The sequence below is a fragment of the Ictidomys tridecemlineatus genome, chromosome X (assembly GCF_052094955.1).
Source record: "Ictidomys tridecemlineatus isolate mIctTri1 chromosome X, mIctTri1.hap1, whole genome shotgun sequence".
NCBI lineage: Eukaryota > Metazoa > Chordata > Mammalia > Rodentia > Sciuridae > Ictidomys > Ictidomys tridecemlineatus.
Window position 1 is genome coordinate 16,776,861 of NC_135493.1, and position 110,014 is coordinate 16,886,874.

At 45.0% G+C, this 110,014-nt stretch overlaps 3 protein-coding genes across 7 annotated transcripts; 1 reads left to right on the top strand and 2 right to left on the bottom strand.

Annotated features, from left to right (window-relative positions):
- Nucleotides 1-14,664: 14,664 nt before the first annotated feature.
- Nucleotides 14,665-51,476, bottom strand: LOC110598132 (embryonic testis differentiation protein homolog B-like). Of its 5 annotated transcripts, XM_078034237.1 has the most exons (5): nucleotides 51,320-51,345; nucleotides 47,228-47,341; nucleotides 19,892-19,980; nucleotides 17,640-17,669; nucleotides 14,665-15,574 (listed from the first exon to the last, which is right to left on the bottom strand). In XM_078034237.1, exon 5 carries the CDS (start codon nucleotides 15,521-15,523, stop codon nucleotides 15,239-15,241), a length of 285 nt encoding a protein of 94 aa, XP_077890363.1. In that variant the 5' UTR covers nucleotides 15,524-15,574; nucleotides 17,640-17,669; nucleotides 19,892-19,980; nucleotides 47,228-47,341; nucleotides 51,320-51,345; the 3' UTR covers nucleotides 14,665-15,238. The 5 variants fall into 5 exon arrangements, with proteins under 5 accessions (XP_077890363.1, XP_077890361.1, XP_077890362.1 ...); XM_078034235.1 differs by lacking the exon at nucleotides 17,640-17,669; XM_078034236.1 differs by lacking the exons at nucleotides 17,640-17,669; nucleotides 47,228-47,341 and having other exon boundaries at nucleotides 51,320-51,476.
- A 17,317-nt stretch (nucleotides 51,477-68,793) lies between these two features.
- Nucleotides 68,794-76,269, bottom strand: LOC101975687 (cancer/testis antigen 55). Its single transcript, XM_005325186.3, has 5 exons — nucleotides 76,188-76,269; nucleotides 74,642-74,826; nucleotides 71,790-71,934; nucleotides 70,858-70,970; nucleotides 68,794-69,776 (listed from the first exon to the last, which is right to left on the bottom strand). The coding sequence occupies exons 1-5, from the start codon at nucleotides 76,267-76,269 to the stop codon at nucleotides 69,585-69,587; spliced, it is 717 nt and encodes a 238-aa protein (XP_005325243.2). The 3' UTR covers nucleotides 68,794-69,584.
- Nucleotides 76,270-97,536: 21,267 nt separating this feature from the next.
- On the top strand, nucleotides 97,537-107,151 carry LOC101963512 (uncharacterized). Its single transcript, XM_040284134.2, has 3 exons — nucleotides 97,537-97,795; nucleotides 101,774-101,887; nucleotides 102,189-107,151. Exons 1-3 carry the CDS (start codon nucleotides 97,687-97,689, stop codon nucleotides 103,013-103,015), a joined length of 1,050 nt encoding a protein of 349 aa, XP_040140068.2. The 5' UTR covers nucleotides 97,537-97,686; the 3' UTR covers nucleotides 103,016-107,151.
- The last annotated feature ends 2,863 nt before the right edge of the window (nucleotides 107,152-110,014 follow it).

Sequence of the window (110,014 nt, forward strand, 5' to 3'; positions counted from 1 at the left end):
ATGGATGCCCAAGCTACCCAGTAGCTGTGTAAGCCCCTAGACTAGTACACTTAAGTGGCAACTCCTATTGGGTACCCTCTTGCCCTGCAAGAGCTCTGTCTCTTTCCTTCCCACTTGAATAAATCCTACTCTTTTATACTCATTATTCCTTGTCTATGGATTTCATTCTTCAAATTTTCCAGATAAGAGCCCAGAAAGAAATCACTGGCCGGTGGCTAGCGTCTCCAACACTACAGGAGCAAAGGCTGAAAATCTAGTTTCACTACTTCAACTTCAATACCGGTAGAACTGACTTTCTGGGTATTCAACAACTGACACTTAGGATGGCCAATATTTTGGCCCTCACCCTCCAGGATCAACCAGAACCCAGGCCACTATGGGACTCCTCAAAAGGGACCTACAACTCTGGTTAAGTCACCCACAGATCAGGGGAATCAGAAGGATCCTAGAGAGACCAGGAGCCAACCAGTGTGCATTCTGTGAATTGGAGAGTTGGTCCCTAGAGATAGAAATGTCCTAAAACTTTATAGGGAAGCCACATGGTCCAAAACCTGACCCATCCTGACAAGTGACACAACCGATAGAGCAAAAACTAAAGAGTCAAGAGACTCTTCCCTAGGCCCCCAAAAATAACCTCTGGGGACTTTGGCTGACCTTAACAGTGGGGGAAAAGGCTTATTTTTAGCCAATGTAGGGGCTCTCTGCTCTGTCCTGAACACCCAGGAGGGAATTATAACTAAAGGCAAATGTTCTATTATGTGGATAGAAGTCACCCATGAAAGGCTAGATTTGGCTTCAAGGTCTTAATTCAAAAATTGGGATGGATTCCGAGATTAGTGGCTTATTTCTGCAAACAGACCCAGTGGCCTAGGGGTGGCCAAGCTGCTTAAGGGCAGTGGCTGCAACTGCTTTACTAGTTAATGGGGCCTCCAAATTGGGATCACATAAGGAAATTCAGACACCCACCCCCAAGTCCAGATACTATTAAAAGTTAGGGGTTGTCAAAGACTAATGGAGAAATCTAAGAAAATATCAGTCCTTCCCTTTAGATACTCTTGACATCACATTGCAGGGCCCTTACTCCCAACACCAGCCCTTCTAAAACATTAATATATATATAGAAAGATCATTGACAAATTTCTTCCATCCAGGAAGACCTAAAATATGTATCTTTTGATAACCCTGAGTCAGAAAGGCTCACAGATGGAAGCAACTTTATAAAAAAGGCAGGATACACAGTAGTTACCATAATATCAGAGAAGCAAATGCTTTCCTCCTCAAACTTCTCTCCAAGAAGACCTGAACTCACTGCCCTTATTTGGGTCCTTTAGTTTTAAAAAATTCCTAAGCATCTATGCGGGTCATGCGGGTTGTGCTCACAAATTGTTCATTTGCCTTAGGGCTGAACAGTACGTTTTCTCTTAAATTTTTTTTTTTCAGTTGAACACGGACACAATACCTTTGTTTTACTTATTTATTTCATGTGGTGCTCCACCACTGAGCCACAACCCCAGCCCCTAAACAGTATGTTTTCTATGGATGTGTCATTTATTTATCCATTTGTTTATGAATAAGAATAGATAATGGGGCTGGGGATGTGGCTCAAGCTGTAGGAGCTCGCCTGGCATGCATGCTGCCCGGTTCATCCTCAGCACCACATAAAAAAAGAATAGATAATGGTTGGGCAATCAGTTCAATGGGCCCTAATTAAGGTCTTGTTCAAATGCAGACAATATCAGACTAACTAATAGAAACTTTAATGGGCCCATCAAGACCTTTTTCAAATAAAAAAACTAAAGTTTCACCTGTGGGAACATTCCCACCAACTTCTTGGTCCCAGAGCTGGGGTGGCGTGGAAGGTGGGAATGAACGCAGAGGGGAGTAACAGAAATAATTAAAACTAAAGGCTAAAGGACACAGACAATGACTCTGGTAATTTTTCAATGCCTATTTAAGAGATTTTGATAAATGCTTGTCCTCCTCCCAAACTATATAAGCCCCTAGAATAGCACACCAAAATGGATTTTCCTGCCATCAGGTACCCTTCTGTGTTGTGGGAGTCTGGTCTGTTCCCTTCCCTTACCTTACCTTATATTCCCCTCCCCTCCCCTTCCTTTTTCTTATTTTCTCTTCTCACTTACATAAATTTTACTCTGTTTACTCTTCCCTTTCATTATTGTCCATGGCTTTTATTGTTTAAATTTATAAGACAGGAACCTAAAAAGAAGTCAGTGAAACAGAGAATCTAGTTTCATCTCAAAACTCTGGTTTCATCTAGATTACTACTGGTTTAGGCATGTTGGAAATAAAGCTCCTACAAACATGCACAATTACCAGGCATGGTGGTACTTGCCTATAATTCCAGCTAGTCCAGAGGCTGAGGCAGGAGGATGGCAACTTAATGAGACTCTGTTTCAAAATGAACAAAAAGGGCTGGGGATGTTGCTCAGTGGTGAAAGCACTCCTGTGTTGAATCCCTAGTACCCCCACTAAAAGAAAAAAAAAAAAGAAAAGAAAGGATAGGTGCACAATTTTGTGTATACATGTTTGTGTGTGTGTGTGTGTGTGTGTAAGTTTAATTTTTTAATGACTCTAAGTGCAATGCCTGAGACCAAAGATAAATGCATGTTTAAATAACTAAAACCTGCCAAACTGTAAGCCAAAGTGATTGTTTGCTTATTCAACAGAGTATTTGAAAATTCCAGTTCCTCCACACCATTGTCAATATTTTTTATAATCTATCTTTCTAAATTTTACCCTGTTAATAACTGTGCAGTACTTTTAACTACATTTTATTAATGATTTGTGATGTTAAAAAAATTTAATGTGTTTGTCACCAACCTATTTTCTTTGGTAAAATATCCCACTCATATCTTCTTCCTATTTAGTACACTTATAGGATTTCTGTTTTCTAGACTTCACCAGTTCCAAGTCAAGATGATGTGTGCTATGATTTTTGCCCCATCCCAAAATAAAAGCCTGAGTTGCTAATCTTTTCAACTTTAGATCAGGCAATGAGAGATTTTATAATCCCCATGGACAGATATTATCAACATCCAATGTCTGCCTGAAGCAGCTGCAACAGGCAGGTGATCTCTGGCCCTTTCCCCTTAAGAATAAGGAGAATGACATCTCTCAGGAGGGAATGAGATAGGGACCAGACAGAGAAAAAATGGTAGATGAACTCTTGGGCCTGCCAAAAGCCTTTTACTGTTGCAGGAAGCAGAATGGCTGGGAAGCAGCTCGGAGAATGAGAGAACTCACTTTATTTTTACATCAGCAGGCCCAGAGAAGATGAAATTCCAAGTTCTAAGTCCCCATCCACAGTTTTGCACAACATTTATAGGCTATTTAGTGCCATAAAATTTCTAGTCTGTGTGACAGAAGGCAGTGTGCAGGGTTTCTAGCAGGAAGAGTATTCAGAGAAGTAGAAAGTCATGAGAGAAACTGGCTCTTCTCTCTGGCCTCTGATAAATCTCTACCCTTGTGACTGAAGCCTTGGCAAAGGGGTGTTTACACTTCAAAAAGGGTGTAGTCAGACTCCTAGGGATAGTTATTTACAATCCAAAACATGGAGACCTGTGGTTAATTAGGTTTCCTGAATAAATACTGACAGAAGGGGAGGAAAACTCACCCTTTCCCAGGCATTGGTTTCTCACTGTAGCATTCTTATAATTTCATGTTGCAACAAAATGTGTTTTGCCATCATATTCCCCACTTTGATGTCCTTTTAACCCATTAAGGGACATCACCTCTGTCCACATCCTCCCATTTAAGCTGCTGGTAACCCTGGAGGACCATTTGGAATTTTATGGCCTTTAGATGGAAGGAGACAAATTGGGTCAGCATGTTAAGAATGTAGGGGCTAAACAGGAGTGCCAGGAGGAGCATGAGGAGGGGTCTGGCCAGTGGGAGGTGTCGTTTGAAATATGGGGAGAGGCTGATCCAGGTTTCAAGACTATCTTTGTTACCCAGGGTATTGGCTATCTCTCTTGGTCTTTTTTTAAATTAAATTTTTTAATTTATATATGACAGCAGAATGCATTACAATTCTTATTGTACATATAGAGTACAATTTTTCATACCTCTGGTTGTGTACAAAGTATGTTCACACCAATTCGTGTCTTCATACCTGTACTTTGGATAATGATGTCCATCACATTCCACCATCATTTCTAACCCTATGTCCCCTTCCTTCCACTCCTATCCCTCTTCCCTATCTAGAGTTCGTCTATTCCCACCATGCTCCCCCTCCCTATCCCACTATGAATCAGCCTCCTTATATCAGAGAAAATATTCAATATTTGTTTTTTGTTTTTTTGGGAGGATTGGCTAATTTCACTTAGCATTATCTTCTCTAGCTCTATCCATTTACCTGAAAATGCCATGATTTTATTCTCTTTTATTGCTGAGTAATATTCCATTGTGTATATATGCCACATTTAAACATATCAATTTCAAGTGACAAAATAGAACATGCCATCAGAAGTCTACCAACCAAGAAAAGCCCAGGATCAGATGGATACACAGTTGGGTTCCACAAGACCTTTAAAGAAGAACTAATATCAATACTCTTTAATTTACTTCGGGAAATAGAAAAAGAAGGAGCACTTCCAAACTCATTTTATGAGGCCAATATCACCCTGACTCCAAAACCAGGCAAAGACATATCAAAGAAATAAAACTTCAGACCAATACCTCTAATGAACAAAGATGCAAAAATTCTCAATAAAATTCTGGCAAATTGAATACAAAAACATATCAAAAAGATTGTGCACCATGATCAAGTGAGATTCATCCCAGGGATGCAAGGTTGGTTCAACACACAGAAATCAATAAATTAATTCATCACATCATTAGATTTAAAGATAATAATCATATGATCATCTCAATAGATGCAGAAAAAACATTTGACAAAATACAGCACCCCTTTATGTTCAAAACACTAGAAAAAATAGGGATAACAGGAACACATTTCAACATTAGAGAAGCTATCTATCTTTGCCAACATCATTCTTTTAAATTTTTTTTAATAATTGTAGATAGACACAATGTCTTTATTTTATTTGTTTATTTTTATGTGTGCTAAGGATCGAACCCAGTGCCTCACATATACTAGGCAAGTGCTCTTCCACTGAGCTACAGCCTCAGCCCATCATTCTAAATGGAGAAAAATTGAAAGCATTCCCTCTAAAAACCGGAACAAGACAGGGATGCCCTCTTTCACCACTTCTATTTATCATAGTTCTTGAAACACTGGCCAGAGCAATTAGACGGATGAAAGAAATTAAAAGGATACACATAAGAAAAGTAGATCTCTTGATCTTTTTACCCTATTCATTATTAACCCAGATTTGTTTGTATAAAAATAGCATTCTTCTCCTAGGGCTACACATATTCCATTTTCTCTCTTGTGGCAGATCTAACCCCCTGTGGATTTGAAGTACCGAGACTGCACAGAGAGTCTATTTCTTTGTTGGAATTCAGTTATTTGTTCAGTTATTACATCAAGCCCTCGGCAATACAGGGGGAAAAAACAGTTATACCGAAGATACAGAGTGTCCTAATGCCATTGCTCCCACCCCCACTCCAACAATGATCCTGAGTTGCACTAGGACAGCTGTTAGCCCAAAGTCTCTCTTAAATCTACTTTCTGGTATACTGCTATATCAAATGGATGGGAAAAAGGCACATAGTGAGAGAATGAATCCAATACACTAATGTACAATTACCTGTTCAGTTTGTGAGAAGGCAGGCATAGACATTATTTCCACAGAATAAGAACACGCTCAACTGAGGGGCCAGACAGCCCTGTATTGAAAGTTTGGCTGTTGGGGCTATCTTTGGTAGTACAGACTCATCACTAACTTGGTACCCCAATCTCCAGAATACCTGAAAAGTGTAAGACAGAAATGCTGTGTGTGGGGGTTGGATATATGGGGCAGTAAATTTTATATGGGGCTCTTCTGTCAATATTTGTGAGAAAAGGGGGTGGAGAAAAATATATATATATATATAAAATTTGGGTCCCATTTGGACTTACAAGAAGTTGGCAATCCTATTGGTTAAATCAGAGTCCTGTTATCCTCACTAAGGGAGCCCAAATATCACTTGGCAGGCATCCTTCAAAGAATTGGGATGTGGAATTTGTGACTACATATTGGGGCTCAGGAAAACTGGTCTCTAACAGATTTTGGGTCCCCTAATTTCCCCCTTCTGGACTAGGGTGCTCCATGGCTATTCATTTTCCACCTGGTGTTTTCCATCCCCCAGGGTTTCTGTTTGAGGAGTCCCCTAGAACGGGCCTGGTATGGTCCATGTTATTTGGCACTGCTAGCCACTTAAGTGTGCTACAGGAGTGCCTTCCCTTTGGGTTAGGTTTCTCTGGATGCACCCAGGATGCAGAGTTTAGGGTGCATACTTTTTCTAATTTTACGCAGGGATTCTCATATAACAGCGGTTGGTAGTGGACCATTTGGGTTCTGGTCAGCCATTGGTGCCCCTTGCAATCCATGAAGTCAGTGGGACTTTTATATTTTGATATTCTATCCCAGGGTCAGCTTGTCAGCATCCCAAACTAAGAACACAGTGGCTGCCAGAGCTCTTAGGCACAGGGACCACCCTGTCACCACTGAGTTCAGTTGTTTCGATAAATAAGCCACTAGACACTGCCAGGAGCCAAATTCTTAGGTGAAGACCCCAAGTCAGTCCTGTTATTTTCTCTACAACACAGAGGTTGAATGCCCTTGTTATGTCAGGCAGTCAAAGAGAGGGTGTCAAGGTTAATTTCATCTTAATCTCATGAAAAGCTTGTTCTGTTGGGTTCCCCAGTAGGGGGTCATTTTCCAACCCCTTGGTGGCCTCATACAGTGGTTTAGCCACCACTGAATACCCAAGAAACCAAGAAACCAGATCCAATACAAGCCAGCCACACCCAAGAACTCCTGTTTTCTTTTTTTTATTCAGGTCCTAAGGACCTATGGCTCAGTGTAATGTGAAACCCAAGATATTTTACGTTTCTGGCAGATTTGGTCCTTTCTCCAGGAGACTCTGTAACCAGCCTCTGAAAGGAGAGTTAGCAGGGCTTCATTCTTGTTCTGCAGGCCTCTCAATCTGGGCTGTCCAAGAGGAGGTCATCTGTGTATTGTAGCAGACACAATTCAGGAAAGCAGTTAGATCCCTGCCTAGTGCCTCCCAGAATAGGGTGGGAGAGTTCTTAAAGCCCTGGGGAGTCAGCTGAGTCTTTGCAGTCTCTGAGTCCTCCCATTGAAATACAAAGAGGAGTTGGCTGATGTGGGTAATCAGAAACATCCTTCAGGTTTGGGCTTGTAAACCATTTGGCTCGGGGCAGAATCAAGCCCAAGAGTGTGTAGGAGTTAGGGACCACTGGGTGAAAAGTGACTACTGCCTTCTTAACTGCTCTGAGATCTTGTGCTGGTGGGAATCTTTGCTGTTTGGCTTTTGCACCAGCCAAGAGAAAGTATTTATTGCAGAGGGACTGGCACTCAATCAGGACCACGAGTCTCTCAGTGTCTGGAGGGGCTTCCTTATCCCAGTGTGTGCTTTCCTCCTTAGGAGGTATAATCTCAAATCTGATGGTTTCTGCTCCCAGATTGAGTTCAACAAATAATGGGGGTGAATTCTTGACTAATCCAGCCAGGTTGTTTTCTGCCCAGTCTAAGGGATATTCTTGAAGCAAGGAGTAAGGATTTTCAATGGCAGATGGGTTTGGAGCATAGTCTCCATTCAACTGCTTTGGGTAACGTAATTGCCATAACTATTGTGGGTTCTTTTCCTAGGGCCAGGCAAGTAGGAGCATAAAGGGTGAAGGTGATCTGTGCTCCCAGTTTTAAGAGGCAATCCCTTCCAAGGAGGGTAACCAGTCATTCTGGCAAATACAGAAACTCATGCAATACAGGATGTTCCCAGAGCTTACAGGTGTGGGATTTGCAGAAAGTTCTGGCTGCCTGTGAGGCAGTTGCACCTATTATAGTAAACTCTTCACCAGTGAATGGGGCAATGGGTCATGTGACCATAGAATTCTCAGCAACTGTGTCTGTTGTAGGGGACAGATGAGGCAGGACACCAAAGACAGCAGGAAGCAGTTTTATTTGGCTGTAGCCAGGTTCAGAGGGTAAGGCTTTTGCCAAAATCAATTAATTTCCCTGAATCTTGAGTTCAGGCAGTTTCAGAACTTTATACCCAGCGTGTAAGAGAAGGGGCTCAGAAGTTCACAGTCTGTAGAAGTTCACATAAAAGCAGCTTTTTCTTTCAGTATTCTAGGCAAGTTAACCCTTCAATGATAGCACCTGAGAAGGGGAGAGCTTCTTCTCCCCTTTCTTTCCTCCCACTGCCAGCTGTTACCATGGAGCCCAATTAGTAACCTCTTCTCTTCTCTTTGAAATGTAAACATCTTTGTGAAGCTCTGGCCCAATGCCAGAGGCTTCCTTAAAGAATCTTTCTTATCACAGTTTGCATTTACAAACACACTTCCCGCTTTTAAAAAAAAAATTGTTTTTCAAGTTATTATATATATTGTTACGTATATAGAGAGCCCATAAATGTTTGTGAAAAACTAGTAAAGGGGTGTTCAGCACCTGGAATGCTGATCTCTTTCAGGCCTGTGGCCAAATTTAACCATTGTTAGATAGAGCAACAGGAAATAGGAAGCTTAAATACATTGAACTCTTTTGTAGAGATTTTTTTGCTGATAGTCCTAAGATCAATTATAGTGAAGATTTCTGTAGAAGCTTGCTTAAGATTTTCTGTGGAGGAGGAGTGAATGTCTTTTGGTGGTCCCCAACTGTCATTTCGACTGTGGGTTCCCAGGGGCCAAGAATCAAAGAGCCTGGTCTTCCCTATTCTGAGTCCATCCCAGCCAGGACAATAAGACTGCTGGTGCTGGGCTCCACTTGTTATTGGCCTTCCAGAATCAGCAGTGGGTTTTTCTGAGTGGGTTTTGCCTTTAAAGGTTTGGGCATTCATTTTTCCAATGACCTACATCCTTGTGGTAGGCACATTGGTCCTTCTGCAGTGGGGTGGGGGGTGTGTGTGACTTCCAGGCATCAGGTTCTCATGAGGTGGTCCAGGTCATCTGGGGGTCCAGATATCTGAGTGCTGCCACAAAGAAGAACACTTTTTGTTTTATGCCTTTGTCTGCCTCTCTCTATGTAGGGGCCAAACTCCTGGGTGAGGACGCCAAGGGCAGTTCCATATTTCTCTGCCACAAATAGGTTGAATGCCATTGTTATGTTGGGCCATCCAAGAGTGGGCACCGAGGTTAATTGCATTTTAATCTCCTGGAAAACATGTTCCTCATGGTTCCCCAACATAGGGGGTTGCTTTCCTGCTTGGAGGAGGATGGTTGGTTTGGTACTGCTCCCGGCGGTTGTGTCCCTCTTCACAGTTGTGGTCCCAGGCCAGGTCCTCCTCTGGGGCTGCCCTTCGTGCCCAGGCCTCAGCATCTACCTCTTGTGCGGGGGCCTGTTCTTGGAGCCCCTTCTGGGCTTTGGTCAGAATGTGTCCTGTCTCCTCAGTATTGAAGAGGGTGAGGAGGAGGGGACAGCAGTCTCCACAGGTCCATCGATGGGTTTGGAAGGTTGACTCCAGGTGATCTCTGGGTGCTTGGGGCTTTTCTGAGTATGCAGGGGTTTGGTGCTGCCAATTCAGGAGGTCAGTGATGTTGAAGGGCTGATGGTAGAAAATGGAGCACCCTTCTTGAATGGTGCCATCTGCATTGAACTGTGGGGGCCCAAGGGTCTCATGCAGGGACAGCTGCAGGGCTTGTGGCTGCTGAGTGGACCTCGGTTGTCTCCCCATGGGTTCTGGCCTAGGGTCTTCTGGCAGAGGGGGACTGTGGCCAGTAAGACAGACGGTGGTGGAGTATCAAGACAGTGAGTCCAGTTGACTGGGAGCTGGTGGCAGAGTAGTGGATACGTAGGGTGGCAGAGGCAGTGGCTCCTCTTTGGAGTCCCTTGATGGATGGCCTTGGAGGGCTTTGGAGTCGCCATGTTTCTGGCTAACAAAACCCTACACTGGCCCTTGGAGCTGATGCAGAACTGCACTCATGGGGCAGAGTCCAGGCAATCTGGAGCCAGGAATCTATGTGAGGAAACTGATCTGGGTGGCCTGGAGTTTTGGTGACAATGTGGTGAACTGCCTTGATGGTGGGGACGTGCAGGGTTCCTTTCAGAGGTCAGTCACCACCAAAAGCAGGCCATTCAAGCTCACAGAGAGTGTGGAGTCAGCCATTGGCAGCTTAATCCTATCATCCTCAGAGTAGCCTTTTAAAAGTTTAATCATACAGTCCAGGACTGTAGGTTTTTACTGTGTTCTTCCCATGTCCCACCCTGTGCTGACACCACAAGACAGACCAGAGTGGGGGGTGTCAGGCAAGGCACCCACGTGGCTGTGTCCCCAAAAAGAGCTTAGATGCTTCTTGGCTGAAGGTGTAGTCAGATAAACCCTGGCCCTGTTCAGAGGCCTTATTGTAGGACATGAATGGCCATTATGCCATATGAAGTTACCATAGAACTGCAGGTTAGGACTCACTCAGACTTCTTAGCATAAGAAATAATTTCACATTAATTCACACAAACAGTTGAGAGTTTAAAACATCCCCTCCTTTTGAGGTTCCCTACACTGATAAGCTCCCTTATGGGCGGCCATGGGAGGCGATCAATCTCCCCTTCCATCCTTGTGGACAGTCCTGGCTATGGTCTTGGGTCCTGGCCTTACCTTATCTGGAAGACTGTGCAGGTGTTTATCCAACTCTCCAGGGACTCCAGACACTGGTGGCCCTTCTGGAGGCACAGGCCCTCTAGGCTCAGGAGATCCTGGAATTGTCAGGTGGCACTGTCCTGTCTGATCCAAGGGGCACCATGTAGTGGTGCCATACAAATTACCATACAAATATCCACACAAATTATTATAGAAATATCAGTGTGGACAGCTTGCCACACTGGTGGTCAAAGATGGTACAGTTTTCACTTCCCTATCAGGAGACCAAAATGTTGTGTTCAAGAAGCAGTAACTGGCACCCAGAGAGTGGGAGAATTCAAATTTTATTTTACATCAGCAGGCCCAGAGGAGATCAAACTTCAAATTCTGAGCCCCATCCACAGTTCTCACAGCATTTACAGACTATCTTGTGCCATAAATTTTCTAGTCTACATGATAGCAGGCCATGCTGGGGGTTTGTATCTGAAAGCATGTTTACAGAAGCAGACTGTGAGAAGGGGGAAACCTGGCTCTTCTCACAGACCTCTGATAAATCTCTAGCCTGTGTCTGAAGCCAGGAATAGTAGTGTTTACACTTCAAAGGGGAGTAGTCAGGCTCCTAGAGATAGTTATTTACAATCCAAAGGTAGGGTCCTCTGGTTAATTAGTTTCCTCAGGAAAGGCTAACAGAAGGGAAGAGGAACTAACTCTTTCCCCAGGCACCAGTTTTTTTATGATAACATTCTTTTAATTCCATTTTACAACCAGGCCTGGTTTTGCCATCACACATTAACAGACCAAAGAACACGTTAAACCATTACATTAAATCAAAATTCACTTTCAGATACATGGAAAATAGATGGAAGCCAGAGTAGAAGATGAGGAAGGAGAGGGAAAACAGAATAAATTACAATCAGGGCACTTGAATCCCATATTTGTTTTTGCCTTTCAGGGGACTTGAACCCCCTATTTAACATGACAAGGGACTTGACCCCTTTACAAGTAAACTCACCAACTACTTCTAAGGATCAGTCCTGTTTTCCTGTTGCTGGCATTCACAGTAATCAGCCCTAGTGAGAACCTCTCATATACCCAACTCATATGGATATACCTACTTGAACAGGAGCTGAAAGAGAAAGGAAGGAATGGAAAGAACTTCAAGGAGAAGGACCAGTTGACTGACTCACATGCAATTAGAGTTCAAAATTTACCACATCCCCAGGAAGGCATCAATCACCACCCCTCTGCCACTTGTATCTGTACAACTTGGGGCATTTCCCAGCCACCTCAGAAGAGGAGCCATGGCAAGTTGGAGATGATACTGGTGAGGTGTCCAGTTGGGGTTCAGGTTCTTAGCATTCCAAAGAATTGAGCAAGACACGCAGAAGTATCAGCAGAACATAGATTTATTGAAAGTGAAATAACACTTCTTAGAGTGGGCCAAGGCCCTGATGTTTGGATGAATCTTGTCTTATATGCTGAGCTGTGTCTTGTTCTCCTCCCCATGGACTTGATTGAAGACCTTGCCCTATTTGTTCACATTGGTTACTTAACTTTCACCTAATTAGAATACATAACTTGTGGCAGGAGTTGCCATGGTAATGAGACTTATAAACAGACATGACTCATCTCCATCTTGCACTCCAGCCAGCGTTCTTCTTATACCCTGCCAACATCATCCAGAAGTCCCTAAACTTCTATGTCAGGTTGAGAGAGACATGGTAGGAAAAGTAGAACAGGGAGCTTTGCCTGCAGGGAGGAAAGGAAAATAAAAACACTAGTGGGGCGGGGGGTGAGTGCTGGGGTTGTAGCTCAGTGGTAGAGCACTTGCCTAGCACATGTGAGCCACTGGGTTCGATCCTCAGCACCACATAAAAATAAAGAAACAAAATAAAGACATTCTACCCATCTACAACTACCAGAAAATTAAAATAAAAAAAACCACTAGTGGGCTTTAACATGGGAGGCTCCCACACACAGTGGCTACAGAGAAAAGATCTGGGCAGCCACATATTCACTGGGGGAACATCACATCTGGTGACCCAATCCAATAGGTTTCAGCCTGAGAATGTTGACTCAGTGCCCATAGAAAAGAGATCCAAGTTGAGTGAGTAGGAATATAAGGTAAAGCTTTCAATGGAAAAAGGAAAATGGGTGTTTTATCTTCAGGTAAAGGGGCCAACACAACTGAGAGCAGACAAAATTTCCCTCTAAAATAGTTTAATGTCCTGTCCTTTTATTAAGCATCTGGGGTGGGAAGGGTCTGGTATTTATATGATGATTCCTTCAGGACCATACCTGATGTTTTTGGTTGGTTTGATTAAGAACAGTACAGTAAGAAGTACTGTTCATACATTGTAAGACTGGGGGAATAGAAAAGACTTCTATCAGTTAAAATTTATAAATGAAAGCCTAAGAGTTCATCCCACATTTTGTCCCATCTGGTCCAAGAGCAAATGAAGCTAAAGGGTTTCTTTTGGTTTTCCTTCTTGTAACAACCTCACCCTCATGGCAGTGTAGATGCTAACAGGGCTCCATGTGTTACCCTGTGCTGGGAAAAGCATCTTTTCATCTGGTCAAAGCAGCAAGTGAGTGCTCTCTATGCAAACAGTGGTTGAATGTTTGAGTTTTCTATATAGTCAGCTATATCCTATTTTTCTTCTTTCCACTGTTCTGTTCTTTAGGAAGCTGACATAAAATCTACATCGCCTGGCCTTCCTTGCTCTCTTACACTAATCTGGATGAGAGGAAGCAGGCTGACATTAAGGAGCAGAATGAGAGAGTGCAGGACACAGGGAGAAATATTGTGTCATTCAGCCTTGAGTCCCTGAACTTCATATGCACCAAGAATTTCTCTGTTAAGGTGACATAGCCTATATCATTCCTCCTGAGAAAACTCCTCTTAGAAATAAGTCCAAGCAAATCTCTCTCTCTCTCTCCCTCCCTCCCTCCCTCCTTCCCTCTCCTCTCCTCTCCTCTCTAGTTTGATGATGGTTGTTCCTCTTTTAAATTTCTTATTTGTGATTTTGAGTTCAGGAGACACAAGTGCAGCCCTCTAAGGAGATGCTTAGAAGCCCCACCCCTCCAGAAACTTAGGAGTGTCCAGGATTTTCCTTCAGGAAATTCAGCCCACCATCCCTGCTCTGTGATGAGGTATTTTTTAGTTTCCAACTCATCTAGACTCCCAGTGTGAGTGCACACCATTCTGTGGAGAAGTGCTCAGAGATCCTACCCTTGTCTTGATCACCTTCTTCATGCATCTTCCATGGAAGGACAGGAAGTGAGGTGCCCAAGAGTTGCTAACTGCTCTGAGGTTCAGCTGAGAGCAGAATTTCCACCAGAAGCTCCCACTGCCTGCTGTGCTAGTGTGGATCCATTTACATACCCAAATGCTGCTCCATGGGTTTTATTACCATCTAGCACTCACCTCTGAGCTACTTGCTTTTTTCCCTCAGTGGGATCATGCTATGATTACCACCCCCCTTGCCACCTGATGCTGTCACCATGCTAAATCCTCTCTGCACTTGGATGGCCGTGGAGTGTAGGGGGCTATTTCCTCTTTGCCTCTCTGGTTTTGCTTCCCTCCTGTCCTTCAGCATCAGTGCTTCCTCCTCCCTCTCCCCAAAGCTGTGTTTTGCTGGCAGAGGGCAGTAGTGCCCTCCCCTACCCCCTGCTTCCTCTGTCCCCCATCCTCACCTGCACACCTCTCAGGACACACTGGGGGATATTTCTGGCACTGCCAAAATCAGAGTGTGGATGGCAAAGGGTACAGAAACAGAAAAGAGGGTGGAAAGGACATTGAGAGGTTCAATCATTCTGCATAATAAAATCTGGAAGAGAACAGGATAAGCAGGGAGAGAGAGGAATAGCCCCTGCAACATAGGGAGAGGAGAAGGAGAGAAAGCAGGTGTTCACTTTATTCAAATAAATTTTCTTCTATTTGGCTGTGATCTCAACAAATTTATTTCACATGGTACAGTGGGGAAGAAGCACCTGGGGATTCCAGTTCTTTGGGAACAATGAGAAGAACAATAATCTTTACAAGACTCTCGAGGTATAACATTTCCAACAGTCAATGCTTTGATTTTTCATATTAAATAGAACCAAAAAAAGACACAATGCTTTAGTTTGTAAATTATGCCCTCATGAGAATCATAATGAAAAAGTATTTGAAACCTCCTACCCAGCTCATGGCCTGCTCACTGAGACAAGCAGATTTTAGAGTGAAACATAATGTATGGCCTTCTAAAATGGCTTGGGGGAAGAGCATTTGGTTCCGAGTCACCAAACACCACAGAGCTATGCCTTCACATTTATTCTACAGATTAATAGTGGAAAAGATGTGATGTGGAGAGTGACCTCACCATCCCCTTGAGTTTGAAAATTTCTGTGTGGAATGTTAGAATGGATAATAGGATCTCTTCCAGTGCAACTCAAGAAGGCTACATCAGAAAACACATTGAACCGAAAGAAGTGAAAATACAGCTTCTATGTCAATAGCTGAAACAAGGAAGACTTTTTATTCTACACCCCTTTTTCTGGGTTTTCCAAGATTCTGGGCAGGCATAAGCATGTAAGCCACATGGTGTTTGGGAAAAGGCCAACCCCACCCAGGTTTTGCTCGTTGCAACATCAACAGCCACTTTGACAGATCCACATCACTTTCATGCCTCCCTAGTTGTCTACCGAGCAAAAAACTCAGCACATTTTTGGAGCTTAGTTTGGGTTTTAAGTATTCATCTGCCTTCCTTTTGGTACTCCGTGCCGGTGCACTGGGATTGACTTCACGTCTTCCTTTATCCATGACTGGTTGACTCCACACACAGTCTCAAGAAGACAACACGACTGAGAAATCCTAAAAAAGACAATGAAATCCAGATAAGCAAGTGGACCCATGGACCTCTTCCTCATAGTCACCTCCCTGCTCAGCCACTTGTTACCAGCAGTATAATAATCCCTCCTTATCCACAGGTTCATTTTTCCAGGGTTTTAGTTACCTGTGCTCAACCTATGGTACAAAAATATTAAATGGGCAATTCTGTAAATAAACAATGTGTGAGTTTTAAATTGTGTACCATTCTGAAGTGGTGTGATGAAAATCTTATGCCATCCCACTTTATCCTGCCCAGGAGTGACATGAATCATCCTTTGTCCAGCAGATCCACACTGGATATATGCTACTTGCTTATTAGTCACTATTTGTGTTCAAGTAACCCTTATTTTATTTAATAATGGCTCCAAAGCACAGGAACAATGATGCAAAGGAGGTACCAGGGCATAAAACATGGAAGAACAGATAAACTTATGGTACAATGTTGCAGAACATATAGGAAAAAGCATAGTTCTTACATAGTTTGGTACTATCTGTGGTTTCAGGCATCCACAGGGTTCTTGGAACATAATTCCCCTCAGTTAAGGGGAGACTACTGTATTTATAATAGGGTACCATGGGGCATCATTTGATTTGCAATATCAATGTTATCATTTCATTTTGTTATTCACATGAGTCTGTGCCTAAAATCTATTTTGTTCTACTGATGTATGTACAATTCTTGTTTTAATTTCTAAATCTACCATCTAGGTTTTCATATCTTGTTGGTCAAGTCCCTTACCAAGATCATCCCCATATATGTTCTCTTCCTTTTAGTTGAATAATCAATTTATTGTATTTCATGACAAAATTCTGTTGAAGTTCATGCATGACATTGTACTGAATTCAGACATTAATTTGGAGTAAGAATTAATATAATAATTAATTTTCCTAACTAGAAAAAATGGTATTTTAGTGTGAAATGGGAAACAAAAAGTATTTAATGTATATTTCCTGCTATTTTAAGACAGCACATTCATATATGTTCAGTAGTCAGTTTAAACTGGACATATTATTTCTATTATGTCATAATTTATTCTTAGAGGAGTATGCAACATCTTTTTATGTGTTTAACTTATGTATACCTTTCTTTGGCAAATATCTAGGGAATTGATTTGGTTGATGAAAGAGAAGAGTGGTATTTTTTATAAAATCCTTTTGTTCATAGATTACATTATATCAATAGCATCAAAAAATGCAAACATTGAAAAAAATGAAGGATTTCTCTATGTACGTACATAGGCTCTCCACAAAAGGTAATTAAAGAAAGAAGCAATGAGGGGACAATAGAATGAGAGGAAACATTTGCAAACTATTCATCTGACAAAGAATTAACATCCAGAATATATAAGGAACTAAAAAAAAACCTCAATAAAAAAAACAACTAAAAAATGTACATATCTGTCAGATTAGGCATCTCTTAAAAGAAGAAATACAAATGGTCAATAAATACATGAAAAAATTATTGATATCATTAATCATCAGTGAAATGCACATTGAATTTTAAACAAGATACCATTTCATCCCAGGTAGAAGAAGGGCAAAAAGACAAAGTAAGTGAATACATGAATGAATGAATAAATGCTAGCCTGTGGAGAAAAGAGAGCAGCCCAAAGGCTGCTCATAACCCTGTTGGTGAAAATATAAATTAGTATAGCCATTGTGGATAACAATATAAAGATTCCTCAAAAAATGAAAAATTAGCACTGCCATATGATCTAGCTATCCCACTTCTGGGTGTATATCCAAAAGACAGGAAATCAACATATCGAAGAGATACCCACACTCCTATTTTCACTGCAGCATTATTTACAATAGCCAAGATACAGAATCAATCTAAACATCCATCATTGCATGAATGAATAAAGAAATATGATTCAATTATACAATGAAATACTGATTAGGTTACAATTCTTATAATCTAATAATTTCACCCCTTAACATTTCCTGCATTATCTCACATAAGCTTTTGGGGGACATCTCATATCCAAACTATATCAGGCACAGAGAGACAACACCATCACAGGTTGACCCACATATATTTGCTTACCTGTTTCTTCCAAAGGAATTATCACTAGAACTATAACACAAAGAAGGAAGCTAGTCAGAGGGAAGGTACTCAAAATCAAAACCAAACCAAACCAAACCAACCAACCAACCAAACAACAACAAAGCAAACAAATAATAAAACTACCCAGTGAAACTGACAATGGTGTTCAATGCAAGAGAGCAGACTTAGAGAAGAATCTTGACTCTATGACTTTAAGAAATTCTTATTCAGGAGGAAAAAGAAGAGGTGATGAGTCTCATTCTCCAAGTTCTTAGGCTCCCTTGGCCTCTCCCATTTTACCAGTAAAATAGTAATGAGCAGAATAACACCGGCTATACCAGCCAGCTGTTAAGAGAAGTCTTGTCTGTCTTACAGTCACTTTTGCAAGCGTTTTACATACAGTAGGTCATACAGCTGGGGTGTAGCAATGTTAGTACCGTAGGTGTACATCCAGTAGCTTATTTAACCTCATAACAGCTTGGGGTGTGTGCTGCTATCATTCCTATTTATCCAGGGCAGGAAACTGAGGCACAGGAATGTTATGAAACTGGCCAAGGTCACACAACTAGTATGTGACAGAACCCAGATGTGAACCCAGTTACTCTGGCTTTAGAAACCCTGGATTTTCACTCTTACAGGATGCCTCCTTTTGATCCTCATGGAAGACAAACAAATGATTCTTGTCCTCCGTTTTTTTTTTTTTTTTTTTGGTCACAGAAAATGATATCAGTGTCTTTACATGGTTTTATTTAGAGTTGGAGAAAACCCAGATGACTGGGTCTTTCCTGCCACTCAAGAAAGGGAATGTGTGACCTGGGTCCCACTTACAAGCATCTGTGTTTCAATTTCCTGTTGTTATGTGAGACCAAGTTGGATGGCCATGTGGGGATAAGCCATATCTCTCATAGTAACTATATTAGTTCCTCAATAGGACATTACAAATAAAAAAAATAAACCCTGTCCTCACCACTAACCATTTGACAGCCTACAAAGAGCCCTGTCCTACATCTCAGTAATACCCACATGGGTCACACTTTAAGAGTAACAATATAATTTTTCTGGATCAGAGACTTAGAAGGTACTTATGGTTTGAGGAAATATGGACTATTCACAGCCAACAGTTCTGCAATTAAATACCCATCGATGTGAATTGTGTATTATAAAATTAGTGACTGCAGAGTCATGATCAAGGCTGATCTAGACATTAAGAAAGAGTAGAGAATCCTACCTGGGAATGAGTTCCCTTGCAGCACTCACTGGTGATTGGATTTTGAGACCCAAATTGTGATTACTGCCCAATGTGCTTGTGGAAATGTGATGAACACTGTTAGGATGTTTTGGTAAGTCTTACCACAGGAGAAGATTCAGCAAAGAGAATTCATATAAGGTAGGGAAGAGCTTTGAGGTCAAGATAGCTGAAGTGTCAAGAGAAGAGATATGGAGGTAGTACCTAAACATAAGTTTTATCTGTCCTCTCTTTCAGAACCTCCTACTCACTGTATTTAGCCCTGAATTAAAAGCCACCCAGGCAGTGGTGGCCAGGGCTCAGATCTTGCCATTGTGTGCAGTATCAACATTCCGAGATCCATTATGAATCACCATTACTCCTCCCAACCAATCAGGTACTGGGACATAGGGAAAAAACTTAAGAGGAAGGATTTTTCCTCTCTTTCCCTACCTTCTCTTCCAGACCAATGCTACTCTTTTAGGAACTGTGGCTGCTCAGTGGTCTGAGAGACAAATCATCCAGATAGATCAAGAAAATGTACTCATCATCAACAAACTAATCAAATTAATGAATAACAACTCCACTGTATAATGACAAGGTAGGATTGTCATTTGCCCAAATTTGTAAAAAATCCTTGCATACAAAATGATTAGGAACACAGGCTCAAGAAACAAGTGGTTTCATTTCTAATCTCAGCTCTTGATGACTTGGGGCAAGTTCCTAAACTTCTCTGATCTTCATTTGAAAAGTATAAACAATAGCACCTTCACCCTTGGGTGTTTGTGAGTATTCAAGGAGATAATACCACCAAAGTACTCAGAAACAGTAGATGGCATGTGGTGAATTTGCAGATGACCTTAGTATTTATCACCGTGGCCATCTCAGCCCACCTCTCTGAATAAAGCAGTTTTCATTGGATTTTTTCATTTCCTTGAAAGTTGGCCTCCCTGGTGGTATTGTTTCCTCTCTTTTCCTCACTTCTAAAGAAGAGATCTTGGGGTAAGACAAAGTTCACAGTACTCACGGTATCAGAAAAGGAAGGCTCCTGGATGTCAAGCTGTTCTGTACCGCAGCTGATAGGAAGGTCCTTGGCTGTGCAATCACTTGTATTCTCTAAAGAGAGGATATTCTGTGTTTTTTTTTTTCCCTGAGAGTTTAGCCAACACATGCTGTTGGGACCCTCAGGTGGGGTAATTCAGGATAAGCCAAACTCCCAGAGAGCTAAAATAACTACCCTTAGAGGCCATGCATAAGATCAATTCCACTTCTTACCGGGACACGGAATTCCAAGGTCTGCCTGTGAGCCCAGTAGGTCCCAGTCTGCGCAGTTGGGCCTGAAGCACTGCTACTAATGATATTGATGGTGCTTGCGTGAGTCATGACCCCATGTCACATGAAAGATCATGAGATTCTATAGCCTAGGGCACACTGACCTTCAGCCTCTGAATATAGTTGCTGGTGGCAGGGAGGAGAGTGTGTCCTCAGGCAAGAAAATGCATTTTTATTAATGTAGTAAGAGGCACAAATGAAAAGGTGAGCTTCATGTCCACTTGGTACAAAAGTTAATATAATAGAAGCAACATCCTGTATTTTAAGTGGAGCAACTTTAGTAGTGAATACTAAATTTATAGAAATCTAGACACAATAAGATTTCTTCCCTCTTACCTTGCAAATCAACTTGTTATTAATTCAAATGCTTCCCAATTTGCCTCACCTGGATCAAGAACACAATTACTAATGCAAAGTAAATGTATATTCAAATAAACTTTCCATATCCCTGTTGTGCTGACTTTTCATCTTTTTTCATCTCTTGTTTTTCTTGTCTGTAAAGAGGGGTCCTAGTCACTCCTATCCCACAGTTTGTTAAGAAAATGTCCCTCATTCTAGTGTTGTTGAATTTATTTGTTTAGTACTGGGATTGAGCCCAGGGGCACTTTACCTTTGAGCTACATCCCCAGCTTTTTTTTTTTTAACTTTAAAGCAGGGTTTCAGTAGCTGGGCATGGTGGTGCATGCCTGTAATCCTAGCAGATCAGGAGGCTGAAGTAAGAAGACTGCAAGTTCAAAGCCAGCTTCATCAATTTAGCAAGACCCTAAGCAACTTAGTGAGACTCTGTCTTAAAAATAAAAAATAAAGTGGCTGGGAAAGTTGCTCAGTGGTTTAGCACCTCTGGGTTCAATCCCAGGCACACATGTGTACACACACACACACACACACACACACACACAGAGAGAGAGAGATAGGTTTTCACAGTTTTCCAAGGCTGGCCTTGAACTTGCAATCCTCCTGTCCCAGCCTCCAGAGTCACTGGGACCAGGCTTGTGCCACCATGCCTAGCTCATATTCCAGTTTTGATCTTTGACTACAGACAGATTTTAATCCCTACTTTGCAAATCACATTCTACTCTCCAGAAAACCTCAGTATGTGTCATAAATATGTTCATAATCTCTTGGAGCATATATGGTATCATTAGGCTCAAGATCTAAATCAAATTTGAGCATAGCTGTAGGGTTGATAGGTATTAGTACAGTCAGCAGGTTGTTTAGACAACTGCTGCCACTGGGTATCTTTCATCTCTTGCTTTGTTTCCCTCACTGGCAGAAGAGATGTGTTCTGAGTTGCTTTCTATAGGCCATTTGCTTTTTGAGATGTGCTGCTTTGATCTGCATTTAATTAATCTTATAAGCTTCCATTTAAATTGCCTAATTTGGAAATTTCAAAGATTAGCTTTGGGGAGTAGAACTATGGGACTGGGGCCCTCTTTCTTAAAATGACTCTGGATTATGGGTCTCATTCCAGAGAGATCTGTGCATCTCAGATTTCATTGGGTGTGTTCATTCCAACATAAACCATGACTGGCACTATGCATTATGCTTAGGGAAATGACTCTTATCATGTGGCCACTGGTTGTGCATCTCAGACATTGGTTCACTCTTCCCCACCTGCCTGTGCAAGGGATTGAACCACTGAGCTACATCCCCAACACTTTTATTATCTATCTATCTATCTATCTATCTATCTATCTATCTATCTATCTATTTATTTTTGTGGTGCTGGGGCTTGAACCCAGGGCCTTGCACATGCTGGACAAATACTCTACAACTGAGGTACATCCCCTATCCTTTTTATTTTTTATTATGAGACAGGGTCTCTCCAAGTTGCTGAGGGTGACCTCGAACTTGTGATCTTTCTGCCTCAGTCTCCTGAGTTTCTGAGATTACATGCATGCACCATCACTCTCAGCCCACTGGCCTACATTCTATCAAGCTCAATGGAAAGAAGTATGCCCTTTGCAATATGTATGCCCCTCGGTTATTCATTTCTAGAAAGAGCAATTACCATATGTGATGCTGATTTAATGTTGCTAAAGGCAAATGTCTCTCTAGGATCCTGCAAAATGTTTTTGGTATTGCTTTTAACCATGACTCTGTTACAACAGACCTTCTGACCCTCAAGGTAATGAGGTTCATGGCATCTCTATGGAAGAACCAAGAGGTTAATTAATGCAAACACGAATTAAGCTTGGGACCCTTAACCACAGTAAAGCATTCACTGCTGTCGGGGAAGCCTCTAATTGTTCACAATGACTTGAGATTATCTGAAAGAAGAAATCAGTAAATACCAGCAGGGTTTAGAGCATACCCTGCAGTGTATCTACTATTCCTTTTAAAAATCTGGATATAAGAAAAAAATTTTTAAAAAGAAACTAAAAGGGAGATCCACAATTTGACATAATTGGAAAACCAACATGTACCAAAATAGCCAAAAAGTAAAAGAGTGTTGATTGTTTTTTATGCTTCTGGGTTCTGATTTAGTTTTAACATCTACTAAAATGCACCAATTGGTAAACCTTCATGATCTTAATCAGTACTAGGGCACAAAGTACAGCTATATCTGGGAATCCCACTGAATTTAAACAAAATACTTCCTTTTTCTCTTAGGGCAGCTATAAAAAAATAGAGGCTATAGAAGTATATGCTTCACCTTAAACAAAAGAAATATTTCCTTGCCTAAATTCCCATAATCATAATACCCATTTTCCTAAAATATCGTACAGCAGGCATGGGTACTCTGACCCAATGAATAAAAAAAATTAAGCCTTTGGCAATAATAACATTATTAAAAAAAAAACAGGGAATACCACGTACTCTGCAAGTTGGATAGTTAATATAGCCCAATGTAAGAAAAAACTCATTATGTATTATTATATACTATAACTCATTATATGCTATTTAGAGAAGTGATTATCCACACTGCTTCTCCATTTAATAACCCTATTAGACCTGTTCTTAAACTTGGAAAAAAGAACGAATGGCGCCTCCCTGTGGATGTCCTAAACCTTGATGTTAAAGTTCACCCATTAAGGTCCTTATATTAGTTTTTATTGCTGCTATAAAAAAGCAACAATAACTTAGTAGCATGAATTTATGAAAATGTATTATTTTAAAATTACAAAAGTCACAGGCTTATTATGAATGTCAGAGGTCAGGGAGTGGGACTGGGAATGAGAAAGACAGTGTATTGAATCGGACATAACTTTCCTATATTCACATATGAATACACAACCACATCATTTACCATCACAAGAATGGGAAGTTATATTCCATGTATGTATGTTATGTCAAAATACATTCTACTGTCATGTATACTAAAAAGAGCAAATAAACAACTTTTAAAAATCAATCAATAAATAATAGATCAGAGATCACATCTCATTCCCTGAATCTGACAAAGCTATTGATTGACTGTCTCTACCCATATTAAAACAATTCCAACATCTTTAGTTATTTGGCGGTTCTGGAGACAACATGTTCCTTATTTAAGAATTTTATGGGCCGAGGTTGCAGCTTAGCGGTAGGATGTTGCCTAACATGTGTGAGGCACTGGGTTCCATCCTCAGTACCACATAAAAATAAATAAATAAAATAAAGGTATTGTGTCCATCTACAACCAAAAAAATATTTTAAGAAAGAAAATTTTATGTAAGCCTACTTGTATTAATACTTCAAATCAGCCCACCTCAAATAGGACTCCTTTTATGGTTTACATTCCTAATATGCCCCAAAGACTCGTGTGTTAAAGGCTTGGTCTGCAACGTAGCAATGTTCAGAGTTGTGGCTCTTGGGAAGTGATTGGATCATGAGAACTCTGTCATCTCTGGATTAATCTATTGATGATTTAATAATTGGATGGAATTTTGGGGAGGTTGTGGAAAATAGAGAATGTGGGGCCTACTTGGGGGAAGTAAGTTATTGGGCCTGTATCCTTGGGAACTATATCTTGTCTTTGGCCCCCTTCCTCTCCCTCTCCTCACCTCTCTGCTTCCCAGGTGCCATGAGTTGAGCAGCATTACTGTTATGCCCTTCAGGCCTGAGCAACTCAGCAAAACCCTGTCTCTAAACAAAATATTTTAAAAAGGACTGGAGTTGTGGTGATGTGGCTCAGTGCTTAAGCATGCCTGGGTTGAGAGGTTGAGAGAGAGAGAGAGAATGAATCAACTACAGAAACCTGGTCTTCCTTCGTTTCTGTTAGCTCTGGAAAATTCTAGGTAAAGATGTTTTCAAGATGGAAGAATAGAGGAGGTCCCTTTACTGGCTGCTTAGTGGCGTGAAGCCAAGAAAGCAGTTAGGCAGCTTCTCAGCAAGGTGGGTGAAAAAAAATGGGGGCACTTTCCTGGGAATTAATGTTGGACATTCAAAGCAGATCAGGGGCTCAGGAGGCTGGAGATGATAGGGAAGAAATCCCCAGCATCAGCACCACTACTGCCACCAGCGCCTGCTGGAGCAGCCCCCGCACCGTCAGCCAAGGAGAGGGACGAGGGAATTAAAGGAAGCCACAGTTTAGGACGTGTACGGTGTGCCTGGGTATGCAGAAAGCAGAGACCAGAGACATTGCCGGACTAACCTGCAACCTGCTTCACAATATCCTTGTGCTAGAAGGAAGCCACATCACTCCTGGAAGCCTGTAAACGAGGAAGGAGCCCTTCTGTAGCTGCGCCACAGGCCTGGACGCGGGGGAAGCAAACCTGACAACCCAAGCAGGGCACAAAATACAGACCTGTAAAATCCACTCCACTAGACACAAAGAGTACCTAAGAGATGAAGAGAAAATCAGCTGGCGAAAGGGCTTTATATAGGGGAACACAGGTCCTGGTAACTCACCCAGGTCCGCCTCCCCCTTAACTCCAGCCACTTGCAGGACTGGCTGGGAGAGACACGCCCTCCCAGAATTCAAAAGGGAGGGGGAAGGAGTGGGAGTGATTGAGTTTGGAGACTGAACCTGAGAGACCAGGAAACATGGGGTCTGTGGGTGACAGAGGTGACAAAGGATTTGCTTCTCTGCCACAGGAGTGGGACTCATGAGAGATTCCTGGGGTGCAATCCCCCAATGTGGACCAACAACTGCTGGGCCCTGGAGGTGCGCTGAGTTAAAATCTTCAGACCAATCACCATTCAACAAAGAACCTGGAGCCTACCTAAGCATAAACCCAGCCTCCAGGAGCTCCACCTATGGGTTCTCCTCTCACATGCTAGTGAACCAACACTGAGGGTGGAGCAGAAATCTCACTCCAGCCAATCCTAGGACTGCTGAGAAGGGAAGCCGAAAAGTTTTTGAACTCCACCAGAAAAAAATTTTTGAACTTTACATGGAGATCTTTCCCCCTCCCCCTCTCTAATTGTGACCTGATTTTTTTCTCATTTCTAGCATTTTTTTTGGGGGGGGGGATACCAGGGACTGAATTCAGGGGCATTCAACCACTGACCCACACCCCCAGCCCTATTTTGTATTTTATTTAGAGACAGGGTCTCACTGAGTTGCTTAGTGCCTCACTTTTGCTGAGGCTGGCTTTGAACCCAAGATCCTCCTGCCTCAGACTCCTGAGCCACTGGGATTACAGGCATGCACCACTGCACCCAGCTGTAGCACTTTTTAAAGGCAGTTATCTTTCATGGCTCTGAATTTTGAGGGCTAGGATGTATGATTTGTTTATTTTGATTTTGAATTTTATTTATTTATTTATTTATTTTAAAGAAAGAGTGAGAGAGGAGAGAGAGAGAGAGAATTTTTAATATTTATTTTTCAGTTCTCGGCAGACACAACATCTTTGTTGGTATGTGGTGCTGAGGATCGAACTCAGGTCACACGCATGCCAGGCAAGCATGCTACCGCCTGAGCCACATCCCCAGCCCCTGAATTTTATTTTTAATTAATTAATTTAATTTTTAAAAAATTTTGGTTGACATAGTACCTTTATTTTATTTATTTATTTTTATGTGGTGCTGAGGATCAAATCCAATGCCTCATATATGTGAGATAAGTGCTCTACCACTGAGCCACAATCCCAGCCCTTATTTATTTATTTTTAATTTTTTTTAAAGAGAGAGGGAGAGAGAGAGAATTTTAATATTTTTTAGTTATCGGTGGACACAACATCTTTCTTTGTGGTGCTGAGGACCAAACCCAGGCAGCACACATGCCAGGCGAGCGCGCTACCGCTTGAGCCATATCCCCAGCCCTATTTTTTAATTTTTATTTTATGTACTTTTTTCTCTAACTTATCTTCTTTCCCTTGATTCTTTCTTTCTTCTGCCAAAATCCAAACTCTATTGTTCTCTCTTTAACTCTTCCTTTAATATTTTACTTCTGTTTTTCTCTCCTCCTCTGTCATAATCATCATATCCTACTCCTCTTCTGTTCTCTCACTATCCACCATTTGCAATTTTAAACCCATTTGCAAACTTACTGTTTTTACAGATGACAACATTTCTGTTTATTGTGACAATTAGCATTTAGATGTCATAGCAGGAAAAATGTGGTTTAATGCTGTATATTGTTTGCATGGGTTGTTTTTATTATTTGTCTCCCTTTAAATGGTGAGGTACTAAAAACCTTCAGGGACACTGTAAGTCCATAGTGTAGACACTCTACTGACTGCCTCAGATCCATACTGGTAGATGGGTAGATACACAAACAACATGAAAAAGCAAGGGGAAAAAACACCTCAAACAAACCAAGATACTTCAGTAACAGAATCCATTGACATCACAGTGGAAGAAAAGTCAGAGACGGAATTTAGAAGTTCATACTTAAAATGATCTGTGAGGTAAAGGATAATGTATTAGTGAAATCAGAGATAAAATACAGGAAGTGAAAGATCAGTTCAATAAAGAGAGATTCTGAAAGAAAATCAAGTGGAAATTAAGGAATCAGTAAACCAAATTAAAAATTCAAGGAAAAGCATTACCAACAGACTAGACCACCTGGAAGAGAGAGTTTCAGGCAATGAAGATTATACACACACACACACACACACACACACAGACACACATAAACACACACACATACATAAACACACATATATTGTACTGGGAATTGAACTCAGAGTCACTTGACCACTGAGTCACATCCACAGCCTTATTTAGTATTTTATTTAGAGACAGGGTCTCACTGAGTTGCTTAGCATCTTGCTATTGCTGAGGCTGGCTGCTGAGGGCCATTGCCAAGTAGGAATGACACATCGAAATTTCCTTGCCAGCATACCCCATGTTAAATGGACTTGCCTTGGAATTTCGCTGTTGACATTGCATGTTAGCATACCCCATGTTAAATGGACTTGCCTTGGATTCGCTGTTGACATTGCATGTAAGGTGACCTTGCTCAAGGACCAGGGTGGATCCGGGTTTAGAGCTGACCAGGTTTGAGGAAGTATCCTGCTCCTTGAGTTTAAGGCGTTCCCGGTTTAAGACAATATGGGTTTTAGGGAAGTTGGAGGTTGAAGATTATTGCTGCTGGGAATAGGGTGTTCCTGCTGCTTGTTCCGGTTGAGTTCTCATGAGATTCAGATGGGATTTGGAAAAAAGCCTCCTGGAGTAGGTGAATTGGGCAGGCAGATTTTGGATTTCCCCAGAACGTGTTTGTACAGGGCCGGTGTGAGTTCGGGAATAAAGAATTGCTGTTTGAATCTACAAGGTGTGAGTGCCTCCTGATCTTGTGCCCAGCTAAGACATTGGCATTTGGTGGTCCATACACGGAATGTCTGAAACTTGGAGGTGAGTAAAATTGCTTGCCCCTGAGGGAAGGCGAGAGAATGGGTGACCATTTCAAAAAACAATGTGTTCTTGTTTTGATTTATTTCCTTTTTTGTTTCAAGCTGCCTATCCCTAGAAATTTCTCAGGCAAACTGGGAAAAATGGTTGGCTCAAGGTTTGAAGTTTGTCAGCCCCGTGGAAGAGAAAATTGATACAGCTAATTTTTATTCCGTTTTTGTTGCATTCAGTTTCAGTTTTGTTTTGTGTTATCTTATTGGGTTGCGTTATCTTTATAGAAGATTAGAAATTAGTAAAAAAGAAACCGAAAAGGTGTTAAGTAAATTGTTAGAGGTTCAGACCATGGAGAAAGACATTTTAGATCAAGCAAAAGAGAAGGTCTCTTGAGCTAGTCAGACAGAGGAAGAAAATTTAAAGGAAAAGGGGTTATTAGGAAAAAGGCCACAACAAGAGGCTGTTACTAACTCCGTTTTATTACCAGAGGGCGTAATTCAACCAACAGCCCCACCGATGGAGACAGCTGAGTGGCCCTCAAACCCCATAGTTGATAAGTGGGATCCTGAGACAGGACCTCAAAGATTAGCATGCCCTGTACTTGAACAGGTAGGAGGGCAGCGAGTTCACCGTGCTTTAGATTTTAAAACAGTGAAGCAGTTAAAGGAGGCTGTAACAACCTATGGTCCCCAAGCTCCCTTCACGGTAAGCATGGTCGAGTCCATTACTAACTTGGATATGATGCCAGCAGATTGGGCTAGCATGTGTAAATCTGTGCTAAATGGAGGACAATATTTGTTATGGAAGGTTGCCAATGAGGAATTTTGCACGGAGACAGCTAGGCGAAATGCATCAGCCGGTTACCCTCAAAGAAATCTAGATATGTTGTTAGGAAAAGGACCTTATAAGGTCAACGGCAACAAATTGAATATGATCCTGCTATATATGCACAAATTGCTGCAGACGCAGTTAGGGCATGGAAGACTTTACAAGGACATGGAGATTTACAAGGTCAGCTATCTAAGGTAATACAGAGACCTAATGAACCTTACACTGACTTTGTAGATAGGCTTATTCAAACAGCTGCCAAAATTTTGGGGGATACAGAACAAGCAATGCCATTAATAAAACAACTGGCTTATGACCAAGCAAATCGTTGCTGCAGAGAGGTTATTAGACCATGGAGACATGAAGATTTAAACACATATATTAAATTATGTAGAGATATTAATGAACAAGGGCAAGTCTTGGCAGCTGCAGTACAACAGGCTTTAGATGCCAGGCCAGAAACATGATATAATTGTGAACAAACAGGACATTTTAAAAGGAGTTGCCCCATAAGAGGAGGGTTTAACAAAACTAGAAATCAAAGGAATAGAATACCGGGTATTTGCCCACGATGCCGTAGAGGGAGACATTGGGCTAATGAATGCCGTTCTCAAACCACCATAGAAGGTACTCCCTTATCAAAAAATGGACAAGGATCAGGTATTTACCCACGATATCGTGGAGAAAGGCATCAGGCTTCATTGCCAAAAAACGGACTGGGGGGCCCAATGCTCCGGGGCCCACAACCACAAATATATGGGGCAGTGGAGGAACCCAGCAATACCATCAGGGTGGTGCCCCAGGGCACATTGTCCATTAAATCCCTCATCAGACAAACCCGAGGGAGCGCAGGGTTGGACATCTGCGCCTCTGCCAGAGCAGTATTAACTCCAGAGATGGGAGTTCAAATCATTCCTACAGGAGTAAAAGGACCTCTTCCCCAAGGAACAGTAGGCTTATTATTGGGACATAGTTCATCTACATTAAAAGGACTTATGATAAGTCCTGGAGTAATTGATCCCGATTATGTAGGTGAAATAAAAATTATAGCTAGTTCTCCAGGAGGTACATCAGTAATTTCACCTGGAGATAGAATAGCACAGTTGTTAATAATACACAGCCTACATAATAAGTTCTCTAGTCATAGTGTAGAAAGAGGTTCCAGGGGATTAGGCTCCACAGGTGTAGATTGGGCTATGCTGTCTTTAAATTTAGATTCTCGCCCAATGCTAAAACTAAATATTCAAGGTCATGAATTTAATGGGCTGCTGGACACAGGTGCTGACCTTAGCATCATATCTCGTCAAGAATGGCCAAAACATTGGCCATTACAACAAGCCACTCAAACGCTTCGAGGCCTAGGAGTGGCGACTAATCCCCATAGAAGTGCTATGGTATTAGATTGGAAGGATCCTGAAGGATGTGAAGGAACTATACAGCCATATGTATTGGATCACCTTCCTATAAATTTATGGGGACGAGATGTCCTAAATCAACTAGGTTTGATGTTAACAAATAACATCAATCCTAATGCGCCCATTACTAGGGCTAGACAAGGTTGTAGGAAAGAAAAAAGATTAGGAGAACAAGAACAAGGTATAGCAGCACCAATTCAAATAGATCAAGGAACAGACAGACATGGGTTGGATTTTCAGAAAGGGCCACTGAGACAATCAAAATTACTTGGAAATCATAAAGACCAGTGTGGGTTCCTCAGTGGCCCCTGACTAAAGAAAAGATAAAAGTAGCCCATGATCTGGTCAAACAACAATTAGTGGAAGGACATTTACAACCTTCCGTATCTCCCCATAATACTCCCATTTTTGTCATCAAAAAGAAATCAGGTAAATGGAGATTATTGCAAGATTTAAGAGCCATTAATAATGAGATGGTTATTATGGGACCTGCTCAATCAGGGATTCCTCAATTGTCTGCTTTACCAAAAACGTGGCATGTTTTAGCTATAGATATTAAAGATTGTTTTTTTTCGATTCCAATTCATCCTGAGGATAGTCCACGTTTTGCATTTACTATCCCTGCATTAAATCATGAAGGTCCTGATGAGAGATATGAATGGAAAGTACTCCCTCAAGGAATGGCTAACAGTCCAACTATGTGTCAAATCTATGTTAATAAAGCAATCCAGCCACTTAGAAATCAAAATCCTGAACTAAAAATATTTCACTATATGGATGATGTATTATTAGCACATAAAGATAAAAACACATTGCTGGAATGTTATGCCACACTTACAAACTTATTAAAAAATTATAATCTAGAGATAGGAATAGATAAAGTACTATTAAATTTTCCAATTAATTATTTAGGAGTTCTATTATCCTCAACCATGGTCCGTCCACCTAAAATTCAAATATGAGTAGATCAACTCAAATCACTTAACGACTTTCAAAAGTTATTGAGAGATATAAATTGGATAAGGCCTTATCTAGGCATACCAACAGGAGAGTTGGGACCTTTATTTGATATTCTAAAAGGTCTATAGATCCAAATTCACCCCGAATGTAAACTCCTAAAGCTAGAAAGGCATTAAAAATTATTGAAACATATATGGAAAATATGCATCTATATATAATTGATATAAGTTTGCCTTTATTATTTATTGTACTACCAACAAAAAATATTCCTACAGGAGTATTTTGGCAAAAAGGTCCATTATTGTGGATACATTTATCTTATTCTCCTAACACTATTCTTACTAGGTATCCTGAGGCTGTAGGACAATTAATACTCAAAGGAATAAAAGCAGCAAAGGGAGTGTTTGGAATTTCTCCCAATAAAATTATTACTCCATATACTATGGACCAAATTCATGAGTTAGCTAATGAGTTAAATACATGGGCAATAATCATGTGTAAATCGAATATTTCATTTGATAATCATTTACCATCTAATCCTTTGTTGTCTTTTTGGTCTAAGCATCCTGTAGTTTTTCCTAAAATGACAAGAAAAACACCTATCATGAATGCTCCAAATATATTCACTGATGGGTCTAATAATGGTACAACAGCAGTAGTTACCCCTGATCAAACTTTTACATTTTTAGTACCCAAACAATCAGCTCAAAAGGTAGAGCTTAATGCAGTTTTACAAGCTTTTGTGATGTTCAAAGATTCTGTATTTAATTTATTTTCTGATAGTCAATATATAGTAAATGCTATAATATCCCTTGAAGATGCTGGTAGGATTTCCCCTTCCTCTACTGTTTTCTCTTTGTTTTCCACTATACAAAGTCTAATCTGGAACATAAAAGATCCATTTTTTATAGGACATATTAGGGCACATACAGGATTGCCTGGAGCCCTTAGTTTGGGCAATGATTTAGCAGATAAAACTACACATGACATACATATTTTCTCTACACTAGAAGAGGCTACAAATTTTCATAAAAGGTTTCATGTTAATGCTAATGCTTTACAAAAGCATTTTAAAATAACTAAGGAACAAGCCAGGCCTATAATAAAACAATGTCAAAATTGTGTGACCTTTTTACCACAAGTTAATCTTGGAGTCAATCCTAGAGGACTGATACCTAACCATATTTGGCAGATGGACGTCACACACTTGCCAGAATTTGGAAAATTAAAATATTTACATGTTACAGATTATACTTCTTCCAGATTTTTGATGGGCTCCCTTCATGCCGGAGAAAAAACTAAAGATGTTATAGCTCATTGCTTACAAAATTTTGCCACTGTGGGCGTTCCAAAACAGTTAAAAACGGATAATGGTCCTGGTTATACTTCTACCTCTTTTAAACAATTTTGCTCATCATTTGGTATTACTCATATAACAGGAATCCCATACAATCCACAGGGACAAGGCATAGTTGAAAGAGCTCATCAAACTATTAAAACGTACCTATTAAAGCAAAAAGAGGGAATTGGAAAGGGGTATATATCCCCCAAAGATAAACTTAAAATAACCCTTTTTACTCTAAACTTTCTAAATTTGGATTCATCAGGACTTAGTGCTGCGGAAAGACATATGTATCCGAAAAATGTACATAAGCCTAAGGTACTTTGGAAAGATATTCTAACAGGACAATGGAAAGGTCCTGACCCAGTAATAGTCTGGAGTCGGGGCTCTGTCTGTGTTTTTCCACAGGGAGAACAGCAGCCGATTTGGATTCCAGAGAGGTTAACCAAAACAATTTCTACAGAAAAAGAAGATGATTCGACTCAAATCCATAACAGCTGATATCCAGAGCTCCAGCTTGGCTATTCTTACATCTGCAACAGTGATTAACCCCGGTGCTTTTTTCAATATCTATTTTATTATTGCATTTTCCCACATCATAAAGTTCTATTTTGTTTTTTGAGCTCATACAAACCTAGGTTAATGTTTTTCTGATCAGTTTTATATTTTGACTGTGGAGTTTTTAAACATTGCAATGGAGATTTCACCTAGGTAAAGCTACAAGGCCTTTATTGTCTTATGTGTTGTATGTTATGTGTGCACACTTCTGTTTTGTGTTGTATGTCTGTATGTGTATATGTCCATATTTCATATATGAGGAGCACTCATGAAAAAATGGATCAGAATTTTTTTATTCACGTGATTTAAATGGTTTAATTTAAATTAAGTAAACAGCTGTTAAGGATTGTTTTTAAAGGTGGTTAACAGATCTATTTGCTTACTAATTTAAATTAGGTAAACAGCTGTTAAGGATTGTTTTTAAAGGTGGTTAACAGATCTGTTTGTTTACTTTCACCTTTCCTTTTCATTATATTTAATAATTCTGTTCAGGATAATGTCTCTTTAGCATCATTGCCAGAATTCCCATCTCGGTGAAGACTAAGATAAAACCAAACTACAGCTTCTATGATAGCTATCACAGTAAACTGTATAAACTGATGCATCAATGAATATAACTCAACAAGTAATTCTCAATCAAGGGCTTGATTTACTTTGGGAGGAAATGGACATATTGATAGACTCCTCCGATTTGAACTGCTTGCAGAACTTACCTGGACTATATATCAGTTGCATGCATTGTGAACTATCATCTGGTGCAGTGAATTGTGGTACTGCTGGCATATCTTTGCTGATGGTGTCACCAGTGATGCAATTTCCTTGCCAGTGCACCCCATGTTAATTGTGGTAATGCTGGCATATCTTTGCTGATGGTGTCACCAGTGACACAATTTTTCCAAAGGAGCCATCAATTGGCTTGGTGTCATGGCATTTCTGTATCCTCCTCCCTTCTACTAGCGATGGTCTAAAATTTGGGGGCCAACAGAGGTGAGGCAAGAACCTCACCCCCCCACTGGTGCATAGGCCTATCCACAAGCATGGCTGAATGCTGGACCGGTAGTCAGTGACGGGTTGATCTGATTGCAGTGGTATCAACCTAAGACAGGAGGCTGACGCCTAGAGGTCAGTTTTCCCATGACAGGTAAGAACCATATGTTGAATTGGACAACCTACCAGGCATGGTCCTTAAGCCACATTGCTTGTTGTTTAATTAATCAGAAGGGGGGAGATGCTGAGGGCCATTGCCAAGTAGGAATGACACATCGAAATTTCCTTGCCAGCGTACCCCATGTTAAATGGACTTGCCTTGGAATTTCGCTGTTGACATTGCATGTAAGGTGACCTTGCTCAAGGACCAGGGTGGATCCGGGTTTAGAGCTGATCAGGTTTGAGGAAGTATCCTGCTCCTTGAGTTTAAGGCGTTCCCGGTTTAAGACAATATGGGTTTTAGGGAAGTTGGAGGTTGAAGATTATTGCTGCTGGGAATAGGGTGTTCTTGCTGCTTGTTCCCGTTGAGTTCTCGTGAGATTCAAATGGGATTTGGAAAAAAGCCTCCTGGAGTAGGTGAATTGGGCAGGCAGATTTTGGATTTCCCCAGAACGTGCTTGTACAGGTCCGGTGTGAGTTCGAGAATAAAGAATTGCTGTTTGAATCTACAAGGTATGAGTGCCTCCTGATCTTGTGCCCAGCTAAGACATTGGCAGCTGGCTTTGAACTTGTGATCCTCCAGTCTCAGCCTCCCAAGCCACTGGAATTAATGTGTGTGCCACCACACCTAGCAAAATATATAACCTTGAAAGTAAAGTTGATCATGAAGTAAAGATGTTAAGAGACTATGAACAGAACTTCCAAAAAATATGGCATAACATGAAAAAACTGAATATAAGATTTATAAGGATAGATGAAGATGCAGAGGTATAAACCAATGGAATGCACAATCTTTTCAATTAAATAATATCTAAAAATTTCCCAAACCTTAAGAATGAATTGGACAATTAAATACAAGAGGCTTACAGGACCCCAAATACACAAAATTACAATAGACCCACACGAAGGCATGTTATTATGACAATGCCTAACAAACAAAGTAAGAAAAGAATTGTAAAAGCTGCCTGAGAAAAATACAATTAATAATTTACACTTAACAGGCATACATAGAATATTTCATCCATCAATGATTGAATACACTTTATTCTCAGCAGTATACAAATCATTCTATAAAATAGACAATATCTTAGGTCACAAACCAACTCTAAACAAATACAGAAAAATAGAGATAATACCTTGCTTTCTATCAGATAATGATGGAATTAAATTAAAAATCAATGATAAAATTAAAAATAGAGGTTACTCTTACACCTGGAGACTAAATAATATGCTATTGAATGACAAATGGGTAGCAGAAGGAATTAGGGGGTTAAATAAAAAACCACTTAGAGGTAAACAAGAATAGCAAGAGAACATTTCAAAATCTCTAGGATAATATGAAGGCAGTTTTTCGGGAAAGTTCATTGCATTCAGCTCATTCATTAGAATAATAGAAAAATGACCAAATAAATAACCTAGCATTACATCTCAAAGCCCTAGAAAAAGAAGAAAAATCAATGACAAAAGCAGTAGAAGACAGGAAGTAATTAAAAATAGAGCCAAAATTAATGCAATTGAAACAAAAATTTTCAAAAATTAATATAAAAAATTGGTTCTTTGAAAAAAATAAATAAAATTGATATACCTTGAGCCAAGCTAAGCAAGAAAAAGAGGGAAAAAAAACACAAATTACTAAAATCCGTGATGAAAAAGGATATAGCACAATGTAAACACTGAAATACAGAGGATAATAAGAAACTGTTGTGAAAATTTATACTCCAATAAAATAGAAAACATTGAAGATATGAACACATTTCTAGAGACATATGACCTACCCTTAAATCAAGAGGACATAGAAAATTAAAACAGATCAGTTTTAAGCAAGGAATTTGAAGATGCCATTTAAAGCCTTCAAAGAAAGAAAATCATAGGACCAGATAAATTATCAGCCAAGAACTACCCGACCTTCAAAGAAGTAACACCAACTCTCCTCAAATTATTCCATGAAATAGAAAAGGAGGGAACACTTTCAAGCTCATTCTACGAGGCTAGTTTTACCTTGATACCAAAATCAGATAAAGACACATCAAAGAAAGAAAACTACAGACCAATATCCCTGATTAACACAGACTCAAAAAAATCTTAAGGAAATAATGAAAATTGTATTTAAAAAACACATTAAAAAGATAGTGTGGGGCTGGGGTTGTGGCTTGGTGGTACAGTACTCGCCTAGCATGAGTGCAGCACTAGGTTCTATCCTCAACACCACATAAAAATAAAGGTATTCTTTCCATCTGCAACTAAAAATTTTTATTTTTAAAAGGTAGTATACCATGATCAAGTGGGGTTCATACCAATGATGCAAGTTTGGTTCAACCTACAGAAATCAATAAATGTAATTCACCACATCAATAGAATTAAAGACAAAAAAATCACATCATCATCTCAATAGATGCAAACAAGCATTTGACAAAATACAGCACCCCTTCATATTCAAAATATTTGGAAAACTAGGGATAGTAGGAAGATACCTCAACATTGTAAAAGCTATATTCATTAAACCCAATGCCAACATCATTCTAAATAAATAAAAACTGAAAGCATTCCCTCTAAAAACTGGAACAAGAAGGGGTTGCCCTCTTTCACTGTTTCTATTTCACACAGTCCTTGAAACACTAGCCAGAGAAATTAGGCAAAAGAAATAAATTAAATGAATATGAATAGGAAAAGAAGAGCTCAAATTATCCTTATTTGCTGATGACATGATCCTATATTTAGAAAACCCAAAAAATTCTACTAAAAAACTTTTAGAACTCATAAAAGAATTCAGCAAACTAGTAGGATATAAATTAAGACCCATAAGTAGCATTCCTATTTTTAAATAAGTGCCTTTTATTTTTATATATTTATTTTTAGAGAGAGAGAGAGAGAGAGAGAGAGAGAGAGAGAGAGAGAGAGAGAATTATTTATTTTAGTTTTCAGTGGACACAACATCTTTGTTTGTATGTGGTGCTAAGGATCGAACTCCAGGCCTCAGGCATGCCAGGTCAGCGCACTACCACTTGAGCGACATCCCCAGCCCCTCAATAGCACTCCTATACACCAAAAATGATGAATCAGCTGAGATAGAAATTATCAATAGCCTCAAAAAATATGGGCTGAGGTTGTGGCTCAGTGGTAGAGTATGACACATGTGAGACACTGGGTTGGATCATCAGCACCATTTAAAAAATTTAAAAAATAAATTAAAAAAAATAAAATTCTTGAGGGGCTGGGGTTGTGGCTCAGTGGTAGAGCACTTACCTGGCATGAGTGTGGCCCTGGGTTCAATCAGCCCACCACATAAAAATAAATAAAAAAAAAAAATAAAGGTATTGTGTATAACCAAAAAATAAATACTTAAAAAAATAAAATTCTTGGGAATTGATCTAATAAAAGAGGTGAAAGAACTTGACACTAAAATCTACAGAACACTAAAGAAAGAAATTGAAAAAGACCTTAGAAGATTGAAAGGTCTCCTACATATTTGGATAGGTAAAAATAATATTCTTAAAATGGACATACTACCAAAAGTGTTTTACAAATATAATGCAATTCTTTTAAAATCCCAATGACATTCTTCATTGAATTAGAAAAAAAAGCAATCATAAAATTCATTTGGAAAAATAAGACACACAGAATAGTCAAAACAATCCATAGCAAGAGGACTGAAGCAGGGTTCATCACAATACAAGATATTAAACTATACCAAGAGCCATAGTAATGAGAAAGGCATGGGATTGGCACCAAATAAGACATGTAGACCAATGGTACAGAAATTCATAAGTCATAGAAATGTTTTTGATATGTACTACACCTGAGAATATATATTAATAAAATAATTCTGGATGGGGACTGTCTACACAAGAAAGAAAAGCAATATGTCAAGAGGAACAAAACAAATTCTAGGCAGCCTGAGGTGACATTTCACATTCAGATCTCTTTGTCACCCTCCAAGAATGCCAACCTGTAGGCAACACTGGACCATCAACTATAAAGCATGAATGACTGGAATGTCTAGCAGCAGGATGTGTCTGGATAAATAGTGGGGAATCCACAATGGATTACACAGAAGCCGCTGGAGCCATGTGCTGGGGTTATGCCGCAGTCTGGCTGGGCACAAAATCACGAGCCACTCAAGCAGGAACAAACTTTATTTTTGAAACTGCGGCCAATGCCTCCTACACTCCCGGGGAAAAAACTGCCAATTGACACAGGCAGCATTCTCCCAAACCCCAACAGGAAGTCCCTCCTCCGGAATTCCCTCCTACCGCACTTCAACAACCAATGGGAACTCTCCAGGAGTCCCTTAGCAGGCCTAGGTGGACAGCAGGGGTCTAATATCCATAAGAATGCAGATCTTAACATAATCATATCATCTCAATGGCTTGCTGGCTTCACTTTTCAACAAAAAATGCCATGCATCCTACTACTTGGCTATGGCTCTTAGCAGGCTTAGTTGTGCCAGGGGGCAAAGATAGACACATAGGTTATCACAAGACAGCAGCAAGCAACGTTGCAGGTCAGAGGACATATCATGACCCAATGTCTGTAAAAACTGGCAGTTTTGAAATATTAAAGTATTAGGGTGGGTACACAGTAACACGCTGGATACAGCATAACTGGGGGAGGGGCGTGGGATTTTTGCCTCGTGGGCTAGACATTTCATTTGTTTTCCATTTGCATTAAATGTTTTATATCACATAATGTGTGTCCAGCGCATATATGGGAGTGTAAGCTAATATGGTAAAACAGAAAATAAGTCGGGTTAAACATCAGGACATCAGGAGGGGCCTTTCATGGGTTTTTTACACAAGTATAAACAAAAAATGTTCAAAATCTCATTAATCAAGTTTGATGTGTATCTGAGTTTCCATTTTCAACACTCCAAACTTGGGAAAACTATTCATCCTGGGTCTGGTGTGGTTTACTTTCCTCAGCTAAACACAAGCAGACTGTGTTCAGCTGTCCCTTTTGAAGTGCATTCACAGCAGCGCAAGGTGGCACTTGTATGCTCAGATCACTGCCATCCTCCTGCTACAGTGTCTGGCCTGCCTCACTTGCCAGTGAGTTCTAAAAAGGATCAGCATAACCCTCTACCAACAGGGGCCCACCCTCTGAATGAACTGTGGGGTGGGTGTAGTCAACGGACTACCCTGCATTTATTGAAAACTTCATCGGGTTCTGTGTGCTGATGTCCAAAGAAGCACATGCATACATGAAGTGAGAAAAACAAGTTCACAGTAGAGTGTGTCTACCAGGTCCCCATTTTCAAATGGGGGGAAAAATCTCTGGAAGGAGACATAAGACCTAGCCTGGCCACCTCTAGAGTCCAGAAGTAGAGAAGGAGAGTTTGTGCCACCCACTCCATGTCCTCCATACACGTTGGTAATTTTCAATGAGCACGTAAATCTCCATCACAATAAAGAGAATCCCTGGAAATATTCTCAGTGTAAAACAATATAGTAACACAACAAAATACAGCAGTCTCCCTGTTCCAGGGACCTGTGGTGTTTGGTCCACAATTCACATAGGTAAAATTTGTTAGAATCTCATCTTGGAGAAGGTGGATTCTCTGGGATGCAGAGGATTCAGAAAATGATTTGTAAAAGCGGGTTGTGTCCCTTGAGAAACAAATAGGTGAGGTTTTTAAACCAGGTGGGGTTTAATTTCCCAAGTCAAAAAGGGATCCTTGAATCAATGAGGGAGGAAAGAGCACAGCTCTACCTCTGAAGTACACACAAACACAGGTACACAGAGGGGGCATCAGCATAACGGAGAAGCAGACTCTAAGGGAGCCACAGAAACTGCCTCTTGACTAGCAAAGTGAACAAAGCGGCAGCCCCGTGAACTGCTAGGACCTCTCCTTGGAATTCACACAGCATGGCTTCTGCTGTGATAGATTATTGCTGAGGGGCCTACCCTTCAGCATCGACTGTGGGGAGCTTGACGGTGCAGACACACTCCTCTGGAGACAGTTTCAGAGAACTGCATCTGCTTTATTGCACAGCAGAAAGAGCTTTCATAGTGGGTATGGGTCAGTTTACACGGAACAGTCACACTAGGCAAGAGGAGACACATAACCTATCATCTTACAGGAGTCCAGACACCAAGAGTTCAGAAACTGCCACGCAGGGTGACCTTGTACCCGTGGAGAATAACTTCTTGTCAAAGGAGCAAGGAAATGGAGCTTGCCAGTGTTCTGACAGCGCTTTGTAGCAAATCATAGCTTTCTTTGTTAGGACTTCCCTGCTGCACAATGAGCAAGATGAGCATTCCTCCATGAGGGTCCAAGGTCAGCCCCTGCAACCGATTATAGGTGACTTCCCTCAGATAAGCACATCACTCAGCATGAGAGCGGACATTCTGCAGTAAGAACCACAGGGGTTTCAAATGCATCCTTCAACCTTCACACACCGAGGGTCTCTAGCACCTGCAGCGTCATCCTGAGAGGAACATCTTGGAAGGCCCAGGTAGTCAGAAGAGTCTCAGGGGATATAACATGGAGGAGCTCCCCTGCACCCACACACAAGGAGGGGACCTTCTGCACCCACTGTCTGCCCTCCACACTCCCTGCTTCTTAGTCAGGGAACTTTGGTGGGAAGCAATGGAGGAAGAACAGTCTACAAAGCCCAAGGCTGATTAGACTCAGGAGGCCACTGTCAGTTAACTTCTGCTCTTCTAAAAGGGTCTCACATTTTAGGGTTTGAAGTTGCCTTCAGGATCGCATCCATTCCACTTCCCATGTGTAGCATTAGAGACATGATGGAAGGTATTTACAAACTATCGTATGTATGTGTGTGTCATATTCGAAATGTCAGCACCCTTCACAAACGGGTTAGATGCCTGAGAAGTTGCGACTGACTACATCAGCTGGAAACAACCAGTTGGGAATAAGAAAGCCCCCAGCTCCCCAAACTCGGTTGCTAACACCCAAGACATGGGGGCTGGCCAAGTTCAGCATGAATGCACAAGAGAGGCTCAGGATGAGCTCACCCTGTCCATCCAATGCACACCTGCTGTCTGCACTGCACAAGACCCAGGGCTGGGCCTGGCCTTAAGAGTGAGCTCTAGTAAGTTTTGAGAAGATTCTGCCCATGTCAGAGGCTAGAACAGAGAGAGGGTTGAGGACCAAGGCCCACACAGTTTCCTGGAGGTGCAAGAGACTGTCCTTTCAGAAGGCCTGGGGACCTCAGGTGTAGGAGGCAAAGAGCAACGACTCTCCTCTGCCACCTAGTGGTGAGACTCTTGGGCACCCACTCCCATGTGTGTTCCTATTGTCCTGGATTAACCTCCTTGGCACACTGTGAAACAACCCCTGCTGATTCACGAGGTTCACAGCCACAAAACCCACCCAGGGTCCCCTTCAGGGACTCTCTGCTGACAGGAGGACCAAGAGCTATGCCATGGCTGCATAGCCTTAGGAGAGCTGCTGCGGGATCTGTGTCTTCTTCGGAAAAAGACAGCGATGAATCCCTGAAGGTGAGCCTTCTCAGAGGCCAGGGCTCCCCTACATCCTCAATATAGCCTTCTGTATTGACTGCCGGCCTCAAAAACTAGGCACCTGTTATAAACTGTGCTTTAGCTTCCTGAAAATTGTTCCAAAAGAACTTGTCCAAAGGAACACAGGGAACAAAGCTGCAGGCCATCTGAATGCCACTCCACATTGCTGTCCCGGCCCGAGTGCCAGGGATGCTGCCAAAGACTCGAAATCAGAGTCCCCAGACTACTCTCCAGGAGTGTGCCCTACAAACCCAACCCTTATTTCCTGTGGTGCATGTGAAAGAATTCACGAATATCTAAATGATTATTCCAAAGCAGAAATAGAAGGGATGTCATTTATTAATCAAAATGCAATACAACCCAAATGGACAGGAATACATCAACATTGTTCACCTCTTGGAGCAAAGAGGAAGTGACATGAAAACTTCACTATAAGTAGTTGTAAAAGCACAAGCAAGAACATTATCTCAAAGTCATGGAAGGTAAGCAAAGCTAGACTCCAAGTCAAACCGGAGGCCCTACTTGCTTTCATCGTTTCAAACAACAGGCAAAATCAAGGAAGCTGACACTCATTGCAAGCTTCTGCAGGGCAGAGCCTGCAGGTTAACAGGTTCTGTATTCTCACCATAGTATTTGTGTGGGCTTTGTGTGGTGGGGACCCTCTGCTGTGCTTCACTGAGTGCTGTCCCCAAGAGTTGGCCTCATCTCTTTGAAATGGTCCACATGTCAAAAGTGGACCATGCCATCAACCAGTTTCTAGAGGCATATGATTTGCCCAAATTGGATCAGGTTGATCTACACAATTTAAACAGATCAATTTCAAGCGATGAGATAGAAGATGCCATCAGAAGCCTACCAAGCAAGAAAAGCCCAGGACCAGATGGATACACAGCTGAGTTATACGAGACCTTTAAAGAAGAACTAATACCAGTACTCTTCAAATTATTTCACGAAATAGATAACACGGGAGCACTTCCAAACTCATTCTATGAAGACAATGTCACCCTGATTCCAAAACCAGACAAAGACACAATGAAGAAAGAAAACACCAGACGAATACCTCTAATGAACAGGGATGCAAAAATTCTCAATAAACTTCTGGCAAATCAAATACAAAAACATATCTACAAGATCATGCACCACGATCAGGTGGGGTTCATCCCAGGGAGGTAAGGTTGGTCCAACATTCGGAAATCAATAAATGTAATTCATTACATCAACACACTTAAAAATAAGAATCATATGGTCATCTCAATAGATGCAGAAAAAGCATTTGATAAAATACAGCACCCCCTCATGTTCAAAACACTAGAAACACCAGGGATAACAAACATATCTCCATATTGTAAAAGCTATCTATGCTAAGCCCCAGGCCTCATCATCCTAAATGGAGAAAAACTGAAAGCATTCCCTCTAAAATCTGGAACAGGACAGGGATGCCCTCTTTCACCACTTCTACTTAACATAGTTGTTGAATCACCGGCCAGAGCAATTAGACAGACGAAAGAAATTAAAGGGATACATATAGGAAAAGAAGAACTCAAACTAGCACCATTTGCCAATGATATGATTCTATACCTAGAAGACCCAAAAGATTCCACCCGAAAACTTCTAGAACTAGTACATGTCTTCAGCAAAGTAGCAGGATATAAAACCAACATCCATAAATCAAAGGTATTTCTGTATATCAGTTGTAAATCCTCTAAGGAAATGAGGAAAACTACCATATTTACAATAGCCTCAAAAAAAAAAAAACCTTGGGAATCAACAAAAGAGGTAAAAGATGTCTACAACAAAAACTACAGAATGCTGAAGAAATATATTAAAGAACACCTTAGACTGGGGATATAGCTCAGTTGCTAGAGCACCTGCCTTGCATGCACAAAGCCCTGGGTTCAAACCATAGCACCACCAAAAAACAAAACAACAACAATAATCAAAGAAGACCATAGAAGATGGAAAGATCTACCTTGCTGTTGGATAGGCAGAATTAAATTTGTGAAAATGACCATAATACCAAAAGCACTATACACATTTAATGTAATTCCAATCAAAATCCAAATGACACTCCTCATAGAAACAGGAAAAGCAGTCAAAAATTCATCTGGAAAAAAAAGAGACCCAGAATAGCTAAAGCTATCCTGAGCAAGAAGAGTAAAGCAGGTGGCATCACATTACGAGATCTTGAACTATCTACTACAGTGCAATAGTAATAAAAATAGCATGGTATTGGCAAGAAAATAGACTGGTAGACCAATGGTACAGAATAGAGGACACAGAGACTAACCCACACAATTACAGTTACCTTAGAGTAGACAAAGGCACCCAAAACGTACATTGGAGAAAAGGCAGCCTCTTCAACAAACAGTGTTGGGAAAACTGGAAATCCCTATGCAACGAAATGAAATTAAACTGCTATCCCTCACCAGGCAGAAATTTCAACTCAAAGTGGATCAAGGACCTAGGAATTCAACCAGAGACGCTGAGTCTGTTAGAAGAAAAAGCAGGCCAAGTTTCCATCATGTCGGATTAGGCCCCAAATTCCTTATAGAGCAAGAATTAAAATCAAGAATCAATAAATGGGATGGATTCAAACTAAACGGCTTCTTCTCAGAAAAAGAAACAATCAGTGAGGTGAAGAGAGAGCCTACAGTTTGGGAACAATTTTTTTTTTGTCCTACATGTACATCCGATAGAGCACTAATCTCTATCAACGAATGGGCCACAGAACTGAACAGACACTTCTCAGAAGACATACAATGAGTCAACAGATACATGAAAAAATGTTCAACATCCCTAGCAATTAGAGAAATGCAAATCAAAACCACTCTAAGATTTCACCTCACTCCAGTCAGAATGGCAGCTATTAGGCATAGAAACAACAATAAGTGTTTGCGAGGATGCAGGGGACAAGGCACACTCATACATTGGTGGTGGGACTGCAAATTGGTGCAACCAATATGGAAAGCAGTATGGAGACTCCTTGGAAAACTGGGAATGGAAACACCATTGGACCCAGCTATCCCACTCCTCGGTCTATACCCAAAGTAATTAAAAGCAGCATAGTACAGGGTCACAGCCACATCAATGTTTATTGCAGCACAGTTCACAATAGCTAAACTGTGGAACCAACCTAGATGCCCTTCCGTAGATGAATGGATAAAGAAAATGCGGTATAGAAGCTGGGGTTGTGGCTCAGTAGTAGAGTGCTGGCCTAGCACGTGCAAGGCCCTGGGTTGGGTCCTCAGCACCACATAAAAATAAATAAATCAATAAACAAACAAATAAATAAATAAATAAAGGCATTGTGTCCAACTACAAGTAAAAAAAAAAAAAACACTTAAAAAAAGTGGTCTATATACACAATAGGGTGTTATTCAGCATTAAAAGGGAATAAAACCAGGACATTTGCAGGTAAATGGATGGAGTTGGAGAATATGATGCTAGGGGAAATTATCCAATCCCCAAAACCCAAATGCTGAACGTGTTCTCTGATTTAAGGAGGTTGATTCATAATGCAGATGGGGCGCATGGAAGGACTGGATGAGCTGTAGATAGGGGAAAGGGAGGGAGGAGGAGGGAGGGGGCATGGGGGAACGAAATGAGATGGACATCATCACCCTAGGTACGTGTATGAAGACACGAATGGTGTGACTTGACTTTGTGTACAACCAGAGACATGAAAAATTGCTCTATGCGTGTAATATGAATTGTACTGCATTCTGCTTGCTCTCATATATAACAAATTAAAATTCCTTTTTAAAAAGGGGGGAAAGGAGTGGACCATGCGAAAGCCCCAAAGGACACAGAAACAGCGCCAGGGCTGCACAAAAGCAGTGCTCCTGGCCTGGTCTCTTGCAGGGGTGCAGAAGAGTGCTTGCCCCCATGTTTTCAATATATGTTATATTTTTAGTTGTAGATGGACACAATATCTCTATTTGTTAATTTTAATGTGGTGCTGAGAATGGAACCCAGTGCCTCACATGTGCTAGCTAGGCAAGCGCTCTACCACTGAGCCAGGACCCCAGCCCCCTGCCCACATGTTTGAGAACAGCATCTCCAGGAGGTTCAGACTTGAACTGCAAGGTGCAAACCGAAAGAGGGCGAGCCTGTGCACTTCCTCCACGGGTCAGACCTTCACGCTTGAAAATACTGCATACCTGCAGAAGGATGGGTCACATCCGCCTTGAGGGTAGGGGCCCCAGGTCCCACAGGAATGCCAGCCTTTCCAGGCCTCTTACTTGTGCAAAATTGTGGCGACTTGGGTCAAGAACCCAGCGATTAAACACGATGTCGTGCACCTCGCCAGGCAGCAAATGGCAAGAGCAGGAGAACACTCTGGAATGCGCACGCCTGGGAAGGTGCCTTCACACTGGAGCTGAACGCAAAGCTGTTCTGGGAAAGGAGGTCAGACCAAAGCATTGTCCCGCCACAGCCGACCGACCTCAGGCACAGCCCCTTAGGGGTCACAACTGTCACATGGCTCGGGACCCATTTCCCGCACCGGGTTCCCAGGGAACTCTTCTCTGAAGTGCGCGGCCTGGTGCGCGATGAGGCCTGCTTTCTTTATGAAGCTCTTGGAGCAGTGGCTGCAGGTGTAGGGCTTCTCCCCGGTGTGGATTCTCAGGTGGATCATGAGGCTGGATCGCTGCCTGTAGCTTTTCTCACAGTGTTGGCAGGAGAACGGCCTCTCCTGGGTGTGAGTCCTCTGGTGCAGAGTAAGAGCTGTCCGCCGGTTGAAGCGCTTCCCACAGCTGTGGCACTCGTGACGTTTCTCCTGCGTGTGAGTTTTCAGGTGTCCCATCAGGTTGGCCCTGCTGGCAAACCTTTTGCCGCACTTGTGGCACTGGGAGGTGTCTCTGCCACAGTGCCCCCTCTGGTGCGTGGTGAGGTGCGCGCCCTGAGTGAAGCGCTTGTGGCACAGGGAGCACTCATAGGGCCTCTCCCCGGTGTGGATGCGCACGTGCCGGTCCAGGTCTGAGCGGTGCAGGAAGCCTTTCTCGCAGCCGGGGCACTGGTAACCCAGCTCCCCGGTGTGGATTTTCAGGTGAGCAGAGAGGCGCTTCTTGCAAGCGAAGCACTGTCCACACTGGCCGCAGCGATGGGGTTTCTCTCGCGGCTTCCTCGGCTTGTGGGCTGCCAGGGGCAGGGGCTTCCCCGCCGCACAGGGCCTCGGGAGGTGCGCGGGCTTACGGGAGGAGCTCAGCAGCTCCACCGCGGGGCCAGCCCTCAGAGGTTCGTGCTTCTGACAGCCCACGCATGGACCAGCACCAAGTGCTTTCGCGTCTAAACAAACGAGACATGGACGTTGCACCCCAGGTTTCTCTGCTCTGGCGCACTTCCTTTGCCTCCCGTCCCAATCTCCAAACCCGAGAGAAGAAATGCAGGAGTCCCCGTGTTCCAGGGGAAACAGGGACACGGAGCCAAAGAACAGCTCTACTCCCAGCCTCCAGGAAAGGTGGGAACCCCCAGGCACAGGCACCCTCCCTACCCCCTCCCCCGGAGGAAGGCTGCTACAGGTTTCTCTTTGGTGTTCCCGGGCGCTGGGGCGCTGGGGCGCTGGGGCGCTGGCTGAGCCCTAGCCTACCTCTCCTGGACTCAGGTGATTGCTCCATGCACTGGGCGCCCAGCAGCTCCACCATCCCTGGCTTTCTCCTGCGGTCCAGCCGGCAGCTCCAGCGACACTCTGGGGTGGCATGTCCTGGCCACAGGGAAGATGAGGGAGGAAGGAGAGTGTGAGTCACCCCAGGTTTTCCTCTGCCTGGGACAGGCGCCCTCTCCACATCTGCTTCCTCCTCAGTCAGGCTTCCTTTGCCCAGAGCCTCTGCCACACAGTGTTGGTGTGTGTGTTTTAATTCCAGGGAAACAAAAGCAAGCAAGGGGAACAAGCCCAATGTGCCTACTTGGAAGCCTTCTCCTCTGATGGGTGGAAGGGTCAGGGCTCCATCCAGGGTAAAGTCACTGAACTGAAAGAGCTTCAGGGGAACTTTGGGACTGAGAGTATTCAGCTGAGGGGCAAAATGCAAAGTAAATCTTCCTGTTGTGTGTTGGCATACGGAAGCTGAGGGACGTCCTCTTAGGACTGCAAGGGGCAGAGAGAGGCAGGGGCAGGGGCCAACACAAGCTGGAAAACCGCTTACTAGTCTCACTTCTGTAAGAATGAAAGTGACAACTGAATTGGATTGGAAACCAGCCAGGAGCACCTCTGAATGTGTGTCTCAGCTGAAGCCTAGAAGCGGATTCCTCTTCCAATACCCCAAGAAAATACAAACAGTGTCCATCTAGAACAACCAGGTAACCTCTCTACCACTCGACGTTGGTTCCCTTGCCCAACCGTCCCTGCCCTCACTGACAATCTCTGTGGCTGACTACCTCTCTTTCCTCATCTCTGGCCACGTTGCTACTGCAACATGAAATGAGGGTAGAAATGTTAAAGTGGGATCCAAACAGAGGCTGGTATTGAAATTCGAGCATCACTGAACCACAGTGGCAAGGTAGCTAGCTGCACCAGGCTAACCCCAAGAGAAATCTAAGCTTCAGAACATCATATCAAGACACAGGATGCACACATACTCACACGCATGCGCGCGCCTAAAGTTGAGTTTTTCTTAGAGAGACGACTGTATACTCCAGATTCCGAAAAATGGCATGCATTTCAAATAAAAATCTGCTTGGATTCACAGTTTTGGTTATGCTCACATGGGATCAGAGGGCAAGGAGGCCCAGCTCAAATAACGCCAGAGGGCAGAGGTCAAAGGGAAGCTGCCATCAAGTGGATTGGGAGGAAACTGCAACAGGGGAGTGGGAGGAAGCGGGGAAGGCAGTGGAAGAAACATGGGGGCTGAGAATATCCCCAATGGGTGAGAAGCCAAACAGTTTGCGCAGGCAGGAAATGCACCTAGGTCTGCTTCCACACCATTCCCCAAGGACCTGAACCTGTCAAAGTCTGCAGAGTTCATCAAATGTCCCTTTGAAACCAGGCCACACACCAGTCCCTTGGTTGGAATGGAAGCTAAAGACCTAGACAGGGACCCAGAGCAGCCCTCTAGCAGCATCTAGTAGCCACGAGTTGCGCCAAAGGGCAGCCCTGTGTCCCGGGCTTTCCCCTTGGCTCTCATATCCCACTGCTGCTTCCCGTAAGCACCACATACAGAGCAAAGGGAACAGTCTCCTCAGTTCTGCGGCCCCAGCACCATGCTCTTGGTGCCAGCTTTCAGAGAGGTTGGCCCAAACTGGAGCCTCTTCCTGGGTGTTAACCCAATGCATTTTCGGAGTGAGCACCAATTCAGCCCTTCCTGCCAGTCATGATGGTCCTGAGCAGCGCTGGGATCCAGGGGCCTCCATTGCCTGGACTATGGAAGCCCTACTCCTGTCACTCTCAGTGGTTTGCATTTCCCCACCTTCTGCTCCCAGTACATGGCACCTCGCCCCCATCTAACCTGAGTCCACATCTGCCACTCTTTTTTTTTGGGGGGGGTATTATTTATTTATGTAACTATTTATTCATTTATTTATTGGTATCAGGGATTGAACCCAGGGGAGCTTAACCATTGAACTATATCCCCAGCCCTCTTTTGAACAAAAAAAAAATTCTTTAGATACAGGGTCTCACTAAGTTGTTTAGGGCCTCACTAGGTTACTGAGGTTGGCTTTGAGCCTGTGATCCTCCTGCCTCAGCTTCCTGAGTCTACCGGATTACAGCGGTGTGCCACTGCATCCAGCCGCCACACTTGTTGCATGGAATACATTACCATCAATAATTCTGAATGAACCTCACAATCATCCACCAGATTTTCACAGATCTTGGCACCATGCCTGTGTGCCAAGATGGTGAGGACAGCCGTGGCTACTGTTACAGGCCAAGATCAAACCGTCAGAGGAGACCCAATGTAGGTTAACAGAAGGAAACTGACACTCACACAAGCTTCAGCAGGAGGGTGCCGGCACACAACTGTTTGTGAGGACATTTGACCATGTCTATTTATATCTTAAAAGGTCTCCACCCACTGAACAAATGACCCTTTTTTGAGAAATGTCTCCTGTGGACACATGGCCAAAGAAGGATGCTCACTATGGTTTACAGCATAGCTCCAGGGTGCTGCTGTCGACATCCAGTGCTACTGACAAGCAAGAGGTGAGTCCCTGGGCCATCTTCTGCTGCAGGGTGGGTGGCTCTTGGCTTGAGCCCTGAGGCCAGCCACTCTGGGTTGTAAAGGAAACTACCTGAGCAGTAGTTATACAACGAACATGACCTGCCCTTTTTGCCCTGGTCCCTCTGTCTCAAACCCTGGTGTCCCTTCTTAGCTCCCATTCCACACTGGCCATTTCCACCTGGAAAACCAGGACTGCCCCGAGTTCCACATGTTCAAAGGTCAACTCATCTAGACCTACAAAACCTGATCCTGCCCAGTGTTGTCTGTGTCGGTGATTAATACTGTCGTCTAACCAGTTCACTGGCCAGCAACCAGGATGCCACTTTTTAACCTTTTGTGTCAATCACATGACACCCCATCAATCCATGAGTCCTCTATTTCAAAACTGCTCATCATCTTTTGAGTCACCCCTTTTCAATCTATCCTCAGTGACACAGCACCCCGACTCCTGCCCACCCCTCAGAGTGTAGCAGCAGGTCTTCTCTCTGCCCCGGGGCCTCTGCACTTGCAGCCCTTCTGCCAAGGCTCCCCCTCCTCACTCCCACCACTCAATGGCTGACTCCAATCCATCCTAGAGTACTACCCCAGATCCCCCTCCTCCAGAGGTCTTCCCTCAGCCTAATGATGGCAAGGGCGCCTGCTGTGTGCTCTGCCAGCATCCTAAGCCCTCCAACACACACACGTTCCCATCACATATCCAACGTATCTGGACTGTCCACCAGAAGTGGGTGCCGGGACAGCTGGGGCTGCTTTCCTGCCCCGTGGACTGTCTAGTCACAGGGTCCAGCAAGATGCCTGGCTCTTCACGGTGCTCAGAATGTTGATTGTGGGAATAAATGTGGAGAAGTGGAAGGGGACACAGTTGCTAAGCCCTGGCCCTGTGCTAGTGATGGGGGCATCCCACATTTCTGTTTTGCAACATGGACCGTTCTCCACCTATTTGCATCTGCAGGGCTCTTTGGTGCTCTCAGGACTACACAGTGTCTTGGTGTGCCAACATGGTGACGCTGGGCTGCTGGGGAAAGGGAGAGGACTCCCACCACACTTGGGCCCAAGCTTCAGTGGCGGAGGGGAGGGCTGGGACAGGGCATGGGTAGCAATGTAAGGAAATGGCAAAGGGAAGAGGAACAGGAACACCCAGGCATCAAGTCCCGCTGCCTTTCTCCACCTGGCCTTTTCTCCTGCTAGCACGCACCCATTTGTGTCCAGGGCCCTGGTTCTCAAAGGGCGGTGTGTGCAGCACTTTGCTCAGAGACCTTGTTAAACCTGTACCCCAGGTGGTGCTGGGGCTGAGTGACTGCTTACTCATGAGAAGGGTGGTTACTTTCACCTGTTCCCCACGCCACTGTACCCAAAATGCATTTTCCCCTGCTGTTCCCAGAGAGACATCTCCTCTTCCTCCCCCTCCTTTTCATCCAAGTGGTCCATCTCCACTGGGGAATCCATGTTTCCCAGCAACCCCAACCTTTGAGAGCTCTTGTGCGCTCGGTCAGACACAAAAGAGCAGAAAGAAAACCTCGCCTTACCAGGATCCAGAAAGGGCTGGCATTCCCCAGCAGCACCATAGTTCAGCTCCTGAGGCCCTGCCTGTGGGATCCAGGCCCCTGTCTCGGGAGCCGCCTGGACAGGTCCCATTCCCTGGAGCGCAGATGTCTCCAGGTGCACGTTTGCAGATATGGGTACAGTTCCCGAAGGCGCCTGTTCTTCAAAGAGCAAGTCATGCACGTCAACCTGGGGGAAATGCCAGAGTCCATTGCTCAAGAGTCTAGACCCATTGGGAGAAAATGCACCTTGCCCTCACACCAAAGGAAACCTTGCTGCCTTAGCACTCAAAATAGAGCCACGTGTGTAGTTTAACATTTTCCAGTAGTCACAGGACACAGTGTAAAAAAGGAACTTGGGAGTCCCCAATCTTAATAGCATGTTGTATTTAACGTGACATATGGAAACCATCAGGATTGCAGCATGAAATCAATCCAAACAATTACCAAGTACTACCTCCTCTTCCCCCCACAGCTTCTGCATGGGCTATGCAGTTTACACCCGCAGCAGGTCTCAACCAGCACTGGCCACATTTCAAGTGCTCAAAAGCCACACGTGGCCCGTGGCTCTTGTGCTGGGCAGCAGCACTTCAAGTGCCAGTCTAGAGCACATGAAGACGAAATCTTGTATGGTAAACAAAACTAATAAGACAAGAGGGAAGGGAAACCACTAACGCATTCCACCCTGGGGAGGCAGGATCCTTTAGAAGCCTCCTGGTCAGGACTCTCTGTGCCCTGAAGCCAACAGCTCCTGCAGAGCCCTGCCCGACAGGACACCCAGCACCCCAACACCCTGCTAGAAGCACATGCTCCCCTCTCCCGGACACACCGCCCTCCCCTCAGCCCTGCACTCCCCAAACACGGGCATCCTGTGATAGGTTACTTCTGAACCCAGGGCAGTTCCAATGCCCCTGTGGAGTGTCCAACATATGCTGGCTGGTGCCAGCTACAGGGATTCGGTGGACCAGAGATGGGAGCATTGCTCACCAACCAGAGTTGTTCCAGGTCCCTACCAACTGTGCAGTTCCCCCCTCAGGCGTTCATGTAGTTAAAGTACCTCCTTGTGGTGACCAGATACTGAGAGACTAATTTTGCATGTTTTAGCACGACCTGGATTTCCTAGGAATGCAGTGTGCAAAACAAAGGATGGTTACTCTACTTGTTCTGATTTACTAAGACAGTTTTTCAGTTGGGGAGATCATGCGGCAAGTAGCAACAGCGCATAGTGCTTGAGTCTTACGCAACGTCTGACTGTCCCATCCCAGTGACTCTAAGCAGAGAGGTAGGCATCTGACAACTTCATGATGTCTTCCAGTGAAGTCCAGCAGAAATGGACTTTATGCAGAAATGCACATTCGTTAAGAACCAACTATGGTCATTCTCCTTTACATCCTCTCTGGACTCGACTTGACCCACAGTTGACAAACTTTCTCTGAAGAGCCAAAATAGTACATATTTTAGAGTGTGGGCTACATTTACCCTTTCTTTTCTGTCTTCCTTCTCACTTAAATTTACTTGTTGAGATCTTATATGATTGGTAGGTACTAGGGTTGGAAGCCAGGGAGGTTTTAGCACTTAGCTGCACCTCTGGCCTTTTATGTTTTATCGGAGACAGGTTCTCACTAAGTGGTGGAGGCTGGCCTCAAGCTCGCCATCTTCTTGCCTCAGCCTCCCAAGCGGATGGGATGACAGGCCTGTGACACCCCGCTGGCTCCTCTTTTGGGGAACCGATTCACGAAGACGGTAAAAATCACCAGGGGCTTGCAGGGCACATACAAACAGACTGTGGCCAGATGAGGCCTGCAGGCCATAGAGCAAATTATTGAAGCTCATGGTTGATGCACGTGGGTAGATGATGTCATTTGTGAATTTCACTTGCGGATAATTGAGGAGACATTACAGAATATGTGCTGTGGATGCGAGACAGGGTCTGATAGGGTTCGGAATCATGGACTGAGAGGCTGATTCCAGGAGAAGGGGAAATGAAAAGGGATCTAGAGAACCACTGGGGCCGTGGACTGACACACAGACAAAATGAGTGTTCCAGGCCCTGCGGCCGAAGCTCCTCCTTTGCACTAATAGCCGAAACCCCAAACTCTTTTCTCACCTGCATCTCTGGTATGTGACGCTGTCTCTGCCAGTCTTCTATCAGGGCCAAAAGCCTTTCTTTACTCTCCGGGCCATATGCGCTCACCCAGGTCTCCATCTCAGTGGGCAGTATAGTTAGGAATTGCTCCAACACCAGCAGCTCCAGGATTTGCTCCATAGACGGCATCTTTGGCTTCAGCCACCCACAGCAAAGCTCCCAGAGCCTGCTGAAAACTTCCCGAGGCCCCGCCGCCTGCGTGTACTGGAACTGCCTGAAATGCTGGCGGAACACTTCACAGTCCCTGTTGAAGTCCTGCAGCATAGGGTCCCGCATGCACAGCCAGGTGGCCTCAGTGGCAGCGCCTGGGCCAAGAGCCATCGCCCCCTCTGGGAGTTTAGTTTATTCCTGGAGCCTGAGGTCTCAGGTTCGATGGCCCTCCTGGAGCTGAGGGCGAAAAAACATGAGAAAGTGAGTTCAATCTCCAACACTGGAAAAAAAAAAAAAAGATCTGGAGATCTGTTGTACAGCATTTGGGGCTGGGGATGTGGCTCAAGCGGTAGCGCGCTCCCCTGGCATGCGCGCGGCCCAGGTTCGATCCTCAGCACCACATTCAAAGATGTTGTATCCGCTGAAAACTAATAAATAAATATTTAAAAAAAAAAAAAAAGAGAAGAAGACACAGCCATGAAGACAAAAAGGCATTATTAGAACCTGCCCTCAAGTTTGAGAACCTGCTACAAGCTACAAACTCACTTCCCAGGAAAATGCACGTATGCATCCAACTCTGCATCCAGGTCCCCCAACAGCAGGAATAAATACCACATCTCTCTGAGGCTTAGAGTGAAAAATGCTGAGACTTGAGGAGCAGTCTGCCCTAGCCGAACTACAGACTGCTTGATCACTAATCAGATATTTAAAAAAAAAAAAAAATCTCTCCACCAGATTTTATCAATCATCCGTGATCCCGGAGCCATCTCTGGACTGCAGCATGGCTGAGCCTAAGGAAACTGAAAGCCAGATCCCTGAGTTTGCAGCTAGGTCTGTGTGGGCCAGGCTGAGCCCAGCAATCCTGTGGAAAGTCGGAAACTGGGAGCAGTCCGCCTGGGGGAACACAGGTTAGAGAGCCCAGAGAAAGGTGGGCTCTCCCCAGCTCGGCAACTCCTGAAGCGTGCGGGGACTCATGGGGCTGCCGACTGCAGGTTGGAAGGTTAGAAGAGGGTGTGAGGGCATCTTGCTCTCAGCTCGCACAGCCAGCTAGTCCGCCGCCCACTGGGTTCCTGGTACCCACTCTGGCCAGCACTCACCAGATCCTCACACTAGCCTGGACCCTGATTCCATCCCCAGTCTGGCACCCACACATCCCCTGATCCTGCCAGGTCTGGCCTCAGTCCAGCACCCAATAGGGCTCTCCAGCTCACCAATCTCCAGTCTCCCAACCCCTCCCTAGCACCCAGCCCAGCCCATTGCTTGCAGCTACTTGGCTGGCCCACCAATCTCAGCACCTGGTCTTGCTGACCCACAGGGAACAGGTCTCCACCACCAGTGCAAAGGCCCTGGTGCCCAGCCCTCAGAACCACCTGGGAGAGAAGTGCCTGACCAGGAATTCAAAACAGTGGGCGCGGGAGAGATCGACTGAAAGACTAAATCAGAGACCAGCAACAATAGGGTCTGTAGGCGATGTAAGGGGCCAAGATCAGGCAGCTACATCACAAGAGTGGAAACCAAAGGAGATTCCTGGGGTGCAGTCTTCCAACGTGGACCGACAATTGTCTTTATATATTTTGTCCTCACCATCCTTAGGGTGGAGCTACCGTCAAACTCCAGACAACCCCACCTATAGGCTGAGAAGGGAAGCTGAGAAACTTTTGAGCTCCAAAGGAAACAATTGCTCTATTTTCCAACAAGATCCTTTCTCTCTTCCCCTCCCTCTCCCTCTGCCTCTCTCTCTCACATCTCTACCATTTTTGAAACCAAGTATTTTCATGCATCAGTTTATTGAGGGCTTGAATGTCTGCATAGTATATTACAGTTTTGTTATGTATTCTTTTATTTTTACTTTTTTCATTTCATAATTTCTTTAAATTTTACATACATTTTCCCTCACTTGTCTATTTCCTTGGATTCTCTTTCTCTCTTTTCTCCTGCTAACAGCCAACCTCTATCAATTCCTCTTTCACTCTTCCTATATTTTGGATGTCTATCTTCTCTCCTCCTTCCCCATGAACATCACTTCCTACACCACCTCTCTTTGTCCAACATCTGAAACTGTAAACCCTTTTGCAAATTAAGTGTTCATGTTGTAGACAGTATTGAACACACCAATTGTGTTTATTGCGGCCAAACTGTGGATGTCTTAACAAGAGTTATTGGGTGTAAGGCTGTCTATTGTTTGCACTGGGTGCTATTAATATTGGTCTCTCCCTTAAAGGTGAGGTACTGGAAACCTTCAGGGACACTGTAAATCTACAGGGTAGAAACTGTACAGCCTCAGATCCCCACTGCTAGATGGGAAGACACGGAAACAACATGAGAATTGAGGGAACAAAGTGCCCCAAACGAACCAAGATGCTCCGGTAATGGAATCCATTGACAACACATTAGAAGAAATGCAAGAGAAGGAGTTTAGAATGAACATAATTAAACTGATCTGCCAGAACCACCTGGGAGAGAAGTGACTGACTGGGAATTCAAAAGGGCAGGGCCGGACAGACCCATGGGGGGGCTAAATCAGAGACCAGGAAGGATGGGGTCCGCAGGTGAAGTGAGGGGCCAAGACCAGGCTCCTACACCACACAGGTGGAAACATAAAGGACAATGCAAGGAGAGAAATCAGAGATAAATTTCAGGAGGTGAAGTTCAACAAAGAGATAGACATTCTGAAAAGAAACTGAGCAGAAATCCTTAAAATGAAGGTATCAGTAAACTGAATTAAAAGTTCATTGGAAAGTATCACCAACAGACCAGACAACCCGGAAGACAGAACCTCAGGCAATGAAGACAAAAATACATAATCTTTCTTTTGTAAGAGAGAGAGAGAGAGAGAGAGAGAGAGAGAGAGAGAGAGAGAGAGAGAGAGAGAGAGAGAGAGAGAGAGGGAATTTTTTTAATATTTATTTTTCAGTTTTTTGGTGGACACAACATCTTTGTTTGTATGTGGTGCTGAGGATGGAACCTGGGCCGCACACATGCCAGGCCAGCGCGCTACTGCTTGAGCCGCATCCCCAGCCCAAAAATACATAATCTTGAAAACAATGTTGACCACATAGAGAAGACTGTAAGAAACCATGAACAGAACTTCCCCTAATTATGGGATAACATGAAAAGACCAACTGTAAGGTTTATCGGGAGAGATGAAGGCACGGAGACACTGACCAAAGGAATGCACAATCTTTTAAATGAAATAATATCAGAAAATTACCAAACTTAAAGAATGAAATGGAAAATCAAATACAAGAGGCTTATAGGACCCCAAAGGTACAAGACCACAGCAGACTCACACCATGGCACATGATAATTAAAATGCCTAACACAGAGAAGAAGGATAGAATTCTAAGGGCCACAAGAGAAAAATATCAGATGGGGGAAAGCAATTTGGATCTCAGCTGAGTTCTCAACCCAGACCCTCAAAGGGCGAAGGTCCTGGAATAACATATACCAAGCTCTGAAAGAAAATGGATGCCAACCAAGAAACGTATATCCAGCAAAATTAAGCTTCAGATTTGAAGATGAAATACAGACCTTCCATGAGGGGGCTGGGGTTATGGGTCAGCAGTAGAGCACTCGCCTAGCATATGCGAGGCCCTGGGTTCGAACCTCAGCACCGCATAAAAATAAAGAAAGAAAATAAAGGTATTTTGTCCAACTACAACTGAAAAATGGATTTTTTTGAAAAAAAATTTAATAAACAACATTGTTTTCAAGATTATGTATTTGGTCTTCATTGCCTGAGGTTCTGTCTTCCAGGTTGTTTAGTCTGTCAGTGATACTTTCCTATGAATTTTTAATTTGGTTTACTGATTCCCTCGTTTGGAGGATTTCTGCTTGGTTTCTTTTCAGAATCTCTATCTCTTTCTTGAAGTGATCTTCAACAGAATTCACAACTAGAAAGACTGCACTATGGAACATACCCCACAAAATATTCTATGAGGATGAAATGGACAAAGAAAAAAGTGAAAGCCAGCAAAGGGAGGAACTACACTAAAGGAACAGTCAACCAAAGGAGAGACTAAGTCAAATTAAAAACCAAAAATAAACCAAAATGACTGCCATATTTCAAAATACAAGTCATATTTCCATAATAACCTTGAATGTGAATGGCCTAAACTGATCAATCAAAAGAGGTAGACTGGCAGATTCGATTACAAAAACAAGACCCAACAATATGCCGTCTGTGAGAGACACATCTTACAGGCAAACACATCCACAGGCTGAAGGTGAAAGGATGGGAAAAAAAAAAAAAGAAAAAGAAAACCATCGCTCACATGGATCACGAAATTAGGCAGGGGTTTCCATCCTCATATCAGATAAAGTGGACTTCAAGCCAAAGTTAATCAGAAGAAACAAAGAAGGACACTTCAGACTGCTTAAGGGAAACATTCACCAACAAGACATAACAATTGTAAATATTTATGCCCTACACAATGGAGCCTCTGAGAGCATCAAACAAACCCTTCTCAATTTCAAGAAGGAAGCAAACAGACACAACACAATAATACTGGGTGACTTTAACATTCCTCTGTCACCACTGGATAGATCCTCAAAACAAAAACTTAAAAAAAATGCAATTGAGATTTAACATAGAATATTTCATCCATCAATGAGCAAAGACACCTTCTTCTTAGCAGCACATGGATCCTTTTCTAAAATAGACCATATCTTGTGCCACCAACTCTTAACAAATCAAAAACAAAACATAGGGATAGCGTCTTGCATTCTATCAGATCATAATGGAATGATATTAGAAATCAATGATAAAATTTAAAAAAATAGAAGCTACTCCAACACCTGGAGACTAAATAATATGCTATTGAATGAGGAATGGATAGCAGAAGGAATCAGGGATGAGATAAAATAATACTTAGAGGTAAATGAGAACACTGATACAACATATCAAAAGCTCTGTGACACTACGAAGGCAGTGCTAAGAGGAAAGTGCATCGCATTGAGAACATTCATTAAAAGAATAGAGAGCCAAGAAATAAATGTCCTAATAATGCTACACCTCAGAGCCCTAGAAAAAGAAGAACAAATCAACACCAAAAGCAGTAGAAGACCGGGAATAATTAAAATCAGAGCCGGAATCAATGAAAAGGAAACAAAAGAAACAATTCAAAAAATTGACAAAACAAAAAGTGGGTTCTTTGGAAAAAAATGAATAAAATTGATAAACCCTTAGCTATGCTAATGAAGAGAAAGAGAGAGAAAACTCAAAATACTAAAATTTGTGATGAAAAAGGAAATATCTCGACGGACACTACTGATATACAGAAGATAATCAGAAACTATTTTGGAAATTTATACTCCAATGAAATAGCAGATCTTGAAGACGTCAACAGAATTCTAGAGGCATATGATGCACCCAAACTGAATCAGGAGGATGAACACACTATAAACAGATCGATTTCAAGCAACAAAACAGAAGACACCATCGAAAGCCTACCAACCAAGAAAAGACCTTCTTGGGGCTGGGACTGTGGCTCAGCAGTAGAGCACTCGTCTAGCACGTGCAAGGCCCTGGGTTCGATCCTCAGCACCACATAAAAATAAATAAATAAAATAAAGGTATTATGTCCAACTACTTCTAAATAATAAAATGTTTTTTTTTAAAAGAAAAGACTTTCAAAGAAGAATTAGCACCAACCCTCCTCAAATTATTCCATGAAATAGAAAAGGAGGGAACCCTTCCAAATTCATTCTATGAGGGTAGTATCACCCTGGTAACCACAATCAGACAAAGACACATCAAAGAAAGAAAACTTCAGACTAATATCCTCAATGAACATAAATGCAAAAATTCTCAATAAAATTTTTGGCAAATCACGTACAAAAACATATTAAGAAGATAGTGCACCACGATCAAGTGGGTTCATCCCAGGGATGCGAGGGTTCAATACACGGAAATCAATAAGTGTCATTCATCACACCAACAGACTTAAAGACAAGAATCATATGATCATCTCAATAAATGCAGAAAACACATTCAGCAAAACACAGCATCCCTTCGTGTTCAAAACACTAGAAAAACGAGGGATAGTAGGGAGATACCTCAACATTGTAAAAGCTGTATGTGCTAAACCCAAAGGCCGACATCACTCTAAATGGAGAAAAACTGAAAGCATTCCCTCTAGGAACTGGAACAAGACAAGGATGCCCTCCCGCTTTCACCACTTCTATTCCACACAGTCCTTGAAACTCCAGCCAGAGCAATCAAGCTGATGAAAGAAATCAAAGGGGTACGGATAGGAAAAGAACGCAAAAGATCACTATTTGCCAATGACATGATTCTATATTTAGAAGATCCAAAAAAAAATTCCACCACAAAAATCCGAGAACTAATAAATGAATTCAGTGGAGCAGCAGGATATAAAATCCAGCATCCATGAATCAAAAAGCGTTCCTATACATCAGCGATGAATCCACTGAAAGAGAAATTAGGAAAGCGAGCCCATTCACAAGAGCCTCAAAAAATAAAATAAAATACTTGGGAATCAATCTAACAAAAGAGATGAAAGGCCTCTACAGTGAAAACTACAAGACACTAAAGCGGGAAATTGAAGAGGACCTTAGAAGATGGAAAGATCTCCCATGCTCCTGGACAGGCAGAATTCATATTGTCAAAATGGCCATGCTACCAAAAGCATTCTACAGATCTAATGCAACTCTTACAGAAATCCCAATGGCATTCTTCCTAGAATTAGAAAAAGCAATCATGAAATTCATTGAGGAAAATAAGAGACCCAGAATAGAAGAGTCAAAGCAATCCCAAGCAAGAAGAGGGAAGCAGGAGGCACCACAATACCAGACCTTAGCCTTACCAAGAGCCATAGTAACAAAAACGGCATAGTATTGGCACCAAAATAGACATGTAGACCAATGGTACAGAACAGAGCACACAGAGACAAACCCATAAAAATACAGTTATCTCACACGAGACAAAGGTGCCCAAAGCATACATTGGAGAAAAGAGAACCTCTTCAACAAATGGTGCTGGAAAACTGGAAATCCATATGCAGCAAAATGGAATTAAACCCCTCTCTCTCACCATGCACGAAAGTCAACTCAAAGTGGATCAAAGACAGGCACTAGAACAGAGACTCTTCACCTGATAGAAGAGGAAACCAGGCCCAAATCTTAACCAGGCCGGCTTAGGAACTGACTTCCTTAACAAGACTCCTAAAGAGCAAGAAGTCAATTCAAGGATCAATAAAACGGGATGGATTCAAACGAAAAAGCTTCTTCTCAGCAAAGGAAACAATCACTGAGGTGAAGAGAGAGCCTACCGTGCGGGAGCACATTTTTTACCACACGCACATCAGATAGATGTGCCAATCCCCGGGATATATAAAGAGCTCAAATGACTTAATGCCAAAGAAGCAAACAACCCAACTGATAAATGGGCTAAGGAACCAAACAGACACCTCTCAGAAGAAGATATACAAGCGATCAACAAATATATGAAAACGTGCACAACATCTCTAGTAATTAGAGAATGGCAAGTGAAAACTACTGTGAGACTTCATCCCACCCCAGACAGAATGGCAGTTATCAAGGATAAATGCAAGAATAAGTGTTGGCGAGAATGTGGGGGGAGAGGTGCACTCATACATTGCTGGCAGGCCTGCAAATTGGGGTAACCATTATGAAAAGCAGTATGGAGAGTCCCCAGAAAACTCGGAATGGAACCACCATTTGGCCCAGCTACCCCACTCCTCAGTCTATACCCAAAGGACTTAAAAATCAGCATACGACAGTGGCGCAGCCACATCAATGTTTATAGCAGCTCAACTCATAAGAGCTACACCATGAAACCAACCTAAGTGCCCTTCAACGGATGAATGGATACAGAAAATGTGGTCTATATACACAACGGAATGCTACTCAGCCATAAAGAAGAATGAAACTCTGGCATTTGCTGGTAAATGGTTGGAGCTGGAGAACATCGTGCTAAGTGAAATCAGCCAATCCCCCAAAACCAAAGGCCCAGTGTTTTCTCTGATATGCAGATGCCAATTCACCATAAGGGGGGGGGGGCGCGGGGTGCTAGGGAAGAACAGAGGTACTCAGAAATAGACAGAGGGGAGTGAAGGGAGCGGGAGGGGCATGGGGGTAGGAAGGATACCAGAACGAATTGGACATGATTACCCTATGTGCATATAGGACTACACGACCGGTGAGATTCTACAACATGTACAACCAGAAGAACAAGAAGCTTCACTCCATTCATGTTTGGTGTGTCCAAATGCATTCTACTGTCATGTATTACTCGTCCGAACAAATTTTTCAAGGAGTGATGAAAATTAAAAGGCCAGCTCCTAGGCACATTTCAGCCATCCACAGCCATCACTGCAGAGAGCTGCACTGGGGAGGGCAGCTCCCCGCCAGCATTCCAGGGCCCGGGCCAGTGACACATGCCCTTTAGGAGCCCCCTACCGATGCGCAGGCAGCCAACACCTTTCCCAGTCTCAGGAGAGCAAACTCGGGTTTCTGAATACAGGGAGGCCTCCAAAGAAATGCAGGAGGAATCCTTTCAATGCTGCTGCTACATAACCTGAGACTTCATGTCAGGGCTTAGAGGCCTCAAACAAAGGGACCTCAGTTAGAGCCAGACCATGCACTGGCAGCCAATCCTCAGTCCCTCATTCTTCTTGTCATGGAGTGTGTGTAATGGCAGGAGTGTGCCCACGCCCTCCTCCCGACACCCCTGCTGCCTCAGCTTTGCAAGTGACTCTCTGACGGGAACAATATGCTGAACGATATTGTTCCGACGGGAACAATATGCCAGACTCTGCATTCCTACCTAAGGAAGGACACTAATTATGTGGCATCTCCTGTTCTCAGCATCCCACATGTAGTAGTTACACAGAACCCTCACCTGATATTCAGAGCTGGGTACTCCTGTGATCCCCTGAATGCAGATGAGCCAACAGAATTGAGGATCAAGGGTGTGAACCAAGTTGTCCAAAGCCACATCCAAACCACCAGAGGGACGTGGTGCTGAGGTCTGTGCCCACGGTCTCCTGCATCTACAACATCTACAAAACATCCACATCCTCTTGGGACAGTATCTGCAGTCACACTGCTGGTCACATACCTGTCTCCACAGGTCTCAGGACCTCGATCTTCTGGTGCAGCGTGGGCCCTCTCTGTCGGCTTTTGCTCGGTACCTGTCCTCCTCCCTGAGAAGGAACATGGAAAAAAAAAATGGTCATGATTCTCTCCCCCGCCCCAGTCCTCCAGAATCAACACCCCGCCCCCACACTGTTCCTGGGCAAGGTTTCCCAAGGGACACCCCGTGCCTCTGTCTGTAACAGGAGGATACTCATCGCATGCACTTCCTAAAATATCCTGGGAAGATCCAAGTTCGGGCAAAGAGCAGAGTCCCTGCGCGGAGGAAGTGCTGCCCAAAGTTACATTTGGCCCGCTGGGGTTGGGCCTGGTGGGATGCAACCAACAACCCCACACTGAAGATGCTGGGGAGAAAACTGCATCTGTCCGTGATGGATACCGACCTTTTTTCCTCGTCATTGTTTCTTAGCCACACAGTATCGCAACCACTATTCCCACAGTGTTTACATTGCATTATGAATTATAAGTCATCTAGAGTGGTTTAGAGCAGATGGGAGGTTGTGCGTAGGTTCGGTTCAAATTCAAGGCCATTTTTCAGAAATGGATTGAGCATGGGAGCATGTTGGTGCCCAGGGCCTCAGAGAGCCAGTGCTCTAGGGATAACCAGGAAGGATTGTATTTGCTGGTCCTGCCTCCTTCCTAGGAGGCTTCCAGTTTTCTAGCCCAGGCACCTAATGGTTGCTGGAGGCCTTTGGCTGTGGACCACCCACACATGGGCTCCAGCCTCACAGGTGACCAGTCCTCCCCTGACTGCCCGGAAACCCTCCACGAGGTCTACCAGGGAAATGACCCTCGGCTTTCCCTCCATGGGCCCTTCACAGCTCCGCTTCACTTCACCAGGGGGCGTCTGGTCTCTAGAGCCCCATGCCCTCCTGGATGGATGTGCCTTCACCAGGCCTGGGAAGAAAGCAGTGTGTGAAAAGAGGGCACGTGGCTGACTTCGGTACAAGCCTGTAATCCCAGCTGCTCCGCGGCCGGGGCAGGAGGATCGCAAGTTCCACACCGTCCTCTGCAACCTAGGGAAACCATGTCTCAAAATAAAAGTAAACGGGGCTGGGGATGTAACTCAGTGGTCAGGCACTTTTGGGTTCCATCCTAGTCCAGGTTAAAAAAAAAAAAGGAAAGGATAGAAAAAAACTAAAACTTAAGAAAGGAAGCAAGGAGGAAAGAAAGAAAAGAGGAAGAAGAGGTTAGCACACAGCGTAGTCCCTGAGGATGGCTCCTCCCCCTCTGAGGACCCCCGGTAGGGGGCTTTCTCTGTGCCCAGGAAGCTGACTGGGGACACTGGGCACATGGGGAGTCCAGCTACCGACACACAGGTCTCACAGACCCACTACCCCCCCCCCCCGCCCCAGGCCCCTGTCCCTCCCCCAGCTCCAGGGCCCCACAGGCTCATGCCACTGTCGCTCCTGTCCATCCAGGTCCTAGGGATGCGAATGGACCTCCCTGGGGCTCTCTGAGCCATGTCCCCACCATGACCTGCTCCTGGTCGATCACTCTTCTTCACACCCTGCGGCCCCCCGTCGGGATCGAGGCAGCTAGTTCCGAAGCCCTGGGCTGAGGAAGGAGCTCGTGCCTGCGCAGACCACGTGGGCCAAGTGGGGGCAGCCACCCACCTGAAGCTCCCAGGGAACTGTGGCTCTTTCCCGCCCTCTAGAGAATGGAGGGCGCCACCTAGGGCAGGCCTGGAAGACGTCTGGGACTGGGCGAAGGAGAGCTTCCAGACCCCTGAGGACATGGGATCCGGGGCACAGAGCGCGGCTCCTACTTGTGCCTCCTCCCACAGACTGACGGACCACTCGCAGCTCCTCCACAGTCCCCGGTCTGGTCAGGGTTGGAAGCCACCAGCTACTGTCACCCAGTCAGGCCAGAGCAACAGTTCCCACAGCACCACAGGGGGCGACACGACCTGCCCCCCCCCCTCACGCTTCCTCTGCCCAGTGCGCCCTCCTGTGGGGAGACCCACGGCGGCTGTCTCCCCATGCTTTGGGGGACTCCCCGCCTTCTCAAGCCTCCCAGACTCACCCCCCAGGTGTCCCTGTGCTGTCTCAGAGGGGTTGATTTTTCGTGACCTCACTCTCACCTCGATCCTGCCTGACCTCTCAAACCTGAGGTGCAGATCGACAGTCCACATGACACATTTCCCGCGCCTGCGGTGTTAAGCTGTCTAGGAATACCCAGTGGTGGGATGTCGCTCTTCTCAATGTGCTTTGAGTGAGGTCAAGCATACGCCACCTGCTCCACCACAGCCAGTAATGGAACAGCCCATGGATGAGCCCGAAGGAACCCAGGCACTGAGACAGTAGGTCCTGGAGGGTACAGATTCACAGGACAGGGGCTCAGGCTCCTCCTTTCAACCCCTGACTGGGAGTGGACCTGGAAGGAGCTGCTCATGTCTGTCCCTGTGTGGGGCCGGGGCAGGTTCCCTGAACATTTCTGGGGTGCCCCACCACCAACACCACCCCCCACTTAGTGGGGCTCCCTTCTCAGGCCAGCCTTGTGTCAGATGTGTGCAGACAATCTGGGTAGTTTTACACTGAAACCACAAACACACGAGTCTTCATCTTAGTGGAATAAGAAATAGGACACACCATGACCAGAAGTTGAACAAGTAATATGTTATTAAAATACAACTTAGTGGCAAAATAAAATGAAAATTTAGGCTCCCTGGCAGCTCAAGACCAGTACCACATAAAGCAAGGGCCACCAAGCCCATTAGAACAGCTGTGCAGGATGGAACATGGCTTGGAAATGTTTTCCCTGGCCAGTGGAAGTTACGACGACCTAGCCCAACCCAGCCCAGCAAATCAATAAAAATGTGCATCTCCCTTTGTTCAGGGAGCAGCCATGTCCTCCTTCCTCTCAGTCACGGCTCTCTCCCCTCAGCTGAAGCCCCAGTGAAAACCTTGCTGATGTATTTCTGCTCACTTGACTCGATTCCACGTCCACCTTCATCCAGCCAAAAGTTCCCATCTCCAGTATCAATAAAGTTATGCACTGAACACAGGGCCAGGGCTCTGTGCCATCTGGCTCCCCATGGCAATGACACTCTCCTTTCCTGTCATCCCTCTTTCATGCCATCCCACATTTACTTGCCAGACTCAGACCCTCCTTCATCCTTTTAGTCCACAGAACATGCCAGAAACTTTTCCTAGCTTGGAAATTTTACCGTTGATGTTAACTGGCTCTTTCTGCCTGGTGGGATGGGGACAACGTGCCCCTTTATTCCTGAGCTACACGGCCATTAATGGAGCTTCCACAAGTACAGGTTATTAGCTCTCCTCATCTTTCAAAATGCAGCCTGGCGGGGGCGGGACGACGGCAGGGGTTCAGAGTCCTGCTTGTCCAGCACAATCAGGCATCCCCGGTTCTCCTGACTCCAGTCAGTCAGTCATGGTCACTGTGCTGCTCACCGCACCATTTTAATGGAGTCACACGCTGGCTGCTCCTAGTTTGACTGGGAGCTCTCCCCTTCCCTAACCATGGGGAAAACAAGGTTAACCTTCTTCCCATCCTAGACAGAGTCACCTGTCTTTGAACTCATGGACCACAGGAGTGAAGGAATCTGGACTTTGGGGCTGGCAGCAGCGGGTCCTTGTCTCTCAAGGCTACAAATGAATTATGACTCTTGACAGGGAACCACTGGAGTGCAGCCTTTGTGTCCCCCTTAAAACCCCACTGTTCCCACTGAGAGTTAGAATCACAGCCTCTGGGACAGCAATCCCCAGTGTTTCTCCTTTGCTCACAGAGCAATAAAACTTCCTTTCCCTCTTTCTCAAAACCTTGTCCTTGTTATTGGACTGGCGCCTGGGGGAAGGTATCACCAACTCATAGTAGGCCTCATTATAGATCTTTATCACAGTAGCCCTTTGCCAATGCCAGGTATATACAACAGGATTCTGCAAATAAGTAAATACAGTGAGGATGACGGGTGGCAAGGTTCCAGAGGTCCGAGAAGGAAGGAATAAACACAGAAAGGTAGAAAGAAAGGAAAACGTAGAACAAACTCTGCTTTTGGACTCTTGCTCACGATGAGGGTGTAAGTCACAATTCTCTTTGCATACAGAGAGGACACCTTTGGGTCTAAAGTCCATGTCCTCCAACAAAAAGGGATAGGGATCCTTGGAGGTATGGATGAAGTGATGGCATTTTTTATCTTCCCAGGAACCAGAGAACCACACATTAAGCATGACAAAGAGGGGTCCTTTACAGTCACAAAACACACCCCTTAGGGGGATACAGTGGACCCTGAAATGATGAAGGATAATCCATCAGAAATACAAATAGTAGTAGATAAAACGCAGTCGGGATGAAATGCTTCAAGCACCTCTCCTACTTCTTTCATAAAGTTGCCTTGAGAATTAAAAGAGATTGTGCCTCTAAAACATTTATTCTGATTTCACACATAGTAATAATTGTTCAATATTTGTAGCTATTTTTTATTAAATATATCCTCATTTTTAAGTGGAGCAAATGAAGCTAGAGAAGTTACATTAATTGTCACATATATGTTATCAGCAGAACCAAGATTGTGAACCCAGGTCTGACCGACTCCACATTGATCTTTTCACTTTGTTGTGTATGAACATATGTATATGTTTCAGTCGACAAAAACACATATATAATTGTCCTGGATTTGTAAATATCTTGCAGATGATGTTCTGGTTCCCCAATACTGAGTGGACTTATCAATTTAACAAACTAAATGCTTCCTTGGTGATCTGAAAGAATTATGACTGAATGACTAACATCTCCCAATAAATACCATTAGCAATAAATACTCCTAGCCTAAGAAGAGTTGATGTACTGTTTGTGTATTTAAAGATATTGAGAAGACGTCATTAGATAATAATCGATGAATACTGGTTATAATAAAAGCCTTTCAATTTGGCTGCCCCCCCAAAGCAGCTCTCTCCATAAACGATGTCCATCACTGTGATCACAAACACCGTACATACATGCACCTGGCCCTCAAAATTTTCCAAGTCCTTTAATGGAACTCCATTTCAAAGCCTCATTTCAGGCAGTGGACCACACTTGGCCCAAGACCAGTACTTTTCCAATCTCTTCTCAAGATCATCGTCTTACTTCCTTTCCTGGAGGTACAGTAGCTGTGGCTGATTCACACCTGACTGGGCTGACAAAATCCACAGTTGTTCTCTGAGAACACGCTAATGCATCTGCCAGACTGGAGAATGAACGGGAGGTCCTGGAATCCATGGCTCCCGCACCTCTCAGTTCCAACCCTGGCCTTTCTGTGTGATTCCCACGAGTGTGAAGCTGCTTTGGAATGATGACTTCCCCAGGGACCTGCAGCTGCCACAGCTCCCGCTGGCCCTTTCTCTCCTGGGAGTTCCTGCTCCATAGGTCAGGAAGCCCAGGGGGCAGTGACAGAAGCCAAGTTCCATTAGGGCCTGGGATTTGGTCCTGTTGGCTTCACTCCAGTGCCTGGCATGTAAAATGGGATCAACAAGAATTTGTGAGTGGAAACACAGCCTCCACAAGCTATTCCTGACTACCCCACTCCCTTCAAATGGAGAAGTAACCACTGGATGGTTGGGAGGTCCCACTACACCTGTAAAACAAACCCAGAAGCAAACCCTGTTTATTCCGGGGGCCAGGGAGTTACGGTGGAATTAGGAATCCCAGGACTGGGGCTGAGCTCACAGCCACTTCTCTATGATGCTGAAAGCTTTAAAACGGCACAGTTACCTCGTTAGATGCTCTCTGAAGGCAAGGCAGGAAGCTTCACACCTGTGGGATTTAGGTAACATCCTTCCCTCTGGGCGAGCAACCCCCCAACACACACACACACACACACACACACACACACACACACACACACACACACACACGTCAAGGGGCTCTGTGTTTGACCCCTGAACCATGTCTGTAGGCAGTATGCACCTCTCCCACAGAGTGGCTCAAGGGGGCTGAAGGGTACCATATGGCCTAATGGCATGCTAGAAAATTTTATTCCCAGGGAGTGAATGATGAATTAATCACAGATGAGCATTATTGCCACTCAGGTAATTCATTTATTGAACTTAATAACATGCAATGTGCTCCTGGTATCTACCAGGCACTATTGTACATGCTGGCTGGTGGGTTAATGAAAACAAACAAAAACTGCCCTCTTTTCATGGAATTACCATACTAGTATGGGAAAGAAGGGACATAGGTAAACACTAAATTTAATAGATTGAGATGGTGACAACAGATGGAAAATATTGTGGAAAAATAAAATTTGGGCAGATAGCCGAAGGAGGACTCAAAACTGAAGGCAAGCTGTGACTTTAAATCCTGCCCATTAACAGGCTGGCCCTGCAGCCTCTTAAGTACTTTGCCTCCCTGGGTTACTTCAAAGTCATACGAGACCACCCACCATCAGCACAGAATCCACTCCTGGCCATGGAAAGCCAAGAATTCAATCACCCCCTGCTTGGGCTGACTAAAACCTACTGTTTCGCTCCGAGAGCCCTCTTTCACATTGGCCAAAGAGGAGAATTAAATGGGTGGTGGTGGGATCCACAGCCCATGCATCTGTCAACATCCACTGTGGCCTTCCGTGTAATTAATAGCAACGTTACTTCTATCCTACAATCAAGAACCAGTTTTAGCATCTTTTTGATCAGATTCGGCACATCTCTAAAGTGGGACCATGGTCCCCAGGGAGCTACCCAGTAAGTCTACAAGAAAAGGCTAATTTAATGTATTGTTTGGGCTCACTAAGCTCAGCTTTTCTTTAATGGTTTAATACCAGGCCCTTTACTGCCCGTGGGAATAAAGACCAACAGGAAACAAAGGGTTTTGCTTTTACAGTATGTGCACTGGGGTCATAGAAACTGCTCTCCAAATATAGCAGGACTGAACGCTGTCTACTATGACCACGTCAACGATGTCATTTGGTTGAGGTACGTATCCGGCAGGAAGCTTCAGAGAATCCAAGGTGAAAAAGATGGTGTCGGCCACCACACCATGTCGCCCATGTACGCTGCTAATGCAGACCTGTGATGAGAAATGATGGGAATGGTTGTGTAAAAGCACAGTCCATCTTCACCAGCTCTGCACCTCCTCACTCTGCCTCTAACCTGCGGGTCAACTCCAACCCTGGCACTGATTTCCCAACCTGCCTGGCACACTGGCAATGCCAGGGGTGCTTTTAAAACACACCAGTGCCGAGGTCCCACCTCATGCCGATTAAATTGAAATCTCTGGAGACGGGCCCCGAGACTGTGACCAGAGACCGTGGGCTAAATATTACCCACATTAGACATGGATCCTATTTCCCTGAGTTTCCTACTCATTTTCAGGCTGCAGTACCCAAGTCATTACCCAGCTTTTGCCAGTAAGCTCCAGACTCACAACCCACCTCATTCATTCTTTCCCCAAACTTTCTGGCACGCAAATTGCTTTTCCTTAACTGTTGCTCTCAGAATTTTTTGTTGTTGTCTGTTTTGGTACTCTACCATCCCCAGTTACATCCCCAGCCCGTTTAAATTTATTTTTTTTAGACAGGGAAAAACTAAGCTGCTGAGGCTAGTCTCCAAACTTTGATCCTCTTGCCTCGGCCTCCAAAGGAGTTGGAATTACAGGCATGTGTCACCATGCTGGAAAATTTCTCTCTTTTTCTTTCTTTCTCTCTTTCTCTCCTTCTCTTCCTTCCTTCCTTCCTTCCTTCGTTCCTTCCTTTCTTCCTTCTTTCCTTTCTTTCTTTTCTTTTCTTTCTTTTTTTTTTTTTTTTTTGGTGATCCTGGGAACTGAACTCAGCTGAACTCAGGACATGGCCCATGCTAGGCAGATGCCTTACCACGGAGCCACACCCATAGCCCTCTAATAACTTTCTAATACCAAAAAAAAAAAAAAAACCTACACAACTTAGAAAGTAATTATGCATGTGGTCTACATTACTTTTTATTTAGATCCTTTTGAAAGCCCTTCCTTTTCTATAAGAAAACAGATTTCTCTTTGGCAAGAAATACATTTTCTAGATTTCTAACCATACCCAACAGGCTTCCCCTCAAGAAAATTATCGTTAAAGGAAGGATTGGCAGAAATGAATGACCAGTGAAACATGGACACAGATTACCTCATCCACATGCCTACAGTTCATGGGCTTCACGGAGAGGGCATTGATGTTTGAGATGCCCGGCTGCACGCAATACTCGACCTCTAGCCAGTCGCCCTGATAAGGCACGAAGCCTAAAATAACCATGGAGAGATTTCAGCGTCATTATCTCTTCACTTAGGCCACGTTCCATTTCATAAGTCCCTTTGACATGGCAATACCCTAACACACCTTCTATTGTATGTAAAGTACATTCTGTACACATTTAAGCAGACATTTAAATCATTTCAGTCCTGCTCTTGGAAAGTCAGTTTATATGCCTGTAGCCACCGTTTCTCCTGTCCAGATTTAACAAAGTCAAATGCGGAAAAGTGTCAACCACGTGTCACAGCCAACTTTTTGGCAGCGGCACGGGATTCACTAATCAACTGGCAACATTCACAACTCCTTTGGGAGAGTCAGCTAAGGACATAGGTGAGAGCACATGATTGAACTTGAGTGCCTGCCAGTATAGCATTAGCTAGAAACAAAATCTTGGAACTTATTTGCCGATCACAAATAGAATGCAAAAATGAGCATGTGCACACATGTGCTCGCGCGCACGTGCGTGTGCACACACACACACACACACACACACACACACACACACAGGTATAAGGCTGTCTCCAATCTCATTTTGAAGCATTTCATTTTTTTGGAGAAGGGTATCCTTTTCACTTGCAGAATGTTTTCCTTGACTTAACATTACACACATAAGTGAAATTTTATACAACATTAAGGACTGCATTCACACAAAGGAGGGAATCGATGATGTTTTTATGAATATCACCTGTCTGTCCCTGTATTGTGCATTTTTTTTCAATTCCTAGGGCCCACGTCACATATCCAAGAGCTGTTAATTGCAGCCAAGTACATAATAGCCGTAGCTCTTTCTCTGCAAATGCAAAACATACCATCACGAATGATAGACAGTGAGAAGCAAGTATCTTCATTAATGTAGACCGCGTCCTTTGTCACTAAGGTGGCACGACTGATTAAAACACTGGTTCCAAGGTCAGATGGCCCAGAATCATCAAAATGGTCAGATATAGCATCCACCTGTAACACATGGAAACACTTATTTCAAACAAAACTAATTTTTACAATAAGAACATGTATGATCCCCTAAGAATCCCCCTCATAACAACTACAATTCAATGAGTTAGCCTGGTCATTGTAGGTTTGCAAGACATACGATTCCTGTGTCAGAGACAGAGGACTTTGTGACTCACAGCAAATACAGCCACTGCCCACCTCTGTTGAACCGTTGGTGTTCAGGAAATATCTTAAACTACCCTCTTTGACACTAGTCCATATATTTCGCATGACAAGTACATCGTAAACATGAGAGGATGCTAAGAATAACGTCTGTGCTTTGTGGATTACAAAACTGCATCCAAAATGTTAATTGTGCATCCGTGTTTAATGTGTTCAACAGCACTAGGCCCAAATATGAAAAATATAATGTCCTTGCCAGAGAGGAATTCAAAGTTCAATAGATAAAATATCTAGTTCTGAACAAGTTTTGATAATGGCTATAAATCATGTTTGAAAATGGGTCTTGTAAATCCCCAGGGGGATAACATTTTAGCCTGGGAGAAAACAGGGGTTTATTTGGAGGAGGTGAAACTTGAGCTTTGTCTGCAAGAAGACAAAGTCTTTACCTGGTCAAAGGGGGTGGGGGCAGGTGCAGAGAGAGACAGGAACAACAAACACACGTTGGGAGAACAGGGAGGAAAACACAACTTTCAAGATCTGGTCCTGGGGGGAGAAAACATGAGAGAGAGTTGGAGAAATAACCGGGACAGGAAGAGATCTAAAAATGGCAAGTGGCATTAGGGGCTAGTTTTTCTACCACAGAGAGGATACAACTATTTCAGCTCATTAGAAGTAACAATCCTTATTTAAAATTGTTTTTTTTTTAGAGCATGACGGCACACTCCTGTCATCTAGTGGCTTGGGAGGTTGAGGCAGGAAGATCGGAGTTCAAAGCCAGCCTCAGCAAATTAGAAAGACTCTAAGCAACTTAGCAAGACCCAGTCTTTAAATAAAATATATAAAGGGCTGGGGATGTGGCTCATTGGTGAAGCACCCCTGGGTTCAATCCCTACTACCAAAAAAAATTGTTTTTAATTACACAAACAATACATGCTCATTAAAGACAAAAGGAAAAGACAGATGAATATGAAGCAGAAAACAAGCACCCATTATTTACAGTTTTCCATTGCCTAGAATATATTATGGTATCAACTGTATTATTTCATTCATCATATTCCAGACATTTTTTCTGTGAATAAATATATGCCCAGTTTCCAAAACAAAACTTAATATGCCATGCATTGTTACAGGTTTCAGGTCCTAATCTTTCTCATAAAACAAGACTACTGAAAGGGTAATATAGCATCCCTATGAATGGATTGTCATAATTAATCAATCCAATCCCACATTGTGTGTTATTTAGTTTGTATCCTTTGCAATGCATCGCCTACCCCTCTCATTGACTTCTGTAGCGCCAAAGTCCTAGGAGTGATATTTTTTGGTTCAAAGATTCTGTTGGAAACATGAGCCCCCAAGGTGTAAAGTTTTTTCCACGTCTTTTCTAAAGCCTATTTCATTGCTACTCCTATATCCAAACTGATGTCTTTCCAGCTGTCAATACCAATCTCAAGGTCCTTTTGCCCAGATTCACTTTCTTTGGGGAAGGAAGCACCAGGCTCCTGGCTGTCTATCCAGCACCACTTTTGTCAGAATCCAAGTGGGTGATCCTTCATATACCCTCTCATAACTCTGTGCCCTGACTCCACACTAGCTCACAGCCATACTGTACAGCAGGCTGGTGCCCTGCCGCACCCTGCCCCCACCTATATTTCACGTCAAACTCCTCTCCCAAATTCCTTTTCTTTTCCCTTGCTATCATCATTAACACAGTAGGGCATACAGACAGATTCAAAGGCTTATGAAGAAACATCTTACAATACACATGGCCTTTCCTTTCCCATCAACAGGGGGATAGAGTGGATTGATCATCCAATTCACCGTAAGGGACAACTGGGTAGCAATTAGCAAGCCAAGATATGGGTCCTTCTCTCAGACCACTCACCTCAATCAAATCCCGGCTGGTCAAATGTTGACATGTAAATGCACAGAGAACTTTCAGAAGAAAAGGCAAGTGAATGTGTGTACACATTATGAGTTAGAATGAGCCCAAGAATTCCTGCTGAACAGAAAAGCCACATGGACAACATGGACATACTTATCTTACAGGAAAATTAAACACATACAATAAAGAAAAAAGATGTTGTTGGAGGAAATAATGCAAGAACTCCATACCTTAATGAAGCTACAAATAAGACGTTTAAAATGCACTGTGTTTGACATATGTATTCCACCTTGAATGTATACCTCAGAAAAGGAATATATATATATATATACATACATACATACATACATACATATATATATACACATACACACACATACACATATATATGTATTTTTAGTTGTAGATGGACGCAATACCTTTATTTTATTATTTTTACATGGTGCTGAGAATCGAACCCAGTGCCTCACGTTAGGCAAGCATTCTACCACCGAGCCACAATTTGAGCCAGAAGATGGCTCTTTACCAGAAAATCTGTAGAATTTTATAGAGTCCAATGATATCATCATTAACAATTATTTATTTATTTATTTATTTATTTAGTACTAGTGATTGAACTCAGGGGGCACTCAACCACTGAGCCACATCCCCAGCCCTCCATCTTACTTTGATTGCTTTCAACACATGAGATGCTTTATCTTCTTCCACAAGTGCAGTAACTTTTTGACCAGCTTTCAGAGGCACATTACCAGTCACAGCATCAGTACTGAAGTAGATGGACCCATCAATCCAGCCATAATCAGTACAGAAAGTTGTCACAACCCCCTGTATAGTTCTCAAATTGCTGTCACCTATGACACAGAAAAACAAAGATCACATCATTTAAGCTCCAATGCAAATGCCCACTACACTGACTCTGAGCACATTTCTTCACTCCTCGGACCTGTTTTCACCTTTAAACAACGTCGATAAGTTTATGTGCCTCGGGGTTGGTGAGAGTATTAACTGACACATAGATGCCACCTGTTAGGAGCTGTGAGTGCCCTGCCCAAGTGAGAGCGTGAATGTTGATGCGATCACCAAGGCTGCATGCAGGAGACTAAGCTTCCAGGACGGCTGCGATGACCCCTCCTCACCATCACCAGCAGGATCTCCAGATCCTTCAACATCTCCCGGGAGCAGTAAAAGGTTTCGGGAGACGTAAGACTTGAGCCCTCGGCTTCAAATACATGCCTATTTGGGTTAGAGACCAAGTTCACCCCCGAATTAGGGCGGTTCACGGAAATGGAAAGGGGTGTCACGCAAGGGGGCGGCAGCCGCAGGGCCTTCTCTGTCACAGCTTCTCTGTGGCCGTCCAAACACCCTTCCCCTTTGGACCAACGGGAGACTTAAGGTCGAGGTTCCACGGAGGACCCTGGGCCACCCTCACTCCAGGCGCACCATGGCAGCGCCCCCCGCTGCCCTTCCGACTAGGCCCGAGCCCCGTGAGCCCCGTGAGCCCGTGAGACCCGAGAGCCCGTGAGCCCCGTGAGACCCGTGAGACCCAAGAGCCCGTGAGCCCCGTGAGACCCGTGAGACCCGTGAGACCCAAGAGCCCGTGAGCCCCGTGAACCCCCTGAGCCCCGTGAGCCCGTGAGCCCCGTGAGCCCGTGAGCCCCGTGAGCCCCGTGAGCCCGTGAGACCCGAGAGCCCGTGAGCCCCGTGAGCCCCGTGAGACCCAAGAGCCCGGGAGCCCCGTGAGCCCGTGAGCCCCGTGAGCCCGTGAGCCCGTGAGCCCCGTGAGACCCGAGAGCCCGTGAGCCCCGTGAGCCCGTGAGCCCGTGAGCACGGAGACCTGAGAGCCCGTGAGCCCGTGAGCCCCGAGAGCCTGTGAGACCCGAGAGCCCGAGAGCCCGTGAGCCCCGTGAGCCCGTGAGCACGGAGACCTGAGAGCCCGTGAGCCCCGTGAGCCCCGTGAGCCCGTGAGCCTGTGAGACCCGAGAGCCCGTGAGCCCCGAGAGCCCGTGAGCCCCGTGAGCCCGTGAGCCCCGTGAGCCCGTGAGCCCCGTGAGCCTGTGAGACCCGAGAGCCCGTGAGCCCCGTGAGCCCGTGAGACCCGTGAGCCCCGTGAGACCCGAGAGCCCGTGAGCCCCGTGAGCCCGGGCGGGCTGAGGAGAGGCCCCCTCTGAGGAGGCTCCTCCTGTGGAGGCCAAGGGGACTCACAGAGGACTACCTTGCAGCAGCCTTTGCTTCCCCTCATCAGGGTCCGCCCTCTTCCGAAGGAAGGTCATAAACCTTCTCAGGATCCTGAGCATGTTGCTACCACCACGGGCCTGGGGGCCGCCCTGGCCACACAGACCAAGCACCAGGCCTCCGCTGTGGACACCCTAGCGTCACAGCGCCCGCTGTGACCCCTCTGCTTCTCTTCCTCAGCCTCTGTCAGGTGGGACCACGGAACTGCCTCAGGTGAGCAGCCCTCAGGTGAACCAGGCTCCTGGCGCCCCCACCTGGGCTCACAGGTGTGCCTTAACCTCCCCCGACTGAGAGGGCACGTGCAAGATACACCTCTTTCCACCTCCCAACCAATGGGAATGCAGCTGACGATCACGTGGGTGTCTGCAACCAATAAGAAGCAACGGGTGGGGAAAATGTGGCTCCACCCATCTGAGCTAAGAGCCCCTAGGATAGTCTCACTAGTGTGTTCAGGGTGCAGGGTGCATGTTCTGTGGTGTTGCATTTCCGTTGGTTGGAAGATGGAAAGAGGTGGGCCCTGCAGAACTAGATATTTTATCTATTAAACTTTGAATTCCTCTCTGGCAAGGACATTATATTTTTCATATTTGGGCCTAGTGCTGTTGAACACATTAAACACGGATGCACAATTAACATTTTGGATGCAGTTTTGTAATCCACAAAGCACAGACGTTATTCTTAGCATCCTCTCATGTTTACGATGTACTTGTCATGCGAAATATATGGACTAGTGTCAAAGAGGGTAGTTTAAGATATTTCCTGAACACCAACGGTTCAACAGAGGTGGGCAGTGGCTGTATTTGCTGTGAGTCACAAAGTCCTCTGTCTCTGACACAGGAATCGTATGTCTTGCAAACCTACAATGACCAGGCTAACTCATTGAATTGTAGTTGTTATGAGGGGGATTCTTAGGGGATCATACATGTTCTTATTGTAAAAATTAGTTTTGTTTGAAATAAGTGTTTCCATGTGTTACAGGTGGATGCTATATCTGACCATTTTGATGATTCTGGGCCATCTGACCTTGGAACCAGTGTTTTAATCAGTCGTGCCACCTTAGTGACAAAGGACGCGGTCTACATTAATGAAGATACTTGCTTCTCACTGTCTATCATTCGTGATGGTATGTTTTGCATTTGCAGAGAAAGAGCTACGGCTATTATGTACTTGGCTGCAATTAACAGCTCTTGGATATGTGACGTGGGCCCTAGGAATTGAAAAAAAATGCACAATACAGGGACAGACAGGTGATATTCATAAAAACATCATCGATTCCCTCCTTTGTGTGAATGCAGTCCTTAATGTTGTATAAAATTTCACTTATGTGTGTAATGTTAAGTCAAGGAAAACATTCTGCAAGTGAAAAGGATACCCTTCTCCAAAAAAATGAAATGCTTCAAAATGAGATTGGAGACAGCCTTATACCTGTGTGTGTGTGTGTGTGTGTGTGTGTGTGTGTGTGCACACGCACGTGCGCGCGAGCACATGTGTGCACATGCTCATTTTTGCATTCTATTTGTGATCGGCAAATAAGTTCCAAGATTTTGTTTCTAGCTAATGCTATACTGGCAGGCACTCAAGTTCAATCATGTGCTCTCACCTATGTCCTTAGCTGACTCTCCCAAAGGAGTTGTGAATGTTGCCAGTTGATTAGTGAATCCCGTGCCGCTGCCAAAAAGTTGGCTGTGACACGTGGTTGACACTTTTCCGCATTTGACTTTGTTAAATCTGGACAGGAGAAACGGTGGCTACAGGCATATAAACTGACTTTCCAAGAGCAGGACTGAAATGATTTAAATGTCTGCTTAAATGTGTACAGAATGTACTTTACATACAATAGAAGGTGTGTTAGGGTATTGCCATGTCAAAGGGACTTATGAAATGGAACGTGGCCTAAGTGAAGAGATAATGACGCTGAAATCTCTCCATGGTTATTTTAGGCTTCGTGCCTTATCAGGGCGACTGGCTAGAGGTCGAGTATTGCGTGCAGCCGGGCATCTCAAACATCAATGCCCTCTCCGTGAAGCCCATGAACTGTAGGCATGTGGATGAGGTAATCTGTGTCCATGTTTCACTGGTCATTCATTTCTGCCAATCCTTCCTTTAACGATAATTTTCTTGAGGGGAAGCCTGTTGGGTATGGTTAGAAATCTAGAAAATGTATTTCTTGCCAAAGAGAAATCTGTTTTCTTATAGAAAAGGAAGGGCTTTCAAAAGGATCTAAATAAAAAGTAATGTAGACCACATGCATAATTACTTTCTAAGTTGTGTAGGTTTTTTTTTTTTTTTGGTATTAGAAAGTTATTAGAGGGCTATGGGTGTGGCTCCGTGGTAAGGCATCTGCCTAGCATGGGCCATGTCCTGAGTTCAGCTGAGTTCAGTTCCCAGGATCACCAAAAAAAAAAAAAAAAAAGAAAGAAAAGAAAAGAAAGAAAGGAAAGAAGGAAGAAAGGAAGGAACGAAGGAAGGAAGGAAGGAAGGAAGAGAAGGAGAGAAAGAGAGAAAGAAAGAAAAAGAGAGAAATTTTCCAGCATGGTGACACATGCCTGTAATTCCAACTCCTTTGGAGGCCGAGGCAAGAGGATCAAAGTTTGGAGACTAGCCTCAGCAGCTTAGTTTTTCCCTGTCTAAAAAAAATAAATTTAAACGGGCTGGGGATGTAACTGGGGATGGTAGAGTACCAAAACAGACAACAACAAAAAATTCTGAGAGCAACAGTTAAGGAAAAGCAATTTGCGTGCCAGAAAGTTTGGGGAAAGAATGAATGAGGTGGGTTGTGAGTCTGGAGCTTACTGGCAAAAGCTGGGTAATGACTTGGGTACTGCAGCCTGAAAATGAGTAGGAAACTCAGGGAAATAGGATCCATGTCTAATGTGGGTAATATTTAGCCCACGGTCTCTGGTCACAGTCTCGGGGCCCGTCTCCAGAGATTTCAATTTAATCGGCATGAGGTGGGACCTCGGCACTGGTGTGTTTTAAAAGCACCCCTGGCATTGCCAGTGTGCCAGGCAGGTTGGGAAATCAGTGCCAGGGTTGGAGTTGACCCGCAGGTTAGAGGCAGAGTGAGGAGGTGCAGAGCTGGTGAAGATGGACTGTGCTTTTACACAACCATTCCCATCATTTCTCATCACAGGTCTGCATTAGCAGCGTACATGGGCGACATGGTGTGGTGGCCGACACCATCTTTTTCACCTTGGATTCTCTGAAGCTTCCTGCCGGATACGTACCTCAACCAAATGACATCGTTGACGTGGTCATAGTAGACAGCGTTCAGTCCTGCTATATTTGGAGAGCAGTTTCTATGACCCCAGTGCACATACTGTAAAAGCAAAACCCTTTGTTTCCTGTTGGTCTTTATTCCCACGGGCAGTAAAGGGCCTGGTATTAAACCATTAAAGAAAAGCTGAGCTTAGTGAGCCCAAACAATACATTAAATTAGCCTTTTCTTGTAGACTTACTGGGTAGCTCCCTGGGGACCATGGTCCCACTTTAGAGATGTGCCGAATCTGATCAAAAAGATGCTAAAACTGGTTCTTGATTGTAGGATAGAAGTAACGTTGCTATTAATTACACGGAAGGCCACAGTGGATGTTGACAGATGCATGGGCTGTGGATCCCACCACCACCCATTTAATTCTCCTCTTTGGCCAATGTGAAAGAGGGCTCTCGGAGCGAAACAGTAGGTTTTAGTCAGCCCAAGCAGGGGGTGATTGAATTCTTGGCTTTCCATGGCCAGGAGTGGATTCTGTGCTGATGGTGGGTGGTCTCGTATGACTTTGAAGTAACCCAGGGAGGCAAAGTACTTAAGAGGCTGCAGGGCCAGCCTGTTAATGGGCAGGATTTAAAGTCACAGCTTGCCTTCAGTTTTGAGTCCTCCTTCGGCTATCTGCCCAAATTTTATTTTTCCACAATATTTTCCATCTGTTGTCACCATCTCAATCTATTAAATTTAGTGTTTACCTATGTCCCTTCTTTCCCATACTAGTATGGTAATTCCATGAAAAGAGGGCAGTTTTTGTTTGTTTTCATTAACCCACCAGCCAGCATGTACAATAGTGCCTGGTAGATACCAGGAGCACATTGCATGTTATTAAGTTCAATAAATGAATTACCTGAGTGGCAATAATGCTCATCTGTGATTAATTCATCATTCACTCCCTGGGAATAAAATTTTCTAGCATGCCATTAGGCCATATGGTACCCTTCAGCCCCCTTGAGCCACTCTGTGGGAGAGGTGCATACTGCCTACAGACATGGTTCAGGGGTCAAACACAGAGCCCCTTGACGTGTGTGTGTGTGTGTGTGTGTGTGTGTGTGTGTGTGTGTGTGTGTGTGTGTGTTGGGGGGTTGCTCGCCCAGAGGGAAGGATGTTACCTAAATCCCACAGGTGTGAAGCTTCCTGCCTTGCCTTCAGAGAGCATCTAACGAGGTAACTGTGCCGTTTTAAAGCTTTCAGCATCATAGAGAAGTGGCTGTGAGCTCAGCCCCAGTCCTGGGATTCCTAATTCCACCGTAACTCCCTGGCCCCCGGAATAAACAGGGTTTGCTTCTGGGTTTGTTTTACAGGTGTAGTGGGACCTCCCAACCATCCAGTGGTTACTTCTCCATTTGAAGGGAGTGGGGTAGTCAGGAATAGCTTGTGGAGGCTGTGTTTCCACTCACAAATTCTTGTTGATCCCATTTTACATGCCAGGCACTGGAGTGAAGCCAACAGGACCAAATCCCAGGCCCTAATGGAACTTGGCTTCTGTCACTGCCCCCTGGGCTTCCTGACCTATGGAGCAGGAACTCCCAGGAGAGAAAGGGCCAGCGGGAGCTGTGGCAGCTGCAGGTCCCTGGGGAAGTCATCATTCCAAAGCAGCTTCACACTCGTGGGAATCACACAGAAAGGCCAGGGTTGGAACTGAGAGGTGCGGGAGCCATGGATTCCAGGACCTCCCGTTCATTCTCCAGTCTGGCAGATGCATTAGCGTGTTCTCAGAGAACAACTGTGGATTTTGTCAGCCCAGTCAGGTGTGAATCAGCCACAGCTACTGTACCTCCAGGAAAGGAAGTAAGACGATGATCTTGAGAAGAGATTGGAAAAGTACTGGTCTTGGGCCAAGTGTGGTCCACTGCCTGAAATGAGGCTTTGAAATGGAGTTCCATTAAAGGACTTGGAAAATTTTGAGGGCCAGGTGCATGTATGTACGGTGTTTGTGATCACAGTGATGGACATCGTTTATGGAGAGAGCTGCTTTGGGGGGGCAGCCAAATTGAAAGGCTTTTATTATAACCAGTATTCATCGATTATTATCTAATGACGTCTTCTCAATATCTTTAAATACACAAACAGTACATCAACTCTTCTTAGGCTAGGAGTATTTATTGCTAATGGTATTTATTGGGAGATGTTAGTCATTCAGTCATAATTCTTTCAGATCACCAAGGAAGCATTTAGTTTGTTAAATTGATAAGTCCACTCAGTATTGGGGAACCAGAACATCATCTGCAAGATATTTACAAATCCAGGACAATTATATATGTGTTTTTGTCGACTGAAACATATACATATGTTCATACACAACAAAGTGAAAAGATCAATGTGGAGTCGGTCAGACCTGGGTTCACAATCTTGGTTCTGCTGATAACATATATGTGACAATTAATGTAACTTCTCTAGCTTCATTTGCTCCACTTAAAAATGAGGATATATTTAATAAAAAATAGCTACAAATATTGAACAATTATTACTATGTGTGAAATCAGAATAAATGTTTTAGAGGCACAATCTCTTTTAATTCTCAAGGCAACTTTATGAAAGAAGTAGGAGAGGTGCTTGAAGCATTTCATCCCGACTGCGTTTTATCTACTACTATTTGTATTTCTGATGGATTATCCTTCATCATTTCAGGGTCCACTGTATCCCCCTAAGGGGTGTGTTTTGTGACTGTAAAGGACCCCTCTTTGTCATGCTTAATGTGTGGTTCTCTGGTTCCTGGGAAGATAAAAAATGCCATCACTTCATCCATACCTCCAAGGATCCCTATCCCTTTTTGTTGGAGGACATGGACTTTAGACCCAAAGGTGTCCTCTCTGTATGCAAAGAGAATTGTGACTTACACCCTCATCGTGAGCAAGAGTCCAAAAGCAGAGTTTGTTCTACGTTTTCCTTTCTTTCTACCTTTCTGTGTTTATTCCTTCCTTCTCGGACCTCTGGAACCTTGCCACCCGTCATCCTCACTGTATTTACTTATTTGCAGAATCCTGTTGTATATACCTGGCATTGGCAAAGGGCTACTGTGATAAAGATCTATAATGAGGCCTACTATGAGTTGGTGATACCTTCCCCCAGGCGCCAGTCCAATAACAAGGACAAGGTTTTGAGAAAGAGGGAAAGGAAGTTTTATTGCTCTGTGAGCAAAGGAGAAACACTGGGGATTGCTGTCCCAGAGGCTGTGATTCTAACTCTCAGTGGGAACAGTGGGGTTTTAAGGGGGACACAAAGGCTGCACTCCAGTGGTTCCCTGTCAAGAGTCATAATTCATTTGTAGCCTTGAGAGACAAGGACCCGCTGCTGCCAGCCCCAAAGTCCAGATTCCTTCACTCCTGTGGTCCATGAGTTCAAAGACAGGTGACTCTGTCTAGGATGGGAAGAAGGTTAACCTTGTTTTCCCCATGGTTAGGGAAGGGGAGAGCTCCCAGTCAAACTAGGAGCAGCCAGCGTGTGACTCCATTAAAATGGTGCGGTGAGCAGCACAGTGACCATGACTGACTGACTGGAGTCAGGAGAACCGGGGATGCCTGATTGTGCTGGACAAGCAGGACTCTGAACCCCTGCCGTCGTCCCGCCCCCGCCAGGCTGCATTTTGAAAGATGAGGAGAGCTAATAACCTGTACTTGTGGAAGCTCCATTAATGGCCGTGTAGCTCAGGAATAAAGGGGCACGTTGTCCCCATCCCACCAGGCAGAAAGAGCCAGTTAACATCAACGGTAAAATTTCCAAGCTAGGAAAAGTTTCTGGCATGTTCTGTGGACTAAAAGGATGAAGGAGGGTCTGAGTCTGGCAAGTAAATGTGGGATGGCATGAAAGAGGGATGACAGGAAAGGAGAGTGTCATTGCCATGGGGAGCCAGATGGCACAGAGCCCTGGCCCTGTGTTCAGTGCATAACTTTATTGATACTGGAGATGGGAACTTTTGGCTGGATGAAGGTGGACGTGGAATCGAGTCAAGTGAGCAGAAATACATCAGCAAGGTTTTCACTGGGGCTTCAGCTGAGGGGAGAGAGCCGTGACTGAGAGGAAGGAGGACATGGCTGCTCCCTGAACAAAGGGAGATGCACATTTTTATTGATTTGCTGGGCTGGGTTGGGCTAGGTCGTCGTAACTTCCACTGGCCAGGGAAAACATTTCCAAGCCATGTTCCATCCTGCACAGCTGTTCTAATGGGCTTGGTGGCCCTTGCTTTATGTGGTACTGGTCTTGAGCTGCCAGGGAGCCTAAATTTTCATTTTATTTTGCCACTAAGTTGTATTTTAATAACATATTACTTGTTCAACTTCTGGTCATGGTGTGTCCTATTTCTTATTCCACTAAGATGAAGACTCGTGTGTTTGTGGTTTCAGTGTAAAACTACCCAGATTGTCTGCACACATCTGACACAAGGCTGGCCTGAGAAGGGAGCCCCACTAAGTGGGGGGTGGTGTTGGTGGTGGGGCACCCCAGAAATGTTCAGGGAACCTGCCCCGGCCCCACACAGGGACAGACATGAGCAGCTCCTTCCAGGTCCACTCCCAGTCAGGGGTTGAAAGGAGGAGCCTGAGCCCCTGTCCTGTGAATCTGTACCCTCCAGGACCTACTGTCTCAGTGCCTGGGTTCCTTCGGGCTCATCCATGGGCTGTTCCATTACTGGCTGTGGTGGAGCAGGTGGCGTATGCTTGACCTCACTCAAAGCACATTGAGAAGAGCGACATCCCACCACTGGGTATTCCTAGACAGCTTAACACCGCAGGCGCGGGAAATGTGTCATGTGGACTGTCGATCTGCACCTCAGGTTTGAGAGGTCAGGCAGGATCGAGGTGAGAGTGAGGTCACGAAAAATCAACCCCTCTGAGACAGCACAGGGACACCTGGGGGGTGAGTCTGGGAGGCTTGAGAAGGCGGGGAGTCCCCCAAAGCATGGGGAGACAGCCGCCGTGGGTCTCCCCACAGGAGGGCGCACTGGGCAGAGGAAGCGTGAGGGGGGGGGGCAGGTCGTGTCGCCCCCTGTGGTGCTGTGGGAACTGTTGCTCTGGCCTGACTGGGTGACAGTAGCTGGTGGCTTCCAACCCTGACCAGACCGGGGACTGTGGAGGAGCTGCGAGTGGTCCGTCAGTCTGTGGGAGGAGGCACAAGTAGGAGCCGCGCTCTGTGCCCCGGATCCCATGTCCTCAGGGGTCTGGAAGCTCTCCTTCGCCCAGTCCCAGACGTCTTCCAGGCCTGCCCTAGGTGGCGCCCTCCATTCTCTAGAGGGCGGGAAAGAGCCACAGTTCCCTGGGAGCTTCAGGTGGGTGGCTGCCCCCACTTGGCCCACGTGGTCTGCGCAGGCACGAGCTCCTTCCTCAGCCCAGGGCTTCGGAACTAGCTGCCTCGATCCCGACGGGGGGCCGCAGGGTGTGAAGAAGAGTGATCGACCAGGAGCAGGTCATGGTGGGGACATGGCTCAGAGAGCCCCAGGGAGGTCCATTCGCATCCCTAGGACCTGGATGGACAGGAGCGACAGTGGCATGAGCCTGTGGGGCCCTGGAGCTGGGGGAGGGACAGGGGCCTGGGGCGGGGGGGGGGGGTAGTGGGTCTGTGAGACCTGTGTGTCGGTAGCTGGACTCCCCATGTGCCCAGTGTCCCCAGTCAGCTTCCTGGGCACAGAGAAAGCCCCCTACCGGGGGTCCTCAGAGGGGGAGGAGCCATCCTCAGGGACTACGCTGTGTGCTAACCTCTTCTTCCTCTTTTCTTTCTTTCCTCCTTGCTTCCTTTCTTAAGTTTTAGTTTTTTTCTATCCTTTCCTTTTTTTTTTTTAACCTGGACTAGGATGGAACCCAAAAGTGCCTGACCACTGAGTTACATCCCCAGCCCCGTTTACTTTTATTTTGAGACATGGTTTCCCTAGGTTGCAGAGGACGGTGTGGAACTTGCGATCCTCCTGCCCCGGCCGCGGAGCAGCTGGGATTACAGGCTTGTACCGAAGTCAGCCACGTGCCCTCTTTTCACACACTGCTTTCTTCCCAGGCCTGGTGAAGGCACATCCATCCAGGAGGGCATGGGGCTCTAGAGACCAGACGCCCCCTGGTGAAGTGAAGCGGAGCTGTGAAGGGCCCATGGAGGGAAAGCCGAGGGTCATTTCCCTGGTAGACCTCGTGGAGGGTTTCCGGGCAGTCAGGGGAGGACTGGTCACCTGTGAGGCTGGAGCCCATGTGTGGGTGGTCCACAGCCAAAGGCCTCCAGCAACCATTAGGTGCCTGGGCTAGAAAACTGGAAGCCTCCTAGGAAGGAGGCAGGACCAGCAAATACAATCCTTCCTGGTTATCCCTAGAGCACTGGCTCTCTGAGGCCCTGGGCACCAACATGCTCCCATGCTCAATCCATTTCTGAAAAATGGCCTTGAATTTGAACCGAACCTACGCACAACCTCCCATCTGCTCTAAACCACTCTAGATGACTTATAATTCATAATGCAATGTAAACACTGTGGGAATAGTGGTTGCGATACTGTGTGGCTAAGAAACAATGACGAGGAAAAAAGGTCGGTATCCATCACGGACAGATGCAGTTTTCTCCCCAGCATCTTCAGTGTGGGGTTGTTGGTTGCATCCCACCAGGCCCAACCCCAGCGGGCCAAATGTAACTTTGGGCAGCACTTCCTCCGCGCAGGGACTCTGCTCTTTGCCCGAACTTGGATCTTCCCAGGATATTTTAGGAAGTGCATGCGATGAGTATCCTCCTGTTACAGACAGAGGCACGGGGTGTCCCTTGGGAAACCTTGCCCAGGAACAGTGTGGGGGCGGGGTGTTGATTCTGGAGGACTGGGGCGGGGGAGAGAATCATGACCATTTTTTTTTTCCATGTTCCTTCTCAGGGAGGAGGACAGGTACCGAGCAAAAGCCGACAGAGAGGGCCCACGCTGCACCAGAAGATCGAGGTCCTGAGACCTGTGGAGACAGGTATGTGACCAGCAGTGTGACTGCAGATACTGTCCCAAGAGGATGTGGATGTTTTGTAGATGTTGTAGATGCAGGAGACCGTGGGCACAGACCTCAGCACCACGTCCCTCTGGTGGTTTGGATGTGGCTTTGGACAACTTGGTTCACACCCTTGATCCTCAATTCTGTTGGCTCATCTGCATTCAGGGGATCACAGGAGTACCCAGCTCTGAATATCAGGTGAGGGTTCTGTGTAACTACTACATGTGGGATGCTGAGAACAGGAGATGCCACATAATTAGTGTCCTTCCTTAGGTAGGAATGCAGAGTCTGGCATATTGTTCCCGTCGGAACAATATCGTTCAGCATATTGTTCCCGTCAGAGAGTCACTTGCAAAGCTGAGGCAGCAGGGGTGTCGGGAGGAGGGCGTGGGCACACTCCTGCCATTACACACACTCCATGACAAGAAGAATGAGGGACTGAGGATTGGCTGCCAGTGCATGGACGGGCTCTAACTGAGGTCCCTTTGTTTGAGGCCTCTAAGCCCTGACATGAAGTCTCAGGTTATGTAGCAGCAGCATTGAAAGGATTCCTCCTGCATTTCTTTGGAGGCCTCCCTGTATTCAGAAACCCGAGTTTGCTCTCCTGAGACTGGGAAAGGTGTTGGCTGCCTGCGCATCGGTAGGGGGCTCCTAAAGGGCATGTGTCACTGGCCCGGGCCCTGGAATGCTGGCGGGGAGCTGCCCTCCCCAGTGCAGCTCTCTGCAGTGATGGCTGTGGATGGCTGAAATGTGCCTAGGAGCTGGCCTTTTAATTTTCATCACTCCTTGAAAAATTTGTTCGGACGAGTAATACATGACAGTAGAATGCATTTGGACACACCAAACATGAATGGAGTGAAGCTTCTTGTTCTTCTGGTTGTACATGTTGTAGAATCTCACCGGTCGTGTAGTCCTATATGCACATAGGGTAATCATGTCCAATTCGTTCTGGTATCCTTCCTACCCCCATGCCCCTCCCGCTCCCTTCACTCCCCTCTGTCTATTTCTGAGTACCTCTGTTCTTCCCTAGCACCCCGCGCCCCCCCCCCCTTATGGTGAATTGGCATCTGCATATCAGAGAAAACACTGGGCCTTTGGTTTTGGGGGATTGGCTGATTTCACTTAGCACGATGTTCTCCAGCTCCAACCATTTACCAGCAAATGCCAGAGTTTCATTCTTCTTTATGGCTGAGTAGCATTCCGTTGTGTATATAGACCACATTTTCTGTATCCATTCATCCGTTGAAGGGCACTTAGGTTGGTTTCATGGTGTAGCTCTTATGAGTTGAGCTGCTATAAACATTGATGTGGCTGCGCCACTGTCGTATGCTGATTTTTAAGTCCTTTGGGTATAGACTGAGGAGTGGGGTAGCTGGGCCAAATGGTGGTTCCATTCCGAGTTTTCTGGGGACTCTCCATACTGCTTTTCATAATGGTTACCCCAATTTGCAGGCCTGCCAGCAATGTATGAGTGCACCTCTCCCCCCACATTCTCGCCAACACTTATTCTTGCATTTATCCTTGATAACTGCCATTCTGTCTGGGGTGGGATGAAGTCTCACAGTAGTTTTCACTTGCCATTCTCTAATTACTAGAGATGTTGTGCACGTTTTCATATATTTGTTGATCGCTTGTATATCTTCTTCTGAGAGGTGTCTGTTTGGTTCCTTAGCCCATTTATCAGTTGGGTTGTTTGCTTCTTTGGCATTAAGTCATTTGAGCTCTTTATATATCCCGGGGATTGGCACATCTATCTGATGTGCGTGTGGTAAAAAATGTGCTCCCGCACGGTAGGCTCTCTCTTCACCTCAGTGATTGTTTCCTTTGCTGAGAAGAAGCTTTTTCGTTTGAATCCATCCCGTTTTATTGATCCTTGAATTGACTTCTTGCTCTTTAGGAGTCTTGTTAAGGAAGTCAGTTCCTAAGCCGGCCTGGTTAAGATTTGGGCCTGGTTTCCTCTTCTATCAGGTGAAGAGTCTCTGTTCTAGTGCCTGTCTTTGATCCACTTTGAGTTGACTTTCGTGCATGGTGAGAGAGAGGGGTTTAATTCCATTTTGCTGCATATGGATTTCCAGTTTTCCAGCACCATTTGTTGAAGAGGTTCTCTTTTCTCCAATGTATGCTTTGGGCACCTTTGTCTCGTGTGAGATAACTGTATTTTTATGGGTTTGTCTCTGTGTGCTCTGTTCTGTACCATTGGTCTACATGTCTATTTTGGTGCCAATACTATGCCGTTTTTGTTACTATGGCTCTTGGTAAGGCTAAGGTCTGGTATTGTGGTGCCTCCTGCTTCCCTCTTCTTGCTTGGGATTGCTTTGACTCTTCTATTCTGGGTCTCTTATTTTCCTCAATGAATTTCATGATTGCTTTTTCTAATTCTAGGAAGAATGCCATTGGGATTTCTGTAAGAGTTGCATTAGATCTGTAGAATGCTTTTGGTAGCATGGCCATTTTGACAATATGAATTCTGCCTGTCCAGGAGCATGGGAGATCTTTCCATCTTCTAAGGTCCTCTTCAATTTCCCGCTTTAGTGTCTTGTAGTTTTCACTGTAGAGGCCTTTCATCTCTTTTGTTAGATTGATTCCCAAGTATTTTATTTTATTTTTTGAGGCTCTTGTGAATGGGCTCGCTTTCCTAATTTCTCTTTCAGTGGATTCATCGCTGATGTATAGGAACGCTTTTTGATTCATGGATGCTGGATTTTATATCCTGCTGCTCCACTGAATTCATTTATTAGTTCTCGGATTTTTGTGGTGGAATTTTTTTTGGATCTTCTAAATATAGAATCATGTCATTGGCAAATAGTGATCTTTTGCGTTCTTTTCCTATCCGTACCCCTTTGATTTCTTTCATCAGCTTGATTGCTCTGGCTGGAGTTTCAAGGACTGTGTGGAATAGAAGTGGTGAAAGCGGGAGGGCATCCTTGTCTTGTTCCAGTTCCTAGAGGGAATGCTTTCAGTTTTTCTCCATTTAGAGTGATGTCGGCCTTTGGGTTTAGCACATACAGCTTTTACAATGTTGAGGTATCTCCCTACTATCCCTCGTTTTTCTAGTGTTTTGAACACGAAGGGATGCTGTGTTTTGCTGAATGTGTTTTCTGCATTTATTGAGATGATCATATGATTCTTGTCTTTAAGTCTGTTGGTGTGATGAATGACACTTATTGATTTCCGTGTATTGAACCCTCGCATCCCTGGGATGAACCCACTTGATCGTGGTGCACTATCTTCTTAATATGTTTTTGTACGTGATTTGCCAAAAATTTTATTGAGAATTTTTGCATTTATGTTCATTGAGGATATTAGTCTGAAGTTTTCTTTCTTTGATGTGTCTTTGTCTGATTGTGGTTACCAGGGTGATACTACCCTCATAGAATGAATTTGGAAGGGTTCCCTCCTTTTCTATTTCATGGAATAATTTGAGGAGGGTTGGTGCTAATTCTTCTTTGAAAGTCTTTTCTTTTAAAAAAAAACATTTTATTATTTAGAAGTAGTTGGACATAATACCTTTATTTTATTTATTTATTTTTATGTGGTGCTGAGGATCGAACCCAGGGCCTTGCACGTGCTAGACGAGTGCTCTACTGCTGAGCCACAGTCCCAGCCCCAAGAAGGTCTTTTCTTGGTTGGTAGGCTTTCGATGGTGTCTTCTGTTTTGTTGCTTGAAATCGATCTGTTTATAGTGTGTTCATCCTCCTGATTCAGTTTGGGTGCATCATATGCCTCTAGAATTCTGTTGACGTCTTCAAGATCTGCTATTTCATTGGAGTATAAATTTCCAAAATAGTTTCTGATTATCTTCTGTATATCAGTAGTGTCCGTCGAGATATTTCCTTTTTCATCACAAATTTTAGTATTTTGAGTTTTCTCTCTCTTTCTCTTCATTAGCATAGCTAAGGGTTTATCAATTTTATTCATTTTTTTCCAAAGAACCCACTTTTTGTTTTGTCAATTTTTTGAATTGTTTCTTTTGTTTCCTTTTCATTGATTCCGGCTCTGATTTTAATTATTCCCGGTCTTCTACTGCTTTTGGTGTTGATTTGTTCTTCTTTTTCTAGGGCTCTGAGGTGTAGCATTATTAGGACATTTATTTCTTGGCTCTCTATTCTTTTAATGAATGTTCTCAATGCGATGCACTTTCCTCTTAGCACTGCCTTCGTAGTGTCACAGAGCTTTTGATATGTTGTATCAGTGTTCTCATTTACCTCTAAGTATTATTTTATCTCATCCCTGATTCCTTCTGCTATCCATTCCTCATTCAATAGCATATTATTTAGTCTCCAGGTGTTGGAGTAGCTTCTATTTTTTTAAATTTTATCATTGATTTCTAATATCATTCCATTATGATCTGATAGAATGCAAGACGCTATCCCTATGTTTTGTTTTTGATTTGTTAAGAGTTGGTGGCACAAGATATGGTCTATTTTAGAAAAGGATCCATGTGCTGCTAAGAAGAAGGTGTCTTTGCTCATTGATGGATGAAATATTCTATGTTAAATCTCAATTGCATTTTTTTTAAGTTTTTGTTTTGAGGATCTATCCAGTGGTGACAGAGGAATGTTAAAGTCACCCAGTATTATTGTGTTGTGTCTGTTTGCTTCCTTCTTGAAATTGAGAAGGGTTTGTTTGATGCTCTCAGAGGCTCCATTGTGTAGGGCATAAATATTTACAATTGTTATGTCTTGTTGGTGAATGTTTCCCTTAAGCAGTCTGAAGTGTCCTTCTTTGTTTCTTCTGATTAACTTTGGCTTGAAGTCCACTTTATCTGATATGAGGATGGAAACCCCTGCCTAATTTCGTGATCCATGTGAGCGATGGTTTTCTTTTTCTTTTTTTTTTTTTCCCATCCTTTCACCTTCAGCCTGTGGATGTGTTTGCCTGTAAGATGTGTCTCTCACAGACGGCATATTGTTGGGTCTTGTTTTTGTAATCGAATCTGCCAGTCTACCTCTTTTGATTGATCAGTTTAGGCCATTCACATTCAAGGTTATTATGGAAATATGACTTGTATTTTGAAATATGGCAGTCATTTTGGTTTATTTTTGGTTTTTAATTTGACTTAGTCTCTCCTTTGGTTGACTGTTCCTTTAGTGTAGTTCCTCCCTTTGCTGGCTTTCACTTTTTTCTTTGTCCATTTCATCCTCATAGAATATTTTGTGGGGTATGTTCCATAGTGCAGTCTTTCTAGTTGTGAATTCTGTTGAAGATCACTTCAAGAAAGAGATAGAGATTCTGAAAAGAAACCAAGCAGAAATCCTCCAAACGAGGGAATCAGTAAACCAAATTAAAAATTCATAGGAAAGTATCACTGACAGACTAAACAACCTGGAAGACAGAACCTCAGGCAATGAAGACCAAATACATAATCTTGAAAACAATGTTGTTTATTAAATTTTTTTTCAAAAAAATCCATTTTTCAGTTGTAGTTGGACAAAATACCTTTATTTTCTTTCTTTATTTTTATGCGGTGCTGAGGTTCGAACCCAGGGCCTCGCATATGCTAGGCGAGTGCTCTACTGCTGACCCATAACCCCAGCCCCCTCATGGAAGGTCTGTATTTCATCTTCAAATCTGAAGCTTAATTTTGCTGGATATACGTTTCTTGGTTGGCATCCATTTTCTTTCAGAGCTTGGTATATGTTATTCCAGGACCTTCGCCCTTTGAGGGTCTGGGTTGAGAACTCAGCTGAGATCCAAATTGCTTTCCCCCATCTGATATTTTTCTCTTGTGGCCCTTAGAATTCTATCCTTCTTCTCTGTGTTAGGCATTTTAATTATCATGTGCCATGGTGTGAGTCTGCTGTGGTCTTGTACCTTTGGGGTCCTATAAGCCTCTTGTATTTGATTTTCCATTTCATTCTTTAAGTTTGGTAATTTTCTGATATTATTTCATTTAAAAGATTGTGCATTCCTTTGGTCAGTGTCTCCGTGCCTTCATCTCTCCCGATAAACCTTACAGTTGGTCTTTTCATGTTATCCCATAATTAGGGGAAGTTCTGTTCATGGTTTCTTACAGTCTTCTCTATGTGGTCAACATTGTTTTCAAGATTATGTATTTTTGGGCTGGGGATGCGGCTCAAGCAGTAGCGCGCTGGCCTGGCATGTGTGCGGCCCAGGTTCCATCCTCAGCACCACATACAAACAAAGATGTTGTGTCCACCAAAAAACTGAAAAATAAATATTAAAAAAATTCCCTCTCTCTCTCTCTCTCTCTCTCTCTCTCTCTCTCTCTCTCTCTCTCTCTCTCTCTCTCTCTCTCTCTCTTACAAAAGAAAGATTATGTATTTTTGTCTTCATTGCCTGAGGTTCTGTCTTCCGGGTTGTCTGGTCTGTTGGTGATACTTTCCAATGAACTTTTAATTCAGTTTACTGATACCTTCATTTTAAGGATTTCTGCTCAGTTTCTTTTCAGAATGTCTATCTCTTTGTTGAACTTCACCTCCTGAAATTTATCTCTGATTTCTCTCCTTGCATTGTCCTTTATGTTTCCACCTGTGTGGTGTAGGAGCCTGGTCTTGGCCCCTCACTTCACCTGCGGACCCCATCCTTCCTGGTCTCTGATTTAGCCCCCCCATGGGTCTGTCCGGCCCTGCCCTTTTGAATTCCCAGTCAGTCACTTCTCTCCCAGGTGGTTCTGGCAGATCAGTTTAATTATGTTCATTCTAAACTCCTTCTCTTGCATTTCTTCTAATGTGTTGTCAATGGATTCCATTACCGGAGCATCTTGGTTCGTTTGGGGCACTTTGTTCCCTCAATTCTCATGTTGTTTCCGTGTCTTCCCATCTAGCAGTGGGGATCTGAGGCTGTACAGTTTCTACCCTGTAGATTTACAGTGTCCCTGAAGGTTTCCAGTACCTCACCTTTAAGGGAGAGACCAATATTAATAGCACCCAGTGCAAACAATAGACAGCCTTACACCCAATAACTCTTGTTAAGACATCCACAGTTTGGCCGCAATAAACACAATTGGTGTGTTCAATACTGTCTACAACATGAACACTTAATTTGCAAAAGGGTTTACAGTTTCAGATGTTGGACAAAGAGAGGTGGTGTAGGAAGTGATGTTCATGGGGAAGGAGGAGAGAAGATAGACATCCAAAATATAGGAAGAGTGAAAGAGGAATTGATAGAGGTTGGCTGTTAGCAGGAGAAAAGAGAGAAAGAGAATCCAAGGAAATAGACAAGTGAGGGAAAATGTATGTAAAATTTAAAGAAATTATGAAATGAAAAAAGTAAAAATAAAAGAATACATAACAAAACTGTAATATACTATGCAGACATTCAAGCCCTCAATAAACTGATGCATGAAAATACTTGGTTTCAAAAATGGTAGAGATGTGAGAGAGAGAGGCAGAGGGAGAGGGAGGGGAAGAGAGAAAGGATCTTGTTGGAAAATAGAGCAATTGTTTCCTTTGGAGCTCAAAAGTTTCTCAGCTTCCCTTCTCAGCCTATAGGTGGGGTTGTCTGGAGTTTGACGGTAGCTCCACCCTAAGGATGGTGAGGACAAAATATATAAAGACAATTGTCGGTCCACGTTGGAAGACTGCACCCCAGGAATCTCCTTTGGTTTCCACTCTTGTGATGTAGCTGCCTGATCTTGGCCCCTTACATCGCCTACAGACCCTATTGTTGCTGGTCTCTGATTTAGTCTTTCAGTCGATCTCTCCCGCGCCCACTGTTTTGAATTCCTGGTCAGGCACTTCTCTCCCAGGTGGTTCTGAGGGCTGGGCACCAGGGCCTTTGCACTGGTGGTGGAGACCTGTTCCCTGTGGGTCAGCAAGACCAGGTGCTGAGATTGGTGGGCCAGCCAAGTAGCTGCAAGCAATGGGCTGGGCTGGGTGCTAGGGAGGGGTTGGGAGACTGGAGATTGGTGAGCTGGAGAGCCCTATTGGGTGCTGGACTGAGGCCAGACCTGGCAGGATCAGGGGATGTGTGGGTGCCAGACTGGGGATGGAATCAGGGTCCAGGCTAGTGTGAGGATCTGGTGAGTGCTGGCCAGAGTGGGTACCAGGAACCCAGTGGGCGGCGGACTAGCTGGCTGTGCGAGCTGAGAGCAAGATGCCCTCACACCCTCTTCTAACCTTCCAACCTGCAGTCGGCAGCCCCATGAGTCCCCGCACGCTTCAGGAGTTGCCGAGCTGGGGAGAGCCCACCTTTCTCTGGGCTCTCTAACCTGTGTTCCCCCAGGCGGACTGCTCCCAGTTTCCGACTTTCCACAGGATTGCTGGGCTCAGCCTGGCCCACACAGACCTAGCTGCAAACTCAGGGATCTGGCTTTCAGTTTCCTTAGGCTCAGCCATGCTGCAGTCCAGAGATGGCTCCGGGATCACGGATGATTGATAAAATCTGGTGGAGAGATTTTTTTTTTTTTTTAAATATCTGATTAGTGATCAAGCAGTCTGTAGTTCGGCTAGGGCAGACTGCTCCTCAAGTCTCAGCATTTTTCACTCTAAGCCTCAGAGAGATGTGGTATTTATTCCTGCTGTTGGGGGACCTGGATGCAGAGTTGGATGCATACGTGCATTTTCCTGGGAAGTGAGTTTGTAGCTTGTAGCAGGTTCTCAAACTTGAGGGCAGGTTCTAATAATGCCTTTTTGTCTTCATGGCTGTGTCTTCTTCTCTTTTTTTTTTTTTTTAAATATTTATTTATTAGTTTTCAGCGGATACAACATCTTTGAATGTGGTGCTGAGGATCGAACCTGGGCCGCGCGCATGCCAGGGGAGCGCGCTACCGCTTGAGCCACATCCCCAGCCCCAAATGCTGTACAACAGATCTCCAGATCTTTTTTTTTTTTTTCCAGTGTTGGAGATTGAACTCACTTTCTCATGTTTTTTCGCCCTCAGCTCCAGGAGGGCCATCGAACCTGAGACCTCAGGCTCCAGGAATAAACTAAACTCCCAGAGGGGGCGATGGCTCTTGGCCCAGGCGCTGCCACTGAGGCCACCTGGCTGTGCATGCGGGACCCTATGCTGCAGGACTTCAACAGGGACTGTGAAGTGTTCCGCCAGCATTTCAGGCAGTTCCAGTACACGCAGGCGGCGGGGCCTCGGGAAGTTTTCAGCAGGCTCTGGGAGCTTTGCTGTGGGTGGCTGAAGCCAAAGATGCCGTCTATGGAGCAAATCCTGGAGCTGCTGGTGTTGGAGCAATTCCTAACTATACTGCCCACTGAGATGGAGACCTGGGTGAGCGCATATGGCCCGGAGAGTAAAGAAAGGCTTTTGGCCCTGATAGAAGACTGGCAGAGACAGCGTCACATACCAGAGATGCAGGTGAGAAAAGAGTTTGGGGTTTCGGCTATTAGTGCAAAGGAGGAGCTTCGGCCGCAGGGCCTGGAACACTCATTTTGTCTGTGTGTCAGTCCACGGCCCCAGTGGTTCTCTAGATCCCTTTTCATTTCCCCTTCTCCTGGAATCAGCCTCTCAGTCCATGATTCCGAACCCTATCAGACCCTGTCTCGCATCCACAGCACATATTCTGTAATGTCTCCTCAATTATCCGCAAGTGAAATTCACAAATGACATCATCTACCCACGTGCATCAACCATGAGCTTCAATAATTTGCTCTATGGCCTGCAGGCCTCATCTGGCCACAGTCTGTTTGTATGTGCCCTGCAAGCCCCTGGTGATTTTTACCGTCTTCGTGAATCGGTTCCCCAAAAGAGGAGCCAGCGGGGTGTCACAGGCCTGTCATCCCATCCGCTTGGGAGGCTGAGGCAAGAAGATGGCGAGCTTGAGGCCAGCCTCCACCACTTAGTGAGAACCTGTCTCCGATAAAACATAAAAGGCCAGAGGTGCAGCTAAGTGCTAAAACCTCCCTGGCTTCCAACCCTAGTACCTACCAATCATATAAGATCTCAACAAGTAAATTTAAGTGAGAAGGAAGACAGAAAAGAAAGGGTAAATGTAGCCCACACTCTAAAATATGTACTATTTTGGCTCTTCAGAGAAAGTTTGTCAACTGTGGGTCAAGTCGAGTCCAGAGAGGATGTAAAGGAGAATGACCATAGTTGGTTCTTAACGAATGTGCATTTCTGCATAAAGTCCATTTCTGCTGGACTTCACTGGAAGACATCATGAAGTTGTCAGATGCCTACCTCTCTGCTTAGAGTCACTGGGATGGGACAGTCAGACGTTGAGTAAGACTCAAGCACTATGCGCTGTTGCTACTTGCCGCATGATCTCCCCAACTGAAAAACTGTCTTAGTAAATCAGAACAAGTAGAGTAACCATCCTTTGTTTTGCACACTGCATTCCTAGGAAATCCAGGTCGTGCTAAAACATGCAAAATTAGTCTCTCAGTATCTGGTCACCACAAGGAGGTACTTTAACTACATGAACGCCTGAGGGGGGAACTGCACAGTTGGTAGGGACCTGGAACAACTCTGGTTGGTGAGCAATGCTCCCATCTCTGGTCCACCGAATCCCTGTAGCTGGCACCAGCCAGCATATGTTGGACACTCCACAGGGGCATTGGAACTGCCCTGGGTTCAGAAGTACCTACCACAGGATGCCCGTGTTTGGGGAGTGCAGGGCTGAGGGGAGGGCGGTGTGTCCGGGAGAGGGGAGCATGTGCTTCTAGCAGGGTGTTGGGGTGCTGGGTGTCCTGTCGGGCAGGGCTCTGCAGGAGCTGTTGGCTTCAGGGCACAGAGAGTCCTGACCAGGAGGCTTCTAAAGGATCCTGCCTCCCCAGGGTGGAATGCGTTAGTGGTTTCCCTTCCCTCTTGTCTTATTAGTTTTGTTTACCATACAAGATTTCGTCTTCATGTGCTCTAGACTGGCACTTGAAGTGCTGCTGCCCAGCACAAGAGCCACGGGCCACGTGTGGCTTTTGAGCACTTGAAATGTGGCCAGTGCTGGTTGAGACCTGCTGCGGGTGTAAACTGCATAGCCCATGCAGAAGCTGTGGGGGGAAGAGGAGGTAGTACTTGGTAATTGTTTGGATTGATTTCATGCTGCAATCCTGATGGTTTCCATATGTCACGTTAAATACAACATGCTATTAAGATTGGGGACTCCCAAGTTCCTTTTTTACACTGTGTCCTGTGACTACTGGAAAATGTTAAACTACACACGTGGCTCTATTTTGAGTGCTAAGGCAGCAAGGTTTCCTTTGGTGTGAGGGCAAGGTGCATTTTCTCCCAATGGGTCTAGACTCTTGAGCAATGGACTCTGGCATTTCCCCCAGGTTGACGTGCATGACTTGCTCTTTGAAGAACAGGCGCCTTCGGGAACTGTACCCATATCTGCAAACGTGCACCTGGAGACATCTGCGCTCCAGGGAATGGGACCTGTCCAGGCGGCTCCCGAGACAGGGGCCTGGATCCCACAGGCAGGGCCTCAGGAGCTGAACTATGGTGCTGCTGGGGAATGCCAGCCCTTTCTGGATCCTGGTAAGGCGAGGTTTTCTTTCTGCTCTTTTGTGTCTGACCGAGCGCACAAGAGCTCTCAAAGGTTGGGGTTGCTGGGAAACATGGATTCCCCAGTGGAGATGGACCACTTGGATGAAAAGGAGGGGGAGGAAGAGGAGATGTCTCTCTGGGAACAGCAGGGGAAAATGCATTTTGGGTACAGTGGCGTGGGGAACAGGTGAAAGTAACCACCCTTCTCATGAGTAAGCAGTCACTCAGCCCCAGCACCACCTGGGGTACAGGTTTAACAAGGTCTCTGAGCAAAGTGCTGCACACACCGCCCTTTGAGAACCAGGGCCCTGGACACAAATGGGTGCGTGCTAGCAGGAGAAAAGGCCAGGTGGAGAAAGGCAGCGGGACTTGATGCCTGGGTGTTCCTGTTCCTCTTCCCTTTGCCATTTCCTTACATTGCTACCCATGCCCTGTCCCAGCCCTCCCCTCCGCCACTGAAGCTTGGGCCCAAGTGTGGTGGGAGTCCTCTCCCTTTCCCCAGCAGCCCAGCGTCACCATGTTGGCACACCAAGACACTGTGTAGTCCTGAGAGCACCAAAGAGCCCTGCAGATGCAAATAGGTGGAGAACGGTCCATGTTGCAAAACAGAAATGTGGGATGCCCCCATCACTAGCACAGGGCCAGGGCTTAGCAACTGTGTCCCCTTCCACTTCTCCACATTTATTCCCACAATCAACATTCTGAGCACCGTGAAGAGCCAGGCATCTTGCTGGACCCTGTGACTAGACAGTCCACGGGGCAGGAAAGCAGCCCCAGCTGTCCCGGCACCCACTTCTGGTGGACAGTCCAGATACGTTGGATATGTGATGGGAACGTGTGTGTGTTGGAGGGCTTAGGATGCTGGCAGAGCACACAGCAGGCGCCCTTGCCATCATTAGGCTGAGGGAAGACCTCTGGAGGAGGGGGATCTGGGGTAGTACTCTAGGATGGATTGGAGTCAGCCATTGAGTGGTGGGAGTGAGGAGGGGGAGCCTTGGCAGAAGGGCTGCAAGTGCAGAGGCCCCGGGGCAGAGAGAAGACCTGCTGCTACACTCTGAGGGGTGGGCAGGAGTCGGGGTGCTGTGTCACTGAGGATAGATTGAAAAGGGGTGACTCAAAAGATGATGAGCAGTTTTGAAATAGAGGACTCATGGATTGATGGGGTGTCATGTGATTGACACAAAAGGTTAAAAAGTGGCATCCTGGTTGCTGGCCAGTGAACTGGTTAGACGACAGTATTAATCACCGACACAGACAACACTGGGCAGGATCAGGTTTTGTAGGTCTAGATGAGTTGACCTTTGAACATGTGGAACTCGGGGCAGTCCTGGTTTTCCAGGTGGAAATGGCCAGTGTGGAATGGGAGCTAAGAAGGGACACCAGGGTTTGAGACAGAGGGACCAGGGCAAAAAGGGCAGGTCATGTTCGTTGTATAACTACTGCTCAGGTAGTTTCCTTTACAACCCAGAGTGGCTGGCCTCAGGGCTCAAGCCAAGAGCCACCCACCCTGCAGCAGAAGATGGCCCAGGGACTCACCTCTTGCTTGTCAGTAGCACTGGATGTCGACAGCAGCACCCTGGAGCTATGCTGTAAACCATAGTGAGCATCCTTCTTTGGCCATGTGTCCACAGGAGACATTTCTCAAAAAAGGGTCATTTGTTCAGTGGGTGGAGACCTTTTAAGATATAAATAGACATGGTCAAATGTCCTCACAAACAGTTGTGTGCCGGCACCCTCCTGCTGAAGCTTGTGTGAGTGTCAGTTTCCTTCTGTTAACCTACATTGGGTCTCCTCTGACGGTTTGATCTTGGCCTGTAACAGTAGCCACGGCTGTCCTCACCATCTTGGCACACAGGCATGGTGCCAAGATCTGTGAAAATCTGGTGGATGATTGTGAGGTTCATTCAGAATTATTGATGGTAATGTATTCCATGCAACAAGTGTGGCGGCTGGATGCAGTGGCACACCGCTGTAATCCGGTAGACTCAGGAAGCTGAGGCAGGAGGATCACAGGCTCAAAGCCAACCTCAGTAACCTAGTGAGGCCCTAAACAACTTAGTGAGACCCTGTATCTAAAGAATTTTTTTTTTGTTCAAAAGAGGGCTGGGGATATAGTTCAATGGTTAAGCTCCCCTGGGTTCAATCCCTGATACCAATAAATAAATGAATAAATAGTTACATAAATAAATAATACCCCCCCCAAAAAAAAAGAGTGGCAGATGTGGACTCAGGTTAGATGGGGGCGAGGTGCCATGTACTGGGAGCAGAAGGTGGGGAAATGCAAACCACTGAGAGTGACAGGAGTAGGGCTTCCATAGTCCAGGCAATGGAGGCCCCTGGATCCCAGCGCTGCTCAGGACCATCATGACTGGCAGGAAGGGCTGAATTGGTGCTCACTCCGAAAATGCATTGGGTTAACACCCAGGAAGAGGCTCCAGTTTGGGCCAACCTCTCTGAAAGCTGGCACCAAGAGCATGGTGCTGGGGCCGCAGAACTGAGGAGACTGTTCCCTTTGCTCTGTATGTGGTGCTTACGGGAAGCAGCAGTGGGATATGAGAGCCAAGGGGAAAGCCCGGGACACAGGGCTGCCCTTTGGCGCAACTCGTGGCTACTAGATGCTGCTAGAGGGCTGCTCTGGGTCCCTGTCTAGGTCTTTAGCTTCCATTCCAACCAAGGGACTGGTGTGTGGCCTGGTTTCAAAGGGACATTTGATGAACTCTGCAGACTTTGACAGGTTCAGGTCCTTGGGGAATGGTGTGGAAGCAGACCTAGGTGCATTTCCTGCCTGCGCAAACTGTTTGGCTTCTCACCCATTGGGGATATTCTCAGCCCCCATGTTTCTTCCACTGCCTTCCCCGCTTCCTCCCACTCCCCTGTTGCAGTTTCCTCCCAATCCACTTGATGGCAGCTTCCCTTTGACCTCTGCCCTCTGGCGTTATTTGAGCTGGGCCTCCTTGCCCTCTGATCCCATGTGAGCATAACCAAAACTGTGAATCCAAGCAGATTTTTATTTGAAATGCATGCCATTTTTCGGAATCTGGAGTATACAGTCGTCTCTCTAAGAAAAACTCAACTTTAGGCGCGCGCATGCGTGTGAGTATGTGTGCATCCTGTGTCTTGATATGATGTTCTGAAGCTTAGATTTCTCTTGGGGTTAGCCTGGTGCAGCTAGCTACCTTGCCACTGTGGTTCAGTGATGCTCGAATTTCAATACCAGCCTCTGTTTGGATCCCACTTTAACATTTCTACCCTCATTTCATGTTGCAGTAGCAACGTGGCCAGAGATGAGGAAAGAGAGGTAGTCAGCCACAGAGATTGTCAGTGAGGGCAGGGACGGTTGGGCAAGGGAACCAACGTCGAGTGGTAGAGAGGTTACCTGGTTGTTCTAGATGGACACTGTTTGTATTTTCTTGGGGTATTGGAAGAGGAATCCGCTTCTAGGCTTCAGCTGAGACACACATTCAGAGGTGCTCCTGGCTGGTTTCCAATCCAATTCAGTTGTCACTTTCATTCTTACAGAAGTGAGACTAGTAAGCGGTTTTCCAGCTTGTGTTGGCCCCTGCCCCTGCCTCTCTCTGCCCCTTGCAGTCCTAAGAGGACGTCCCTCAGCTTCCGTATGCCAACACACAACAGGAAGATTTACTTTGCATTTTGCCCCTCAGCTGAATACTCTCAGTCCCAAAGTTCCCCTGAAGCTCTTTCAGTTCAGTGACTTTACCCTGGATGGAGCCCTGACCCTTCCACCCATCAGAGGAGAAGGCTTCCAAGTAGGCACATTGGGCTTGTTCCCCTTGCTTGCTTTTGTTTCCCTGGAATTAAAACACACACACCAACACTGTGTGGCAGAGGCTCTGGGCAAAGGAAGCCTGACTGAGGAGGAAGCAGATGTGGAGAGGGCGCCTGTCCCAGGCAGAGGAAAACCTGGGGTGACTCACACTCTCCTTCCTCCCTCATCTTCCCTGTGGCCAGGACATGCCACCCCAGAGTGTCGCTGGAGCTGCCGGCTGGACCGCAGGAGAAAGCCAGGGATGGTGGAGCTGCTGGGCGCCCAGTGCATGGAGCAATCACCTGAGTCCAGGAGAGGTAGGCTAGGGCTCAGCCAGCGCCCCAGCGCCCCAGCGCCCCAGCGCCCGGGAACACCAAAGAGAAACCTGTAGCAGCCTTCCTCCGGGGGAGGGGGTAGGGAGGGTGCCTGTGCCTGGGGGTTCCCACCTTTCCTGGAGGCTGGGAGTAGAGCTGTTCTTTGGCTCCGTGTCCCTGTTTCCCCTGGAACACGGGGACTCCTGCATTTCTTCTCTCGGGTTTGGAGATTGGGACGGGAGGCAAAGGAAGTGCGCCAGAGCAGAGAAACCTGGGGTGCAACGTCCATGTCTCGTTTGTTTAGACGCGAAAGCACTTGGTGCTGGTCCATGCGTGGGCTGTCAGAAGCACGAACCTCTGAGGGCTGGCCCCGCGGTGGAGCTGCTGAGCTCCTCCCGTAAGCCCGCGCACCTCCCGAGGCCCTGTGCGGCGGGGAAGCCCCTGCCCCTGGCAGCCCACAAGCCGAGGAAGCCGCGAGAGAAACCCCATCGCTGCGGCCAGTGTGGACAGTGCTTCGCTTGCAAGAAGCGCCTCTCTGCTCACCTGAAAATCCACACCGGGGAGCTGGGTTACCAGTGCCCCGGCTGCGAGAAAGGCTTCCTGCACCGCTCAGACCTGGACCGGCACGTGCGCATCCACACCGGGGAGAGGCCCTATGAGTGCTCCCTGTGCCACAAGCGCTTCACTCAGGGCGCGCACCTCACCACGCACCAGAGGGGGCACTGTGGCAGAGACACCTCCCAGTGCCACAAGTGCGGCAAAAGGTTTGCCAGCAGGGCCAACCTGATGGGACACCTGAAAACTCACACGCAGGAGAAACGTCACGAGTGCCACAGCTGTGGGAAGCGCTTCAACCGGCGGACAGCTCTTACTCTGCACCAGAGGACTCACACCCAGGAGAGGCCGTTCTCCTGCCAACACTGTGAGAAAAGCTACAGGCAGCGATCCAGCCTCATGATCCACCTGAGAATCCACACCGGGGAGAAGCCCTACACCTGCAGCCACTGCTCCAAGAGCTTCATAAAGAAAGCAGGCCTCATCGCGCACCAGGCCGCGCACTTCAGAGAAGAGTTCCCCGGGAACCCGGTGCGGGAAATGGGTCCCGAGCCATGTGACAGTTGTGACCCCTAAGGGGCTGTGCCTGAGGTCGGTCGGCTGTGGCGGGACAATGCTTTGGTCTGACCTCCTTTCCCAGAACAGCTTTGCGTTCAGCTCCAGTGTGAAGGCACCTTCCCAGGCGTGCGCATTCCAGAGTGTTCTCCTGCTCTTGCCATTTGCTGCCTGGCGAGGTGCACGACATCGTGTTTAATCGCTGGGTTCTTGACCCAAGTCGCCACAATTTTGCACAAGTAAGAGGCCTGGAAAGGCTGGCATTCCTGTGGGACCTGGGGCCCCTACCCTCAAGGCGGATGTGACCCATCCTTCTGCAGGTATGCAGTATTTTCAAGCGTGAAGGTCTGACCCGTGGAGGAAGTGCACAGGCTCGCCCTCTTTCGGTTTGCACCTTGCAGTTCAAGTCTGAACCTCCTGGAGATGCTGTTCTCAAACATGTGGGCAGGGGGCTGGGGTCCTGGCTCAGTGGTAGAGCGCTTGCCTAGCTAGCACATGTGAGGCACTGGGTTCCATTCTCAGCACCACATTAAAATTAACAAATAGAGATATTGTGTCCATCTACAACTAAAAATATAACATATATTGAAAACATGGGGGCAAGCACTCTTCTGCACCCCTGCAAGAGACCAGGCCAGGAGCACTGCTTTTGTGCAGCCCTGGCGCTGTTTCTGTGTCCTTTGGGGCTTTCGCATGGTCCACTCCTTTCCCCCCTTTTTAAAAAGGAATTTTAATTTGTTATATATGAGAGCAAGCAGAATGCATTACAATTCATATTACACGCATAGAGCAATTTTTCATGTCTCTGGTTGTACACAAAGTCAAGTCACACCATTCGTGTCTTCATACACGTACCTAGGGTGATGATGTCCATCTCATTTCGTTCCCCCATGCCCCCTCCCTCCTCCTCCCTCCCTTTCCCCTATCTACAGCTCATCCAGTCCTTCCATGCGCCCCATCTGCATTATGAATCAACCTCCTTAAATCAGAGAACACGTTCAGCATTTGGGTTTTGGGGATTGGATAATTTCCCCTAGCATCATATTCTCCAACTCCATCCATTTACCTGCAAATGTCCTGGTTTTATTCCCTTTTAATGCTGAATAACACCCTATTGTGTATATAGACCACTTTTTTTAAGTGTTTTTTTTTTTACTTGTAGCTGGACACAATGCCTTTATTTATTTATTTATTTGTTTGTTTATTGATTTATTTATTTTTATGTGGTGCTGAGGACCCAACCCAGGGCCTTGCACGTGCTAGGCCAGCACTCTACTACTGAGCCACAACCCCAGCTTCTATACCGCATTTTCTTTATCCATTCATCTACGGAAGGGCATCTAGGTTGGTTCCACAGTTTAGCTATTGTGAACTGTGCTGCAATAAACATTGATGTGGCTGTGACCCTGTACTATGCTGCTTTTAATTACTTTGGGTATAGACCGAGGAGTGGGATAGCTGGGTCCAATGGTGTTTCCATTCCCAGTTTTCCAAGGAGTCTCCATACTGCTTTCCATATTGGTTGCACCAATTTGCAGTCCCACCACCAATGTATGAGTGTGCCTTGTCCCCTGCATCCTCGCCAACACTTATTGTTGTTTCTATGCCTAATAGCTGCCATTCTGACTGGAGTGAGGTGAAATCTTAGAGTGGTTTTGATTTGCATTTCTCTAATTGCTAGGGATGTTGAACATTTTTTCATGTATCTGTTGACTCATTGTATGTCTTCTGAGAAGTGTCTGTTCAGTTCTGTGGCCCATTCGTTGATAGAGATTAGTGCTCTATCGGATGTACATGTAGGACAAAAAAAAAAATTGTTCCCAAACTGTAGGCTCTCTCTTCACCTCACTGATTGTTTCTTTTTCTGAGAAGAAGCCGTTTAGTTTGAATCCATCCCATTTATTGATTCTTGATTTTAATTCTTGCTCTATAAGGAATTTGGGGCCTAATCCGACATGATGGAAACTTGGCCTGCTTTTTCTTCTAACAGACTCAGCGTCTCTGGTTGAATTCCTAGGTCCTTGATCCACTTTGAGTTGAAATTTCTGCCTGGTGAGGGATAGCAGTTTAATTTCATTTCGTTGCATAGGGATTTCCAGTTTTCCCAACACTGTTTGTTGAAGAGGCTGCCTTTTCTCCAATGTACGTTTTGGGTGCCTTTGTCTACTCTAAGGTAACTGTAATTGTGTGGGTTAGTCTCTGTGCCCTCTATTCTGTACCATTGGTCTACCAGTCTATTTTCTTGCCAATACCATGCTATTTTTATTACTATTGCACTGTAGTAGATAGTTCAAGATCTCGTAATGTGATGCCACCTGCTTTACTCTTCTTGCTCAGGATAGCTTTAGCTATTCTGGGTCTCTTTTTTTTCCAGATGAATTTTTGACTGCTTTTCCTGTTTCTATGAGGAGTGTCATTTGGATTTTGATTGGAATTACATTAAATGTGTATAGTGCTTTTGGTATTATGGTCATTTTCACAAATTTAATTCTGCCTATCCAACAGCAAGGTAGATCTTTCCATCTTCTATGGTCTTCTTTGATTATTGTTGTTGTTTTGTTTTTTGGTGGTGCTATGGTTTGAACCCAGGGCTTTGTGCATGCAAGGCAGGTGCTCTAGCAACTGAGCTATATCCCCAGTCTAAGGTGTTCTTTAATATATTTCTTCAGCATTCTGTAGTTTTTGTTGTAGACATCTTTTACCTCTTTTGTTGATTCCCAAGGTTTTTTTTTTTTTTGAGGCTATTGTAAATATGGTAGTTTTCCTCATTTCCTTAGAGGATTTACAACTGATATACAGAAATACCTTTGATTTATGGATGTTGGTTTTATATCCTGCTACTTTGCTGAAGACATGTACTAGTTCTAGAAGTTTTCGGGTGGAATCTTTTGGGTCTTCTAGGTATAGAATCATATCATTGGCAAATGGTGCTAGTTTGAGTTCTTCTTTTCCTATATGTATCCCTTTAATTTCTTTCGTCTGTCTAATTGCTCTGGCCGGTGATTCAACAACTATGTTAAGTAGAAGTGGTGAAAGAGGGCATCCCTGTCCTGTTCCAGATTTTAGAGGGAATGCTTTCAGTTTTTCTCCATTTAGGATGATGAGGCCTGGGGCTTAGCATAGATAGCTTTTACAATATGGAGATATGTTCGTTATCCCTGGTGTTTCTAGTGTTTTGAACATGAGGGGGTGCTGTATTTTATCAAATGCTTTTTCTGCATCTATTGAGATGACCATATGATTCTTATTTTTAAGTGTGTTGATGTAATGAATTACATTTATTGATTTCCGAATGTTGGACCAACCTTACCTCCCTGGGATGAACCTCACCTGATCGTGGTGCACGATCTTGTAGATATGTTTTTGTATTTGATTTGCCAGAAGTTTATTGAGAATTTTTGCATCCCTGTTCATTAGAGGTATTCGTCTGGTGTTTTCTTTCTTCATTGTGTCTTTGTCTGGTTTTGGAATCAGGGTGACATTGTCTTCATAGAATGAGTTTGGAAGTGCTCCGTGTTATCTATTTCGTGAAATAATTTGAAGAGTACTGGTATTAGTTCTTCTTTAAAGGTCTCGTATAACTCAGCTGTGTATCCATCTGGTCCTGGGCTTTTCTTGCTTGGTAGGCTTCTGATGGCATCTTCTATCTCATCGCTTGAAATTGATCTGTTTAAATTGTGTAGATCAACCTGATCCAATTTGGGCAAATCATATGCCTCTAGAAACTGGTTGATGGCATGGTCCACTTTTGACATGTGGACCATTTCAAAGAGATGAGGCCAACTCTTGGGGACAGCACTCAGTGAAGCACAGCAGAGGGTCCCCACCACACAAAGCCCACACAAATACTATGGTGAGAATACAGAACCTGTTAACCTGCAGGCTCTGCCCTGCAGAAGCTTGCAATGAGTGTCAGCTTCCTTGATTTTGCCTGTTGTTTGAAACGATGAAAGCAAGTAGGGCCTCCGGTTTGACTTGGAGTCTAGCTTTGCTTACCTTCCATGACTTTGAGATAATGTTCTTGCTTGTGCTTTTACAACTACTTATAGTGAAGTTTTCATGTCACTTCCTCTTTGCTCCAAGAGGTGAACAATGTTGATGTATTCCTGTCCATTTGGGTTGTATTGCATTTTGATTAATAAATGACATCCCTTCTATTTCTGCTTTGGAATAATCATTTAGATATTCGTGAATTCTTTCACATGCACCACAGGAAATAAGGGTTGGGTTTGTAGGGCACACTCCTGGAGAGTAGTCTGGGGACTCTGATTTCGAGTCTTTGGCAGCATCCCTGGCACTCGGGCCGGGACAGCAATGTGGAGTGGCATTCAGATGGCCTGCAGCTTTGTTCCCTGTGTTCCTTTGGACAAGTTCTTTTGGAACAATTTTCAGGAAGCTAAAGCACAGTTTATAACAGGTGCCTAGTTTTTGAGGCCGGCAGTCAATACAGAAGGCTATATTGAGGATGTAGGGGAGCCCTGGCCTCCGAGAAGGCTCACCTTCAGGGATTCATCGCTGTCTTTTTCCGAAGAAGAGACAGATCCTGCAGCAGCTCTCCTAAGGCTATGCAGCCATGGCATAGCTCTTGGTCCTCCTGTCAGCAGAGAGTCCCTGAAGGGGACCCTGGGTGGGTTTTGTGGCTGTGAACCTCGTGAATCAGCAGGGGTTGTTTCACAGTGTGCCAAGGAGCTTAATCCAGGACAATAGGAACACACATGGGAGTGGGTGCCCAAGAGTCTCACCACTAGGTGGCAGAGGAGAGTCGTTGCTCTTTGCCTCCTACACCTGAGGTCCCCAGGCCTTCTGAAAGGACAGTCTCTTGCACCTCCAGGAAACTGTGTGGGCCTTGGTCCTCAACCCTCTCTCTGTTCTAGCCTCTGACATGGGCAGAATCTTCTCAAAACTTACTAGAGCTCACTCTTAAGGCCAGGCCCAGCCCTGGGTCCTGTGCAGTGCAGACAGCAGGTGTGCATTGGATGGACAGGGTGAGCTCATCCTGAGCCTCTCTTGTGCATTCATGCTGAACTTGGCCAGCCCCCATGTCTTGGGTGTTAGCAACCGAGTTTGGGGAGCTGGGGGCTTTCTTATTCCCAACTGGTTGTTTCCAGCTGATGTAGTCAGTCGCGACTTCTCAGGCATCTAACCCGTTTGTGAAGGGTGCTGACATTTCGGATATGACACACACATACATACGATAGTTTGTAAATACCTTCCATCATGTATCTAATGCTACACACGGGAAGTGGAATGGATGCGATCCTGAAGGCAACTTCAAACCCTAAAATGTGAGACCCTTTTAGAAGAGCAGAAGTTAACTGACAGTGGCCTCCTGAGTCTAATCAGCCTTGGGCTTTGTAGACTGTTCTTCCTCCATTGCTTCCCACCAAAGTTCCCTGACTAAGAAGCAGGGAGTGTGGAGGGCAGACAGTGGGTGCAGAAGGTCCCCTCCTTGTGTGTGGGTGCAGGGAGCTCCTCCATGTTATATCCCCTGAGACTCTTCTGACTACCTGGGCCTTCCAAGATGTTCCTCTCAGGACGACGCTGCAGGTGCTAGAGACCCTCGGTGTGTGAAGGTTAAAGGATGCATTTGAAACCCCTGTGGTTCTTACTGCAGAATGTCGCTCTCATGCTGAGTGATGTGCTTATCTGAGGGAAGTCACCTATAATCGGTTGCAGGGGCTGACCTTGGACCCTCATGGAGGAATGCTCATCTTGCTCATTGTGCAGCAGGGAAGTCCTAACAAAGAAAGCTATGATTTGCTACAAAGCGCTGTCAGAACACTGGCAAGCTCCATTTCCTTGCTCCTTTGACAAGAAGTTATTCTCCACGGGTACAAGGTCACCCTGCGTGGCAGTTTCTGAACTCTTGGTGTCTGGACTCCTGTAAGATGATAGGTTATGTGTCTCCTCTTGCCTAGTGTGACTGTTCCGTGTAAACTGACCCATACCCACTATGAAAGCTCTTTCTGCTGTGCAATAAAGCAGATGCAGTTCTCTGAAACTGTCTCCAGAGGAGTGTGTCTGCACCGTCAAGCTCCCCACAGTCGATGCTGAAGGGTAGGCCCCTCAGCAATAATCTATCACAGCAGAAGCCATGCTGTGTGAATTCCAAGGAGAGGTCCTAGCAGTTCACGGGGCTGCCGCTTTGTTCACTTTGCTAGTCAAGAGGCAGTTTCTGTGGCTCCCTTAGAGTCTGCTTCTCCGTTATGCTGATGCCCTCTCTGTGTACCTGTGTTTGTGTGTACTTCAGAGGTAGAGCTGTGCTCTTTCCTCCCTCATTGATTCAAGGATCCCTTTTTGACTTGGGAAATTAAACCCCACCTGGTTTAAAAACCTCACCTATTTGTTTCTCAAGGGACACAACCCGCTTTTACAAATCATTTTCTGAATCCTCTGCATCCCAGAGAATCCACCTTCTCCAAGATGAGATTCTAACAAATTTTACCTATGTGAATTGTGGACCAAACACCACAGGTCCCTGGAACAGGGAGACTGCTGTATTTTGTTGTGTTACTATATTGTTTTACACTGAGAATATTTCCAGGGATTCTCTTTATTGTGATGGAGATTTACGTGCTCATTGAAAATTACCAACGTGTATGGAGGACATGGAGTGGGTGGCACAAACTCTCCTTCTCTACTTCTGGACTCTAGAGGTGGCCAGGCTAGGTCTTATGTCTCCTTCCAGAGATTTTTTCCCCCCATTTGAAAATGGGGACCTGGTAGACACACTCTACTGTGAACTTGTTTTTCTCACTTCATGTATGCATGTGCTTCTTTGGACATCAGCACACAGAACCCGATGAAGTTTTCAATAAATGCAGGGTAGTCCGTTGACTACACTCACCCCACAGTTCATTCAGAGGGTGGGCCCCTGTTGGTAGAGGGTTATGCTGATCCTTTTTAGAACTCACTGGCAAGTGAGGCAGGCCAGACACTGTAGCAGGAGGATGGCAGTGATCTGAGCATACAAGTGCCACCTTGCGCTGCTGTGAATGCACTTCAAAAGGGACAGCTGAA

Bases quoted from the DNA above. Each gene is read 5' to 3' on its own strand.
- LOC101963512 (XM_040284134.2), top strand. From the start codon at position 97,687: ATGGGACCTGTCCAGGCGGCTCCCGAGACAGGGGCCTGGATCCCACAG. The intron at 97,796-101,773 runs GTAAGGCGAGGT...CCCTGTGGCCAG, and splicing joins CCAGCCCTTTCTGGATCCTG to GACATGCCACCCCAGAGTGT. The intron at 101,888-102,188 runs GTAGGCTAGGGC...TCGTTTGTTTAG, and splicing joins ATCACCTGAGTCCAGGAGAG to ACGCGAAAGCACTTGGTGCT.
- LOC110598132 (XM_078034238.1), bottom strand. From the start codon at position 15,523: ATGGATAAAGGAAGACGTGAAGTCAATCCCAGTGCACCGGCACGGAGT.
- LOC101975687 (XM_005325186.3), bottom strand. From the start codon at position 76,269: ATGCTCAGGATCCTGAGAAGGTTTATGACCTTCCTTCGGAAGAGGGCG. The intron at 74,827-76,187 runs GTAGTCCTCTGT...TCTGTGTCATAG, and splicing joins GAAGCAAAGGCTGCTGCAAG to GTGACAGCAATTTGAGAACT. The intron at 69,777-70,857 runs GTAATCTGTGTC...TTCTCATCACAG, and splicing joins ACTGTAGGCATGTGGATGAG to GTCTGCATTAGCAGCGTACA.